This window comes from Gouania willdenowi, chromosome 9, assembly GCF_900634775.1.
Source record: "Gouania willdenowi chromosome 9, fGouWil2.1, whole genome shotgun sequence".
In the NCBI taxonomy this organism is placed as follows: Eukaryota; Metazoa; Chordata; class Actinopteri; order Blenniiformes; family Gobiesocidae; genus Gouania; species Gouania willdenowi.
In genome coordinates, this window is record NC_041052.1 from 32268277 (window position 1) to 32412455 (window position 144179).

At 39.6% G+C, this 144179-nt stretch overlaps 1 protein-coding gene across 1 annotated transcript; it reads left to right on the forward strand.

Annotated features, from left to right (window-relative positions):
- Positions 1-20701: 20701 nt before the first annotated feature.
- Positions 20702-58896, forward strand: LOC114469889 (protein crumbs homolog 2-like). Its single transcript, XM_028457778.1, has 13 exons — positions 20702-20771; positions 33140-33835; positions 36939-37134; positions 38054-38193; positions 39631-39810; positions 39897-40010; positions 43269-44216; positions 46731-47272; positions 49018-49183; positions 52757-53618; positions 54745-54861; positions 56046-56172; positions 58497-58896. The coding sequence occupies exons 1-13, from the start codon at positions 20702-20704 to the stop codon at positions 58716-58718; spliced, it is 4380 nt and encodes a 1459-aa protein (XP_028313579.1). The 3' UTR covers positions 58719-58896.
- The last annotated feature ends 85283 nt before the right edge of the window (positions 58897-144179 follow it).

Sequence of the window (144179 nt, forward strand, 5' to 3'; positions counted from 1 at the left end):
CTGTTCACTTGCATTATGCTGCTCCGCCATTTTTAATCGCGCAATGAAGGAGGAAGGGGGCGTTTTCAGCGGGAAGCCCTCCGATGGCGTTTTGTAAACTGAGTGCTGATTAGCTGGTCCACAAATGTAATTAAACCAGGGTCACAATTTGCCGGTGTATTTGGTTTTGTACTTGTAAAAGAAAAGTGACAAAGGTGAACCAACAGATACATAATTCCCAGGTGTCTGGCAAAAATAGAAGCTTAGCGTATGTGTTGTGGAGGGTGCCGGACTAACGGAATGGTTACGCAGCGGCATACGCTGCCGGTGGAAATTGACACATTGACTTTAATGGAAACGTATCAGCTCCGTTGCCGTGGATATGCAGCTGTTACGCATCCAGTGTGAATTAGGGGTGACACGACAGGCTTGGTGATGGAGCCTCTGCAGAGCAGCTGAGGAGCCACACGTGGCTCAGGAGCTGTGCGCCCAGTGCACTCTGTTCATTGGGGAGGGGGGGATCTGCCTGTGCTGCACCCGGGAGGCAGAGCTAGGTCTGTCTGGCCTGTTTTCTCTCCTGCTGTGAATTCCTGCGTGGAACGTCTGAGCTAAGCTGGCAGACAGACCAGTCTGAGAAAGAAAATGAAACATTTTACCATCAAATCACCACCGCAGGACGTTGGCTTTGCTTAAATCCATTTCATTTCAGGAGCTTCGGACCTTGGGCCAGGCTCGGGTGTGGAAGGGTTAATGTGGGATGTTAGGGAAGGTCATGGGGATGGGGGGTTGGGGCTTTGATGGGAGCTGTGGTCTTTCAGGCTTATTAGCCTCTCGTCAAGATTAGAGCGGACAGGAGGCCGGAGCAGCAAGCTGGACAATCTGTTTGTAGAAACAATATGATTAGAGGAAGCTCCTCACACAACACGCAGAGAACCACATACAACTATCTCAGATGTCTGCAACCTTTACTGTCAAAGGAGCCATTTTGCCTCATCTCACCTGGATTAAAGTCCTTACGAAGCCGAAAAAATACTCAATAAAGATAATATAGTGTATAAAATTCTACAGTTCAAATTATATGGAATCATTTTATGTAAACAATATTTTTTTGAGTTAACGTACTTGAAGGGCTACAACACATGATCATGTCGGTCAACACATGCTAAGTGATAATTTCTTGCAACATCAAGCATGCATATTAAACTAAATAAACTAAATTAAAAAGTCTTTCCCCACACAAATAAAATCTATATTTTCTTCCAGAATATGCTTTTTGTTAGTTATCTTATTAGGGATTTAAAACCTAAGGTAAGCCACAGGTGCAAGTAAAGGTGATGGTCTGTAGAGGTTTCAATTATTGCAAGATGTGATGTGTACAAATTGTTTTATCATAATTCTATTTGAAGTTGATCCTGAATACTCTCTGTAAGAAATAACATTGAATTATTTTCATATTTTTTATAAAGCTATAGGAGCCATTGTAAATGAGTCAAAGAGCCACATGAGGCTCCAGAGCCGCAGGTTGCAGACCCCTGAACTATCTCAGCGTTCTACTTCAGTCCCAGTGCTGAGAACTGAACCCATCATCTCCTCAGAGCTGCTTTCACAGAGATCTATAACTAATTCATCAAGGCTTCTCCTCGTGCACGTTAGAGGACGCACAGTGAACCCTCCTCCATGATCTCCTCGCAGCGTTCTCCCCTTTCCATTCATTTAGGCACACTGTCATTACTGGGAGCAGCCCAGTAGGCCACATAGTGCATCCTCTACAAAACAGATTCACAAAGATCCCAAATAGAAACCGTGCACAGACAGATCTCCTGTACGCTTTATGTGCCTTTTATCACAGCATGGCCACAAACGTGTGATTGTATCTGATCTGAGGGTCACATGATCAACATTCATGTCAGCATTAGAATAACGACCAATCAGAGCATGAACACAGGAAACATCAAAGGCTTTGTGTGATGTTGATGTTTTGTATATACAGTACATAATTTTGTTGTTTTTGATTTGTGTATTTTTGTAGTTGTTTCATGTGTTTTTAAGTCATTTTATTTGGACTCATTTTAATGTGGCACCACGTGGATCAGGTGGTAGAGGGGTCGTCTTCTGATCGAGAGGTTGGGGTTCAATTCCAGTCTATACCTGTTTTTGTGTCGAAGTGTCTTTGGGCAAGATACTGAGCCCTAAGTTGCTCCCAGTGGTTGACTAGGGCCCTCTATGGCAGCTCAGTCTCATTGGTGTGTGAATGAGCTGATATGTAAAGCACTTTGAAACTACTTAAGTGTAGTTTGCATAAATCAATTCAATTTACAATAATTTTATGTGATTTTATTGTCCTTTTCTTGAATTGTCATTTTGAACGTTATTTGGAGTCACTCTTGTTTAGTGCTTGTCTAATAATTTTTTTTCTTACTTTATTAATACAGAAATAGTCATTGTTTTTAAGTGAATGCACAACACATTTTTTTTTTTTTTTTAAAGAAAATAAATTTAAAACTATTGCTTTATCATTACAAGGTTTCAAACAGTTTTAAACTACACGTTAGCCTTGAGATGCGGAAATATGTTCAAATGTGAATGAATGTAAATAATAATATTACTAAATAATTCACATAATTGAGGGTTTTAAAAAAGTAAACACATAATTCAACATCACTTCCGATATGTTTTACGCATGCTAGCAATAGCATAGCAACAGGATAAAGCATGATGAATGTACGTCGAAACGAACAAACTACGGATCCTACACATAAACCGAATAAATACTGAATGTTAAGGGTACATTTCTCACTAGAAATGCCATCAATTCTAAAGCCACAATATATCTTGAAATAAGGCAATTTGCCACTAAAATATATGAGATGTCCGCCATGTTTTTCATTGCAGACAGGGAGAGGAGTCAGCAGTCACGTGACCTGATGTCAGCCCATTGAAAAGACTGGGAAGAAGAAACTGTAATCCCATATACACTTTCTAAATTTTCAAATCATAAACCTAAATTCATAGTATTCCAATCACTTTTATCGTCATACATAATCACTTTAAAACGCTGCACCAACTCTAAAGCTGTAAAGACCAAAGAACTTTGTACTGAATTTGAACTGTAAATGTAAATTGTATACAGAATTTTTTTTCTCTCTCTATAATTTGCTTTGTTAATGTCACCTATTCTAAATCGTAAATTGTATCAATAGGCCTGATTTGTTAAATGCTTACAATATTGCTTTTGGACAAATGTTGCGATTACACATTTTGCTGTGAGAATGGGTTGGAATACCCGGTAATAACAGGTAATAACAGGTGATAACAGGTGATAACAGGGTGCAGACCGCTCTATTTAAAGGTTGTGGTGCTTTTTTTTTTTTATATAAAAGCATCTGTTAAATGAAATTGTAATTAATGACAGCAGATGAAGTCAAGAATAAACAGATAAAAGCAGAATATCAAGGGAACTTGTTTACATTAGTATTCATTCATTCCTGAAATGCTGAGTCAGCAGAATAGCTACGGTTCTGCCTGCATTTCCTCCTCCAGCCGCACGTGCAGCCATCTGTGTTAGGTTCAGTTTGGTTTTAGTTCTGTAAGTCTAGTATCTTGTGTTCACGCTTGTCTTTGTGTTGCCAGGTATTCCTGCTTGTGTCTCCACCTCCCAGTGATGTCAGTATGTTTTCCACCCAGGTGTGGCCCGTTCCCAATCAGGCCTCGTTTTTATTGTATTTAGTATTAAATCCTCTCTGTGCTCCCATCTGTGCAGAGCAGTCGGCTGTTTTCTGCTATAATAAAAGTGTTTGCAGACGTAGAACAGATGAACAAAAGCCATGGAGGGAAAACAAAGCCCCAGTTGGTGTTGAAGTCGCTTTTTGGCGTTAATCGGGTATTAGAGGCAGCCGGAGCAATTAGGAGGTAAACAGCAGTGATTTCATTTGGCATCTTTGTCCCAGTTCACAGAGTTTCACACTGAAGGAAAGACCTCACGGATGGGCTCAAAAATGCAGTCGTGCTGCTCTGAAAGGTGCAGAATCCTCTTAGAGCAGGATCCGCTTCCACCGCCCCCACAGAGGGGGGCGATTATCAGACGGAGGCAGAACCACTGAGCTGTCCATTGGTCCTGGACCTGGTGGAAAAAAAAAAAAAACACAACAGAGTCTAAGGCTGGAGGATATTTCTTATTGTGAACAAAGTGAAATGATTTCCTCTTAAATATTTGGAAATATAAGCCTTTATCACTAAACCAGGCTTCACTGCTGTTTGATGTGATAAATAAAAGAAAACCAAACTATGATGAACTAAAAGGCTGGACTGAGATCACCCGTGAAGGCATAAAGCAGACTCAGGGAACAGTCGGCCCAAGGGCCACACGTGGCAGTAAAATACACAAAATGGCTCCGAAGACGACACATTCAAACATAGCAGAGGAATACACAAAAATACACAGAATCCAAGAAACATACACAATGACTCCAAAATCTACAAATATGCACAAACATACCACTAAAATAAACTAAATAAGAAAGACACACACAAAATCCAATTAAAATACACAAAATGAGAACAAAAATACACAAAATCGAAGATAGATATACAAAATCGATGATAAATACACAAAATGAAAACAAAATTACACAAAATTTGAGAAAAATACACAAAATTCAAGAAAAATACACAAAATTCAAGAAAAATACACAAAATTAAAGAAAAATACACAAAATGAAAACGAAAATACACAAAATTAAAACGAAAATACACAAAATGAGAACAAAAACAAACTAAAAAAAAATCAACAAAATTAATGCAACACCGAACAAAATAAGAATGAAAATAAACAAAATCTAAGGTAAATACACAAAATGACAACAAAAATACACAAAATCCCAAAAAAAAATACACAAAATGAGAACAAAAATACACAAAATGACTCATAACCCACAAAGTAACAACAAATAAACATAGGACCTGTACTATGAAGCTGGATAAGTATATCCTGATTTCTCTCCGTTAGCAGGCTTCACCTCACCAAACATTGTCTGTCAGAGAGCCCCTGTCCTACGAAGCTGGATATAACCACGTTCACTTAGTGAGTTGATTTCAGCCTGGCTACGTGCAGAGATAGCAGCGTCAGACCAATCACAATCATGGAGAAACTGTGTACAGCAAAATTATGTCACAATTTAGGAATGCTTCTTTTAAAATATGAAGGATTAAAATCCATAATTCAGACCAAAAGCAACACTGCTGCCACAGAAAAATGAGGAAGGAAGGAACACAGGCAGAAAGCTGCTGTCACTGTTAATGCGTAAAAGCATGATATTATACAATATGATTCCATGGGATGATAATCTGATCAATTTCACTTTATTTAACCACAGATGTGTTTTTATTTGTAGACCTCTAATTATCACACACACTAAGATGAGAGCACATTATTTCACTGTAGTATGTTCCTGCTGATGCTGTCAGCGTCACTATAGCGTATGAATGAATGAATGAAAGAATGAATGAGTGAATGAATGAATGAGTTGATCTGTTTGCAATACAGAGAGATAAGGAGAGTGTCCGACACAGGCTTCATCAGCTGACTGTAGATCAGTTCATCAAATGTAAATCTATATCTTTCCTAAAGGATGTCATCGGTAAATATAAAGGATTGCATTTATCCATTAATGATCTTTCTTTCCTAAACGCAGCCGTCAGATCTGCACCAACCAGGATCCTCCTAACAATGGGCAGGTCCAGAGCCAATTAGAGGGACAGTTGCGACAACGTAAGTTTGAAATAGACTCAAATAGTTCCCAGAAGTTATTGGCGGGCAATTCGAATTCATTGATTCTGAGTGACATAGCTGGGATTTTAGGTAATTTGTCATCAATAACTGCATTGATTTACAAGATTTATACAGTATATTGTCATATACATGTTAATAATGTATTATTATTTAATTAATAATGTATTATCAATTCATTAATAAGTAGTTTTTAATGCACACATTAATGGGTTTCGATACACTAATAATAATTATATGAACAATACCTAATATGATTATTTAAACGTCTTACCATTCATAAGCTCATCACAAACTGTCTACTCCGCTCTGGCTCCATTGGGCTACAACAGTCAACTGCTCTTCCGGGAACGATTGTGAGGCTCCAGGAAAACTAATCGATCTTAAAGGATCAAGCAGAGGTCCAACCCACTAGCTTGGATTGACAGACCAAGTCATTGCGCTGAAAAACGACATTATAAAATAAAAAGGCCATTGCGGAAAAGGACAATAGAAATTTTATAAAATCTTGAACAATAAATAAAAAGTCATTATTTTGTATGTATGTAGTATGTATGACATTGTTAAAATAATCATTATGAAATATTTAATTATACTAAAATAATAATACTTAGACAATCAAGAATAATAAAGCATATTTTATACATTACCTTTTTTACAATTTAATGTCCATATTATATATTTGTCTGTTATTTATCAAAATGGTGTTTATTTCAAAATGTTTTTATTTATTTAACACTCAACAAAGATCTACAAAAGGACAAAGAAGTCAAAAGGACTTATTTCATACTTTTTTTCCCCGCTTTAATACGATATTTTAAAACAAAATTAAACAAAATATCATGGTAAATGTTTAAATATGATTTTAAATAGACACAAATGACGATAGAATCATCGACTTATTACGTGTATAATGTGTACCATATTTTTTTAATGAGATGATCACAGACAGTTTTTAAACAATCAGTCATAATATGTCTAAATAAGAATACGTGCATATCTATTGCCTCCGTCTACTGCACGGTATAAATGTGTCCATTCATTGATCAGAGATTAATAATGCCAAAGCTGTGGATATACAGAGAGGGAGGGGCTTCAGGGACAGTCACAGGGCACTGCACTAAGGCTCCTCAATGACAAAATTACACTATTGAGCAGCTCACCTGCGTCTGGAGCGTCTATAGTGTAAGACGTGACATCCAGCAGCACACACAGCACTGCTGAGCTGCTCTCTATGTTCATTTGACTTTTTTGTTTAGTGCTGAATTAAACAAACACTTACAAGTCTCATAAATTACATAATATTTAATTGTGAGTTACTGCATCGTCTTTCATTAAACGCTGACAGGTGTTAAAAAAACTTTTCAGACTCACATGATCAGTGTGTGATCACATGCTTCAGTTGTTTTCTGTGATAAATTGACTAAATAACACCATGTTTAACCCTTAACTATTTTGTTTAACCCTTAACTATTTTCAAAATGTTCAAAAACTTCTTAAACATATCCGTCCTTTATTCTCACTGCTCAATAACCGATGATGTCACGTCCCGTTGGTCTCAAAAAAAACTGCAGCACATGTGCCCACTAATCATTAAATCTGTGATTGATCTTGTGGGTCTTATGAAGACGTGCACTTAAAGGACCATGTTAAGCTAAATCAACTTTTCTGTGCTTTAAACATGATAAAAGTGCTATATGGGTTTCATACACATGCCTAAAGTGTTTTTTCATTGATTCCATCAATCGTTAGTTAGAGGGTGATTTGCTCCTTTCTTACTGCAGGGTGAGCCCAAACACCTCGCTCCAATTTGATGACGCGTTCCCACTTTGATGATAAATTTGAAGCGGCACTGAGCTGGAGAAGCCGCGCCTCCAGGAAGCGCTCTGCTGTGATTGACATGTAAACAGACACGTCCATGAAGGTGAGCATGTCAGCGTCCTTCGCGCAGTGCTATGTATGTATTTTCTAGTCTATGTATGTACCCCACGCACAATCTCATGTTTATAAAGCAGCATGAGTTCCGCTACGGAGTGGGTGGGAGGAGGGCGGGCCGTGCGGGGAGGAGGAAATAAGTGTCTATAGACACGCCCACTAATGAATATGCATAAGTATGCCGCAAATCAGCCTGTTTGTTTAGAGTTGCTCAGAAAGTAACTTTTCAGAGGCTAAAACTCTGGAAAACAGGTGAGTTTGGGAAAATAAACCTCAAATACTATGTTTTTGGGGTTCTTAGAACAAATGGAGATGGGTGAAAAATTGCATGATATGGGACCTATAAGGTAAACACTGTCAGCTGGCTTGGCTCAGCTGGGGAGCTCCAAGCTGAGAAGAGTTTGATGGAATGGTTAAAGCCAGCGTGGTCACGGACGGCTAAGCTAAACCAGGTTTAAACCTTAGGTCTGGCTCTATTAAGAACACTTTGATGAAATACCCCCCTGGTCCCAACGAGGTTAGGTGTTTAGCCGAAGTTACTATGATGATTTAGCCCGGTAAGACGTTAGCCACACAAGATGATTACAAATGTAGACAAAATACCAGAAAAATGTACAAGATGACAAAACAAATACACAAAATGAATCCAAAAACACAGAAAATGAGAACCAAAAAACAACACAAACACACACATGCTGACATGTGTGTTTCTGTTGTCATCCTCTATATTTTTCTGTAATATTGTGTGTTTTTAGAGCAGTTTTGCATCTTCATTTGTATTGTTGGCTTGAACGTGAAAAGACACACTAAAGACTGATGTTTTTTTTTTTTTCTTTTTGCTGAGCTGCTGTGGACGACGTGAGTAACGGCGTTAGCTGGACTCTGAATAGCTGCTGTGCATTCTTTGTGGGAAGGAGGGGGAGTGAAGGTTGATGTCAGGGGTCACAAGGCAATTGGAGCTCTTTTCAGATGGGAATGGATGTTTGATGCAGACACACACACACACACACACACACACACACACACACACACACACACACACACACACACACACACACACTTAAAGGTCATGAAAACCAAAACTTTACCTCCACCAATGAGCTCATATGTTGTTTTGCATGCCAGAATTAGTCGATTTTGTTGTGCCTTTGTGTGTCTTTGGAATTTTTTTTGTATAGTTGTCCGACATTTTTTTGTAATTTTGTTGTTGTTGTAATGTATGTTTTATTTTATTCTTGTGTATTTCAGTAATCTTCTGTGTCTTTGCTCTTGTTTTGTGTGTTGTCCTTTTTATTTTGTGTATCATTCTTGTAGGTGTGGATATTTTTTGGAAGTTTCTGTTTGTGGTTTTGTGCTCTTTCATTTGATTTGTGTTTTCTTTGTTTTTTGTTTGTATTTATGTTGTCATTTAGTGTGTTTTACATTTTTTTGTGTTTTCTTTTTTGTATGTTTTTCTCACTCATATTTTCATCAAGAGTTGTTCATTTATTTATTTGTTTGTTTGTTTTTCTGTGAGCAGGATTACGTCAAATGTCTTTGACGTCAGACTTTAAGCAAAGATAGACCTTAGACCCTAGGTTCCCAAAGTGGGGTACGAGTACCCCCGGGGGCACGCAGATTGTCATGGGGGGTACGTGAATAAAACCTAAAAACACTGACAACATTGGAAACTAGAATATTAATAGTTAATGTTAATGCTAGGTTAATGCTAAACTTAGGCTAATGCTAAACTTAGGCTAATGCTATTGCTATGCTAATGCTATTGCTATGCTAATGCTTTTGCTAGGCTAATGTTTTTGCTAGGCTAATGCTAATGTTGGGTTAAAATTAATGCTAGGTGAATGCTAATGCTAGGTTATTGCTATTGCAAAGCTAATGCTAGGTTAATATTAATGCTATTGTTAGGCTAATGAAAATGCTGGTTAAAGCTAATACTAGGTCAATATTAATGATATATCATATTCTAGTTATTATTATTATTATTATTATTATTATTATTATTATTATTATTATCATTATTATTATTATTATTATTATTATTATTATTATTATTATTATGATATAGTATTCCTCAACAGGATATGTACATTTCACTCTCGGGCTACACTGTATTTGACATTACATTATTATGTTTTTTAAGTGTGCAGGAGTAGGAGGGTACATGACTTCAGGTTAACTGTTTGAAGAGGTACTGGTCTAGAAAAAGTTTGGGAACCACTGCCTTAGACTAAGGAAGATTTCATTTAATTTTGGAGAGAATCTAGATCAATATACTGAATCTAGATCAGTTTGAAAACAATAAAAAATCTAGATCTCTCATAATCTTTTTTGTGTGTGAAAGTAATGGATTACAAGTACTCACATTACTGTAATTGAGTTGCTTTAATGGGTACTTGTACTTTTTTGAGTATTAAACTAAATCAGTAATTTTACTTGTATTTAGGTATGTTTTCAAATAAGTAATTAGTTGCATTTCTACCCCCAACTGTTTCTGAGTAAATTATTACTTTATTTAAAAAGAAAAACCTTTAATTTTATACAGATGCCTTAGTGGTAAATAAATGAAGTTCCAATTGTGCAAGATTACAAGATTATTTTCTAATTCAGTACATTTTAAAAAAAGTTTGTTTGTTTTAAAATGATCAACGGTCATTGTGAAACTGCAAAAAATTAAATGACAACAATGAAATACATCACATCATCAACCAGATTAAACGTATTGCACCGCGCCAAAACAGCAATGAATGCCGGTTATTTATTCAGAGCATTTAGTAGTTCATTCAGGTTTACTTTAGTCAAATAGCTTTATTTAGCATGCATTTTAGATTTGGCGGTAAGGCTCTGCCATTCCAGCAGCTGCGTGGAAAGCCCGAAGTGAATGGGGCTTCCCTTTCTCTCTTCCATAAGCTACATGGAAAGGCATATACAGAGAGAGCGGTCAGCATTACCCCCTGGAACAGAAGCACAGCACTGTTGTCAATTCAACTTTATTTATATAGCGCAATTTATGACAAAAGTCATCTCGATAAGCTATCAAGATATTCAATTTTGTAAGAAAAAGAAAACCCAACAAATCCACATGGACAAGTATCAGCGACAGTGGGAAGAAACAACTCCCTTTTAACAGGAATAAATCTTCAGCAGAACCAGGTTCAGAGGTGGCAGCCATCTGCTGTGACTGGTTGGGGTTAGTGGACAAAAGGAGAAAAAGAACAGGATAGAGAGACAGAACATCAGAGTGTTCTCGATTAGTTGAGCCGTTGCCATCTGTATAATTAGACAGAAGAGGAGGAGATGGGGTGGGGGTGGGTTGTGAGGCGTTTGCGGACAAAGTGTGCAGAAGTAGGGGTGTATGCAGTGGTTTAAATACAGCGCGGTGGCTAAACTCTAACCAATAGGAAGCATAGACATGATCAGCTGGTGGGGCTGGCTAGCTTGACTTCTGTGCTTGCCTGAACTAACGTTATGCTCAATTTACTATTTATTATTATTATTTATTAATTAACTTTATTATTATAATTTACTATTGATTTAAATTATTCATATTAATCAGTTATTTCAGCCTGATCATTTATTTTATTTAAAATGTAATTCATTGGTGTAATTCATTTTTAAAAAAAGAATAGTACATTTTGAAAAACCTTTTATTTTATACAGATGCCTTTGTGGAAAAAAATAAAGTTCAATTTGTGGAAGATTTCATCGCTTCCTTTTTAAGTTTATACATGAGATGTTTACTGTACGCAAGGGACCAGTGGCAAGATTTATTACCAAAAATAGACGTGGGGGATGAAAGTAACTAGTATCTTTTACAATGAGTACTATTTAATTGAGCTACTTTTTACTTGTACTTGAATATTTTATGTAGACTTACTTGTACTTGTACTTGAGTACAATTTCAAAAAAGTAACAGTACTTTTACTTGATTAGGATACATCAGTTCTCTTTACAAGCACTGTCACACACCAAGAGAATGACACCAAACACAAGATTTTTTGGAGAGATAAGTTGAAAAATGGTCAAAAAACATAAAAATTCAAGTGGTCTGCAGCAGGTGAAAGAGAGTGAGATCCTCCCACACGCCATTCTGGAGGTCTTCTGGAGGTCTTCTGGAGGTCTTCTGGAGGTCTTCTGGGTACTGGTCGGCTTGTTTGTTGGAGCTCTTGTGAGGAGTCTGTTTTAATGGCTCCGTCTCAGTGGGCAGCGACGGGCCTCCATTAGCACTCAATAGCAGCATTAGCATTAGCTGCTCATTAGCAGACAGCTGCTGTTCTTCCCACCGCTCGTAAAAACATCACCGACAGCGTTTCCTCGTCACCCGCTTTGCACCATGGAAACCAGAGTTTGTTTACAATGAAGGCCCTAAAATGAGGAAAGTCAGGCTGGTATTAGGGTGAGCCTGCAGGAGCTGTACCAGTCAGTACAAAGAAAAGACTCTTGGCACCAATGAGATCATAAACTGAAATCTAAAAATGTTGGGTTAGATCATATATGCGCGACAGGAGAACATTGGCCCACAATAGTAAATGTACAAAATAACACCAAAACACATAAAATGTTGACCAAAAAAAAAAAAAATAACGCGGAACATTAAACAAAACCATAACCAAATTACATAAAAAAACAAACCCCTTTGTGTGTTAATGCTCTGATTGGTCATTATTACTCTAATGCTGACATGAATGTTGATCATGTGACCCTCCGATCAGATACATTGTTTGTGGCCTTGCTGTGACAAAAGTTGCTTGTCTTCAGCTTTAATCTGTGTGGAGTCTGAAAACTCAAGACAATTCTCTCTGTGTTGACTTTGTTGGCAAAAATACAATTTAGTCTTTGCTTTAGTCTTCTGATGACAGTCTGTCTCATCTTAGTCGTCAGAATTCTTTTAATTTGTTGGGATTTTGTTAAATTGGGATTTTGTTAGTTTATGTTTTGTCTGTTGGGATTTTGTCTGTTTGGGTTTTGTCAGTTGGGACTTTGTTAGTTTTGGTTTTGTCTGTTTGGACTTAGTTTCGTTTTTGTCCGTTGGGATTTTGTCTGTTTTGTTTTTGTCTGTTGGGATTTTGTCAGTTTAGATTTTGAGTGTTGGGATTTTGTTATTTGAGGTTTTGTCTGTTGGGATTTTGTCAGTTTAGGTTTTGACAGTTGGGATTTTGTTCGTGTATGTTTTGTCTGTTGGGATTTTATCATTTTTGGTTTTGTCAGTTTAGATTTTGTCTGTTGGGATTTTGTCAATTTGGGTTTTGACAGCTGGGATTTTGTCTCTTGGGATTTTGTTAGTTTAGATTTTGTCGGTTGGGATTTTGTCAGTTGGTATTTTGTTAGTTTATATCATATTATATTATATTACAGTTGTTATGACTAATATGATGGTAAGTATTCCACGCATGCGCGTGTGTGTGTGTGTGTGTGTGTGGTGTGTGAAGTTGTGCGTTTCCATACAGTGCAGGTGTAAAACAGGAGGCTTTGACTTCCTGCTGCGAGATGCATCTCTGCAGCTGTGAACTTTAAAATGGCGTCTGAATGAGGTGGATCAAAGTGGACGTTTGTGTAAAGCTGCTGACATCATCATTGCTCCACCTGCGTTCACCTTCTTCGCTCCAAAACAAATAAACATATTTATACTTCAATTATTTAATTATGGCATCAACTTACAGGAAGTCAGACATGGGCCGTTCTAATTTTGTATGGCCCCCAAAGTAAAAGCACAAAATGACTCCAAACAAACACAAAATGACAGAAAAAAACCAAACAAAATAACCAAATCGACACATTAAACACCAGCCAAAATACACATCAACAGCAAAATACACAAAACAACAACTAAAAAACAAAAAAAGACTTCAAACATACACAAAAATTAGAGAAAAAAAAATTACACAAAACAACAACAAAAATGACTCACACACCAACAGCAAAATTACACCAAGACAAGGCAAGGCTAATTTATTTCATACACACACAAAACTACCAACAATGGGTGTTTTTTTTCCATGTATATTTGTGTGCTGCATGCTTTCCCTGATGGGCACCAGGCGACGGGGACTCCCAGTGTTTATGCTGAAGTGAATCTGTTGTTTCTCAGAGTTCCCCACAATAAATCACCTCCATAAACTCTGCAGTAAGGCGTCACAGAGGACAAACCTGCAGAAAAGGAAAGCGTCTGTCCGATGGGAACCAGAGAACAGATTCAACGTCCAACTTTTACTCAGTCTGTGGTCGAAATGTATTTGAAAAAAGTGCATTTCTACCTGCAACAGTTTGTAAACAAAAGCCTCAAAATATGAAAAAATAGTTTTCAATCAGAAATGTAATATGTATATTTCAGCTGGAAGTGATGGAAGGAATACTGAATGTAGCCTCACATGGATGTTTTGGGAAATTCTCACACATATACACACAGTTTATCTTCGTAGACGAGTGGACAATGAGACGGAAATGTCAATTCTAATGCCAAATCTGACGTAATATGATGGACTCCACCTCCTGAAATGTAAATAATAGTAATAATAAATAAATATATATAGTATGATATGATAAAATATAATATCGAATTAAATATCTAAAATATCAAACATCATAAATACATTTCCACACACACATTTCCACCATATTCTTAACTGTGAAAAATGTGTTAGCTTTAGCATGTGTAGCTAACGGCTAAACGTTAAATCTGCGGTTATCTCAGTGCGTGCTCGTGCTGTTTATAAACATGAAACTAAATATGAAATGACAATAGTGACTTTTAACCATGTTTAGCATGTTTGGCGTGATGTCAGGAATGTTTAACAGCCTGTGATGAGACTGATGAGAGAAAGACGATAAACAGAAATGAAACGAAATGCTTCAGATGATTTATAGATTACGTTGAAATCACGCCAGATGACGTTGACGTCCGATATGTCCGTTTACTACACTTTCTAAACACTCGACCACACGTTTAACAGGAAAAATACCGTAGAAATGTGTGTTAGGATCCCAAAACATGGAAATGAGGGTTTAGTCTGTGACATAGAGATAATTACATTTCATTTTCAGTGTAATCCTATGCAGCCATGTGATTTGTGATTGATGATTTGTGCGTTTGCTACACTTGGTTGACATTAATTCATCTCTTTTTAAGGGAAAAACAGAGTGAAAATGCCTGATATTGTCCCAAAACATGCATGTGAAGTATTACTGTGTCATATGGGGCCAGATTTGAGAAAATATAATTAAAAATAACATTTTTCCGATTGTTTATTTCATTTCAGAACAGAAAGATGAATGCATGTTGATGGTAGCCCCTCCTAAGCTCCACCTGTCAGATGCAGGACTGGTTTCTTCTGAATGATTCTGGAACCGTTTCACTGTCCTTTTCCGGCTCTTTTCTCTCCTCTTTGTGTGGCCGCTTTAATAAAAGCTCTTGCCCGTCACTGAGGAATGCCGAGCGCTTCACTCTGTGGCTCATTGAAGGTGCCCGTACCCCCCTCTCCCCCTCGCGTCAAGTGTTTAATTAAAAGTTTAGAGGATGTTGTGTGTGCAGCAGGTTGGACTTAAGCTGGGCTGGTGGGGGTTGGGGGCGAGTGTGTGGGAGGGAAGGCCCACAAGTCTGCAGAAAGGTGGAGGCTAAGCTCCCTCAAAGGCGGGGGTGGGTGACGGGGTCACTATCCATTGATCCAGACGCTGCTAATAATCCTGGACTGGAATCAAAGGATGGACCGGAGATAGGAAACAGGTCACATGACTAATTCATAGTGACGTATCAGTGAGACCTCAGCTCGTTTTTAAATGGTCTTAATAGTCCCAGAAGAACCACGGTTAGCATTCATGATGGGCACCAGACATGGGCAACCAGCGACACGGGGGCCACATGTGGCCCTCGGTCTATTCTGGTGCGGTCCCCTAGATTCAAAGCAAATTATTGCTCCAAAAACACACCTTTATTACTGAAAAAAAAAAAAAACACACACAAAATGACCAAAAAAATACACAAAATGACAACAAAAATATGGAAAAACCTAGAAAAATTGACAAAATTATACCAAAAAACACACAAGAAGACTTGGTAAAAATACCCCCCCAAAAAAACATAAAAATGCAAAAAAAAAAAAAAAAAAATTACTCAAAAAACACAAAAAAAAAACCCAATTAAAACGCAGAAAATGTTAGACAAAAACACAAAATGACACCACAAACAGAAATACTCATTCATACACAAAGATCAGATACAGTGTTTGTGGCCCCACCCACTGTGATAAAAGTTGCCCATCATTGATGTGCACTTTGACTTTTTTAATTCTCCCTTTCAAAATAAGAGGATTTAGTGCTGTATTTGCGTTAAAATCTGAATCATTCTGAAGAAAAATTCAGCCAGAAAATGAAACAAACACACACACACATACACACACACACACACACACACACACACACACACACACACACTGCTTTTCGTAAATAATTGAAGACATTCTCAACGTTTTAATGTGAATAATTGTTTTCAAAAATGGTTCTTTATATATGCTTTTGGTGTTCACAGTAAAACAAACAAAACATTTTCTTGTCTGATTTGATGTTTTCTGTGTGATTTAAGGTATTTTGTGTTAATACAGTGCACATGAATAAGAATCGCACACAGGAAGCCAAGCATGAGAAGATTAAACAGTTTTTAGGATGAAATATGAGAATAAAATGGTGGCAACACGTACCCTTTCAGTGCCCATTGGGAGTGATTTTGTCATTCCTGCAGGACCTGAGTGACAAGCACAAAGCCTCTTCCACTGTGAAAGTGTATTTGGCGGCGATTGCTGCCTGTCATTTGGGGAAAAACCGACTAGTCAGCACCCACTGATCTGCCGGTTTATGAAGGGAGCGCGCAGGCTCCTCCTGTGTCCAGACCACTGGTACCACTGTGGGATCTGGCTGTGGTTCTGGAGGGACTTAAATGTCCTTCTTTCAAACCGCTGGGAGAGACGGGCTAGAAGTTTGCCTCTCTGAAGGCTGTTTTGTTACTGGCTCTGGCATCAGCTGAGCCAGTCAGTGACATCCATGCGCTCTTGGTGCACCCGTCATGCGCTCAGCTCTTCTCAGGCGATGTGAGGAGGATTTTGAAGCCCATTGATTTTGAAGGCCCTTGTGCTGAAGTTGGTATCCTTTTCTGCCTCACAAGGTGAGCAGCGGCCTCATGTGTTGTGTCCAGTTTGTGCGGTACGCACTTTCATGGACATGACAAGGAGCCTTAGGAGAAGCGATCAGCTGTTCGTCTCCTGGGCTAATGCCCATAAGGGGAAGCCTGTTACTAAGCAACGCCTGTCACTAAGGGTTGTGGAGGCTACTGCTTTGGTTTATACGAGTCAGGGTCTGCGGCCCCCTGAGGGTCTGCATGCACAATCGACTCGGGGTCTCCCCACATCCTGGGCTTTGTTCAGGGGAGTGTCTGTTCAGGACATTTGTACAGCGGCGAGCTGGACCTCGCCTCTCAAGTTTGTCCACATGCTGGATGTCTCCACTCCGTGCATGGCAAGCTGGGCAATTTTACTGTCATAATGTGTACAGATCTCTGCCGCATGTCTGCAATACAGGAGCTACCAGATCGCATAGTGAGATATCTCACAAAATATTATGAAATAGAACTATAGGTTATTTACCTAACCGCGGTTCTATGAGTAATATGAGTAGGATGTTTCACCAGACAACCCTTCTTGTGAGACAAGGTGCTTGTTTTGAATGAGGTGTGCCCGTCCGCCTCCTCCTCTTATAGGAGGTGGGAGTGTCCCTGGCGGATGAACACGTTTCATCAGCCAATCAGGATTGGCAGATTGAGAAAAATGCTACTGAGGGCTGCAGATGGGAGTGCATCCCATAGTGAGACATCTCACTCATAGGGTCTTTTAAATAACCTAAAGTTTCCTCTTAATGCTCTGATTGACAGTTATTCTAATGCTGGCATGAATGTTGATCATGTCACCCTCAGATCAGATACAGTCATGTGTTTGTGGCCCCACCCACTGGGATGAAAGTTACTCGTCTCTGATTTAGAGTAAACCGTGAATTAAATAAACATTATTTTTGAACAAGCCTCCTAAAGTAAAGGCTTGTGGTGCCAATTTGGCCTGTGAGAGCATCTTATTTGACCCGGGATTTAAACATTAACCTCAAGAAAATTGAGCGTTTCCTGAAGAAAATATAAGTGAGCATGCTGTATGCTGAGATGCTGAATGAAGGACAAAAAAAGTTGTAAAAGGTGAAGAAAGTGAAGGAAAAACAAAGATGATATAAATATTAAGGTGGAGGGAAAAAAAGAGCTTCAAATAAAGCTTTACAGAATATTTATTTTGGAAAAATGTGAATATTTTCTGAACCCTCTACAAACAAGTTCATGTTCGTGGGTCAATTACTGCAACCAGAGGGAGGTGAGATATCGTACTGTAGGATGAGTTTAAGGCACACGTGTCAAACTCAAGGCCCGAGGGAAAAATCCGGCCCTTTTGGAACATCCATATCGGCCGGCAGCAGAAAGCACAAAAAAGTCAGAGAAACCATGAATTATTGTGTAAATTACCAACTAATTCAGCTGTAGATATCTCCAAAATAATACACAAATATTATATATATATATATATATATAATATAAAAGCTACACAATATTAGCAGGGTTCACATTTTCCCCATGCTTAAATCACATGATAGCAGTCATTTTTAATCTCGAATTGTTAAAAGAACTCTGAATATTTCTCAAATCCTGCAATTTTGTTCAAATTATTCCACAAAATCAAATAAATTGAAGATCCTGCAGGGAGTGAAATCTGTCACCTATTGTTTTGATGTTTTATCATTTATTTATACGTGGAAGTGCAAACTAGAGCATAATAATGATTAAATTACTCATTTTCCCCCCTAATATCAGCAGCTGGCTTAAGACAAACTGCTTCATATTTGGCCCCTGAACTAAAATGAGTTTGACATCCCTGATAGGGAAAACAAAGGAGACGAAATATTAAGAAGCCCAAGTTTGTTTGAGGAGGTCTAACTGAAAAATGGCAGCAGAGAAAAAGGACATCAGTGCAAAGAGCAAAGCAAGCACAACATTTGGACATTCTAATGGATTCTCTACAGGGAAGTATGACAGCATCTAGACACAAGCAATCGCACACAGTTCTTTCTGATCTCTGACTGCTCCAGCACAGTAGATGCATACTCACATTAGCTCCATGGGAGTGACCACGTTACTCCACTTGTTTTCCTGTGACCGTCACCAGGAAACTGAGGGAGAATGATGGCGAGTGAGAAGCAGAAGACGAGGAAACCAATTTCATGCTGCTAGTAGACTTTACCAGTGAGGTAAAATGTGTCACTAGTTAGCATCATATGCTAATAAGGGGGCAGGGAAAACTTCGAATCTCACCCGGGCCATCGCTATGGGATGTTGAGCAAGTCGCTTAACCCCAACTGCTCCCCAGGCACTGTTTTATGGGTGCCCACTGCTCCTCAGGGAGGGATTAAATGCAGAGGACAAATTTCATATTTGTAATAACATGCAGTAGATGACCAATAAAGGCAAAAGCCCTGGTTTAATCTTAATCTTTCATCTTTAATAATGGCTACTAAAAGTGGAACTAATTGTGAACACTCGCGCTGCGCCACAGGGAAGTAAACTCTCAACTACCAGCTGTGAGTCAGCTGCTTTAAACACTCACATGAGCTGCTACGTTGCTTTTCTTGTCCTCACCTCTTCTATCCACCAGAATAATCAATTTAAGACGATAAAGTCCATTGTTTTGTTCGACCACTGTGTCGCATTGGGTCACAAACATGTCAGATCATCCCATAAAGGCGATACAAGGTGGTAAAACGGCTACAAAAAGTGAAACTGATTGTGAGCACACTTCGGGTTATCTATATACTAGATTATCTATACTCTGAACGTACATATATTAACTGTAATATTAACTAATTCAGTGCCAGCCATTTTCAGATTTTCTACCCCCCTCAGTGCCAGCCGTTTTTGAGCATTTTGACTGATTTTAAAGACCCACAGAATATTTTCTACTATGACTATCTGAAATCTGACACCAGATTCTGAAAGATTGAAGCCTCTACTTTTATCAAATAAAAACATTTGTTTCAGCTCGTTTCGTTCTTTTGTAATCAGCTGTTGAATAGAGCAATAGAGTGGAGCTGTGAGCTGCTGGATACTTCACAATATCACTCTGTTGCGCCATAGTGTCACCCGTTCCTGCTTCTTCCTGCTTTGCTGGGTAGCATCAGTGGCTAATCTCTCATCTAAAGGTGCACTGCTGCCATCTTTGGGGCACAGTTGGTCACTACATCACCCCACAGCTTAGATATTGATGAGGGACCTCCACCAGGGTGTTTTCTAGTAATCCCCGTGAAAAAAACGCTGAAACGAGTTATCTCGTCAGTGGCACTGAGCGTTTGGATTTGAAATGACGGTTATCTCGTCAATGGCACTGAGTGAGTTAACCGACCTTCACTATGTTTGTTTTACCTGTGTCGTTTGTGAGAGAGGAGCTCACATTCCAATGAAGGGTAGGAGGAGCCAGTAGTTTCCACCTTATGACGTATTAGTGGGGAAAAATCCTACTCGCCCGTTTGGCTCTGACTTTTCACAAAATGTGAAATAACAAGGGAGGGAGGAAACAGAAATTTTTCAACTTTGGCCCTCTGGATGAGGCTAAAGGAATGTGTATCACTGTAGCAAAACCATTATAAAGTGTTTTTTTTTCATAATACTGCACCTTTAACATAGCTTTCTTATCTAGACCCGTTGGGTCACTGACAGGTCAGTCCGGTTCTTGGTTCCACCACAGCTTTTCCTTTGCTCCGTCTCTGCTGGGGTGATTACTCCGCTCCATCCCTGCTGAGACTCACACACACACACACACACACACACTGTCCCAGCGCTCCTGCACCATGTGCACCATCACAGTCCGTGGATGGAGCGGACGCAGCGTCGTCCTGATGGAGGCTTAGCCGATGAAGCTTCTGAGCTCAGCTTCAAACATGGAGTTTGGAAGAGTTTGGTCCAGATCTCAGAGGACGCTGCTGGTCACCATGATGATGTTCAAACTGGGTGAGTTGGGGAAAAGCTACACGCTTTACAAGCTGGAAAACATCCCCAAAACACTCAAGCCAAGAAAATGGTTTGAACGTTTCTGTAGAAAACAGTCAACATTTTGCATCCGAAGGGAAAACATGTTTTTGAGGTTAAACCATCAAAATTACTTTAGTAACTTTTGACATTAGGCCCGAAACAGGATATTATTTTGGAAAAAGATACAAATCTACGAGTTCTGGAAGGTAAACAGTCTATTAATCAAGTGCAGATGGTTCTCAAGTCGTGGGTCGGAACCCAAAAGTGGCTTGTAGTGTTTTTGTTTTTTTTTTTTGGCAGAAGAAAGAGAAATTGACCATGTGCTTTTATTTTGAAAGGGATTTTACTTTTGCATATCATCAGTTTGATAGTAGTAAGTGTTTTGGTGCTTCACGCAGGTAAATACTAAAGTATTTTAAAAAATAATAAAGTACCTTTAAGATACTATTACTACTTTGTAAAAACAACATTTACAGACTTTATTACTTGATTTTTGTAAAGTAAATACTAACGTATTTTAAAAATAATAAAGTACCTTTAAGATACTATTACTACTTTTTAAAAATTAATTACTATTAATTATTACAGGCTTCATTACTTTATTTTAGTAAAGTAAGGTAAAGTAAAATAAAGTAAGTATTTTTAGTTCTTTATTATTTTATTTTGTTTTAGTAGAGTAAATGCTAAAGTAATTAAAAATACTTAATTACCTCAAATACTGAATTATCTTTTTTTTTTTTCTTAAACTAAATTACCAGACTTTATTATTAATTTTATCATAGTATCGTAAAGTAAAATAAATGTATCTCAAATAATAATGTTTTTTTTAGTACTTTATTATTATTTTAGTAAAGTAAATAGGTATTGACTTTACTGAAATAATAGTAAAGTATTGTGGACATTTTCCTACGCTAACACACCTACGTCCTACGTGCAGCGTTCTACACTTCATAAACATTCTCCCAGACAAAAAGTCCCTAAAGTTCCCATTTGTTACAATTTCACGATCAGAGGAGCGTGTTAGACACATTGGCTCATCTCGGTGGCTGAATGTGGAGCCTCACACTTTTAAGGACATTTTGGTTTGGACGACAGGCCTACAACATGAGGACAGTTTAAAAGAGTTGGACACAAGATGTCCATTTTCTATTTGATAAAGTTCCTAGAGGAAAGTTTCTGTCAAGTTGTGTATTACTGGTGTGTGTCCATCTTGGTCTTTATAAGTGACATAAATCAGAACATGTGTGTGTGTGTGTGTGTGTGTGCGTCAGTGACCCATATTTCCCGCGACCTTTGTATGTGCGGGGCGTCTGAGGCTAGTTTTGAATGGCAGGGATTGGCTGTGGGTGGCATTGTTGGGGGTTGCCGTGGTAACGAGCTGAGCGTCCGGCTGGATTGCTGCACAGCTTTTTTGTCTCGGCTCTAAAAGGACGGGGTGATGGTCTGTTAAGGAGCGTGGCAAGAGGCTTGGCACTTCTTCCAGTGTCCCCCCCCCCCCCCCCCCCACACACACACATACACGCACACGCACACACACACACACACACACACACACACACACACACACACACACACAGTTGGAGGCTGAGCGGAGGTGCTGCTGTGATGGAGATGAGACATTGAGCACTGAGTTGGACACTAATGGAGGGAAAACCAACTCTAAACTCTGTGGCAAAAGTTATACAATTTTAAAAAGTTTTTTTCTGATCAACAAACTCCAGAACTCAGGGATGAAAAACACACAAAACGCTCCACTGAGTACGTGTCAGTGACTCACAACAGAAGAACGTGACCTGATGTGAGTCAGAAACGTCCCGATCACAATGAAACACACAAAGATGACGAGAATGGGCTGTCGTTGTTTTCAATGTTTACTTCTGTGTCGACGCTGAAATAGATTCTCCGACTCATGGGTTCTCAACCTTGGGGTCTCGAGACACTCGGAGGGGTCACCAGATGCTTTCAAGAAACTAAATATATGAACAATTATAACATTTTTGCTTGTTTTTTCCCTTTTTCTGCAACTACAACAAACTTGCCATATTTTAACCTACCGTATTTTTCGGACTATAAGGCGCACTTAAAATCCTTTAATTTTCTCAGAAATCAACAGTGCGCCTTATAATCAGGTATGTATGAAATTAATGTCAACATGTTTTAGTACAACTTTGGTAAACTATGAAGCTGCACCTCTTAATGGATTTTTGGCGCTTTAGGGCTACCGTAGTCAGGTGCCTCGTGGAGTGATATGTTCCTGTACTGTGCTTCAACATACTGAACTGAAAATGTGAGTGTAATGTTCTATATTTAATGTGTTAAACCTGAACAATGTTGAGAGTTATTGTTAATGAGTTGAATAAAGTTTGACTTATCTGACTATTTTGTTTCGCTTAACGTGTCTTAATAATAATAATAATAATAATAATAATAATAATAATAATAATAATAATAATAATAATAATAATAATAACAAACCGGTGCGCCTTATAGTCCAGTGCGCCTTATAGTCCGAAAAATACGGTATTTTCATCACTTTTTCTTGCCATTTTTTTGCTCCTTTTAATGCATTTTTGCTACATTACTCCTATTTCTGCCACTTCTCCATCAACTGCCACTTTTAAGCCAATATTGACACTTTGAACCCTTTTTACCACTTTTTTTGTCTGGTTTTGCTTTTTCTGCACATTTTTTTTTTTACACTTTCAATACATTGTCAGCACTTGATGTCACATACTGTATGTTGATCCATTATTTGTCACTTTTAACCTCTTTTCACCACATTTCATTATTTTTTTAGCCAATTTAACCAGATTCACGATTTGTCATGCCCATTTAAACTAATTGTTCCTACTTTTTAAATGATATTAATCCCAGCCCCCCTCCCCCATGTCTGCCACTTTGAAGCCAATATTGACACTTTGAACCCTTTTTAACACTTTTTCTGTCCGGTTTTGACCACTCTAATTTGCAACTTTTAACCAATTTCTGTGGTTTTTAAAATCCCATTTCACCACCTTTTCTACAATATCTGGTCACTTTTAACCCATTTTATTTCTGTTTTAAACAAGGATTTACATCTTTAAGATGACTATATACTATGGCCCAAATAATGATAAAAATGTAATGGATAACAGTAGATATTATTAAGATCAATAAATAAATGTGGTTATCACACATTCATAGAACAATGGACCATCCTTTTGCTGACTTTATGGATGGGTCCCAAAAAGCTCTGCACTTTATTCCCCCACATAGATGTCGTCTGGAGCCAGAAACTCATAGGAGATACAAAATACACAGGTATTGCACAAAAGTGGGATTCATCCATCCAGGATAAAGGAGAATGCGTGGTTAGACTAAGTCTGGTCGGCGCTATCTTGGATAGATTGGTTTCACGTTTGCTGAGGCAGGTTAAAGAGACGAGGCTTGGTGAAGTCGGCTGCGGATGTTTGAGATAAGTGGGCGGTCCCGGGTTTCTTAAGGAGACCATGAATACGATCACAGAATCATCGATGAAATTATGGATCACTTCATTTACACCTGCAAACAACTGATGCTTTTGCAGCAGGATAAAGAAATAAAAGACACGATACGGAAAAATGGAACAGCAGTGCTGTTAAGAAGTAGAAAGAGAACGGCTGGTAGACAATAGCTGACCGTATTAATGCATAAATATCCCAAACATGTAGAATTAATAAAGTAAACTGCTATATGATCACTTTTATAAATCACTGATTATTAGATTTAAGTTTCTTATAGAATAGAAAAGAATATACAGTAACCGTATTGATCTCCCAGAGGGGAAATCCCCTCCCACGCAAAAAATAAAACACAAAAAAAAACCTCAAGTGTATAAGCCAGGATTCAAACTCGGGCCCCCACCCCTCCCCCAGATCCATTACCCCCCGCCAGAGCTTTTTTTCCTCGTTTTTCACTTTACTCTCCTTTAGGGAATTCAGTTCAAAACCTGCTTTTTCCCCTCACCTCTCCTTATATTTTTCCCATTTTTTACCACAGTTCTTGTCTCCCATGTTATTTGTGAGTTATTTCCATTTTTCCTTTGGACAGGATGATACTGAAATGTTTGTACAGCACTTTGTGGTTTTTACCGGGCAGAAAAATAAATGAAATGAATAGTTATTGTCAAGTTAAGTGAAGTCATAATAATGTGAAACGTTTCAGATCCAACAGTACAGTATCCATTTTCTTTTTTTGTAGGACACTTTTGAAACAAATATCTTCTGTTCGCTACATTGCAGTTATAATAATCAAGGTCAGATTATTCTGCACCTTTTCTAACTTTTCAGTGTTGGTGTTTTGATGATGATAAAAAAAATATTAAAACCAAAAGTCAACGGGAAAATGAAATGACTATAATATTTGGGTGAATAAACATATATACAAATTCTGTAAAACACTCATTTCTCACAGCACTGACAGCAGAGCCACAACAGGGATAACTTTATCTTGGTTACAGGTTAGCTGTAGAGACTAAATCACCATGGTTACTTGTCCTGGATAAACTTAGCCAGCTTTCGTTCAACCGACTTAGAGATAAGTTTATCCAGGATAGGCAATTTTTTCCAGCTTTATCCCCTATCCTGGTTTTGTGCAACATCCCGAGGAAATGACTCCTTCTGGATACTACAGGGTTAGATGTACTCCATGCAGAATCTACATTCATATGTTTATGCTGAAATAGGAAAAGAATATTTTCAACAAATGGCAAAAATATCTCAATCTATGACAAAAAGCCAACACTGCAAGGCGCACACGTACAAAAACATGTTAAAAAAATACACAGTGTGGACAAAAGTATTGGGACAAAGTTTGATAATGTGAGGGTCACATGATCAACATTCATTCATTAGAATGAGCATTAACACAGGAAACAACAAAAAGTGTGCTTGTGTGTTTGGAGTTAATTAGTTCATTTGTGTTATCTATTTTGTTGTTTTTATCATTGGTTTGTATGTTTTTTTAGTCATTCTATGTTTTTGCAGCTTTTGTGTGTGTTATGAGTGTCTATTTGAGTAATTTTGTGTATTATTGTTCTCATTTTATATACTTTTCCATTATTTTGTGTGTTTTAAGTCATTCTGTGTATTTTTTATGTCATTATGAATATGTTCTATTATTTATATGCACTTTTGTAGTCATTTTGTGTATTTCTGTTGTTCTTTTGTAAATGTTTTTGTTTTTTAGTGTATTTTACTGTCATTTTGTATGTTTTTGGAGTCATTTTGTAGATTTTTGTCATCATCACATGTATAACATTGTACTTTTGTTGTCGCTTTGTGTATTTTGCTGTATTTTATAGATGTTTTTTTGAGTCATTTTGTGTATATTTTGCTGGATTTTTAGTGTTTACTTTTAGGGCTGCCAGTTGCCCATGTCTGTTGAAGAGCATTGATAAGGTCAGGCACTGATGGTGGAAGAGATGGTCTGCTTCCAGTTCTTCCCGAATTTGCTGCACTGTAAAAAAGGATTTTTCAAAGTCTGAGGAATAGATAAAAGTTGAATCTCTTATCTTAGTTTTGAAGTAAAATAACAAAATTAGGGTTAAATTTGCTTCTAGTAAGAAAAAAAGAAATGAAAAAAATGTGTTTAAAAATCTAGAAATATTATTTCAAGATTTTGTTTTGTCAATACGAGTAACAATAGTTGTACGAGCAGTGACATCATCTGACATCTGTTACAACATCGAATAGCATTATAAAATAATACAATTGTGCACAAATTAGGTTTCAAATTCACATGCTTGATACAGTCGATCCATTTTTTGAGTAATTTCTAGATGAGAATGTAGTTTCTATCTGTTTTTTACAGTGTTTGAAAAACTAAGGGACCTTCCCAAACCTTTCCCACAAAGCTGGAAACATCACATTGTCCAAAATGCATTAGGATAGATTTTCACTGGAAATGAGAGGTTTTGTCCAAATACTTTTGTCCTATTTTTCTCTTACTATTAATATTCATAATAACTTGTGGTGCTTCCCAGGCCTTCAGAGCAGCATCACTGGGTGCTTAAACTGTTCAAATGTCACAGTTTGATGAAGAATAAACTGGTTACAGCGAGCGGCTCATTTCTGTTGTTTTCCACCTGCTGCCAGTCTCTGCTGGTGATTCCATCAAATTCCTGGGAGCTTAACTGGTGCGTTGGCCGGGGGGCGTCGCTGTCTGCGACTCACAGATGCGCCGCTTCCTCTGCCCTGCAGCGTGACTCGCTGTTGACTTTGTGCTGCTGCGATCAGGACTCGGGCTCAGTAACTTTCCCATGTTCAGATCACAGCGAGGTAAAGTCAGGAACGGCGAAATCCTTCTTCTTCGTTTTGTAGCACCAGCTGTAAACTTATTACTTATTACTTCACCCCGTCAGTCTAATCAGACGGGGGCGATTTATGTGACAAAAAAAAAATACACAAAATTACTATAACAACTAACAGACCACTACAAAATAAAAACATAAAAAAACAGAAATAATAGAATAGAACCTGGCAACTTACGTATGTGGCTCCCAGACTAATTTTTGTGGCCCCCAAAGTAAACAGAATTAATGAAAAATACACCATAAAATTCACAAATTCACAAAGCAACTCCAAAAACCATACAAAATGACTCGAAAAATACTTATAATTCTATGAAGAAGACTATAAAATCACATGCAACCACACGCATGTCGGGAAGTGGCGCACGTTGAGGAAAATGACAACAAAAACACACAATGACAACAAAAATACACATACCCTGTGTTGTTTCCTGTGTTAATGCTCTGATTGGTCATTATTCTAAATGCTGACATTGATTCAGTCACATGTTTGTGTTGCTGCTGTGATAACAGTTGCCTATATCTGCTCTAATTACTGATTTCTTCTGTAAGATCGACTAAATTCTTGTCACCTTTTTGTAAATCTGAGGTTTCTGCATCTGACATGAGCACACGGGACTTCTGCTCTCCACAATTAGGTGCAAACAGCTAAAGAATGTGGCTCTAGTTCAGTTGAAGAGTTGAAAGTAGTTTCTGAGATGAACATTGTGTAATCGTACCGGTGGCACAAAGTGCCGTCAACGAGTCGCTGTTCCACTTCACTTGGTTATCCTTCTATCTGGTGACTCGTCATGGTGCAGCCTGTGGTTTCATGTAATTCATTTGGGATTTAAAAAGGATATAAAACCTCATTTCCTAAGAATTTTATCAATTGGCACCAGTCACTAGAGAACACGGGCGCCAGTTAATCTGCAACCTCAGGTTGAAAACTATTTAAAATGAAGACTTTAGACCTGTTTTTCTCATCTGCTGTGGATTCAGGAGCCATTGTCAGAGCAATAAGCAACCATGGACATTTATTCAGTGAAAATCTTGCACCTAGAACACAATAAAGAGAAAAAGGAGAGTTTCCCTCCTTCCCCGCCCCCGCTGAGCCTCTGCAGAGCGCCCAGCTGCCAACAGCAGATCTGCTCAGTGTTTTCTTGGTGGGAGATGATGATGGTACCACTCCGTGCCGGGTTCCCGACCCCATCCGTCTGTCGGCCTGATGTATGGAGCGCTGCGTGTGGGAGGAGCTGCTATCAGCTCCCTGGAATGTGTGAAGGCCTGATTGGTTGAGAGACCCTGACCCTCCCTATTTGAACACTCATTGTGAGCTTTTACAGAGCTGACAGACTCAGGGCTGACACAGGCCTGTGAGTGTGAAGGATCAACTTCCTCCATGTGATGTGTTCAAAGCAGCTGCAGCTCAAACTATCCTGAAGGGACTGAATCTCATGTCTGTAATTTCTGAGAAACAAGACGTTAAAAGCATACACACAAACCGCTGTGTCATGATAAAGCTCTTTGATGTCATGTGTTGGTCTGCTTTAAATGATTTGTCCATTCATCCATTCATAACTGCATAGATGCATGCAGGAATGGATGGATGGATTATTGCAGATATGGGCCACACCCTCAAAATAACTTTGTGCGGCCACAAAAATGAACACACAAAATTGTCCCAAAAACCCAAAGTATTAGAGAAAAATACACTAAATTACAACAAATTTACTCCAAAGACACACAAGACGACTACAAAAACACGAAAAACAGAAAAGTATACAAAATGACAACAAAAATAAACAATATGACTCCAAGGTCTTGTCTTGCTATGTTCTTGCCTTCCTCTGATAGATGTACGGTTGGATGAGGGATGGATGCTTGAGGGCGTGTCCTGCTCTGCTCTGGCCTCCCTCTGATGTTTGTATGGTTGGATGAGGGATGGATGCTTGTGGGCGTGCCCTCCAGGGTTGGGTTCAATTACATTTTACAGTTACAATTGTGTTTTCAATTACCGATGTTCAATTACAATTCAGTTACGATTACAGTGGCCAGCAATTTTTTTCATCCTCAGAAAGTCAATTACAGTTATGTTCTTAATTACTAAATTTGAATAACAATAAATCACAATTACTGATCCTAAAATAAATAACCTAACAAAAGTTAAAGCTGCAGTATGTAAGTTTTTCATTTGATAAAAAATCCATAATCATCTTTGATCATATTGTAATCCAAATATTATGGTGTGGGCGTCTGAGCCTTTTTTTTGTCAGTATACCCCTTGATTTTAATTTTTTTTTAAATGGTAAAGTGTGTGAAAGCTTGATTTAAAACATATTTTAATAATGTGTAGAACGGTACATAGAACTGTAAAATGGTTCCCTAGTTTTGCGTAAAATTATAATTGACAATTTTATAGAATTTTCATTGCAATTACAATTATAAAGTCAATTATCTAAAGTCAATTACAATTTAATTACAATTACGACAGCAATGGATTTTTAAAATACAATTACAATTACAATTATGATTACGCCATAATTGTAATTAATTATGAATTATGCGATTACAATTATAATTGACCCCAACCCTGGTGTCCTCTGACTCTTGGTGAACTGTGATTGAAGCTGCAGTGTGTGATGCTGATGGGAACCTTCAGGAGTGTCTGTTATTTAGATGATGCCACAGGAAGCCTGAGGAAACACTGACAGTGAGACACTGATGTGAGGCGTGAGGTTCACATTAACGACGTGAGAGCAGCTGCACGTGAGAGGAGGCGGGTGTCAGAGTGGAACGCAGCGGATACAAACACATTGTTAGTAGGACGCTGTCGCTGGCAGACGCAGCACTGTGAGCACCTTTATTAGCAGGAGGCTTCATTCTAACAGCTCACTGTGTGTGTGTGTGTGTGACAATCACACACCTCTGTGTTTGGAGGTGTCAGAGCTGAAAGGCTCCAAGCAGCAGCACGGAGAGAAAAATTAAAGACGGATAAATTGTTCTGCAGTGAATCCTGTGAGCTGTCAGATTCTGTGACATTTCACGGTGTCTACGTCCAAGATGAGCTGGTGCTCTGTTAGTCCCAGAGAGCCTCTCAAAGTTCCCAAATTCGGTTTCAGAGTTTATTCATTTCTGTGTCACTTTACACATTTACGTTCTGTTTCAGACGTCATTACAGGCTGTTAAAACTCCTGAAATCATACTAAAGATGTTTATACGGTTTTTAATACTATTTTTCCTAGTTTTATACTGTCCTCCACCATAGGGAACTCAGTTTAAAACCTGCCTTTTCCCCTCACATCTCCTCCTGTTGTTCTCCCACTTTTCATCTAAACACGGGGTGCCGCCGTTGTGGCGACCCACAGTTCACCCGTTCTTGTCCTCCCTTGTTATATGTGATTGTCTTTTCATGTTTTCTTTGGACAAGATGAAACTGAAATGAAATGTTGTTGCTCTGTAATTCTGATTCTAATGGGGTGAACTATTGTCATTAATTGTATATTTACATACAGCAGAATTGCAACAGGCAAAGGTGAGATCACGTCCAGACGTCTGCTATACTTGCTAAATCTAACATTAACATTAAAACCAGCCATTTTACAATAAAAAATATATGGAAATGTGTGAACATAAGAGACTATTTTAGAAGGAAAAATCCCCAACTCAAAAAAAGAAAGATTTTAGCACTTTATGCTTGCTTCTGGTTGGTTACGTTCCACGTCACAAATCACATGATCATGAGTCGGGAGTCGTTGGCTTTCCTCACACATACACGAGGAGTTTTGGTCGGCCCCGACCCGTTTCAGAGCAGATTATCAGGACAAATTCATTCTGAACAAACCTCAGAGCACAGGATGATCTGAGAGAAACATCTTAGCGGACAGAAGATGATCTGATGTTTGTCGTCCTTAAAATCAGAACAAAGGAAACGTTGGACATTGGTGTGTGGATTAATCTTTCAGTGACAGCTGCTTCGTGGGCTTGTCATAAGTTTACTTTTCAAACCATCTGCTGTAACCTTAAGTCTGATGAAAGGAGGCTTGTTTATAAGCACTTTCAAAGGTTGGGGTCAGAGGTCACCTCTGTAACCGCACCTCTACGGCGTTACATCTGTGCCACAAATCCCAGACTCTCTCTGCTCCCCGAGCTCGACACTGTGCTCTTGCTGATCGTCCCAAATTTGCCACAATTCTTAACCAATCAGAACACAGGAATCAAATAGATTAGCCTCCAGTCAGAGGTGGTAACTGTTAATACAGGAAGAATTAACATGTTTAGTGTGGTTTTTGGTGTATTTTTGGGCCTATACTGGATTATCTCTTATCGCACTAACTTCTGGGATTGACCCCGTGTGGGCTGTCCTATGATGCTGGATAACGTCTTACAGGGCTAAATTACATAAAAGGAGAGTCATTGTGACCCAGAGTCATTTAAAGAGAGTTGCGACAACGGAAGTTCGAAATGCTTGACCGTCACGTGGTTCATGTAGACTCAAGTAGTTCCCTGAAGTTATTGGCGGGCAATTTGAATCCATTGATTCTGAGTGACATAACTTGAATTTTCGATAATTTGTCATCAATAACTGCATTGATTTACAATATTTATATTGTACCTCGTCATGTGACTGAGACTAAACCTTACCCTAACCCTAGCCCTAACCCTAAAAATTGTTGTGTTATTGGATTATAACCTAACTCTAACCCTAAACCTAAGATGCTACATACTTGTACTTCGTTAACCGTACCAATAGCACTGGGGGTTGTCCGTACAAATAGACACTTTCTAATAATAACAATATCCAATATGATTATTTAAATGTCTTACTGTTCAAAAGTGCATCACAAACTGTCTACTCGCTCTATTGCGTTGCAATAATCAACTGCTCACTTCCGGGAACTATTGCGAGGCTCCATGAACCGCCATTGAAAAGTCCCATTGTCGTGAACGGCGATGTCACTAATCTCTCTCTAAACGGCTCTGGACTGACCTTCATACTTTCATTATTAATTAATTCATGTATTCTGTGGCGATGCTGAGAGCCTCAGTCCTGTAAGATAATACAAACTGTATAGAATATAAATGATGTCCACCTTATGATGTAGGCTGAGCTGTATGAAAGCAGCATCAGAAACACAGACAAGGTAAAAGTAAAAGTGAAATTGATCAGTATCCGTTTATCTTCCCATGAATTCACGTTATTACAGCATCAGTGATTGTGATTGGTCTGACGCTGCAATAACCACCTTTGTCACAAGAGCGCGCACGTGGCCAGGCTGAAATCAACTCACTCAACTTAGCGGCAACAGCTTTTCTCTGACAGAGAAAGTTTTGTTCGGTGAAGCCCGCTAATGGAGATAAATCCAGGACATAATTATCAGGCTTCGTACTACAGGCCTTTTGTGTATTCTTCTGTAGTTTTGTGTATTTTTGGAGTAATTTAGGGTTTATGAAGTCATTTGAATTCTTTACTTGTTACTTTGAGTCATTTTCTAAGTTTTTTGTCACTGTGTATTTTTGTAAATTCAGTTGTTCTTTTCACAATCACAGTCTCATCATCAGGTGTTTATACTCACATTTCAATGCATTCCTATGAACAAGTGTTTGAGCAGAAACACGAATAGTAAGTAAGTAAGTAATGTTTATTTGTATAGCACCTTTCACAGACAGAGAAGTCACAAAGTGCTTCACAAAATGACAATAGAAATACAAAGTACATTCACAGTCACAAAACATGATGGTCATAAAACATGCCTTGTTTTATGAGTTGATTGAATATCATTGTCCTTGGTTTTTACATTTGTTTTTATTCTTCTAATTTAAGCTGTTTTGTAATAATAGGAATAAAATGAACCCAGAGTTTTACCGCGTTAAGACGGAATCACGATTAATTTTTTCGTGCCATAGACACATTTTACGATTTTTTGGTACCAAAATGTTTTTTGGTGAAACCTCAAAGTGAAGTGGGCCTGTATTTCAAGTTTATTGACCAATATTTAAATTAAAAGGTGAAGTTCCCTTGTTCCTCTTTCTGTTCCAGGCCTTTTGTGCACAGCAGCGGCCGACAAGTGTCTGTCCTCGCCCTGCAGTAATGGCGCTACCTGCGTGGATCACATGGGCGACTACGCGTGTGTGTGCCCTCAAGGACCCGTGCGGTTCACGGGTAAAACTTGCTCCGAGCTCTACGACGCCTGCTCGACGGCCCCTTGTGACAACTGCACCAGCACACCCGGCAGCGGGGAGTTCACCTGCCACTGCCCGGACGGCTTCTCCGGGACCAACTGCACCCAGGACGTGGATGAGTGTGTGAGCAATCCTTGCCAGGGCATCAGGTCGCTCTGCGTGGATGCAGTGAACGGATACTCCTGCCACTGCCCCCTTGGGTCGGGAGGCCAGAACTGCAGTGATAACCTCACCGCCTGCGAGGACCAAATGTGCCAAAACGGCGGCACCTGTCAGGACATCCCGGACGCGGGGCATCGTTGCTGGTGTGCTGCCGGTTACCTGGGTGTTTACTGCGAGGATGACGTGGACGAGTGCCAGTCAGAGCCTTGCCAGAACGGAGCCATCTGTAAAGACGGAGTAAACGGCTACCAGTGCTTCTGTGTGCCTGGATTTCAAGGGTACCATTGTGACCTGGACATCAACGAGTGTGCGTCCAGACCCTGCCTGAACAACGGCACGTGTCTGGATGAGGCGGACCACTACGAATGTGTCTGCCAGACAGGTTTTAAAGGTAAGGTCTACCTGTGCTGGAAGAACCAATGAGCTGTTCTCAGCCTTGGTTCTGCTCCACCTTCTCCTGTGTCTTCAATTCTGGCATATTTGAAAGCCATAAATCCTCCAACAGCTGAGGCACATCCTGTCGACTATCTATAATTTCTGCATCTATTCACACACATCTACATGAGTCAGCTGACACCAGAGGCCCTTTATTTTATTTAGGTCAACTCCCAGTATCAATCCCAGATTATCTGCAGTTTATAAGTGAAGAAGCCTTTTTGACGAGGTGTGCGACGCCTCCAAAATAATCTTTCAGAATCAACCAGAGATAATGACGCTAATTTTCACATTTGTATATGAATCAAGCAATTCATTCAGTCTGGCACATTTGAAATCACACTTGCTCACGCTAACATTAGCCCACCTGTTTCACAGTGAAAAATATGGTGGAAATGTGTGATATTGTCGCAGAACATGTGGGTGAGGGTTTAGGTGAAGTCCGTCATATCGCCTCGTGTCACGTCAGATTTTGTGCGAGAATGTCTCGCTGTCCACCCGTTCACGAAGACAAAATGTGTGTAAATGTGTGATATTTTCCTAACACATGTACGTGAGGTTATATTCAGTGTCAGATTGTAAGTTGTTCTGCATGAGTTCGTTAAAAAAGCCCAACAGTATTTCCGTTCTGTATTTTTTTCGGATGATCAATATTTTCAGACCATCATCTCTACTAATAATTTCTTTGTTTGTGGAGATCTGGAGTTGAAAATGGTAAAAGATGCTAAAGATACATCAGCCTCTGCCATCCACACAAAGGGCAATAGAAGCCATTCATTTCCTTTGAATCCTGTGCTTTAAAATCCTACGTAGTCCTGCCAGTCCCTCAAGAATTGGCATAATTATATAAGAGGCTAGTTTAGTTTGGACTGTAATCATTTACATGATGTAGTATGTCAGTAATAACCTTAAATCAGGGAAGACAGATAATACAGAAGTAAATACAGTAAATAACAGGTTTACCCGACAACTGGATTTGGGAAAGTTTAAGATGGAAATTTGGAGGCTTGACATTTTGACCTCAGGGTTAAACTATTCAAATACTAAGACGTCAACACAAATACTAGGACTGCAGGGGTCACTTTAATTAACCTCACTCTACTTTCAAATCTAAACACAGTTTAGCGAGAAACGAGTCAAAAACATCAGATTATACATTTGATATTTCTGAGGGAGAATTGTTGCTTTTAATTAACTGTTTCTAAACATGTACTCACAACATGCATGAAATATGAATATTATGTTCTGTTGTTCACTCTAAAGATGCATTCAGCCTCTGATTTTTCATCTCAGTTACACATTTACATTTGTTTTCCTTTTTTCCTCAATCAGACGTCAGCACAGGCTGTTAAACTTCCTGAACTCGTACCAAACATGCTTAATACGCTTAATGGAGTTAAATATTGTCATTCATTTCATATTTACACACAGCAGAAATTCACTGAAACAAAGACGCCAGATTTGACGTCCATGGGTTAACGGCACTTGCTAAAGCTAATATTAAGACACCGGTTTTACAGTGAAAAATATGGTTTTGTTTTTTGACATTTCACATTTCTGTTTCTCTGTCCAACAGTCTTAAGAAGACAAACCGTATGGGGAGAGATTTGTGTCAAAAATATTCACTATATATATATATATATATATATATATATATATATATTTATTAGGGGTGTAACGATTCACTCAACTCCCGATACGATTCGATTCACGATACTGGGTTTACGATACGATTTTCTCACGGTTTATTTTACAAAATGGGAATGTTGACAAATGACTGAAAAATATTCCTTTATTTTTTTGGGGAAAATGCTATACTATTTTCCTTTTATTTTTCATTGTCAAAAGAATCCCTTGATAAACTATTCAAAATGATGCAATTTAACTAAAAATAAATCTTGAATGAAATAAATAAAGGAATGATACAAATGAAGAAGAAACCTATTAATTTAAATTCTGGTTCTATAGTAAACAATTCAAAACTGTATAATAGTTCTTTTTCTTTTTAAAAGTGCAACTGAAAATGTATTTTGTGCCTTAACAATTGGACATTTAAAAAAAAAAAAAAAAACAGTAATTTTACTGTATTTACGTCAGATATTTGTTTAGACCAGCAGATGGCGCTGGTAACCCAGTGGTCGGTTGGCATGCAGTTATTCCACCAGTGAAGAAGAGAAGCTATGCTAGCAGAGAGACCTAATAGAAAAACGTGACTTTTACAGAGATTCACGTAATATTACAGATATTCTTTTGGTGCTAAAGGAGTAAAGAATCATTTATGAGCATGTTTAACAGTAAATGGCGGCCAGAAAGAAAATAGTAGCAGATTCCGCCCGTCACATCCGCTTCTGGAAGGATTAATATATAGCGCCCTCTGCTGTTTAAAAAAAGTACTGCGATTCAATTTTCAGAGCATAGATGTGAAACGTGGTACCTATGAATCGATTTTTAACATTGACATTTGTAACATGTTACATCCCTAATATATATATATATATATTATATTTTTACATGTTTTTGAGATCCACAAATATATCCACATCTTACACGTGTTTTATAATTTGTGTGTGTGTATTTATCATTAATTATCATGTGTTAATCTTCAATTGTGCTTGTGAATTGCGTTAAGTGCGTTTGTGGATCGGCTTGTGCATTTATTTTTGAGACAAATCAAACCAAGTGTGAAAGTTACAGTGATTTTGGTGACACTGCAGTGAATACCGGTGACGTTATTAGACATTCTTGTGGCTTGTATCGGTAATGGGATTAATCTTCAGCGGACTTTAATACTGCCCCCTAGTGGAGGGCAGCCGAAGCTGCGTTATGTTAGTCTCAAAAATGAATGCACAAGCCGACCTTCTGTTGTTGGTGTCCGACTCTGACTTTTCTGGGCTAGATGTTGCAGGACTTTGCCGATGCTTTCATGCTAACGTGTTTGTAATGACGGTATATTGAGCAGCGCTAACTGGACCGTTATCGCGTGGTGCTGCTGCTTTCCTGCCATCAGATAACGGGGTGTATTTCTTTGGCACCTGGCCAACCCTTTACTCACTCCACAGGTGTTAACTGCGAGGTGGAGATCGACGAGTGCGAGGCGCGTCCGTGCCAGAACGGCGCCACCTGCAGAGACCACGTGGCCATGTACTCGTGCGAGTGCGTGGCCGGGTTCCAAGGGAAGGACTGCGAGGTGAACATCGATGAATGTGCCAGCGCGCCGTGTCAGAACGAGGGCGAGTGCATCGACGGGGTCAACAGGTAGGAGCGTGTTCACACAGCACGAGCTCACAAACACTCACACCTTACAGCGCAGGAAGAAAAAAAGGAATTTACCTCATGTTCTCACTCAGTGCTGTAGTTCTTATCTTAGAAAGCAGACACCCTCAGTGGAATGCCATCAAAGTGGCTGCAGAAACTCACTGAAAAATACACAAAACAGCAAAAATAAACACATTTACTACAAATATAACACACACAACACAGAAAATCATGCAAAACGACATGAAAAAATGAGGTATTATTCTTTCATTTGGTGTATTTAGTTTTTTTTTAATGACTTTCTTTTGTGTTCATTGACAGTAAACAGGAATATTTCATAACATTTTTGTTTAATCATAAACTTTACAGAGGATTTGAACATTTATCCTGGCTGGAGTCACGGATCATTATTACTGGTTATGTAAAAGTATGACAGATCAGATTTATTCAGACATAAAAGACACATTAACCCTTAAAGGACCCACTTTAGTTACTTTTACTCACTTTAAACACAGAGACTTGAACCTTTAATGGAAGCTCTCATTCACCAAACTAAAGCTCTACAGCTCTTTATTGATCCTCTTATTTCTATTTACACCTCCTGTGTCCAATCTGGTTGATTTGTAGTCTCACTAAAGCCAATAGCATCCATAGAAAGCTTTCACAGTTTTTAGCCTCAGATGTTTCAGTCCAGACTTTTTTTCCATTTCACTGTTTGAAAAGTCTGATGTTGAAAATTTAAATAAAAACCTTTGCAGGGACACGAGGGGTTTGCACTGTGGAAGTAGATGAATAATGGAATTAAATGATGGAAAGTGCTGCATGGGAATAACTGGGAATACTGACCTGACTCTGCATCAGTGAGACTGTCTTGTTCGTCTGTGTCCTCTGACCCGTACGTGTCTCTGCTCCGTCACAGCTACGAGTGTAACTGCGTGGGGACAGGCTTTGTGGGCGACCACTGCCAGGAGGACATTCCAGAGTGTGCGTCGGATCCCTGCCAGCACGGAGCCACGTGCGTAGAGGGAGTCAATCAGTACACCTGCCGATGCTGGCCAGGTACGCTCTGCTCTGTCATCACACCCAGGGACGTCCACACACAGCCTCCTCCTCATTAAGAGATTTTTTTTATTCATTTATTTGATAAGGACAAGTGTGAACAATCAAAATGTACCACACGAGAGCATTTATAGCCGAGGCTAAGTAGCATTGTCCGTCCCGAGAAGGGCTTTTCAAATGCACATAGAAAATACAGAATACGGATAATACATTTACCGTGACATTAATTCTGACATCATACAAAGGAAGTGCATTATACAAAAGAATCTAAAAATGATTACACACTTGGACTCTTTTTAAAACACGCTTTAGTTCATTTTTAAAAGCCCCCAGATCCTAAGTCCTGTTTCAGCTCAGGAAACAACGAGTTCCAGAGTTTAGCGCATTGGACAGTAAAGGCTGACTGTCCAAAGGTCTGTTTTCTAAGGGGCACGTTCACATTTCCATTAGCAGCTCCTGGTATGATGGAGCCCACAGATTGAAGTGGGACTATGAACCATCTGAGAACATCAGGGGTTTGGTTGTGCAAACATTTATACATTCATTTTAAATTACAAAATTTTATAAAATGTTCAAAGTTAAGAAAGTTTAACCGCTGCAATACTCCACAATGGTGCGTTCTGACATGTTTTATCTAATATTTTTAATGCTCTGTTGTAAATCAGTCTTAAAGGCCTGATTATTGTGGTATTTGCCTGTGACCAGGAGGTTAAACAGTAACTGAGATGAGAGAAAATCATTGCATAACAGTCCCATAAGATTAATACTAATATTAATGTTACTATAACTACTGATATTACTGTTACTATTACTGCTAATATTAATGTTATTATTATTATTATTATTATTATTATTATTATTATTATTATTATTATTATTATTAATATTACTGTTACTATAACTACTGATATTACTGTTACTATTACTGCTAATATTAATGTTATTATTATTATTATTATTATTATTATTATTATTAATATTACTGTTACTATAACTACTGATATTACTGTTACTATTACTGCTAATAATACTGTTATTATTACTACTAATATTACTGTTATTATTACTACTAATATTACAGTTATTATAACTACTTATATTACTGTTATTATTACTACTAATATTACTGTTATTATTACTACTAATATTACAGTTACTATAACTACTAATATTACTGTTATTATTACTACGAATATTACAGTTACTATAACTACTAATATTACTGTTATTATTACTACTAATATTAAAGTTACTATAACTACTTATATTACTGTTATTATTACTACGAATATTACAGTTACTATAACTACTAATATTACTGTTATTATTACTACTAATATTACAGTTACTATAACTACTAATATTACTGTTATTATTACTACTAATATTACTGTTACTAGTGTAATGACAGTTGCTGGTTGGTTGGTGTGTGTTCAGGTTACGAGGGTGAAAACTGTGAGGTGGACATCGATGAGTGCGAGCAGCAACCGTGCTCTAACGATGGACGCTGCTTCCAGCGCTCAGACCAGCTGAACTATGGAACACTTCCTGGACTGAGCGTCTTCAGCTACGAGGTCGCCGCCGGCTTCCTCTGCCAGTGTGTGCCGGGCTTCTCCGGTGAGTGTCCCACACGTCCCCTGACCTCTCCGGGTGCGAAGGAGTGTTTGAGTGATCGGAGGCTGATCAGCGTGCTCCTCCTGCAGGAGATAACTGCTCCGTCAACGTGGACGAGTGCGAGTCTGCTCCGTGTCAGCACGGCGGCAGCTGTCAGGACCGGGTCAACTCTTATCAGTGCGTGTGCCCCGATGGCTTCACAGGTAGGAGGAAGCTCTCTCTGCATCTGCTCACCTAATCTAATCTGCTAACCAAACATCTGCTCCCAGCTGCTCTTCCTCCAGAGACACCGCTCCACTCCAAACCATCACCCACACCTCCAAGATACAGGCAGGTCTAAAAGGAAACCTGGGGGGATGCTTTAGACCACCACGGTCAGCGTTCTCACAATAGAGTGATTTAAATCAGTTTAAACAGAACTGAAAGTGGGCGGGCATTGGAAGGTTTATGAAGGAGCGACCAGAATAGCAACCAGAACACAGACCAGGACAGGGACCAGAACAGGGACCAGAACAGGTACTAGGACAGGGACCAGAACAGGGACCAGAAGAGGGACCAAGACAGGGACCAGAACAAAGACCAGAACAAGGCTCAGTACAGGGACCAGAACAAAGACCAGGTCAGGGGCCATGACAGGAAACAGTATTCGTCGCAGTATTTTTCTGGCACAAAGCAGGGACGTTTCAGGAATAACCGGTTTAAGTTAGCCACTGAATTCCCAGATTTGAACTAAAACCAGGAAAAACCGCCGCAAAAAAGGCACCTGTGGTGGTTTCAGGCCTGCTTTGGATGGAGAGCAGACAGAAAGCCTCCATCAGTGAGCTCAGATGGTTAATCTGGTGTCAGTGATGAGCGATCATGGTGGGACGCTGCAGACGTGGGTGAGGGGCTTGTAGTGTGAGGACAATAACAGGTGCCATATGTCAGCCCTTCATTATGGGCATTAAACCAGGGTCTCCTTAGAAAATTGTCAGTGGATAGAAGATTACAGCAAAGCAGCTTAGGAGCCTGATTAAGACCTGATTTCACAAAAAGGTACTGGAAACACGGAAAACAAAACAGGAGCCTCGAGTCTGCTGGTGTGACGATATGAAAGAGCAAAGAAAGCTTAAAACCTCAGAAAATGTTATCTCATTAACTTCATTAGACGAGTGTGGAAAAGACAGATGTTAATCCATCAGATAAGGATTACCAACATGGCTACGTCTCTTCTTCAGAGTAGAAACTCACGTTTAGAGATGGGCAACTGGTGACTGATAGAAAATGCCAAATAAGCAAAATGACTTCATCAACACACGGAACGACTACAAAAATAAACATAATGATTCCAATAACACACAAAAGGACTACAGACATGCAAAATGTCAACAAAAATACATGACTCAAAGAAATAATATAAATGACTCAAAAACATATAAACATAACGACAGACTAAAAAGACTACAAAAATAAGATAAACAACTCAAAAAACACTCAAAATAACAACACAAAGACTCACAATAACTTCAATAACACACATAAATGACTGCAGACATGCAAATCGAGAAAAAAAAAACACAATGCCCCAATGGACAAAACTACACAGTTTTTGGTTTGGTCGGGCTGTTAGTGAGTGAGTTGGTCAGTGGGTTGAACTGTTGGTTGGTTAGTGGGTCTGTCAATCTGTCAGTTAGTGAGTCGGTCTGTAAGTTGGACTGTTGGTTGGTTAGTTGTCCAATAAGTTTATTTGGTTCGTTGCTTAGTCGGTCATTGAGGTGGAAAGTTTGCTGGTTAGTTGTTAAGTCAGACTGTTGGTTGGTCAGGACGATTCCTAGCCGATAGATGAGCTAGTTAGTTGGTCAGTCAGTGTTACTGTTGGTCGGTTAGTGGGTCAGTCAGTCAGTCACTTAGTTGACTATAAGGTTGGCCTGGGTCTTGGTTGGTTAGTAACTCTTACACTCAGATTGGAAATGGTTCCAAACTGTTCCAAAGAAGACGATGTTTAGCCTACCTCTGATTTTAAAACCCTTGCTGTCTTCAGACCACCTGCTCTGTGCTCATTCACTTGGAGTCTGGAACTGCTTCCTTTGTTAATCTCTGTTTTTAGAATCAAACTAGTGAACAGTTGTTTAAAGTCCTTGTGACTGATTGTTCTGACCCACTGATGTGTGACACTGGGGTCTGTGGTTGAAACCTTTGACGCTTGTTCCGGTTCACCTAGTGTGAGTTTACCAAAGCAGCAGAAGTTTGACTGCGATCAAAGCTGCAGACTTATTTACAGGTATGTGTTGACTCTGCGTCTGAAGACCAGATCTGCTCGCCCCAGTAACCCTCAGCCTTGAACCTGTGGCGCCTCCTGCTGGTCAGACTGGTTAGTTGGCCACCACGGCCCGGCCCAGGGAGCAGGGCGGGGGCTGCAGCACTGCATTCCTCCGGTCAGATGCTGACAGGAGGCAGCTGGAGGTTGGAGGCTTACTGCGCCGAGTGGTGGACAGCAGAGGAGCACAGAGGGAGGAGGGAGGGAGGGCGGGGGCGGGGCTGCAGGGTAATCACTCCTGCCTGGTACAGGGTGGAGGAGTGGAGGCACTTGTCCTGGTGGAGTCAGGAGTGGGCTGAGGTCTGTGGATCATGGGGGGAAGCAGGCTGATGCTGCTGCTGCTGTGCTGGTGTGGGCGTCGCTGGCTGACAGGTACAGGGTACAGGGTGGGTACAAGTACAGGGTGGGTGTGGGTACAGGGTGGGTACAGCAGACTTTCTGAATGCTGCCCTGATAGAAAGGGACACTTGTGTTTCAAACCTTTATTTAACCTGGAAAGTCTCATTGAGATTAAGAATCTCTCATTCAAGAGTCCTGAAAGCAGTTTATTTTGAGGGACTTGCTCAAGGTGCTACACTATAGACCCACAGTGGATTTTAAACAGCAACTCCTCGGTTACGAGCCCACTTCCTTAAGCGTTAAGCCACCACTACCCCAAGGCGGAGTCCTGGCACGCAGCAGGCTAACAGCTTTTGGCTCCTCGAGTGTGAAGGAAGTTACAGGACTTTGTTAATGTAAGCTGACCACAGGGATTATTGTTCCATGTGTGTAAATCTACTGCAGGGAGTAGAAGCTGTGGGCTCCCAACACTAAGAACACACTTCTCATGTTTTCAAATGTTTAAATGGATTTGTGACATTCTTACATGTTGTTCTCTTTTCAGTGCCAAAACCTGATACTTAATTAGTTCCCAGCGCTTTCTGTCATACCGTTTTCTATTCTCTGGATCTCTCTGTTTCAGCAGACACACGCTCGAACAACTTTTTCTTCTTTCAGGAGCAACTTCCCTACGCAAAGCACATTGAGTTTATAATTTCTCTTAAAAACGTTACAGTTCCAGCTGAAGATGATTGGATCGTCTGTAAAACCTGATCCTCTGTACTTGCATGGATGATGGATCTGAGCTCCTGTGAGCTAGACTAAATGTGGTGTCTCTTCTCCGCAGGTGTTCACTGTGAGGTGGACATCAACGAGTGTGACAGCAACCCCTGCAGGAACGGAGCGACGTGCGAAGATGCTACAAACTCCTACAGGTGTCACTGCCCCTCGCCGGAGCCCGGCCGCGAGCCCTGGGGAGGCCCCGACTGTGACACGGTCCTGGTGGGCTGCCGGCAGCACCAGTGTCAGCATGGAGCGGCCTGCAGCCCGCTCCTGACCTGGGACGGCGCCCACAGCTACAGCTGCCTGTGTCCGGCTGGCTGGACCGGACAGCGCTGCAACACCTCCACCACCTTCTCCTTCAGCTCCGAGGGCTATGTCCACATGCAGCTGCCGGACTTTACGAACAGGACTAAGAGACAGAGCGAAACCCGGGGGCTCCGCATGCAGCTGCGCTTCAGGAGCACACTGCCTGACATGCTGCTCTTCTACCGCGGCACCGCCGAGCACTTTCTGTCTCTGGAGCTCGTTGAAGGCTCCCTCCTGGCCAGGGTGAAGTCAGGGAAGATCCTGCAGGCTGTGTATCCTGGTCCAGTCCATGACGGAGAGTGGCATCAGGTTTCTGTGACCATGGACGACCGACTGGTTCTGACAGTACAAGGACCAGAATGTGAGAACGGATGCCAGGTGCAGAACCAGGGCCACAACCATCTGCTCTTCCTGCAGCCCAGCTCCTTCCAGCAGCTGTATGTGGGTGGGGCACCACCACAATACTGGGCCTCACTGTCTGGTGGGAAAGGATTCTTGGGCTGCATGGAGGACCTGCTGGTGGACCACAACCTGCTGCTGCCTCAGGACCTCCTCAGGGAGGAGAGCCACGGCCTAGAGCTGGGCTGCAGCAAACACGAGTGGTGTGAGGAGGAGCCTTGCATGCAGCGAGGACTGTGTGTTGACATGTGGGTGCGTGCGCACTGCCAGTGTCACCGGCCTTACTACGGAGAACGCTGTGAGAAAGGTAACCACACAACATGAGTTGAAGGTGGACCAACTAACAACCAGTCAAAAAAGCTGAGCATACAACTTTCATCTTTTGGTCAGCCTGCTGATTGGTTGACACCTTTTACAATCTCTTTTTCCATGCTTTTATTGATGGGGTGAATACTAATCTGATATGTTACCGCCCCCCAGGTCAGAGATAGAAATACACCACAACTTGTTCCCAGTTAGAGCGGTTTCTAACTCAGACATGGACAACCTTTATCACAGCAGGGTCACAAACATGTGATTGTATCTGGTCTGAGGGTCACATGATCAACATTCATGTCAGCATTAGAATAAAGACCAATCTGAATATTAACACAGGAAACAACACAGGGTTTGTGTGGTTTTTGTCGTCATTTTGTGTGTTTATACTCATTTTGTACATTTTTTTGTCAGTCACTACTTTTGTTGATGTTTTTTGGGCTTTGAGTCTTTTTGTGTATTTTTATTTTCATTTTGTAGTTTTTGGAGTCATTTCTGTTGTTATTTTTCTTGTTTTGTGTATTAGTTTTTTTGTGTGTTTTAGTAGATTTTTTCTGATGTATTTTTGCCGCCACGGTCATTCTGTTTATTGTTCTCTCATTGTGTGTGTATTTGTTGTTGTTTTGTGTTTGTTATGAGTCTTTTTGTTTGTTGTTCTGCATATTTTTGTCGCTTTTGTGTATATGTAGTTGTCCAGTGTGTTTTTGTCATTTTTTATGTGTATGTAATTTCTGTTTGTGTATATTTGTGGTCATCTTGTGTGTTTTTTATGGAGTCATTTTAAGTACTTTTGTTGTTGTTTTGGATATTATTCTGTTATTTTGTTTCATAGGGGGTATACTACGAAGCTCGTTTACGTCTTACGGAGCTAAATCACCATGGTAACTTAGGCTGAACGACTTGGCTGAACTAAACTTAAGCCTAACACTTAACCTCGTCGGGACCAGGTTATGAAGTGGATCAGATCTGAGCGAGTATAAAAGCTCCGCCTCCTAACCAATCCCTCCTGGTGCGTGCTGCACTAACACTGTTTGTGCAGCTGTCATCATGGTTTTGAATCCATTATATTTGTTTAAGATCAGAAGCTGTTCCTCCATCGTAAAAAATGTCACTCTACCAGGTTTTTCCATTGTAGTGATTGGTCAGACGCTGCAATCTCCACCCCTTTTATGGGAGCGCGCATGTAGCAGGCTGAAATCACTTTCACCTTCGTAGGACAGTTTCTCTCTGACAGTGAATGTTTGGTTAGGTGAAGCCCGCTAACAGAGATAACTCCAGGATATAATTATGTAGCTTTGTAGTATACCCCCTTAATGTATTGGGTGTGATGAGTCTTTTTGTGTATTTTTGTTTTCATTTTATGTTTTTTGAGTAATTTTTGTTGTCATTTTTCTCGTTTTGTGTATTTTAGTGGATTTATTTCAGTGCGATGAGTCTTGTGTATTTTTGGCATCATTCTGTATTCATTTTGTGTTTAACATTAGTTGTTTTGTGTTTGTGATGAGTCGTTTGGCCTGTCGTTCTGCATATTTTTGTGTGTGTATATCTTGGTGTTATTGCATAAATATTGGGTATTATTTCTAATTTTATATGTGTACATGTGTTATATTCTGTTACTTTGTGGTCATTTTGTGTGTTCATGGAGTAAGTCTTGTACTTTTGTTTTGATTTTGGACATTTTTTTTGTTAGTTTTTGTATTTCTGTTACTGTATTGTGTGTTATGAGTCTTTTTGTGTGTTTTTTTGTTTTAGTTTTGTGTATTTTGGAGTGATTTTTGTATACGTCAGTGATTTGTGGGTAATTAAAGTACAATAACTGTTGAAGAGGTTGCTAATATAAATATATAATCAAACAACTGAAGAGGAAGAAATGTATTTTCCACAAAGGCATTTGTATAAAAGAAAAGGTTTGTCAAAATGTAATAATAAAATAATCATAATTACAGCAATGAATTCAATTCAAAAATAAAAAAATTCTCTGGCTCTAATTAAATTATAGCTAAATTTATGAACTCAGTGTCATGCCAAATGTACCATGTGGTACATAATAGATAGAAACCCCAACCTGAACCCAAGAAAGTGGCTGGGCGTTGATCAGAAATGACACGACTAAGAACTTATAATAATAATAATAATAATAATAATAATAATAATAATAATAATAATAATAATAATAATAATACTTTCAATTTAAAAGCACCTTTCAGGTCACCCAAGGACACTGTAGATAAAAGCAGATTGGATTATGGATTATGTTCAATCTGACTTCATAAACTGAACCATGAAATGGAAATAAAAAATAATCACCAAAAATTATATATTACTCAGTAAAGGTAGGGTGTATAAATGTAACAAATTACTTAACAAGTTATTTTAAAAAGTACAAGTAAAATTACTGATTTAGAAATATACAAGTACACATAAAAGCTCAATTACAGTAACGTGAGTATTTGTATTTGATGTTTTTTTAATCTTTATTATGTCTCATTGTCCCTGTCTCTGACAGAGTACCCGTCGGCGACCTATGGTTATGAGAACACCAGCAGTTTTTCCACCTTCGACATCTCAGAGACTCACGGAGAAAACTTCAGCGTCTCCTTCGTGCTGCGCTCCCTCAAACACAGCAGCCTGCTGCTGCAGTTCCAAAGGTACGGCAACGCCTACCTGACCATCTACCTTAAGGACGGGACCGTGGCCGTCTACAGCCCGTACACCACGCTGCTGTCCGAGGCCCGGCTGGTCACCGATGGCCACGACAACCTGGTGACCATCAGGGTGCGCTACGGCCATGTAGTCTTCCCCCGAGCGGGGAACCACCGAGCGTTGGGGAACGTGAGCGTGGAGGCGGGTGACGTGGTGCACGTCGGAGGTCTTCCAGCAGGCGGGAGCACCAACGCCTGGGGCGGGAACTTTAAAGGCTGCCTGCAGGACATCCGGCTGGACCACAGACACCTGACCTCAGAGCAGCATCTGGACGGGATGGAGGTTTACACGGCGAGTGTGGAAGAGAACGTGCTGCCAGGATGTCACAGCGATGACACGTGCAAGGTAACGAGGAACACAGTAGCACCTCTGGGGCAGTTACATGAGCTTGTCCCTTGGGGGCACTGTTTCTGGAGTAGAGAACATTTCATGTGCTTTTGATGGCACCATAACCGCTTCACCTGTCCGCCCACAATGCTGTGCGCTCTACATCATCTGCAACACTTCATGTGTATGGTGCGAGCTAATGCTGCGTTCACATCGGATGCGTCACGAAATGTCCGGACGTCCAGATAACATGCGTCCTAGATGCAAAATCTTTCCTGTGCGGCGGTGTGGTCCGATCCGCATGTCAAGTGTGTTGGCCGTGCAAGCGCGCTCCCTATTTTACGCATATCTGCACACCCGCACATTCGCAAGAGTTGAAAATATTGAACGAATGCGACTGTTTTGCATGATGAAAGCCAATCAGAGTCTTTGTTGGTGATGACGTCATGCCGTCAACACGGACACCGGTCTGTTCAACCATTCAATGACACGGCCTTTATAACCGGGGCCGGACTAGGAAGGATTTGGTGTGGAGGAGAATCAGCGAGGAGGTGGTAGTAGCAGATAAAAGTTCTCTCTGTGGTTTTCATCTCTGAAAGTTGGCACTGAGCTAGGATAGCATTAGCCGCTAATCACACCGGCTTTTTTCACTGGTGGTTTATGTTTATAAGAGGAGAAAAAGGAGCACAGCTCCCCGCTTTAGCAGGCAGTGAAACTCACCGAGTTGGATGTGTCGCTGGTGGGCGGTGCTTCGCTTCAGACGTGCGTATGATGCGAATGCGGTACGTTTCGTACGCCAGATGCATCCGGTGCCACAGAAGAGCGTTTGCGTTCACAGCTCACCTCAATTGCTATAAAGTTTGAGTCCGGCAAAAACAGACTTTGTTTGCATTCCAAACGAGGTGGAATACAAAATATAAAGCGTAGCGAGTCAGTGACTTGTTTTGTCCTGGACGAACCTGGTGTGTTTACACATCCTTCCTCATCCTCACAGTGATGATTTCCTCTCCCATCAACAGAAAAACTGGCCTGATTTCATAGCATCCTTCCATTTTATGTTTTTGACTTTTTCAAACCAAATCTTGTGAAATCTAGAGCTGCACGAGCCAATATTTGATTATTTCATTTATTTACTTATTAGTTTAAAAATATATATATATTTTGTGCATTTGTGTTGCCCTTTAGTGCTTTTTCCAGTGATCTTGTATGTTGTTTGGAGTAATTACTGTATGTGTGTTTTTGTTATAATTATGGGCATTTTTCTGTGATTTTATATGTTGTTTGAAATCATTTTGTGTTTTATGTTTCTTTTTTTGTGTATATTTGTAATCCTCCTGTGTGATTTGTGGTTTAATTTGGTAATTTTATGTATTTTGGTTGTCTCTTTGTGCATTTTTCAGTGATTTTGTACACTATTTGAAGTCATTTTGTGTATTTTTGGTGTTGTTTTCTTTATTTTATATTTTTTGTGTGATTTGTGATTCAGTTAAGTAATTTTGTGTATTTTGGTTGCCCTTTGGTGCATTTTTAAGTGATTTTATATGTTGTTTGGGGGTATTTTGTGTATTTTGTTGTTATTTTGTATTTTTCCGTCAATTTTGTGTGTTTCTAAGTCATTTTGTGCATTTACTTTTGGGGCCGCACAAATACTAGACTGAGGGCCGCATGTGGCCCTCATGTCTGCCTTGGCATTTGGTCTAAGTCACCTGTGGGGTCGGCCCAGGTGAGAGAGCTAATCCTCCCGTGTGGGTGTCTGTGTACAGGTTGACCCATGCCTGAACGCCGGGCGCTGCCGGGTCACCTGGAACGACTTCAGCTGCGACTGCTCCATTAACTTCTCAGGCCGGCTGTGCCAGACGCGGCTGTGGTGCGTGGACAAGCCGTGCGAGGACGGCGTGCGCTGCGTGGACCTCCAGGACGGCTACGAGTGTGAGTGGCGTGTTTATCTCGTAATGTGTAATTAGATTTACAGGCTTTACAGTGAACTGAGACAAGGTTTCACACTCAGACTGTTGGACTACTTTTTTTTTTTTTTTTTTTTTTTTTTTTCACGATACTGGGTTCACGATATGATTCTCTCACGATTTTTTTCATTTACAAAATGGGACTGTAGACAAATTTTTTTTTTTGGGAAAAAAACACTATTATTTTCCTTTTATTTTTCATTGTCAAAAGAATTCCTTGATAAACTATTCAAAACAATGCAATTTAACTAAAAATAAATCTTGAATGAAATAAATAAAGGAATAATACAAATGAAAATGAAGCCTATTAATTTAAATTCTGGTTCTATAATAAACAATGCAAAACTGCATAATAGTTCTTTTTCTTTTTAAAAGTGCAACTGAAAATGTATTTTGTGCCTCAACAATTGTCATTGCACTCATTTACGTCATATTTGTTTGAACCAGCAGAGGGCGCTGGTAACACAGTGGTCGGTTGGCATGCAGATATCTTGCAGTGAAGAAGAGAAGCTATGCTAGCTGACAGAGCTAATAGAAAAACGTGACTTTTACAGATATTCAAGTAATATTACAGATATTCTTTCGGTGCTAAAGGGGTAATGAATCATTTATTAACATATTTAAGAGTAGAAGGCAGCCAGAAAGAAAGTATTAGAAGACTCTGCCTGCCGCCAACACTTCCGGATAGAGCCCTCTGCTGGTTAAAAAAACTACTGCGATTCAATTGTCAGAAAATCGATATCAACCGTGATACCTATGAATCGATTTTTAACTGCCTTACGATTAATCGTTACATCCCTACCCGTGACTGTTACAATTTAACCATCAAAAGATTTAAACTCATAATTTATAAAAAAAATAAGACTTTTCTGCCCAATAATGTTGGATAAGCAACATAATGCTAGAATTAACACTTCTGCCATTCTATATAATATTCATAGGTTTCAACTTGTGGTTCGTGACTCAAAAATGGGCCGTGAGAATGTTTTCTGACAGGCAGACTGGCTAAAACTTGGACTACTGTTTAAATCTCATAAAAATACATTTCAATAACTAATAATTTTAGTAATAAAGTAATAATAATAAACAAAAATAAAGTAATAAAGTTTTTTGTTAATCAAGTGCAATCCCCCCCTTGCAATAAAAACAATATTTTTATGTTCGATTAAAAAAGGTTAAAAAGGTTTGACTTTTTTGAAAAAATCAAAATTTAGACTATTCTTCAAATCTCATGAAAATAACTATTGATAACTATGAAGTAAAAAAGCTCTTTATTAATAAAGTGCAAAGGAAATACATGAATATATTTCATGCTCAAGGTTCAATAACCTTGAGCACCTTTTCCACCATTTTTGGTCACTTTTGACCCATTTTATTTTTGATTAAAACAAGGATTTACATATTTAAAAATGACTATATACTATGGCGCAAACAATATTAAACTTTCTGGATAACAGTAGATATTATTCAGACAAATAAATAAATGTGGTTCTCACAGATTCATAGAACAATAGACCATCATTTTGCTGACTTTATGGATGGACCCCAAAAATCTCTCCCCTTTATTCCCCCTTATAAATGGCCCTGTCACTGTTCAATGCTCATGTCTGTGTTTAACCACCTTCAGGTGCAGTGGGGGTCCCCGGTCTCTGACAACTTTATTTTTGGGGTTGGGTGCTGAAAAGGTTAAGAACCATTGCTTTAAACTATTGTGACTTATTCTATAAGAATAACAAACAAAGTGTAAAGTAACAGAGAATGAGGCTGCGTCCAAATAGTCCCTTCTATCTCCTTTCCTATCCAGTGTTCCTTCACCCCGAGAAGTGTTTAAGTGGTGGCCATGATAAAGAGCGTTCAAGTTCTCTTTAAGCTCAGGAAAAGGGGCTCAATGTTTAATTTTTTACCTCCTTTAGCCTAGAAAACACTGATGCATCCTTTACCAAAGGAGACGAGATAATTCTGACCCACAATTGCTTGCGGCGACAACATTTAAAGGGACACCCACACTGGAGTGCTTACGAAAACTCACAATGACCAACAGAGATCATGTAAGCTACCAATGCAATAATAAATATCTTTTTATATGTAAGACATATCAGATTATAACTGACCAATGATAATTTCATATGTTTCTGCTGTTAAGTGTTAATTCAATTCAAATCAATCTTATTTGTATAGCACAATATACAACAAAGTCATCTCAATGCGCTTATCAAAATATAAAATTCATAATAAGAAAGAAAAAACCCAACAAGATCCAAATGAACAAGCATTTAGCCATCTAACAAAATCAACATCATAAACTCCATTAAAGAAACATAAACAATTATTTAATATAGCCTCCATACTCTCCCAACAAGATATATCTCATGACACGACAGCACATCCGTTGTTTGTGTTGGAAACACAGAAACACGGAGAAAATGACAAAAACAACTCAGAACAGCCTCAGTGAGGAGCATCCACAAAGCCAATCCTTCCTTTTGTACAATTCACTGTATAAAATATGAAACATTTTCTGACCTTACCTTAGCTGAAGGTCTGGTAACTCAGGTGTTGGTCTCCCATCTTTTAAAAGCTGTCGTTTTTCCTCAAAAAAAAGTTTCTCTATCGTCTCCAGCGCTGTCATCCTGTCTGTAGTGTTATCCCGCCCACTAGCTAGAGAACGTAGCAGCAGCAGTCACGTGGCATCTATTCACTAATGTACTGTGAACTTAGTATAGCATTTAGCATAACGCGGTTACGTGCAAAGGCAGATCTCTACGCTGCCTTTGCACGTAAATGGTTGTCATCTTGGGGACCTGACTGCGCATGCGCAAACACGTAAAAACATGTAATGGGAATGGAGGCAGAAGAGCAACGTGCCTTTGGGAGGGGGCGTGGCCTCCCTCTGCCTTACAGTGAAGTGAAAAAAAAAGACTGTGCAGCTGTTCCAGGAAATAGCACTGTTTAGTAATTTGGGCTATGAAACGCACAAAATGAGGACACTTTCAAACTTATATGTACTGTAGGCTATTGGAAATGGAAAAAATAAATAATTTATAATTCTATTATAATTAAAAAGAATAAAAAAATTATAATTGAAACAAATAATTAAAATATCAATTCACCCTTGGGTAGGCACTGCCTACCTCGCCTACCCTGACGGCACGTCACTGGTGATTTTTGAGATTATATCAGCAGAAAGTGGTATGAATGAGCTTTTAGTCCATGGCAGACGTCACTAACCTGTGCTGCCGTCAGAATATTACGTCACCTAGTTAAAGTGCATCTGATTGTCATGACAAAACGTGATCGCCTTTCCCTAATTCCTCTTCTAACACCTTTCCATAACCCCAAGATGTCATCCATGGGGTTAAGGAAAAGTGGATGGGAAAGGAAACTAATCAGACCCAGCCTGAGAATGTGCAGATTGTGAACAGTTGAACACTTTGTTGTAGCTTGTCTGACTCAGCCTGGAGAAACATATTTAAATATTAGTTGTGTTGTTTTGTGTCGTAGCTTTTTGAGTTCTTCAGGTTTTCTCTTCCACCTGCAGGTTTAACAGACGCCATCTTCCAGGACAACTCCCTCCAGTACTCAGCTAATGGCTCCCTGCAGAACCCGGTGACCAGCATCACTGTGAACGTGAGGACGCGTGACGAGGACGGGATCATGTTTCGTGCTGCCGGCGGCGCCGAGGTGCTCTGCCTCGGCCTTCTGAACTCCAGCCTGCTGGTGAAGCTGGACAGCGGTGAGGGAGGAGAGCTGCTGGCTTTCACCAGCGACCGCACCATTGCTGACGGGACGTGGCACCAAATCCAGCTCTCCATGGTGGACCCCGCCATGCCCGCCTCCCGCTGGCACCTCACTGTGGATGGGCAGAGGGCTGGAGGCAGCTTTGGAGTCAACGGCAACCTCAACTTCCTCAACGACACCAAAATATGGCTGGCGGAAAAATACACCGGATGTCTGGGCAACGTCAGAGTTGGCGGAGTCTACCTGCCTCTCATTAAGGTGCCCGATGCGCCTCAGGCCAGCCGCTTCACCAGGCTGGGCGGACACGAGCCGATCATTGGATGCCAGGGGGCGCCGATCTGCGACTCCCAGCCGTGCCTCAACCAGGGCGTGTGCCAGGACCAGTTCAACCAGTTTAACTGTAGCTGCAGCCCCGGATGGGAGGGCGAGCTGTGCGAGACGGAGACCAACGAGTGCGCCGCCGATCCCTGCCTGTACGGGACGTGCAAGGACCTGCTGGCAGACTACGAGTGCTCGTGCGAGCCGGGATACAAAGGGAAGGCGTGTGGTGAGGAAGTGGATGACTGCCTGCTCTTCAGCTGTGTGAACGGAGGCTCGTGTGTGAAGACGGCGGCGACGCACACGTGCTCCTGTCCTCCGGGATACGTCGGAAAACGCTGCCAGTGAGTGCACAACAGCCTTGCGGTCAATTATAATTTGAATCGCACAATTTATAATAATTACAATTATGGCACAATTTTAATTGTAATTCAAAACATCTGTTGCTGCTGTAATTTAATTGCAATTGAGTTAAGATAATTTACTTTGTAATTGTAATTACTTTGAAATTTCTATAAAAGTGGTCAATTATGATTGAACGCTAAACTGGGGAACCATGTTAAAGTTCTATGTACAGTTCTACACATATGTAGTTAACAATTAATACAATGTTTCATATCAAGCTTTCCCACATTTTACCATTTAAAAAAATATAAATCAAGGGGTATACTTACACAAAAAAGGCTCAGACGCCCACACCAAAAATATTAAAACCTATATTTTCATTGATTAGGAAGCATAACAAGGTAACCAATAGATATTAGATGATAGATATTTGTTTTTAGTGTATTTTACAGCTGATTTCGGACCTGTTTTCATAAGAGATGCTAACAGAAAGTTAACACAAAAGAATGGTTAACTTTTATAAGGTTATTTATTTCAGACTCAGTAATTGTGATTATTTGTAATTTAACTTAAAATAATTGTAATTGACTTTCTGAGGATAAAAAAAAAATGTAATTTAATTTTAATTGGAAAAAATGCTGGTTACTGTGATCGTAATTGAATTGTAATTGAACATGGGTAATTGAAAAATTTAATTGACCCCAACCCTGGTGCTCGTCTACCAAAGCGGCTTTAGACAGAAAATGCAAATGCAAAAACTAATTTACCAACATTAGACGAACAGGGAGAAAGAAGGACTCCCTGAAATACACATTTATATTTATAAATACAGTAAATGTATCTTTATGAATACATTTACCATCCTTGTGAACTTTATAAACTTGTATCTTTTTCAATAAACCCAGTATATTTATGATTAAATGGTCAACAAATACTGATGGCAGATAATAAACTAGACAAATTTGATTTGATTGTAGGTTTTGTACAAATAATATGTAAGTGGTCTTAAAGTCTTGTTGTAACAACACTCTTATCGTTCTTAACTTTTCGAACAAAAAGTTAAAAACCTAAATACATAACTTAAATAAGCTAATTACTATTCATTTGTCTGTGTGCGTCCTGCAGGTGGCGTTACCCTCCGGCGGCGTGTGACGCTAACGCCGACTGCCTTAACGGAGGCGTCTGCATCGGAGGCGACCTGGGAGGAAACTGCACGTGCAAACCAGGATACAGTGGCCTCAGGTGGGACTCACTTCACTGCATCGAGCCTCTGATTTTCAGTGATCGCTGAAAACAAACAGAAACTACAGAATATTCTGAAGCAGAAATAGCTACAGTGTTATTAATATTGCCTATAATCTTCTAAATGTACTTATTAGAAGATCTATGTCTAACAAAACACATTATTATGCACCATAATATTTGTTTTGTTCACTTTTAAAATGGGACTATTTTACAGTTTTAGAGAATGGATTCCTCTATCTTGAAATCATGTGATTGATGATGTCACATGGCCCCATTGCCTGTAAACATCCCATTGTTTTCTATTGTAGTGAAGCATTCAGCCTGTTTTTAAATATCATTTAGCAGCTTTTTCAGTCAAAATGACAACTTGTGCTGCTTTTGCTTTTGGCTGCTTGTGGGTGTGAATTTTCAACAGTCCATTTAACTTGGGCTAACAATGGGCTGTTTATAGGCAGTGGACCTTGTGACATCATTAATTAAGTGATTTCAAGATTGTAAAATTGTCAGGTGGTCCCATTTTTAAAAGTGAATGAAATGAATGTGGTGCAAAAAACATTTTTTAGGAAGTTTAACAGCTTGCACTAACATCTTATTTGGGAAAGACGAAACAGAAATGAATAAACTGTGGAATGGAATCGGGGAACTCAAACCACCTGCTTTTTTGAGGAAGAAACTTTTTTTTATCAACGTTTTTTTTGGCACTTAGCTTTTCACTCTTTACTTTTGCACATTTTGGAACATTTCTGAACTTGAACTTTTTGACATGGACGAAAGCAGAGATTCTCAACTGATGGGTCGGGACCCAAAAGTGGGTCGCAGACGTGTACTGGATGGGTCGTGGACAGCTGGTCAAAAATGAACAAATACCTCATCTCATGTTGGACTTGTCTTTTGTTTAAAATAACATTTAAAATGCATGTTGCAAGGAAAAATATATAGATTTATATTTAAAAAAAAAAACAATATAATATATATATGTGTATGTTTTCAACAGCTGTTTTTGAAAAACTAAATTTAATTGGTTGAATTCTAAAAAAAAAAAAAAATGGGTCGTGATTTAATGACCGTGGAAAAATGTGGGTCCCAGGGTGAGACCAGGTGAGAACCCCTGGACTAAAGGATGTGTGTACCCTCAACATATTAGCGAGCATGTTTAAACTCAGACTGTTGATGTGTTTCAGGTGTGAGGCTGAAATCAACGAGTGCCAGTCCAACCCGTGTCTCAACGGCGCCACCTGTCTGGACCGGCTAAACCACTTTCAGTGTTTGTGTGCGAAGGACTTCAGCGGGAGACTCTGCGAGAACCACGTGAGAGTTTGTGGCTTTCTTTTACACAAAATGTAGAAAACTGTATGTAGAGTAGAATGGAATCGATTGATAACATCAGTATCATTGACAGTTATTTCAACATCTTTAGATTTAATTGAACTATCATAATATCACATAAAATCACATGAATTTATGGAAAACAACACTCTGTGTCATGAATATTTATTTTCTGTAAAAAATGTGATTTAAAGAGACATAAAATTAAGTTTCTGTTACTGAAAACATAGTACAATACTGCCCCCTACTGTTAGAAGAAAGTTCAGATGGCTCTATACTTGATATATAATCCTCCTTCAAAATAAAAGCACACGATTTTTATTTTCTGTCCTATGAAAATTCCAACTATTTTATAATTATACCTGAAGCTGGGATTCAATCCATTTTTATCTTTTGGGATTTTGTCCGTTGGGATGTTGCCTGTCGGAATGTTGTCTGTTGGGATTTTGTCCATTGTGATCTTATCCATTGGGATCTTGTCAGTTGGGATGTTTTCTTTTGGGATGTTGTCCATTGGGATTTTGTCCATTGTGATGTTGTCCATTTGGATGTGGTCCATTGTGATCTTATCCATTGGGATGTTGTCTTCTGTCATGTTGTCCGTTGGGATCTTGTCTGCTGGCATGTTGTCCATTGGGATGTGGTCTTCTGTCATGTTGTCCATTGGGATCTTGTCTGCTGGCATGTTGTCCATTGGGATGTGGTCCATTGTGATCTTATCCATTGGGATGTTGTCTGCTGTCATGTTGTTCGTTGGGATCTTGTCTGCTGGCATGTTGTCCATTGGGATGTTGTCTGTTGAGATGTTGTCTGTTGAGATGTTTTCTGTTGGGATGTTGTCCGTTGGGATGTTGTCTGTTGAGATGTTGTCTGTTGGGATGTTGTCTGTTGGGATGTTGTCCGTTGGGATGTTGTCTGTTGAGATGTTGTTTGTTGAGATTTTGTGCGTTGGGATGTTGTCTGTTGAGATGTTGTCTGTTGGGATGTTGTCCATTGGGATGTTGTCTGTTGGGATGTTGTTTGTTGGGATGTTGTTTGTTGGGATGTTGTCTGTTGAGATGTTGTCTGTTGAGATGTTGTCCATTGGGATGTTGTCTGTTGGGATGTTGTTTGTTGGGATGTTGTTTGTTGGGATGTTGTCTGTTGAGATGTTGTCTGTTGGGATGTTGTCCGTTGGGATGTTGTCTGTTGGGATGTTGTCCGTTGGGATGTTGTCTGTTGAGATGTTGTCCGTTGGGATGTTGTTTGTTGGGATGTTGTCCGTTGGGATGTTGTCTGTTGAGATGTTGTCTGTTGAGATGTTGTCTGTTGGGATGTTGTCCGTTGGGATGTTGTCTGTTGGGATGTTGTCCGTTGGGATGTTGTCTGTTGGGATGTTGTCCGTTGGGATGTTGTCTGTTGAGATGTTGTCTGTTGGGATGTTGTTTGTTGGGATGTTGTCTGTTGGGATGTTGTCTGTTGAGATGTTGTCTGTTGGGATGTTGTTTGTTGGGATGTTGTCCGTTGGGATGTTGTCTGTTGAGATGTTGTCTGTTGAGATGTTGTCCGTTGGGATGTTGTCTGTTGAGATGTTGTCTGTTGAGATGTTGTCTGTTGAGATGTTGTCTGTTGGGATGTTGTTTGTTGGGATGTTGTCCGTTGGGATGGTGTCCGTTGGGATGTTGTCTGTTGAGATGTTGTCTGTTGGGATGTTGTCTGTTGGGATGTTGTCCGTTGGGATGTTGTCTGTTGGGATGTTGTCCGTTGGCATGTTGTCCGTTGGGATGTTGTCTGTTGGGATGTTGTCTGTTGAGATGTTGTCTGTTGGGATGTTGTCCGTTGGGATGTTGTCTGTTGGGATGTTGTCCGTTGGCATGTTGTCCGTTGGGATGTTGTCTGTTGAGATGTTGTCCATTGGGATGTTGTCTGTTGAGATGTTGTCCGTTGGGATGTTGTCTGTTGAGATGTTGTCTGTTGAGATGTTGTCTGTTGAGATGTTGTCCATTGGGATGTTGTCTGTTGAGATGTTGTCCATTGGGATGTTGTCTGTTGGGATGTTGTCCGTTGGCATGTTGTCCGTTGGGATGTTGTCTGTTGAGATGTTGTCCATTGGGATGTTGTCTGTTGAGATGTTGTCCGTTGGGATGTTGTCTGTTGAGATGTTGTCTGTTGAGATGTTGTCTGTTGAGATGTTGTCTGTTGAGATGTTGTCTGTTGAGATGTTGTCTGTTGGGATGTTGTCTGTTGGGATGTTGTCTGTTGGGATGTTGTCCATTGCGATGTTGTTTGTTGAGATTTTGTCCAATTACCGTGTGTTTCTCTTGCAGAAGAAGACTCTGACTGAAGGCATTCCCTGGCTGGCGGTGACCATTCCTCTGACCACGCTGTGCGTGCTGTTGGCCATTCTCACCGTCTTCTGCCTCGTCATGACCGCTCGGAAGAAGCGTCAGTCTGAGGGCACGTACAGCCCCAGCTCACAGGAAGTAGCCGGCGCCCGGCTGGAGATGGGCAGTGTTCTTAAAGTGCCACCAGAGGAGAGGCTGATCTGAGCTCTGCAGCCTAAAGGGTTAAAGACGATTGGCATCACAAGCACAGGGAGCGGGGACACTTTCCCTTTAAGGACAAAAGTATCGCTTCACCAGCAGGCCTTTGTGAGCGGCTGAGCCTCTACCAATGCTCTGACAGGCCTCAAGATGCTGGATAATCTATTTATTTTCATTGAATCAATGCAGCACACTGTATTTTTGCCTCCTAAAACACTGAGGAAAGACTGTTTCTAGTTTCAAAGATGCTGTGGACGTGCGTCAGTAAACCACATCCCATGATGTGAATCGAGGCGCCGTGCACTTAACTGTACACTTTATATCCGTAGCCCGGCTGTTTGTCTTTCCACCTTTAGGCCCAGAAAGAAAAAGAAAGAGCAGAACAAGCTGAAAAAGACCAGACTTGGTCTCACAACTACTGCCAAACGATACACACGGGATTATATTCCCTCCAAATTCACTTTAGGTCACATTATGGATCACCAATCGAGGCATTTTTTTATTGGCAGGGAACCTGATATCGATATGTATTGATATTATATCATCATGCTGATATAATATCTGTAGGCTGACAATAGCGGACAATCCATGACGACAGATGCTGAATTTATGATTCTGATATTATGTCATTTGTCCAGGCTTGTTTTTCACCAAAGTTAATTACATTTTCAGGCTTTATTTGATTATTTTCGGCAGATTACCCAATATCTACATGTCCAGATAATACTTTGTAATGTTGGCCAACTCATAATATCGGCATGATATTAGCACAATCTACAACATCGGTTCCCAAACTGGGGGCCGCGCCCCCTGGGCGTGGGGGAGAGTGACGTCATGGCAGTCGGGGTCATTGAGCATTAAAAATGGTAAAAACAAATTAATTCTTTGCACTCGAAGAAGTTTATTATGACTGCTTTAAAATATGTGATTGCACAGTTTATGTTATTTTTTATCAGTTTTGAAGAAGAAGAATCACAATTTTGACTTTTTTCAGTAACGGTAACATTTTTTACTCAATTCGTTGAAATTTTGTTGCGATGGGGGGCAACAGAAAAAGTTTGGAAACCACTGATATACACAATCACAACATAATGTATTTACATACTGTTCAAGCCCCCAGATTAAAACTATATAAGGAATTTCCAGTATTTAATTGTTTGCCGAAACAATACTATCGAACACTCAGCTTTTAATTCTTATATCAACCCATATCAATACATTTTTATTATTGGCAGAAAACTTGAAATTGATTTGTACCAATATTACAACATCATGCTAGTTTAATATCGGCCTGTTATTAGCATGACAAACTCTCCCCAATATATTCACTCACAAAGATACAACAGCACATTATTATTAAATCATGTTCATAACTTACATAAACCTGCTTTTCTCATTCCACTGAAATTGTTGTGGGATTTCCATCAACTTTCAGCCTGTTTCCATTTCTGAACGACTTGGTGCGTTTCCACCTGGAGCAACAAGGATTTACCTGAGACTGTTCCCAGTGTTCCTAGAGGGGAGGAAGAGACTTCCTTTTCTGTTGTGACTGTAAGACGACGTTTCAAACTGAATGTGATCAGGGACACATGACTGCGACAAACTGCTGTACCGCCATGGTGACAGTGTGCACTGTGTGCGTAGTTGTGTGTGGATATTTGTTTTCTGGACATTTTTGGAACAGCACACCTACAAAAAGAGGATATTTTTTTATGTCCACATTCTTCCATTCATCTTACAGCAGACGTGGGCGACTGGCGGCCCCCGGGCCACATGCTAATTTTGTGTGACCCCCACCCAAAGTAGCTGTACAAAATGACAGCAAAAAATAACAAAAAAAAAATTCAATACCGAATTACACAAAACAAAAATACAGAAAATGACTCCAAAATAAACAAAATTGAAGAAAATTACACAAAATAACTTTAAGAATGCACGAAAGAAGAGCAAAAATACACAATAAAAAAAACAAAAACACAAAATTACCAAAGATTACACTAAATGAAAACAAAAACACACAAAATTACTGGGGCGTATGCTACAAAGCGAGATTACTGTACCTCTTATAGCGATAACCTCCGGGATGTAATCAGTGTGTGCTGTCCTACGAAGCTCGCTAACGACTTTCGGAGCTAAATCATTATGGTAACTTAGGCTGAAAGACTAACCTGGTTGGGATCAGGTTTTGTTCTGGATAGAACCTGACCAATCAGTTATCTTAGAAAGTGAGCTGTCTGATAAAAGGTGATGTGTGAACACGTCACTGTGTGGATCTGATCCGATGGCTAACAGGAGAGAGATTTACTGATGACGTCCTATAGGAGACAGAGATTTACATCTGATGGACTGATAAAGTATAATAAGTTAACTGATAAACCCTTTGTGCATCAGCCACTTTCACACTGATATATTAATTAATAAGTTAAATAATTATTTTATGTATTATGGGGTAATGCAAAGAGCCTCAGTGCTGGAAGACAATATAAAAAATAGATATATATTCCACCTTATAATGCAGGTTGATCTGTATGAACACAGCATCAGAGCCACAGACAAGGTAAAAGTGAAAATGAAACTGATCAGAGTGTCAGTTTATAATCTGTAATTTAAGCATTAACACTCATCAATTCTTGCATACATTACTTTATGCTTTTACTGCAGCAACAGGGTTGTTTTTGGTCTGAATTATGGATTTAAATTCTTCATATTTTTAAAGAATTATTCCTCAATTGTGACGTAAGTTGCAATACAGTTCCTCTGTGATTGTGATTGATCTGACGCTGTAATATTCACCTCCGCACTGGTTAACCAGAATGAACTCAACATGCTTAACTCAGCCTGTTGTGATCCAGATTCATAGAACAGCTTCTGTCTGACGGACGATGTTTGGTTGGGTGAAGCCCTCTGACGCAGATAAATCCAGGATATAATTATCTAGCTTTGTAGCATATGCCCCTGAAGATTAAACCAAATGAAAACAAAAACACACAATATTACCGAAGATTGCACTAAATTAAAACAAAAACACAAAATTAATGAAGATTACACTAAATGAAAACGCACACAAAATTACTGAAAAGTACACTAAATGAAAACAAAAATACAAAAAGGGTCAACAAAACACAAGACGACTACAAAATTAACACCAAAACAAACAAAATGCTACGTGCTAAGCTAACACAAAACAATACAAAATTATACAAAATGACAAGAAAATATGCAAAATGACAACAAAAGCTGTAATAATGCTCTAATTGGGCTCTATTCTAAAGCATGAATGTTGATAATGTGACCATCAGATCAGATACAATCACGTGCTTGCGGCTGTGATGAAAGTCGCCCATCTCTGTCCTACAGCGTTCTACATCTTGTAAATTTTCCCAATCATCATAAATTCCTTACAAAGTGTGTGAGTTGTTCATATTTGCTTATCATTGATTTTTGTCCCCAGTGGCCAAAAGTGGAACCTCACACACTTTCTGTGAAGTCGCTTTAGATATTCCTTTTCTCGCAAAATTCACGAGTATCAGAAATTCTCTGTGCATTACACCTAAAGCTGAAATATCAGTGTTACAACGTGGTCCTCAGAAATTGTCTGTGTGGTGCATGCGTGCGTGTGTGTTCATGTAATGACTTGTTTTGTACTTTTTTTTGAAGGGAAACTGTATTTGAATGTAGAGTTATTACTGTTCACATCTTTATTCGTAGACTTTCACCCATCAGCCATAACATTATGACCACTAATGGTTTTTGGAGCAAACAAACAGAGACAGAGCACGGCTAAATGTAAACAAAGGTAGGATGACTGAAAAAGTCTGTGTCACACTTTTAAATTAGGGCTGAGACAATTTGCTTTTATCCTGATTCGACTTTATTACGATACTTGGGTGCCCATTCAATATCTATTGCAAATCTACAAGTATTTACGATTCAATAGTAATGTTTTTTGCGATTTAAATATTTTTATTTTCATTATCTAAAAACAAAAGTTTAATTATTTTGGAAAAATGGCCGTATCTAACATCATCACAAAAAAATTCAAGCGTAATTAACTATAAATATTGAGAGACGTACTCTCAATATGTTGGACCATTAAAGGTTCTTATAGATCTGTTTCAAGCGTTTTCAACTCCATTAAATACTCGTCGAGCTGCTACTATCTGTGACTGTTCATTTTGAAAATGACTCCAGTCATGACCAAATCTTTAGAATTAAAGATCCTCACTTGTACTAGATCTCTATCTACGGCTGTGCTAGCACTCAGCATTTAGGCAGAAACGGCTCTGGACTCTAAAGGCCGGAAATGAAACAGAAATGTCAGAATAAATGCGAACACAAAGCCAGTGGTCCTAATGCTGTGATGGATTTGTGTGAATCAGAGAGACTGTGTGTTTGTTTTAAAAATTAAAGTTAAGGATTATTGCTTGAAGTCTGAAGACACTGTAGATCAGAAGCTCCGCGGCTCACCTGCCTTTGAACCAGTAGCTTTTCTTAGCTCTTGAAGGTCCACAAGACTGGTTTCAGGTCCAACCAACATGTCCACAGAATGTTGTGGAGAGTTGATTCTTCTCTGTAAACCATCACATCATCAGTGTGGATAAACAGAAGGGTCCGCACTACTCAGAGCTTACATACTCGGGCGCACTGCTGCATAGTAGTTACCATTAAAATCCTACATCTCCCACCATCCTTAGCGCTTCTCTGTAGTCCTTGTACTCTTAGGACGTGTTTTAAAGGTGTCGGTACGTTCGTAGCTTGCCTGCCAGTCTCTCCTCTAAGCTTGACTTCATCTCTCCAGCTCTGTTTCACCAGGTGGTGTGACACCAGGTACATGGACAAGTCAGCGCGGTCATAAAATCTGAGGTTTGCACTTAATTGGCCTGGCGGACTCCGCTCGAGTATGTTTGAGTCTTTAGGCACAGGGATCCTTCAACCAATCCTGGGAAGGTCTGAAACCTCAAGGCACTTCACTGGTGTCTTGGCGTTAGCTTGTGGTGTCCATTCGGGTTTCCTCAAATAGGTGTTGGAGATGCTTTTTGCTCTGGTTTTTACTTGGACATCCGAGACTTGTTGGATCTCTCCTTAAAAAGTTTTCATCTCTCATCGAAGATGATTCTCCACGTCTGACCAACGGTTGAGCTAATGTTGGTAGTAACAAGCTTCCAACAATCCTGAGCGGCTGGTTTAATGTACATAAGCCTAAGAAGCCTAACCTTTGGTTGTGGGTGCCTTCATATTCTCGCCAACAATCCCACAGGACATGTAAATATTCCCGCAGATGTACAGAAGGGTAGTGATTTTCCACTGGAAGTGTTTGTATAAATAAAGTTGTACTGTGTACATGACACTGTAGATCACATGAGGAGTTGAATTCAAGAGAAGGTGTTTATGTCTTGTTTTTTGTGTCTTGGAGATGTCTCATCACTGTTGTGTGAATCACGTTTGGATTAAATCTCTTGTTAAAAACAATGTGTTTAAGTCTATGTGGAAGTTGGTGCTAAAAGGCATCAAATACACTGAGGAGAGCCTCAGTTTGGTTATGTTTTAGACATGCTGCAACTTGAAAGAATGAGTGACATGTCCGTGTGCAACAACGGCTCACCATTCATTTTCCCACTGAATTATGAGTCAACAATAATAATAAAGATGTGCACTTTTTAACAAATTCATGCCGCAATTTTTGAAAAAAAATCTTTCTTCTGCTGTATTCAATTATGTAAAGTCTTAATGACTTATTGAGCATGGCAGTTCATTTATTTATTTTTAATAATTTATTAATTTATTTTCAAAATAAATGAAAACGAAATCAGACATTTAAAGGCTTCAGTCATTTTCAACATTGAAGGAGACTATTTGGAATAAACGATGCTGATAACGGTAAATTCCTTTGATTTTGTATTAGTCCGATAAGAAAAGCCTCGCTCCTTTACCCTTTGACCCTGCTCACCTAGCATCGCTACGTGCTAAGTTAATCAAACATTTGGAACTGGTCGCTATGTACTAAGCTAATCAAACACATGGGAGTGTTTGCTACATGCAAAGCTAATCAAACATGTGTAAGTGATTGCTATGTGCTAAGCTAACCCAAACATGTTGGACTGGTTGCTATGTGCTACGCTAACTGGTCACTATAGGCCATGCTAAGCTATCACAGACAAATGGGACTGGTGGATATGTGCAAAGCTAACTAAAACATGATGGACTTGTGGCTCTGTGCTATGCTAATCAAACGTGGGACTTGTCACTACATGCTAAACTAATCAAACATGTGGGACTAGTCACTGCTTACTGAGCTAACCAAACATACGGGACTGGTCACTACATGCTAAGCTAACTGTTTGCTGTAGGCTTTGCTCAGCTAACACATACATGTTGGGCTAATCAAACATGTGGGGCTGGTCTCTACATGCTAAGCTAACCAACCATGTGGGACTGGTCGCTACATGCTAAGCTAACCCAAACATGTGGAACTGGTCTACATGCTAAGCTAACCAAACATGTGCGACTGGTCACTACATGCTAAGCTAACCTAAACATTGAAACTGGTCTCTACATGCTAGGCTAACCAACCATGTGGGACGGGTCTCTGCATGGTATGCTAACCAACCATGTGGGACTGGTTGCTTCATGCTAAGCTCACCCAAATATGTGGAACTGGTCGTTACATGCTAAGCTAACCAAACATGTGGAACTGATCTCAATATGGAGTTCCTTCCCAGTCTCAGTGGACGAAGCACATTCACTATCTGCAATACGACTTGGAACACAAAGATTAATCTTCAACATTTATCCTTCTCAACTAAAAAGATACAGAACATGACGGAATATAAAACGGCCACTGCACAGTCTGTCAGAAAATTTGGGGATTACATTTTTGGAAATATTATGAAACACGATGCACAAAATAATAACAAAAATAAACAAAATGACAGAAGCACACAATGTGACAACAAGAACACAAATAATCACAAAATGAAAACAAAAATACATAAAGGACAACAAAAACAAAATCACAGCAAAACACACATATTTACCACAGAATTGCACCTAATAATGCACAAAATGACATAAAAACACTCAAAAAAAGTTCCCACAAAACAGAAGCAACACACAAAATAAAAACAACAATCCACTATATGACAAAGACACACAACTATTCAGAATGACAAAAACTGACAGAAACACACAAATAACACCAAAAAAGAATTCCAGAAGAGAGAAAAGCTCATCCAGTTTCCTTATTCATCAGCTGAAATAAACATGACTGTGTTTGGGGAGAATATGAAACGACAGTCAGCGTGAGGGTACCGCCCACCTGACTTTGTGCTTTTATGATTGATTAGAGACTAAATATGTTACACACACATTCTGCATTGTATCGATAATGTAAAGTCAGTTTATGAACATTATGTTGGTGACATACTGAGAAGCTGAAACTTGCTCTAATTTCCCAGCATGCCGTGCAGGCTGTCAGAGAATGTTCAAACCCAGGTGAGGCAGTTGACTCTCGGCCTTTGTCTTTGAACAGGAAAAGTAAAAGTTCTTCATGTGTTGGAGTAATGTGAGGGTGAAGCGATGCCTCCCTGAGCGTTTGGGCTGCAGAAAGCAGACGGTGGGAGGACTGCTGAGCAGATATTGGCCTCACATGATGAACTGCTGAGCCTCCTCCTCCTGCCTCCCTTTGAAGCTGTAATGGTGCATTCCTTTGTGTCTCCCGGAGTCTCCCACCCTGTGTCCCTGCTTCTCCAACTAATGATGGCGAGCGAAGCGGAACGAGCGCCGTCCTCCTCTCTGATCCCACAGTGCGAGGGCGGAGGAGTCGGGAATGCTGAGGATGGTTCCTCCATTCCAAAGCAAAACACAGACTTACACACAGGCTTTCATCATCTACAACAAAACTGATTTTCTCACTCTTCTCTGTCTCTGACTCTGAATTTGGACTCTTTTCCATGTCAAACAACTATTATTCTCAGGAGTAATCAGATTTTTAAAAACACAAAGGAAACAAATGCATCTTCATTCAGATAATGGGCAAAACAATTCTCCAGGTGACTATAACTGGAGATCTGGACCTTGAAGCCGACACACAGGGACCCACATCTACGTTGTTATCATCATAAAACATCAGGATAACACCAAGAATCTTGACAAAGTCTTTTTAATCTGTATTTTTCCTTTACAATACGGCTTCATCGGCTAGGAAACACATCTAACAAACCAATTCTGCACGAGCTTAGCTATTGCAATATAGTAAACATCGTGTTTAGTTGTTTTTGTTTTCATTTAGTATATTTTTATTCTAAATACCGATTGTGTAGTGGGGGCGTGTGTAGAGAAAAAACAAAACAACGGACCCGCGGGAACTATTTGAAACTTCCGGGTACTCTCTCCCTAAACGGCTGTGTGTGCGTTCAGCATATACATTCAAGGCGCGCATTTGGTTCAATATCAGCATTTATAATGCCATATCCGTGGTGAAATGTGCATTTTTCACTGTTCGCTTTCAAGACAGCCGCAACCATTGCCCGCTAATAACTTCCGGGTCCTGTCTGTCCGGTCTAAACAGAGAACGGTCAAACAAACATGAAAATAAACGTTTTGAAATGACCAAATTACTCCAAAATAATGGATGCACACACTTTAGGTATTTAAAAGCCATTGACAAAGTTTCAGGTCAAACAGATACAGCTTCGGGGAGACATTCGCTCCACACACAAGCACACGCGCACGCGCACACACACACACACACACACACACACACACACACACACACACACACACACACACTTGCTTTTATTATTAGATTACAAATGATGGTTGAATCACAATAATCTCCACAATAGATGAAGATCTACAGGGCAGAACTGAGTGGATTTCCTTCGGCTCCTCCAAGGACACAATGAACTGTTTGTATGGTTTTGTGATTCTGTTTGTATTGACTACAACTCGTTTTATCACGTGATTAAGCCTGAATTAGCGTGACCTTCTGACTCCTTGCTGCAAATAATATGCATCACAGACGGAGGAGGTGGGGATTGACTGACAGCGGATTACGCAGCAGTTACGCAGCGGAGCCGTTACAGAGTAGGAAGCGTCCCCAATTTGTCGACTAGCTCCTTTCATGGCAACTCATATTATAAAGCACTTTAGAACTACTTGGTCATTAAATCACTTTTTAAACTAAGTCCAATATTCACCATTTACTCAGAGTTGTCTAAAGTTGCCTGCCCCCGACGATTGCTGTGCAGCTGCTGTAAAACAGTTTATCATTTTTTTTTTTAATGTTTCTATTGAGTTGAAAGGTCAGACCCAGAGAAGTCGGTTAGTACTAAAGTAAAATAAAAACATGGTTATTTTTCCATTTCTTGTGAGCCCAGTATCGTACATGTCTCATTGGTTAGATCTCTCCTATTGGTTAGATATAAGTTAGTTGGTTATTTAAAGTGTAAGTACACCACCAGGTTTTTGCTGAGCTGCCACTAGGGGGAAATAAAAAAAAATAAAAAAAAACATTGATTATAGGCGTTGCTCCTAAATGAGTTAAGACACGCTCAGTCACAGTAGCCCCGCCCCCATAGCGCTGCACCGTTCCACATGGAGCTGTCACTCAATGCTCACTGAGGGCTGTGAGAGGTGGAAACCAGTCCCTCCTCCCATTTTTTTATAGGAGGGGCGGGGCCAACAGTGATAGTTAGTGACATCACTGATCCAAAAAGACATCACTGATCTACTTTCTGCAAAAAGCAAAATTAAATTGTAATAGCAGCATTCAGAACCAGAACCAGAATCAGAATCAGAAATGTTTTAATGGCCAAGTACAGTTTTTAGGACACTAAGGAATTTGTCTTGGTAGTCGGTGCACGAAACAAAACACAAAGAAAACAAAGAACAAAGAAACAACCCAGCAACAATAATAATAATAATGATAAATATAAAGGATGAGTGATAAATAAAGGATAGATAGAGAATAAATAGGATAAATATATATATATACATTGCAGCAGATAATGTCTTCATGGAGGTGGTGATCGGGTGGGGTTCAGTGGGTGACTGGGGGTGTATTCAAGTAGATGGTGGCAGAGGGAAAGAAGCTTTTTTTGTGTCTGGAGGTTCTGGTCCTGATGGACCTAAACCTCCTTCCAGAAGGGAGAGATTGAAACAGTTTATGACCGGGGTTGGAGGGGAGTCACTCTAATTTAAATACTTTGGGTGCGAATAGTGCCTCCTCTTTCCTTTCTTATCCATTGTTCCTTCACCCCTGGAAGTGTTTAAATGGGGGCCATGATAAAGAGCGTTCGAGTTCTCTTAAAGCTGAGGAAAAGAGGCTCAGTGCCTCCTTTATAACTTCCTTTAGTCTAGGAAAAACTGATGCATTCTTTACCAAAGGAGACCAGATTAAGCTATAATGCTGACCCACAATTCCTAGCGGCAATAACATTTAAAGGGACATGCACACCGAGCGCGTACGGAAACTCACGATGACCAACAAGGGATGGAGATCAAGTAAGTTACTAATGCATAAATATGCCTTGAACAACTTTAAATCATCTAAAACCCATATCTTATTATATGTAAGACATATTATCAGATTATAACTGACATAAAACAGACACTCTGTCATTCAAGAAAAATAGATCTGAGACATTTTTAGCCATATTATTTTTTATTCAACATAATTCATATTTCTGAGTGGAAGGTGAGTGAGAGACGTTATTTTAGTTTCACTTTTGTCCCTCTTACCCTCGCCTCATAGCCTCTTTTCCTTTGATTTACATTCAAACCTTTTTGAGATTATATCAGCGTAAAGTGTTATTAATGCGGTTTTAGTAGTAACCTTCGCGGCGTCGGATTATGACGTCATCTAGTGGAAGTGTATCTGATTGTCAAAATAACAAGATGGCCTTTGTCAAAACAACGTGTAGGCCTTTCCGTAACTCTTTTAGGAAGTCTCCTAACACCTTTCATTAGCCCTGTGATGTCATTCACTGGGTTAAGGAAAAGTGGATAGGAAAGGAGATAGAAGGGACTATTCGGATGGATCTGTTACTAAAATGTTAAGAGTGGGACTAGGATCAATAAAAAAAAAAAAGTGGTTTTAGGGTGTACTTATAAGTTATTCAAGTTTTTAATTTGTTATATTTATTCCTCTGTATCTGTTTCTATTATGATTCATTGGTTAACGTTTATCTTTTTTATTAGTTAGGAAGTCAATAAAATAGTGAGTTACCTCTGTCTCTCTCTCTCTCTCTCTCTCTCTCTGCGTCCTTTGTTTGGGTGTTGATCAGACTGTTTTTCGTGTCAATGATGATGGCGTTGGTTGACGTTAAAGGGATGAACTTTATGATTCTGTGTTCCTGTCGGCCCTGAGCGCGCTGAGCTTGCACCGAGTGTTTTCCTTCTCCTCCTCCTTCCCTCGCCCGTTTTGACTGGATGGCTGGCTGGGGAGTGACAGGCCTGACAGACGAGGCCTGTTCCCGGGTTAGCATCATGTCGGCGGTGTCAGCCATCATGGTGCCAGCTCGGGTCTAATGAGCCAGACTCCCTCCCCGGTGTCAGCGACGGGCCGACAAATCAGCGGTGCGTCACGGGCCCGGCACAAATGATATGTTGACAAATGCAGATATTTCACTTTTAATTGACACTAAGAGACGGAGATGATCCGGCTGCCATGGCTTCTGAGGAGACAAGGACAAGACATGATGGGAGCGAGATGCAGGGGGGGAGGGGAAGGGAGGCCGTGCGGCGCTGCAGAGAAGAAGACTTCGCAACAGGCCTGGAAGATGTTTAATATTTGCGTGTCATTTCTCCAGTGTGTGGCTGAGATTAGAGCTGTGTGTTTCTCAGACGTGTCAGTGCTGACAGCACGGCTGAGTGATTCCTCTAAAGCGCAACACACAGCGCCTGTTCATTTAGCCAGGTGAGCTGTGTGTGCTAATGCTGCCAGAGGCCGCGGTTTGTTCTTATTGTCTGTGCAATCATCGTCTGCGTGTTGTCACAACCACGAGCCGTAGACGATGAGAACTACGGCACTGCTGCTGCTGCTGCAGAGTAACTACTGTACACACCACAAACAGTCCCTGGATCTGTCACTAGTCGCTGCTCTGGATAAGACGCAGGATTGGAAACGACACCAGCGGGCAACTCTCCATCTCCGTGCTGCGTTCACTGTCCATTGCAAGGTGGGAATTCAAAAGCCCACCCACAACGTTTGATTGGTAATGGTAAATTTTAAAGTCAGTTTCCTACAAAAAGAGAAAATAAACAGGAGAAGACACCAGCTGGTACTGTCAATGTTCTACAAGAATCAAGTTATTTTTTCTAGTTTTTGACGTCCTTGCCCATGAAATATTAATTAACTAATTAATCTAACCAGCGTACTACCTGTTGTCTTTGATGGAAAATCTTTGTACTTTTATTTTATTTATTTACCCTTTGTTAATTCTTGGTAGATATCTTTTGCCTCTTGGCCGGGCTGTCATTGCAAATGAGAATCGTTTCTCAATTTTGTAACTTTGTCAATACATTTGCTCTTAATAGTCAACTTATTATTTATTTATTTCACATTTTATTGATAGTTTTACATACAGTAAAATATTGATATTTTATTGATTTTATTAAAAACAAACAACCATCAAACTATTTTACTTTAAATGTACGAAAACATTTCAATCAGTCTTAATTTTGACAGCACATGCTGTCGAAGGTCAACACTAGATGTAGTGGAATCTTGAAATGAATACCATCAGCAGGCCTCCCTAAGGAAGGGTATGAAAAACCTTTTTTAGAGAGAAAGATATAAATAGAGAGGGGAGTTTTACACCTTTGTGAGGGGGAAAGAAACAGGGGAGAGGGAGTTTGGGCAGGACTGTGGAATCAATGGTTAACAGTCAACTATTTTGGTTGTGCTGAAAGTTTAATGTGATGCTACTATTGTTTATTTTGTGTTGTGGTGTGTAATCTATTAAACCAGTATGGTGACAAAAAAGAGGGTGACACCACATCCAGTTTAAGAATAATGATGGTGGCCGTGAACAGAGGGAGACTGTGAGTGTAGAACTGATAGTCCGGATCAACGTGTCTAAGTTTTAGACCCAATGCGAGTTTACACAAACACGCACGCACGCACACACGGGAGCCATGTGTGTTTTATAATTTTTTGTCTCTCCCACGAGGTTACTCTTCTTCTGCAGCATCAATTACAACTACATGCAAATGACCAATTAGGCAAATTAAGCAATGATGTCATTTAACAACTTCTAGCGCTTTTTGGGACAACTCCCCGTAGGGGGGCCCAAGGAGGCACAATGTCCCACCACACAGCATGAGCGCATGGCCGACCAAGAGGCACCCCCATGAAAAGGAGACACAAAAAAGGCACCAAATGCAGAGCTGTAGCCCCCAGCCGCGGTAGCGGACCCACCCACCTATAGGCCCGCAGACAGCCCCACCAGGCAGCCTATGGACCCCACACTCCCCCGAAGACAGCATCATCCTGAGGGGCCACGCAACCCTGCAGTGGGTGTACCCATAGTCACCCAGGGCCGTGCCAAGCATCACGGAAGGTAGCCCACACCAGGACCAACACCCCCCCAACAAGACAGAGCATCACCAAACGCCCAAGCAGGGCCCCCCTGTCAGCCATAGACCGATAATTAAGTGCACCCAAGCTGAAGCAACCCCAATCGGGCACCACCCAACACAAACACCCACGCAGCAAGTAGTAAAAGTGAGCAGCAAGCAGTCTCATGACAATGCTTGATCACTAAGTTTAGTTTTAGTTTTAGCCATGGTCTTTTGTCTGAAATAAAATGTAGTTTTAGTCATAATTTCGTCATCAGGACTATTTCAGTTATAATCTAGTTTTAGTCAACTAAATGACATTTGGATTTTAGTCGACTAAATCTGTTACAGATTAATTTTTTTTCAATTCAACTTTATTTATAAAGCACAGAATACAACAAAGTCATTTCAAAGTGCTTAACAGTATAAAATTCATAGTAAGAAATAAAGAACCCAACAAGATCCACATGAACAAGCATTTACCGACAGTGGGAAGAAAAAACTCCCTTATTTTGTTTTTATAACAGGAAGAAATCTCCAGCAGAACCAGTTTCAGAGGTGGCAGTCATCTGCCTCTACTGGTTGGGGTTAGTGAACAGAAGGACAATCAGAATAGGATAAAGGGCTAGACCATCAGAGTGTCCCAGACTAGTTGAGCCATGAACCATTGACCAGGAACTGCCATCTCCAGCATCAAGACACCTGAAACAGAAAAGAGAGCGGAGGGCGAGGAGGAGGCACAGACTGCAGGAAATTCTGAAATTCTGACCAAAACAACGAGACCAAGTCCGTTATAGGTTATTGCTATTATACGATATACGCTTTAGCATATAAGTGGGTTTTGAGTTTAGCCTTAAAGGTGGAGAGGGTAGCAGCCTCCCGTCCTAAGACTGGGAACTGGTTCCAAAGTTGAGGAGTCTGGTCGCCGATGCTCTGCCTCCTGTTCTACTTCTGGACACTTTAGTAACTTCCAGTAGACCAGCAGACTGAGAGCGGAGAGTTCTGCCCGTACAATAGGGCACTAACAGGGTTTTAACATACATCATGTTGAGTTTTGTAGGTTAACAGGAGGATTTTAAACTCTATTCTAGATTTTATAGGAAGCCATTGAAGGGAAGCCAACACTGGAGAAATATGTTCTCTCCTGTTGGTACCTGTGAGTATTCTGGATGCAGCATTCTGAATTAACTGGAGACTTTTCAGCGAGTTACTAGGACATACTGACAGTAGGGAGTTACAATAATATAATCGAAATGTAACAAATGCATGGATTAGTTTTTCAGCATCACTCTGGGCTAAGATATTCCTGATTTTAGAGATATTACGAAGGTGGAAGAAGGCTGTCCTTGTGATTTGTTTAATATGAGAGTTAAAAGATAATTCAGCATCAAAGATAACGCCTAATTTTTTTTACTGTGGTGCTGGGTGACAGAGTAAATCCATCCAGAGACACTATTTGCTTTGGTCATTTCTTTCTAAGGTGTTTTGGACCAAACAAAATCACTTTGGTTTTATCCTGGTTAAAAAAGAGAAAGTTACGGCTCATCCAGGATGTGATGTCTTTAAGACAAGCCTGGAGTTTTAATGAGTTTCATCTGATTACATTGAGAGATAAAGCTGTGTATCATTCGATGCAATGGAAATTTATATTATGTTCTCTGATAATGTTACCTAGTGAAAGCATATATAATGTGAATAGTATTGGTCCCAAAACTGAACCTTGTGGAACTCCATGATTGACTCTGGCGTGTGCTGAGGATTGATTATTAACAAGAACAAAGTAGGTTCTGTCTGATGGAATTTAAACCAACCCAGCGTCGTTTCTTTAATCCCAAAAAACACTTTCCAGTCTCTGCAGCAATAAACGATGATCCACTATATCAAAGGCTGCACTGAGATCTAACAGCACCAGAACTGAGACCAACCCTCTGTCTGAGGCTAAGAGGAGATCATTGGTTACTTTTACTAAGGCAGTCTCTGTACGGTGATGGGCTTTAATGCCAGATTGAAAGTTCTTGTATAAATTGTTCCTATGTAGGTGATCATATAATTGACCTGTAATGATTTTTTCATGAATTTTGGAAACAAAAGGGAGATTGGATATTGGCCTATAATTGGACAAGTCACTTGGATCGAGAGATGTTAACGCTATTTTCCCCTCTCCCTCATCCCCCTGCTTGCTGCTCTTTTGTCTTGTTTTATCTTGTTCAAATCTAACAGAAGCCTCTATCATCATCCTGACCCTGAATCTAATCATTGAATTGATTATCTGGTCTTTCTTCGCTTTTGGTCAAATTTCTCTACTAGAAGGACGGGCAATTGGAGAGTTCACAAGTCCTGAGGATGTGGAAGACGTCCACCACCAGATAGGAATGTATGATATTGGGTCTTCTGCTGATTGGATCTGGCATTTTCCTGATCTATCGCAAAATTGGATTACGTTGGCAGCATTATTGGAAGTCGCAGTTAACGACGAAAGGAGCCAGACTCTCCGAACTTTCTCAGATGGATTCCACCGTGGAACTTTAAGTGAAGAATAGTTTGTCTCACAGAATATGGCCACACTATTGGATTACTTATCGAACTGACCCGGAACAGTAGGGCTGGCAGCCATGTTATGGCTAGCACGTCTCAAAACACCTTCTCTATTCTCATTTGGCACCCCCTGGAATGAACAGCCTGTGGTCTGTTTTCTTCTCTCCAAACTCTCCAAGGACGAAATGCTGATAAGACGCTTTGACCTCACCCTCACTTTTCATGTACACCTGGACCCGGTTCTGCCAACGAACTCTCGAGGTCATCGCTATGTGAGAGTCAGCAGCAGAGTCTGAGTAAACAGGCTTATCTCAACGAACACTTTCACTCCTCCTACATCACTACATATCCTGTTTGTCACTGTCTCCTCTGGCTCCAACCCTCCTCCTTCCCAGCGGTTGGCAGTAGGAGGCGCGCCATAAGGGCAGCGCCACACTGTGGCTGACCTGCAAACTACCCATCCTAAAGATCCATCCCCTGTGCAAACGTGCTGTGGTATTGAACTGTATGTTGTGTTTTCTGTGTTTTTGTTACAATGTTTGCTGAAGAGTTTTTTCATGATCCCAAACTCTGCCCCTCTCTACAAGGGCCTAGTTTGGTTTTTGCCTTTTTTTTTACCTCTTCTTCTTACCCATTGTTTCATATTTCTCACCTAAGAAACGGAGCGCTGCTCTTGCTGGCTGCATCCCAGTACTCCCGCACCTGTCCCCCATGTGATATGTTATTGTCCTTCATGTTTCTTGGTCGGGATGTAACTGAAACTGAATTTCCCCTCGGGGACCTATAAAGTATATCATCATCATCATGTGATCTATCTGTTAGACAACACGATCAGATGAGATCTGAATGGATTTGGTCCCATGTGATGAAATTATAGTTTCGTGTTTAATATATGATAATGAAAATATAAATAACATGGTTTTAAAATAAAATAAAGAAAATAGCCATATTCCAGTTATTACAGGGTGTACATACTCTGTACTCTGTAGTGTTATAAAGGGGTATATTTGTGGGTGCAAAATAAAATAGCATGTGCAATTTCTGTGGTTTAATTTTATGGGACATGCGCTAGATAAATGTGTTTGTTTTTTACTAATTTTTATATTTTTTTTTTGTTTGGTGTATTTTTCTGTAATGTGTGATTCTGTCATTTTGTGTATTTTTGTTTCTTTTTTAGTGTAGTTTTGTGCATTTCTGTTGCCATTTTGTGTATTTTTTGTATAAATATTTTGTTTTGTGTATTTTGAGTCATTTTCATATTTTTGTTGTTGTTTGGTGTATTTTTTTGTATTGTGTGTTTTTTGGAGTCATTTTGTGTGTTTTTGGAGCCTTTTTTTTAATATTTTTGTGCATTTCTGTTGTCGTTTTATGTACTTCCTGTATAAATATTGTTCAGTTTTTTTTGTTTTATTTTACTCATTTAGTATATATATTTTTTTTATTATAAATACCTTATGTGTGGAGACACACACGCACACGTTGTCCTCCCTTCCTTGTCCAGCAGAGGGCGGAGCCTGGCTGCAGAGTGAAGCTCTTTTCTTAAATGAAGTCACCTCCTCCCCACAGCTTCCTCTGCTCCCTCATGAATAAAACTGCTGCCCTCAGAGGGGCCTGCACCCATTCTCAGCAACGCAATGCAAAGCTCCTCTCTGAAGCTTAACACACTCACATGCATTCACACATACACACACAGGTCACAGCACAAACATCATTAGATATCCAGCTGTCAGCCATTTTCTTGGTCTCCAAATTGGACGAGGAGATGGGACCAATGCAGTAGAGCATCTGTTGTGAGTGTGAGAAGAAGAAGAAGAAGAAGAAGAAGAAGAAGAAGAAGAAGAAGAATTTTTGATTTTTACAAACACACTTTATTTACAATTACATCATTTGCATATATTCACATTTACAGACCTAAATAAATTTAAAAAAATAAAATAAAAGATAAATAAAACTAAAAATACATTAGTGAGACATTTAGTGCAAGAGAATATTAGAGAACTTCAGTTTGTCTCTGATTACAGTGCAGAGTATATCGACATAGCACCAAATGTTCTTAAAATCATCAAAACTGTTTGTAAACTTATAAAAACTGAATTCTCGTCTCAGTCGGCACCTGATGTTGCAGCAGAGTACCATGGCTGCCTCCTGAGCTGGTTTACCTTCCACTTTGTCTCTCCATGTTACATAAATAACTAGTTTGGCTTCACCAGAAACAAAGTTCAACAGCTTCCCCTTTTCATGATGATTTTTCCTGTAGATGACACCATAAATGAAATTCTTTACACAAAATGTTTCTCCAAACAAACCAAAAATCTCAGTTAAAAGAGCGAAGAGCACTGCAAGTCTCTTACACTCAGTAAATACATGGAAAACTGTTTCACGAGCGAGACAGAAGGGACACAGGTTCGACACAGCAGGGTTAAGTATTGAAACAAAAGCACCAGTAGCAATTGCACCGTGTAAAATTCTCCAATGGAGGTCGGCTGTTCTCTTCCTGAGGGGGAGTTTGTAGAGCACCCTCCACTGTGGACCCGGCCCATCTCCTCCAAGTTTGTCAGACCATACGGTGGATGCTCTGTCACACAGCCCTTTTTTATACATCACCTTTACACAGTTCTGGTAAAGAAAAGTCCCCCCTCCTCTTAAGGTAAAAACAACACACCCTGCGGCACCCAATGTAAACCATCCCAGAAAAAATTTACAAGTTTCGTCTGTAGTTGGGCTAAAAGACCTGATGGGGGGTCCATACAGGCCAAACGATGCCAGAGAAGTGAGGCTGCTAAATTATTTACAACTAAGGTTCTGCCTCTGTACGACATATAAGGCAGAAAACGTTTCCATTTCAAAAGCTTCCCTACCACTTTTTCAGTGACGCCCTCCCAGTTCCTCCTCGTCATCACCTCGTTGCCAAGGAAGACACCAAGATACCTGAGGCCATCAGTCCTCCACGATTGGCTCCCAGGAAGAACTGGGAGACCGCCACGCCATCTACCGACAGCAAGGGCTTCACTTTTGTCCCAATTCACACGTGCTGAAGACAGAGTGTTAAATAAATTAGTTAGGTTCAATAAAATGTCCACTTCTTTTTGATTTTTAATAAATACAATGACATCATCTGCATAAGCCGATAAAACAATGTTCCTCCCGGAGCCAGGTAAAACCAAACCGCTGATGTTCATACAAATTTGACAGAGGAGGGGTTCTATGAAGAGTGCATAGAGCATCCCAGACAGAGCACAGCCCTGCCTAATACCCCTATGCACCCTGAAAGGTGCACACAGACTGCCATTAAACTTCAGTATACTCTCAATGCCACAGTACAACGCCCTGATCTTGGCAATGAAACCCGTGCTGAACCCAAACCTCTCCATAATTTTCCAGAGAAAGCTGTGTTCAACATGGTCAAATGCCTTTTCCTGATCTAATGAAACAAGACCAGTATCTATATCTGACGAGCTCGACGCCTCCAAAACATCTTGAATTAGGTAGACATTGTCCACCATGGACCTGCCGGGAACACAGTAGGACTGGTCCCTGTGGATGACCTGCTCCATAGCTTTCCTCAACCGGTTCGCTAATGCCTTGGACAAGATTTTATAATCCGTGCATAGGAGGGACACAGGGCGGCAGTTTTTTATTTCTTGCAGATTGCCTTTTTTTGGCAGGAGGGTTACTACAGCTCTGCGACTGGAAAGTGGTAGCAAGCCTGAGGCCAGACTCTCATTGAACACAGCCAACATGTCGGGAGCTAATAAGCCAGAAGGCCTTAAAAAACTCAACTGTCAGGCCGTCGAATACCAGGGGCCCGCCGTCCCTGCATACTCTGCAGTGCTACAGCAAGCTCCTCCATTTGCAGAGGTCGGCTCAGCAGCGAGTTAGTCTCCGCAGAGACTTGAGGTAGCACGCCACTGAACTCCTCAACGAGTGGGTCACTCTCATTACACTCACTGGTGTACAGTGATGAGTAAAACTCCACAGCTCGCTTTCGTATCTGGGCAGGCTCTACCAGCTCCTCCCCTGTGTCCGAGAGCAAAGAGTGAATTACTTTTCTCTGCCCATGCTTTTTTTCCAAACCGAAAAAGAAGCTAGAGGGAGCATCCATCTCAGTGATGTTCTGAACCCTGGACCGAATCAGTGCCCCCCTGATTTCCAGTGGAAGAACTAGTTTCCAACTCCACAATCTCAGTCTCCAGGTCCTTTATAGACCCACAGGCGTCACGTGTGGCATTGAGTGTATGCTGCTGGCACAATAGTTTAATCTGGGTTTTGCCATAGTCCCACCACTTCCTAAGACATGTAAACTCAGCTTTGCTACGTCTAAAGGTGTTCTAGAAAAACCTAAAAATCTCACTAAAACCCTTATCAAAAGTCAAACTTGAGTTAAAATGCCAGTATACACGCCTCGGTAAAATGTTTTTTATGGCAACGTGACACAAAACCAAACAATGATCAGTAAAACCAGTTGGCACGATGTCGCATCGCTTAAAAACATTAAAATGGTGTTTAAAACAGTAAAAACGATCAAGCCTGGCTGATGATATCCGGTTTTCTGTCAGGTGGGACCAAGTATATTGTCTGCAGTCTGCGTGCACCCTCCACCACACATCCTCCACAAACAACACCACAGCCTTGTTCATCCGGGCAGCGGACTTCACCGCGCCTTGCCCGATGATTTCCCCTACCGCTAAGGCCACGTCCTCCACACTGCACGGAGAGCCAGCACCCACTCTGATGCCGTGCTTCCGTGACAGGTGTGTGAGGACGCCAGAAGCCATGACGGCGTCTGAGCGGAAAATAGACACACCAACAAAAAAGAAAAACGAGAAAAGTGACACAAATATAAACTATCAATATCCAAACCACAAAGAAAGTAAAGACAGACACACAAAGTTGCTTTCACACCCTTTCACTCTCCTTCCCCACACTTCTCACCCGAAGAAGAAGAAGAAGAAGAAGAAGAAGAAGAAGAAGAAGAAGAAGAAGAAGAAGAAGAAGAAGAAGAAGAAGAAAGAAAGCATCTGAATAGTCCTTCCGGAAATGTTTAAGTGTGATAAGGAGTGTTCCAATTCTCTAAAAGCTAAAGAAAGGAAGCTCAATGCTTCCTTTATAACCTCCTTCAGCCTAAGAAACACTGATGCATACAATGCTGCCCCACAATTCCTTGTGGTGACAACATTTAAATGATTCACGCTTATCAAACTCACGATGATGTAAAACAGAGCACTCTGTTGTTCGAGAAACATATTTCATTCACCTAGAAATGCTTTGTGCAGTTGTACATTTGTATGCCTCCAACGTTATGTAGAACTTGTTGGGAAACCATGGCCGCCACAGGGCCAAATTAAGTACTTGTACACTCTTGTCTGGCGAAGTATCATCGCTGACAGACAGTCTTGAGCTTTTACGGTTAACCTCTCTTGTGTATTTCTAGTCCAGTGAGTTCTAGACTGATTTTGTTTGAAATGACTTGTTTGATTGTTTGTTTGTTTGTCAGCCGCTGACAGACACTGACTCCCAATGGGATCAATGATACATCTAGTTACTTACAATATCTCACCTATGTAGTCTAGCGATGCATTAGCTTTCTCTCTAGTTTTCTGAGGCCTGGGGAAATAAATTTACCTTGGGAAGGTAGAGCAGTTCTTTATTTGGAAATGTCTGACAAATAATCCTTTTATTTTTTACAAGAGAAAACAATAGAGGTTGTATAGAATCCCACAATGGGTGATAAGCTAAAATTCCAAGTATAATTATCAAGTTGAGTTCTAAATCAGTCTGTTCTGCAACAGACCAGTACCTTAACTTTACCAACTAACTCACCTAAAACTCTTCTGATTCTCTCACTATTTATACCCTTGACACATGACAAAGGGACTTTCCACAATGGTTTCTATTTACATAGAGAGACAGCAAATAACAGAGGAAGTGTATCTTTGGGCGACCATGGGCGACCGTGGCTCAGGTGGTCGTGGGTCATCTTCTGATTGAGAGGTTGGGGGTTCGATCCCAGTACCTGACTATGTGTCGAAGTGTACTTGGGCAAGACACTGAACCCTAAGTTGCTCCCAGTGGTCGACTAGCGCCTTGCATGGCAGTCCTGTCCCACTGGTGTGTGAATGTGAGAGTGATTGGGTGAATGAGCTGATATGTAAAGCGCTTTGAGACTGGTTCAGTGTGGTGATAAAGCGCTATATAAAATCAAGTCCATTTACCATTTACTATCTTTGTGGTTTCCTGCACAAATACAGAGAAATGCACATCACGCACTTTCGGTGCAAATCACTTGTTAAAATGACACACGCACGCGCACTCATTTGAGTTGGCTCTTCATGTCCTATATTCTGAAGGCCTTAAACAATGTATAAGCAATGTTATGAGATAAAATAAGTAAAATAAAGAGTTTGTGGTTGATGTTTCTTCTGGCAATCCTTCAACACCCTCCTTTGCAAAAGGCATCCACCTCGAACTGGATGTCCACGTCTCCTGGCTCCGCTTCATCCACTCTGCACCAGAATATACGACCTCCCGTGCCAGATAATTGCAGACGGTTTCTCCACTCTGAATTCACACCAGATGAAGGGTTGGCCTTCCCTCATTGATTTCCATACGGTGACACTGCATGGGGCTTTGGTCCTACCAGAAGTCCCATCGGAGTCATCGATTGGCCCATCGTATGACAGAATAACACTCCTGTTCTTCCAATCATCGAGGGCATGAGACGAGAGATGCTCACAAAACCGATCAGGATAACCGATCCGGACCAACATGATTTTCATGATGTGCCACCGCAGAGGAAGGTCTTATCAATTCTGCGTGGTTTTCTTCTCCCGTTACATCCTATTTTAACGGAGAAGAACTGAACTGTGCTTCTTTCACTTATTTCTTCCCTTTTTGCAGGTGTTTGCCATTTCACAGGAGACAAAGGTTTCTCTGGTGTCTGTTGGTTCAGGCATTGGACCAAATGTCTCCTTCATCTCTGTTGTTTCAACAGCATCTATTGCTGTCAATAATTCTGTTATCAATTCCTCAACATCTTCCTCATCTGCCTCCTCTCGGACTGGGCTCATACCAGCGCAATCAATGTTCAGATCATCTCCAAGGTTAGGAGCCTCATCTGTTGTATACTCAAATGTAATCTGTTTCACCAGATTTGTTGTTTCTATGGTAGCTCTCCACGGAACTATTTCTCATTTTGCATTCATCTAGGTAATAATCATAACCTCTCAGTAAGTATGCATTTTTCCATGGTTTGGATACTCTTGGCATCCCATACACTTCTGCTGAAGTTTTGACCTTATCCAGAATTCCAGTACTTTTTATATCACAATCATACCATTCTGGTAGATCAGGTCTATCTAATGGATCATACTCTTGGTCACCCCAAAGTGGGTTAAATGGCCTACCATCCTCAGTATAAACTATAGGCTCTCCCACTGGTGGGCGTGTGGTCATGTATTCAATTGGGTCAAAGGTTTCGCCCGTGGATGAAATCCCATTTTTGGCTTAATTGGCCATGGGGTGGTAAATCTAAGTCTTTTAGTAACTAGGTCTTCCCCATTATCCACCTCTGAGGATTGGGCTCTCCCATTAAATGGGGTAGGTGGTCTTCTATCCCGATGTGGGTTTTGTCTAGGTATCCCAGAAGGGTAGGTCCTATGTATCCCAGAAGGGTTTTCACTAGATATCCCAGAAGGGTAGGTCCTATGTATCCCAGAAGGGTTTTCACTAGGTATCCCAGAAGGGTAGGTCCTATGTATCCCAGAAGGGTTTTCACTAGGTATCCCAGAAGGGGTTTCACTCACCTCCCTCTTTCCGGACTTTGGCCTTGCTGTTGACAAAGCCAGTTTGACCTGGTCTGACATTTCCCATGTACTGGGTGAGGGTTCTATCCTACTAGATCCTGTGTGGGATCTATTAGGGTGTTCTCTTCCCATTGACGAGCTTAATGGATTATCCCTTGTTTCGGGAGTGAAATATGAAGGAGGAATATCCTCATATGGAGCCGCAGGCTCTGGGTCTGGGCCATACTCACTATCAGATCCCTCAGTTGGGTACTGATCATATTGATCATATGAGTATTCCTCTTACCAACTCAATCATCTCCTCCTTAGTGTTCACCAGAAGCACTATCTTTGAGTGCTTTTTAACATTTTCCCATGGGAAGTTATGAGAGCCGGAGATTGACACCGGCAGACCCCCATGACCCTGTGAAACAGGAGCAAGCACTTTTGAAAATGGATGAATGGATGGATGGAAGTTATGAGCTATCAATCCCTGTAGGTCCTTAGCATTGGGTTTAGCTATTTTTACTCCCTCCTGCATGGGCTCTAATTACCAACAAATCATGGCCAAAATCTTTAAGATCCCTAGTTGACTCAATGAGACGGTTTCTTATTTGTTCATCTGCGAAACCTGCTGCTAAAATATGCACCGTGATCATGTCATAGTTTTTACCCAACCTCCCTTTTTCTTTCATGTATTTGGTAGAGAACCCTTCTTCTCTGTCCATCATTTGGACAAAGAGTGGCCACGATGGCCTTCTCTGTGGGTATAGCTTAACTCATTGCCATATAGGCAAGGGTCAATTTAGCCGCCTGACTTTCTCTTATGTTTGGTTTTGGTGGACTCCATGCTAGATGAGCAATATACTCTATATTTGAGCCTTCTGCTTCTTCCTCTATTTGGTTCATGTGAGAGACTGTAAAATCTCTAAATGGGAGTTCATTTCTTATATTTCCCTGGTGCCATTTATTTGACGAGGGGAATCTTTCGGCTATTGCTTTTGCAACACCCGTTCCATGTGACATATGTACGTTTGCCGAGTTCAGTAGTACCACTTCCTCCGGTGGGACTATATTTCTAGCATTCCCCTGAACTAAGAACAAGTTAGTTAAAACTTCATTCATAGCCAGCGGGGCCATATGTCTATTATCGGCTGGCAGGGAACTAGAGTCCGTTGCAGGGGGCAACAAGGTCATGAAAGACCTATCGTCACCCATACATTCGAACTATGGTCCTTTCGTATTTCTAGCCCAGTGAGTTCTAGACTGATTTTGTTTGAAGTGACTATTTTGATTGCATACAGTTTACTCTGTCAGCCGCTGACAGACACTGACATCCCAATGGGATCAACAATACATCTAGTTACTTACAATATCTCACCTATGTAGTCTAGCGATGCATTATGTTTCTCTCTAATTTTCTGAGGCCTGGGGAGATAAACTTACCTTGGGAAGGTAGAGCAGTCGTTGAGTCCTTTTCTGGTCTTTGGAGGAAATAAGACAAATACAAGAGACCAACCAACTCAACTAAAACTCTTCTGATTCTCTCACTATTTATACCCTTGACACATGACAAAGGGACTTTCCACAATGGTTTCAGTTTACATAGAGAGACAGCAAATAACAGAGATAGTATATCTTTGTAGTTTCCTGCAAAAATACAGAGAAATGCACATCACGCACTTTCGGTGCAAATCACTTGTTAAAATGACGCACGCGCACCCATTTGAGTTGGCTCTTCATGTCCTATATACTGAAGGCCTTAAGCAATGTATAAGCAATGTTATAAGATAAAATAAGTAAAATAAAGAGTTTGTGGTTGATGTTTCTTCTGGTAATCCTTAAACAAACTATATCTTGCATAAATACAACAATTTCAAAAAATCATACTCATTTTGGAATAATGTTTTCTGAGTAGAAGCTATGTGTGAGCAACCATTTTCAATGTGATGTTTTAGTTTCACTCTTGTTCCTCGTAGCCTGGTAGCCTCTTTTCCTTTGATTTACATCCAGACCTCGTGATATTTGACATTGTGATTAGAGGCACAGGGGAAAGTGTTTTAAATGTGCTTTTAGTAGTTCATTTTTGGAAAATTGTAGTTTTTTCACTATGCAGCTGTCACTAACCTTTGCCGCCATCTGTATATTACGTCATCTAGTGGAAGTGCGTCTGATTGTCAAAACGACATGATGGCCTTTCCTTAACTCCTTTAGGAAGTCTCCTTACACCTTTCCTGGACGGAGGAGGAGCAGCACAAACTGTGGACTATATTTGCTCTGCTGATGAATCTGTGCTTAATTGTGAGTGTTGGTGTGCACGAGCATGCAGGGGAATGTTAATGTGCACCCTTGGGTGAGCCAATAGAGAGGGAGACATCCCTCATTAAAGTAATTAGACCTGCAGGAGAGGATCCCCGGCCCAGGAATAGCCACACACACACACACGCACACGCACGCGCACGCGCACGCACACGCACACGCACACGCACACACACACACACACACACACACACTTCCTCAAACAAAAGTCGACAAATCCACTTCCAAACGCAGAGGGAGGACCAACACACACTGGATTAGCCCTGTGAGCTTCCCTTAGAGGAGCGTTTAATTCACTCACAACATTCCCTTTCTGCTGCTCAGGCTCATTTCTAACAGCATCACCAGCTCTCTGCAGATTTCATTCATTATCACATGTAATTATTATTTTATCATAATTAATGGATTTCATTTTTATTATTAAAAAAATATTTCATTGATGTATTTCTATTTGAAATGTAATTTGTTGAATATTTGTTTATAATTTGAATCATTTATAACAGCAACTGGTGGCCCGTGGACTCCATATGGCCCTCCATCAAATTTTGTGAAGCCCCCAAAGTAAACACACAAAATGATTTACGATTTGAATTTTCCTTATTTTCTTTCTACAAAAAGCAAAAGTTGAATTGTAAACCTCGAGAAACAATATACGTGTCATAGTTCCTGCACATCACAAGTTGGACAGTCAGTAGTGTTAACCTGCTGTGACCACCTCTGTACACATGGGAAATAAATTAATGAATAAATAAATAAATAAAAAGATAAAAGAAAAGAAACCATTGTGATACATTGCAAATCGATATTTTTTTTCCTCACTCTTAGTTTTTCCTCTCAGAGTCTTACTACAGCGTTTCTGAAATGGGTGTACGCAATGGCACTACAGAGAGGGAGAGATAGAGAGAGAGAGAGAGAGAGTGGAAAATTAACAAATGAATGCATTACAAATATGGGGTTTTATAATGTTTACTTTTAGTTAAAAAATGATAATCACACTAAATATTCCCAGCAACTAAAATGGCAACAAAAACACACAACAATAAGAGAAATATACTGAATAATAAAAAGAACAGACGAACAACAACAAAAAACACAATATTAGACCAAAAACACACTAAAAAAGAAAAATCACATTACCAGCAACTGAAAAATACACAAGATTGCTACAAAATCACAGAGAAACATATACAAAACAATATAAACAACCAAATGATGCCAAAAACACACAATGAGAATTTTTTTTTCAAATAATACCAAAAACACGCAAAAATAACAAAAACAACCAAAAAAACCAGACACAAAATAAGAGAACAATATACTGAGTAATAAAAAGAACAAACAACAACAAAAAAAAACACAAAACAGCACCAAAAACACACAAACTAATTATAGAAATGATTTTGATTAGAACATGAACTGATATTACAAGAGTCAGTCTTGCTCCCACATCCGGAGGGAGATGACCAAAAAAGGTAAAAACTATAGAAATAACTAGGAAAGACTAAATACTGTTTCATTTCACTCATTTCTTCTTCTTCTTCGCTTTATGTCGTGTGTGGGGTGAACTGTAATTAAACATAAAATAAAATACATTTTTAACACTTTGTTTTGGGGACCGCTGCGCTAGATAATGGAAAGTTAGGGCGTTTAATACGAGTATGATACATATAGTAGAGCTGGGCAACTTTTATCACAGCAGGGCCACAGAAATGTGATTGTATCTGGTCTGAGGGTCACCTGATCAACATTCATGTCAGCATTAAAATAATGAACATCATCGCATTAACACAGGAAACAACAAAGGCGTAGAGTGTTTGTTGTGTTTTTGGACTTATTTTGTATAATTTTCTTGTCGTTTCTTTTGTATTTTTGTGGTTATTTTGTGTAATTTTTGGTATTCTTGTTGATACTTTTCTCTTTTGTTTTCATTTTGTGTACTTTTGTTGTGTTTTTGTGTATTTTGGGAGTCATTCGGTGTGTTTTCTCTGTCCTTGTAATGTATTTTTGGATTGATTTTGTGTTTTCCTGTTGTTTTGTTGTTTTGTGTGTTGATGGATTTACTTAAATTGCTTATAGTGTTGTGTTTTATACTCCTTCTAAATGTCTTTTCTCAATGAAAATCCATTTCTACTAAACAGACAGTGACTAAAGTGAAAATATGTTCTTGATCATTCTCACTCCCTTTGTTAAAGGGCATTTGTCGTGAAAATGAATATAACATTTTTTTTTTAATATATTACCAATAAACAAAATATTGGCACCTTTTTGAAAAAAAAATAATTATTAAACGGACTCTTTAGAACAATATATATGACAAATATGATGCATTTTTGTTGATCAGCCTGGTCAGTCTCTGTACGGCTCTGAGCCTGGCCATTTGTTTTAAATTAATGGTGCATTGTGGGAGGTAGAGGCGTAACAGGTGTGTTTACACTGTGAGAAGTGTATTTTTGTTAGATCTCGGCGTGAAGCAGCCATGTGTAATCTTTCCCTCAGTGATAAAGTGCAGCATCCAGGTTGTATGTTAGGAGAGGATTAAATATCACCTTTCTCAGCAACTACCTGCTTCTTGTACCGTGCCGACTCAGCATGCAGAATTAGCCTAACGGACAGAGCTGTGTTTACCAGCAGAAAAGAGGCTGTGTATTTATGTGTTGGAAGTGCATAAATATGGCTAGCAACTGTGATGAAAGCTGCGTGAAAGGATATCTGTTCATAAACTGTTTACTGTGGTATTCTTTTAAGGTATAGTGGACAATTTTCCGGAAGTTTAGAAAAGAAACGCCCTCTGGTCATACAACACCCTACCTGCTTCCAAGAGGGAATGCCTACGTGCGCAAAAGAGTGCGCACGAGCCCAGTTTGCTCTGTTTACAAGTTGGAGTCGGCATCGCTGATGCAAGCTTACCTTCCAAAAGAAGATTTACACTTTTCCCACAATGTCATACTGGCCACCGGTAAATGAAAATCTATTTTTAAAGGAACCGGTGGGCACCAGCACCAACACCAGCATGAGCATGAGCACCAGCACGTACAACGTATCATCATAAACATATCATCATAATGACTGACAATTAGGACGACCAATAGTCTTGATGATCCACTCAGAATTAGAAACCAAAAAAACATTGTCCACTATACTGAAGGTTCTAAATAATCAATTTGGTGTTGATTTAACCATATAATTATTGCTAAAACCATTGCTTAAGGCAAAGACAGGTGCAGCAGGTAAACATGTCCTGTTTCAACATTTTGTTGTAATTTTCCACTCTGAGCTATTGCAGCCACTCACTTTTTTCCCCAGGAATGGTCAAGGTCAACGCCATATATGACATTATTGAAATCTTTGTGTAAACAGTTAAAAACTCACTTTATGAATTACTTGAAATGTCTTTAGTAACATTGTGATGTTGTTGAATAACATGTTGGAAAGATTACAACGGCTCAACCACACTTTATGTCTGTATTAGTTATTGGAGTCAGATTACACACTATCACAGTGACTGAGAAACGGATGACGTAGTGAAAAGCATAAATTAGTCCTGCACATGAAGTTCGGGGCTCTTCCTCTTTGATTTTCCTCAAGACTCGGTGTTGGGCATTTTTCTTAGAAGGGTGTGGTTGAGCCCGAGATCTCGTGTTGAACTGCTTCCTGCACAACAGGTAAAATAAAAGGTCAAGTAAGAATTTGAACTGTGATCCTTCCTATTCACGAATACACTGGAATAAGAATAAATTATATTCCAACAATACCTTTAAACAACTTCACCATGTGTCGACGTTTGAACTGCTCCTTCATGTCAAATTACATTTTTGAATTACATTTTTTCTGTATTTGTTTTGGGCCTGCACAAAATGAGACCAAAGGCTACATGTGGCCCACATCTGAAAATAGAGAACCTGCAACTCTCCCTGATTGCACAGCATGCAGATACAGTATGTATATGATGTGTAAATGTGAAAATTAGTCAAACTGCTGAAATGATGTGAAGAGGAAATACATCCATGGACATCCAGTTATGTATTTAATCATTACTGGTTTCTGTACTAGGTCAGAGAGCAGACGGCCGGGATCGCTCCGACTTTGTTCACAGCTGCGTGATAGACAGGAGGTGAGGATGAAACCACGGCCGGCGCCGTTTGTCTGCAGCTGAAACTGAGGGAGGAGAACAACAGAGCTAATTAGTCAGGAGAAGCTGACGGAGCCAAAATGGCTGCGAGCCAGTGAGGAACGCCCAGTAACTGGCAGGCTACGCCTAACTGGGAAATGTCATGCAGTGTGTGGCTGTTTATCAGCCAGGTCATACAGTAAATCCACCCATAAAAACATTTTATTTTCATGAAATAATATTTTCCATCCATCCTTTTTAACAAACCTCTTGCTCCTCTTCAGGGTGGTGGGGTTCTGCTGGTATCTGTCTCCAGCTGTTCAATAATATCTTACTTCATGAAAACATTTTGTGATGTTTGCTGGGCATGTGCTGCTCTGAGGAGGACCCAGTACACTGGAGAGACTACACCTCTGTACTAGCCTGGGAACGCAATGGAATCCAACAGAGCAGCTGGTGGAAGTGGGAAAGGAAGTTCTGGTCTTCTCTGCTGAGGATTCTCAATATATATATATATTAGTGACGTGCCATGACCACTAGGGTTGGGTAAGCAAGTTGCAAATCAAGACCACCAATGTCAATTTCCAACAAAGTCATCTCAATGCACTTATCAAAATATAAAATTCATAATAAGAAAGAAAGAAAGAACCCAACAAGATCGACATGAGCAAGCATTTAGCCATCTAACAAAATCAACATCATAAAACACCATTAAAGAAACATAAACAATTATTTAATATAGCCTCCATACTCTCCCAACAAGATATATCTCATGACGCGGCAGCGCATTTGTTGTTTGTGTTGGAAACACAGAAACACGGCGAAAAAGACAACAACAATAACTCAGAACAGCCTCAGTGAGGAGCATCCACAAAGCCAATCCTACCTTTCACTGTAGAAAGTACCAACAATTTTCTGACCTTACCTTTGCTGAAGCTCTGGTAACTCAGGTGTTGGTCTCCCATCTTTTAAAAGCTGTCGTTTTTCCTCAAAAAAAAGTTTCTCTATCATCTCTGGCGCTGTCATCCTGCCTGTAGTGTTATCCCGCCCACTAGCGAGAGAACGTAGCAGCAGTGGTCACATGGCATCTATTCACAAATGCACTGTGAACTTACGTATAGCATTTAGCATAGCGTGGTTACGTCCAAAGGCAGCTCTGTACGCTTCCTTTGGGCGTAAATGGTTGTCATCTTTGGGACCTGACTGAGCATGCGCAAACAAGTAAAAACACGCAAAGGAAACGGAGGCAGAGGCGCAACGTGTCTTTGGGAGGGGGCGTGGCCTCCCTCTGCCATACAGCGGAGTGAGACTGTGCAGCAGTTCCAGGAAATAGTGGTGTTTAGTCATTTGGACTATGAAACACACAAAATGCGGACACTTTCAAACTTATAGGTACTGTCGGCTATTGGAAATGGAAAAATAAATAATTTATAATTATATTATAATTAAAACAAATAATCAAAATATCACTTCACCCTTGGGTAGGCACTGCCTACCTTGCCTACCCTGACGGCATGCCACTGATTTATATATATATATATATATAAAAAAAAAAAAAAAACTCTTCCTCACCCTCCGGTGGTCTCTTTTTTCCTCCAAGCTTGGGTCCTCTACCAGAGGCCTGGGAGCTTGAGGGTTCTGCGCAGTATCTTTGCTGTTCCTAGAACTGCACTTTTCTGGACCGAGATGTCTGATGTATTTCCTGGGTTCTGCTGGAGCCACTCCTCCAGTCTGGGGGTCACTGCCCCGAGTGCCCCAATGACCACGGGCACCACTGATGCCTTCACCCTCCAGGTTTTATCCAACTCTTCTCTGAGCCCCTGGTATTTCTCTAGTTTCTCGTGTTCCTTTATCCTGATGTTGAAGTCGCTTGGTATTGCTATGTCGACCACAACGGCTTTCCTCTGCTCTTTGTCCACCACCACAATGTCTGGTTGGTTCGCCATTACCATTCTGTCCATCTGTATCTGGAAGTCCCACAGGATCTTGGCTCGGTATATATGTACAGTATATAATTTCTCATTTTGTATAGATCTTTGGAGTCAATTTGTGTTTTTTGTGATTTTGCTTAGGACACTTTTTTGTGTATTTCAGAAGTTATTGTATATTTTGGTGTGTTTTTGAAGTACTTTTTGTATATTTGTTTATCTTTGTGTATGTTTGTTGTAGTTATGTATATGTTTTTCTCTCATTTTTTAGGCTTTTGGAGTAAATTTGTGTTGTTTTTGCTGATTTTACGTTTATCACATTTACGTCTGTATATATATATAGTTTTGCAGTCAATTTATGTGTTATTGGAATCATTTCATGTATTTTTGTTGTTATTTGTGTTTTCCTTTCATTTTCTAGTAAATGTAGTTTATTTCTCTGTCATTTGGTGTGTTGTGGGGATTTGTGTGTATTTTTGATGTGTGTGTTTTTGGAGTAAATTTTGTTTGTCTTTTTGTACAGGTTTTTCGGAGTCAATTTGTGTTTGTGATTTTCTTAGGACTCATTTTGGTGTATTTCAGAAGTTGTTTTGTATGTTTTTGTGTATTTTTGTAGTGGTTTTGTGTTTTTGAAGTACATTTTCTTTATTTTGTGTTTTTAGTCGTTTTGTTGGCTAAAACAATAATTGTTAAACAGTTGATATAAGATATTGATATATAAACAAAATGTAATTTCATTTGATAAGAACATCAGAGCCCTCGTGGTGTGTCCCTAGCTTTAAAAGTAATTTAGACTACAGTTAATAACGAATAGAAAAAGAAAAACTGAAAAACATTAAATATTGAAATATGTAAGTGCTGTGATATATATTAATATTAATAGTGGTTACTGAACGTTCGAATTTCCAGCACAGAGCTAGTGTGAAGAAAGTGTTTTAGACTATCATTAATATCTAATAAATAATAATAAATAAAACACAGTAAGGTGAGCTGGTGCTGTGAGCTGCATTATTTCCTGCTTGGAGCCAAAAACCCTGACCCACGTGGCTGCTTTGTGATCTCCACCTGCTGAGGCAGATAAAGGAGCGAGCTCGCTGCATATGAAAAGATTCATGCATATTGAAACCGCAGCAGGTCGGATCCCGCCCTCATTCATAATCCATCCTCCTTAAGAGCCGCCAGAACAAAACAGCTCTTAGCCTCGGCATTCATTACAGCACATTCTCCCACTGCTGCCGAACCACAGAAAGTCATTACACGTGGACGAGGCTGCTTTTAACTGCTGAGAGAGATGAGGTCAGCGGACACAGGAAGGGAATGACTCACTGTGGATGGGACGGAAGTGCTGTGACTTTAAAAAGTGTGCTTTAAAAAGTCTGATCTTTTACCGTCATTTCCGGGCTATAAAGCGCACTGCTATATTGGCTACATTCTAATAATTTAGCAATTTTCATTTTCAGAACCACAGACAGCGCAAAATCACTGCTAATTTAGCCATTTTTAACTTTTGCACCCAGACCATAACTCCTCTAATGAATCAGCAGCACAGCAGAAAATGAAAATACAACATGTGCTTACCTTTTATTTGTCCAAAAGAGAAGTAGAACTTCCTCGCAACGTTGTTACATATTTCACAGCTCATCTTGGCTTTGACCTGAGCCTCTGTCCAGACTTCTCTTCTCTCTGTCCGTGGTCCTCCTCATGTCCCCTGGATAGTTTTCCTCCCGTGTCCTGTCTGTTGGAGGCAGGTTCTCCTGCATTAGCATCGTTGCTACACGTTCCACAGAAAAAAAATTGCAGTTCGTTACCTAAGGCTTAGCTTCACTTATTAGCTTAAAAAACTAATTCAATCCAACTACCTTTTTTAGCCATTTTCTACTGTCTTCCAAGCTGACAAGACACAATTTTTGCGAAAAATCACTATTTAAGCGTAGCCTGACTTTGCCCTGTCCTCCTCGCTCTAGTGATTTCAACTCAATAAATGACACAGTTGTTCGAATATAAAAAAATAATCAAAACACCTAAAAGCAAATGAGATGCTGGGGAAAAAAACCAAATAATTAAGGTGCTGAATCCAATCAAATAAGTGCCAGTCAAAATCTGGGAGGTGCTGGATCTTGCTTACATTTGATTGATTGAGATGAATGGAGATATAACCCTAGAGCGGACATGGGCTCGTATATACACGGTCGCATTTACAGACCTTGTAGTCGCTGTTAGCTTACCAATAAACGGGAAGAGGTTTGTCACCTTTATAAGAAGTATTGACTAGGCCACTGGGAGTGAGGCCCAGGGCCAAGGCAGGCTGACTTGATAATACTGTATCATGTTTTTCTGCAGTCAGTGCCTTCTCCTCGTCCTTCTCTATTTCAGGTGTCGTGAAGCTGATGATGGCAGTTCCTGATCTGTGGTTCACGGCTCAACTAGTCTGGGACACTCTGATGTTCTATCTCTCTGTCCTGTTCTGTTGGTCCTTCTGTTCACTAACCCCAACCAGTCACAGCAGATGGCTGCCACCTCTGAACCTGGTTCTGCTGGAGATGTCTTCCTGTTAAAAAAGAGTTGTTTCGACCCACTGTCGCTAAATGCTCGTTCATGTGGATCATGTTGGGTTTTTTCTTTCTTATTATGAATTTCATATTTTGATAAGCGCATTGAGATATATGTTATTTTCAGCTATTGTTTTTTACACTGTTGTGTTCGGCCGCTAAGGGGTCCTGACCGCGGAATGTACGGGCGATAATATTCTTTGTCACCCTCGATTTCCACTGGATGCATAACTGCACTGTAACTGCTGCGAAACAGCAACACAGCTAATAGGTTTCCATTAAAGTCAATGTGTCAATTTCCACCACATGTGAATCTGCTCCAGCACAACACTATCACTGCTGAGTCATGCCGCTGCCCTCTGCAGCAAATACACATTTTCAAAATAAAACACTACGTGTTCAAGGGGGAAAACACTGACCTTCCGGGACCTCCAACGGACACATTTTGGACTCTATCCAAAAACTGAGCACATATTCGGACTCGGGAATAAAACCTGTTCGCTGATACCACGTTTTTGAAAAAATTAACACTTTTTTTTGGCAATAAATGTGTGCGTTTCGGCTCTAGCGAACTCAATTTGGACTCTACCCGAAAACCACACATATTAGGACTCGAGGGTATTTCACATATAAATACTGCATTTATTAATGGTTGAATCACATGTATGTATCACGCGAGTACATGTGAATTAGCGAGATCTTCTGAGTCCTTGCTGCAACAGATGCACAGCAAAACTGGAGGAGGTGGGGATTGCTGGACTGCAGATTGCGCTTAAGTCACGCAGCGGAGCAATTTTGGTGCAGATACACATCCAGTGGAAATCTACACCCCGCAGATGTTTGGCGCTCATGGGGAAAATACCATCTCATCACATCGTTTATCCTTTACATCAGTGAACTAATGAACAGTTCATCACTGTTGTCATGCTGTGGCTGTGTGCTCTCTGACTGTGCGGATGAGGTGTCCCAGCAATCACACACTTTCATACACGGGAGAAGCGATCGACTGGGAATGTTTGAAAGATCTACCAGTCGATCGACGGGTCGGCGACCACTGAACTAGAGTAACTTTGCTCTATTCTAACAATCAGGGCCGGCCCTGCTGCGAGGCAACACAGCCTAGGGCGCCATTTGCTGGTGCCAAATTAAACCCCCCCAAAGAAAAAAAAAAAAAAACTAAATACAATAAAATACTTTAAAAAGGTATAATAAAAAAAAAAAATGAAAAAAAAAAAAAAAAAAAAAAAAAAAAAAAAAAAAAATGAAAAAAAAAAAAAAAAAAAAAAAAAAAAAAAAAGGTATAATAAACGTGAAACACCACCTTTACAATCTCTGTATATATTTTCCCAAATATTTCTTAAATATTAATATTAAGTTCAGATGTGAGAAGTTTTACACAACATTGGAGATTTTGGTTTAGGGTCGTCTGCTCTTTATTTGCTGCTTAGAAGAAATCTTCAGCCCATACTTATTTTTCTTCTTCCTTCCTCATTGCATTGCCTTTTTGTATATGTAATTCTTGTTCTATTCTTGTTCAATTCTAATTCTTGTTCTATTTTGTCACATGTCGGGGTTGTGGATGAGGCGGACCCAAGCGCAAAGATAAAATCAGGCAGCAGGCAGGCATAGCGTTCATAAGAGTCCATTTTAATGACAAAAAAACAAAAGAGGCACGAGGAAACCCCGTGAGCAGCAGGGTCCAAAACGCAGCAGGACACGAGAAGGTTGACATTCACAATGAACTACAACATCATTCCGTGTCAAAGCACTCAGCTAAATAGTGAGGGAGGCTTGATTGGGAACGGGCCACACCTGGGTGCAAAACTTGAGCCAGCTAATCGGTCACAACCCACACACACTGACATCACTGGGAGGAGGAGACGTGAGCAGGAATACCTGGGAACACAAAGACAAGAGTTAACGCATGAAACTAAAACTGGAATGGAAACTAAACAGAACCAACAAAGACTTGCAGAACAAAAAGAGGACTACAAGGGCTACAGACAACCAAACTGAACAGAACCTGACATATTCTATATAGTCTGCTCTTATACTGTGTATACTGTGTTGCTCCAAATGTGAATATTTTATTCTATTCTATAATTATTGTGTTGTTAACACAGGAAAGTAGAAATTTCCTTGCACTAAAACTTCTATATTTCATTTTAACTTTTGATTAGACTGTTTTGCAATGCTTTTAGATTTTGCACCATTGTTGTTGTTGTTTCCTCAGGACATTTACACTATTATTATTTACTATATTATTACAAATGTTAAAATAGGTTGTGTTTTTTTTCCAGTGGTTTGTTGTGTCGCAGAATTGCATTGTTTTGTCTTGATATTCCACTTTAAAAAAAAAAACAAAAACAAAAAAATCTCTGCACGCACAGATGAATGAATGAATGAATGAATGAATGATGGATGTTAAAGCTCATGCCTGGACTAATTATCTACCAACACTGTGAGGATGCAGCTATAATGATCAGTGTCAGATATCATCTCAGTTCAACACTTTCTAACAGGAAGGAGCGCTCTGTGTGCGTGTGTGTGTGTGTGTGTGTGTGTGTGTGTGAGAGAGAGCTGATTAACAGAGCAGGAAGGAGAAAAACAGGCTGCATGCAAATGTGTGTCACTCTGACAGTGCGTCTCAATTAAAGGCCTGAAAAGCCGCGTGGAGATGGACTGAGCTGCACTGACCCCCCCTCACCCCACTCTAGCTCTATATATTTATATAGCAAGAAAGTGAGAGGAACAAAGGAGGAAAAGGGAAACATAAAGGAAGGGGAAATGGGAAGCCTTCAGCGATGTGACAGAGTGGGAAACTCCGAAGCGGAGCACTGCGGCGAGGTAGAGCTGTAATAATAAGACTAGTGACAATGACAACAATAACAGCACACAATAAACAGTTAGATCACACACACACACACACACACACACACACACACACACACACACACACACACACACACACACACACACACACACACACACACACACACACACACACACACACACACACACACACACACACACACAGAGAAAGAGAGGAGTTAGAGGTGCAAAGATAATTGGACTTACACACAGTCAAAAACAGCTGCACACACATACACATGCAGTAAAATGCACAACAAGCAGCACACTTGCTGTACATACACACACACAATGGTGACACACACGCGCACAAACACACACACACACAGGAATCCATTTCAGTATTTTCTGTTAAATCTTTGTGACAGCTGGTATAAACGCCTGATTTCCTGTTTTCAAAAATAGTTTGTAGAATATATTCGCTGACGTCTGTATGGAAGTGATCTGAATGAAAGACTTTTACTGGAATAGTGTGTGGATTTGTGAAGTCACAGAATGTCAGAAAAGACCACTCAGTTGTGTTTAGACGGGAACTTCAGTTTCATTCTTAAACAGAGAGAGATAAACATGGTGGCCTTCAGTATTAATACACAAAATGACTCCAAAAATACAGAACGTGACAATATGATAAACAAAATGACAACAAAAATACATAATATTACAACACAATACACATAATATCTGTGTTTCCATTACCCTTGGAAATGCGTTAAATCTAAAGAGCGCAATAGAAACTAGTAATGGAAACACCTGAATTTCAAAAAACTATCAAAATATCGTTAAAAAGTCTTTACGCTTTCATGAGGAGGAATTTCAGATGTTTCAATATTGAAATTTGTCGCAAAAGTGCATATGGAAACACTTTATCCGCAAATATACGTCACACAGAACGTGACATACATGGTCACATGACCACTTCTCGCTGAGAAAACATGGCAGAAGAGTTTCCTGCCACATTAGACAACAAAGGAATACAAAGTGATATAAGGAGGTTTAGAGCGTCCACCGTTCTGCCGCAAAGTCTCGCGGGATGAGATTTCACAGGAGATACTTTCTCAAAACAACATTCAATGGAAACACGATCAAAGTGCAATTATACTTTGTCAACATTCAGAAATACCGCTTTTATTTTGCAAAAATCTGTAATGGAAACCCAGCTATTGACGACTAAAATACACAAAATGACAAAGACAATACACAAAATGACAGAAAAATACATCAAAGGACAATAGAATTGCACAAAATTACTCCAAACACACACAAAATAACAACAAAAATCCTCCCCAAAATACCCACTAAACAATGACAAAAAATGCTGAGATTAGTCATTATTCTAATGCTAACATGAATGTTGATCATATGACCCTCAGATCAGATCACGTTTGGCCCAGCTGTGATAGCAGTTGTCCATCTGCTCTTGACCAATGAAATAATTTCATTTACGGTCCTTGCTTGATACCAGAAACACACAAAAGGCACCTCAGGGCACACTCACACATGGAAACCTGCCAAAGAACCTAAAGTCTGGTCTGATTGGCTGGTGGTGAGAGGCTGACCTGAGCACGGAACGCTCTGAACGTGGTGATTATGTATGTACAGGGTGAGTGTCCACCAGGAAAAAGGAACAGGACTCACTGCTCACACACTCCTTAAGTCAGTAAACGGAAGCATTCAGGGGATTTGACACACCTGGGTGGAGACCAGAGAAGGGCCTCCGATACCAGAAAACAAATGAAAGTCACTAAATTCACTTCCTGAAACAACAATGACAATATTTTATTTATTTATTTATTCATACATTTTTAAATTAATTTGTATCAAAACAAACAAAATTACAAATTTTTCACAATATTTTTCACCATAAAATGGGCGGAGTAATGTTAGTGTAGCAAACAGACAGACATATTCCTGTTTTTTTTACACACTGAGTAAATACATCAGTTTTTTCTACTTCATTTTTACTGTGTTTGCCCCAAAAACTCAGTAAAGTTATTTCCAACACTTTTCTGCTGTTTTCACAGAAAAAGTTGCATCAAAACAGAAAAATCTGAATCCGACTGAAACTGACTGTGTGGTGGAGTGGTGAGATATCACTGGAAATACTGGGAACAAACTAGAACAAAAATGGTAAGAATGAAGTAAAAACACTGCTACGCATCCGTCGACAGGACTCTACATCCCACAATGCAATGCAACAAACTTGAGTGTTTACACTGGAGATCAAAACAGACTTTGGAGCAGCAATTTCAACCTTTTATATCTTTTTCTGGGCGACCGGGGCTCAGGTGGTAGAGGGTCGTCTTCTGATCGAGAGGTTGGGGGTTCGATCCCAGTACCTGACTATGTGTCGAAGTGTCCTTGGGCAAGACACTGAACCCTAAGTTGCTCCCAGTGGTCGACTAGCGCCTTGCATGGCAGTCCTGTCCCACTGGTGTGTGAATGTGAGAGTGATTGGGTGAATGAGCTGATATGTAAAGCGCTTTGAGACTGTTTCAGTGTGGTGATAAAGTGCTATATAAATCAAGTCCATTTACCATTTTTTTTAAAAATGATCTTTGATTTATTGATCTAAATAAATAGACAGACACTTTGTCCTTGTCTGTTTGGCAGGATTTTTGGAACATTGTATAATAACAAAACAGAAAACCTGAGGATCTACGTAACACAAATACTCAGTGTATCAGGAAGCTGATGGGACGGCCAGCCTGATGACAGCTGATGTGGTGGTGGTGGTGGTGGGTTCTGCATTTGTTTGATGAATCTCCAGACAGACAGAGGCCTCAGAGCCAGGCAGAGGAAGATGAAAAGAGTGCAGCGACTCCACGTCAGCCCTCAGGACACGCAGCAGGGGCTCCACAAACTGCGCCGCACCCCTGGGTTTATTACTGAGGTCTGAGAAAGGCTCCACTGATGGGCGGGAACTTTTTCTCTGAGGTCTCAGAGAATCAACAAATTTACAATGAAATCAGTTTGAAGACACGTCACATCAGACACAGCATTCAAACCAAGGGGATTACAGAATAGATCTGCTCCTGTCGTTTGTTACAGACATATAAAGAATAGATCTGTTAGTGTCTTTTGTTTACAGATGTATAAAAATAAATTTGGTCTTGTCCTTTCTTGTAGACATATGAAGAATAGATCTGTTCCTGTACTTGTCACAGACGTATAAAGAATAGATTTGTTCCTGCCATTTGTCACAGACATTCACTACCGGTCAAAAGTTTTAGAACACCATACCTTTTCCAGTTTTTTACTGAAAATGATTCATTTTATTATATCATTGCACTCTGAAATGAAAGCATAGAACAAATAAGCAATTTGAGTTGAAACACAAATCATGGAATCCATTAACAACACTGTTCACCTGATGCTCATGAGGGTCTGGTACCACAGTGTGTTCTAACACTGCTGTTATGCAGACAGAGGGGGTTGGAAGTAACCAAGAAAAGTTGGAATTAGTAGCACCAGCTTTCAAGGCTGATTCAACTTTCATTGCTGCAAAACAGATTCCTTGAAAAAGGCCTATTTGTATAATTCTGAAATGTACATTATTTTTCAGTTTTGGGAAACCAAACCTTTTTTTTTTAACCTCTGGCTGTTCAGTGCTTACCTTTGTACCATTTCAAGCTATTCATTGGACTTGCACGACTTGAATTGCAATAAATAACTGGAAAAATTAGGGTGTTCTAAAACTTTTGACCGGTAGTGTATAAAGCATAGATCTGCTCCTGTCATTTGCCACAGACGTGTAAAGATTAGATTGGCTCATATTCTTTGTTACAGACGTATAAAGAAAAGATCTGCTCCTAATTCTTGTCACAGACACAAAAAAAAAAAACATCTGCTGCTGTCCTTTTAACGGATGTATAAAGAATAGATCTGTTCCTGTCCTTTGCCACAGACATATAAGAATAGATTAGTTCCTATTCTTTGTTACAGACGTATAAAGATTAGATTTGTTCCTGTCATTTTGTTACAGATGTATAACGGATGGATCTGTTCCTGAGAAGAGATCTGCTCCTGTCCTGTGTTACAGATCTATAAAGAATAGATCTGTTCCTCTCAAAGTGAAATGACTAGATGTATTAAATGTCTCCTCAACATCATTGAGAACTTTTTTCCCCTGCAGTGACCATTTCATATTTCTACAAACACATGTTTATTGTGTCTTCAGTTTTTTTACGGGTCACTTTGTGTAATTTTGTTGTGTTTTTGTTTTGTGTAGTTTTGAAGACATGCTTTGTGTTTTTTTTTTGTTTGGTTCTTTGCGTTACTTTGTGTCTTCTTGGTGTTGTTTGGAGTTATGGTGACATACACATGTAAACACAGCTGTATAGAGAGATGTAGATATAGAGTGAAAGAGATAACATTTGAAATGAAAACTGAAATGAAGCCATGCTTACGGCAGGATGATTAGACACACATACATAAAGATAAACTAATGTGTGTGTGTGTGTGTGTGTGCGCTCAGAGCTGTGTCGGGTGGGATGGGAGCGCTGAGGCGGGAGCTCGATATGTTCTTAAAATTGTGAATTAATTCATCCCAAGAATGTCTACTCAACATCTCGGTCATCTTTCCTCTTGCCTAGGTCATCACCTCACATGTATCACTGCTGATATCACTGTGCGAAAAGCTTTGCGTTGTGTCCACTGCATTCATTTATTTGCATTTCTCCCTCCCATTAGTTTGGTTCCTTTCTGTGATCCGTCTACAGTACATCTTCATCAGAGAGAAATCATCAGAGCAAATAGTGTCTCTGGATGTCATTACTCTGTCACCCAGCACCACAGTAAAAAACATAGGAGTTATCTTTGATACTGTCTTATCCTTTAATTCTTATATTAAGCAGATCTCAAGGACTGCTTTCTTCCACCTCCGTAATATCTCTAAAATCAGGAATATCTTGACCCAGATTGATGCTGAAAAATTAATCCATGCATTTGTTACATCTAGACTAGATTATTGTAACTCTACTGTCAGGATGTCACAATAACTCACTAAAAAGCATCCAGTTAATTCAGAATGCTGCAGCTAGAATACTGACTGGAACAAAAAGGAGAGAGCATATTTCTCCAGTATTGGCCTCCCTTCATTGGCTTCCTGTAAAATCTAGAACATAATTTAAAATCCTCTTGTTAACATACAAAGTTCTACATGATCAAGCTCCTGTATATCTTAGGGACCTGTTAGTGCACCTATCGTCCAGGCAGATCACTCCGCTCTCAGTTTGTTGGCCTTCTGGAAGTTCATAACGTGTCTAGAAGTAGAACAGGAGGAAGAGCTTTCAGCTACCAGGCTCCTCGCCTTCAGAACCAGCTTCCAGTCTCAGTACGGCAGGCTGCTACTCTCTCCACCTTTAAGGCTAAACTCAAAACCTACTTATTTGCTGAAGTGTATACCGTATAATAGCATTAACTTAACCGCTATTTAACTGTAGTACATGAGAAATGTTAAAGTAAGATTAAAATCTGATATTGTGAAATTCTACATTTTTTTTTACTACATTTTTGTGTAGATGTTTTTTTATTTACGCCGGCCACTTCTAACACCATGCACGTGTGTTCACTCCAGTACCCTTTTACTTCCTGCTTTACTTCCAGTGTTACGGCAGGGTCGTAACACTGCTGCAACACCCACACACACGAGGGTCTGCTCACTACATATACCATATGACAGTCAATAAATCTTCTAAAAAGAAGAGTGGGATGCGCCGCTCAATCATCTGCAGCTGTTGAATGTTGATAACGTGGCCCTCGGATCTGACATTTAGATTTTTGTGGCCCCACTGTGAATAAACTTGCCCATCTCTGCTTTAGTGTATGTGGGAAATTGATTCTAAGAGATTGGACAAGTGTCATCAAGCAGCAGCATCAGCATCATCTCTGCTAATATCATTATCACTCCAAGTTCACAACCAGTTGATCCTACTCTTTGACTAGCGCACTTATCAGATGCTGAATTTGTGACCAGGATTTTTTTTCCATTTAAAGTTACTTTTATTCAATATTTATTCATTCATTACCAGTTATTTCTTTATTTTTTTTATCATGCAGCCAAAATACTATAGCTATACACATATATATATATATATATATATATATATATATATATATAGTAGTATATATATACTACTATATATATATATATACTTATTTGTTAATACTAATAAAGCTTAAATGCATGCTGTTATATGATCATTTTGTACCAAATATACATTAGGGATGGGCCCAAAGATCAAAAATTATTTAGGGCCCCAATTTGGGCATGGGTGGCCTTACCTTATACACAGACACATTGCCTAAGAATGACACTGAGCCCCTGACCTACTGCCTGCCTGCTAATATAATACACTCAAGTATTTTCATTAAAACGTCTCAAAGGTCATTATATTAATAATTAGGTTGTGTGTGTGTGTGTGTGTCACATTGTGCTACATGTATGGGCCTGTATACTCGAGGCTGTGCTCACCTGTAAAGGTGTGTCTATTGTCCCCTAACATGGAGTGCTGTGTAATGGGGCTAATTGGGTATAAACGTGTGTGCGTGTGCGTGTGTGTATAAGAGAGACTCCAGCATCAGCTGCACCTGACCAAACTGCCTGATTAAGCTGTGTAATCTTCTGCATGAAACAACAGCTGACCAGCTCCCCAGGGTGCTAGTCAGACACACACACAGACACACACAGATTGTGTGTGTCTGTGTGTGTGTGCTGGTGGCCATGGCAGCAGGCACCTCATGCTCCCAGTGGAAGTTACACACCTGCTATCTGCAGCTCTCCTGTCACAAAGGTGAACGCTCACAACAGCAAAACAGGCCAACGCTACAGCTGTGTGTGTGTGTGTGTGTGTGTGTGAGTGCAGGGTTGAACAAACTCGTATCCCTTTACAGATCCTCTACAAAATGCACATCTTTCACAGCGGAAGGACACAATGTCAGCCTTCAAAGACTGTTGTATTATTATTATTATTATTGTATTATGATTGATCTGTGATTGAATGCATTGTCAATGTTTTTTTTTTAATTATGAAAAGGTATGAACTACTCATTATTTAGATCAGCATTTTTAGATTTTGTTTATTTTGTGTGTAAATAAAAGACAATACGCATGAATAAACATAAGAATGTTGTGTTTTTTGTATTATTTTATTTATAAATACATTTTGATTATTACACTTTTATTTTAATTAAAAATGTGTTATTTCTCTTCTATTTATAGCCATTTTTTTAAGCAATACATGCTCATTTTGATTTTATAAAAGCAATAATTGCTCTAAAAAATTAGAATTTAAAAACAAATCCAAAAAAGCATTTAAAGGGTACCTGTAGTGAAAATGTATTAAACAAAAAAATTCTTTAATTCATTATTAAAAAAGAAAATGTGTGCCTTTTTTTAATTTTTTATTAAAAAAACAAAAAAAAACAAACAAAAAAAAAAACATGAAAATGACTTATACTTTCAGGCATAAAGTATGGAGAGTTGCCATTTTGGTCAGGATATGACGCACTTTCGTTGATTCCTATTAGCTGTTGTTCTACAGATTCTGAACAATGATGGGCTGTATAGCCAGATGTTGCTATGACAACAAGAGAAAACCCTGCAGAAACATTTATTTTGCGTCTTTAAGTCAAATAATGACACTAAGTCAGAGTTATCCAGAAGTTGGCTCCATAATATTGGTACAGGATACAAACTTAAAACATTTCCATTCGGACAAAATTGGGTGGTATTTGTGGAACGCTTCACGCCGAGCTGCTATGAGAGGGATCTGCACATTAGCTTAGCCACTAAGCTAATATGCACCAAGCCAAAGTTATGTATCGTCGTTAGGATGCCGTCAGTTGCCAATTCAGGTAGTGGTGCATCCTCCTGACCATGAACAGATATCCTTTCACGCAGCTTTCGTCACAGTTGCTAGCCATATTTATGCACTTCCAACACATAACTACACAGCCTTGTTTCTGCTGGTAACAAGAGCTCTGTCCGTTGGGCTAATTCTGCATGCTGAGTCGGCACAGGAACGCATACAAGAAGCAGGTAGTTGCTGAGAAAGGTGACATTTAATCCTCTCCTAACATACAACCTGGATGCTGCACTTTATCATTGAAGGAGAGATTACACACAGCTGCTTCACGCCAAGAAGTAACAGAAAAACTACACTTCCCACAGTGTTTTGCCTCTACCTCCCACAATGCACCTCAGGCCATGCTGATGAACGAAAGTGTGTCATATCCAGTAACGTGCCGTGAGCACTAGGGTTGAGTAGGCAGGGCGTTGCAAATCGAGACCAATTCAAAATAAAAAAGAAAAAACCCAACAAGATCCAGATGAACAAGCATTTAGCCATCTAACAAAATCAATTGTAAAACACCATTAAAGAAACATAAACAATTATTCAATATAGCCTCCATACTCTCCTAAGAAAATATATCTCATGATACGGCAGCGCATCTGTTGTTTGTGTTGGAAACATAGAAACACGGAGAAAATGACAACAACAACAACTCAGAACAGCCTCAGTGAGGAGCATCCACAAAGCCAATCCTACCATTCACTGTAGACAATACAAACAATTTTGCTGAAGGTCTGGTAGCTCAGGTGTTGGTCTCCCATCTTTTAAAAGCTGTCGTTTTTCCTCAAAAGAAAGTTTCTTTTTCACCTCTAGCGTTGTCATCCTATCTGTAGTGTTATCCCGCCCACTTGCTAGAGAACGTAGTAGCAGCGGTCACATGATATCAATTCACTAATGCACTGTGAACTTACATTTAGCATAGCACGATTACGTCCAAAGGCAGCTCTCTATGCTGCCTTTGGACGTAATAAATGTTTGTCATCTTGGGGAACTGGCTGCGCATAAGCAAACACAAAAAAACACACTATGGGAACAGAGGCAGAGCAGCAATGTGCCTTTGAGAAGGGGTGTGGCCTCCTCCTACCTTACAGCGGAGTGAGACTGTGCAGCGTCTCTTCCGTACCAGGAAATAGCGATGTACAAAATGCTGACACTTTCAAACTTATAAGCACTGTAGGCCAGTGATTGCCAACCTTTCTTGTCTTGTGTACCCCTTGAGCCTTTTTGTCATACCATGAGTACCCCCTCACTCATACGTGTTCATGATTCTCCAAAAGTAGAACATAACACAACTGAATATTCAACACAAATCATTTTATTTCACCTTCATAAATTGAACAATTAATATTCAGGTACTATCTTATTATTTAACTCAAATTAAACAAAGTTTTTATTGCCTTGAAGCCAATACAAATGATAAATATAAGAAATAATTTAATAGTAAACATTTGTATTATTAATACTGTATGATTAATACTAATATATAATGATTACACTGTTAAAGAAAAATAATAAAGTTGAAATTAGAAAAAAATAAGAATAAATAGAAATAAGTAATACAAATAAACAAATACAAATCAAATAATTAACCTGCCTGTGTTATATATAACTTTCATGACATTCACCACAAAAGGAGATTCTTTGAATATGTCCCCTTTAAACAGACATTTAAACTTTAAAAACAAGTCATAGCGCACACGTACCATTTTATTGAAGGACTTGTGAAATGACTTAGAATGTTTATTATCGTGGAAATAAATTCCTAATTTTTCCACATACCCCCTGCAATGTGCTCACGTACCCCTAGGGGTATGCGCACCCCTGGTTGGGAACCAGAAATTGAAAAAAAAAAATCATTTAGAATTATTATATAATTAAAACAAATAATCAAAATATCTAATCACCCTTGGGGAGGCACTGCCTACCTTACCTACCCTGACTGCACGTCACTGGTCATGTCCTGTCCAAAATGGCTGTTCTCCATAGTTTATGCCTCAAAGTATAAAATTGTCCTAAAACTGTCATATTGCTGCAGAATAAGCAGAAAGGAAAGAATGCTTGAATCAATAATACATGTATGAGATTATACAATATTAATTGAAGGGAGATGAAATGGACACTTGTCAGTTTCACTTTATTAAGTGACATAAAATGACAAAAAATACACAAAATGACAACAGAAATACACAAGATAACTACAGAAATACACAAAAATCACAGACAAATATACAAAACAACCACAAAAACGGACAAAAATAGAGAAAAAAATATACAAAATGACACCAAGAACACACAAACCAAAACAGAAACTCACAAAATGACAGAAAATACACAAGATGACCACAGAAATACACAAAAATCACAGAAAAATGTATAAAACAACAAAAACATGAATGTGAGAAAAACATACCAAATTACACAATGACAACAGAAACACAAAATAATAAGATGTTTATAAAATGATATCAAAAGCACACAAATGACAGTAAAAACACACAAAATGACAAACACACACAAGAAAACCCTCCACAAATACACAAAAAATGCTGAGTATTTTTTTTAAATGCTGTTGTGTCCTCACTGTGATAACCGTTGATCATCACTGGTGTAAAATAAGAGCAGTCTTTAATCTTCATGGATGCATCACATTGAACCCAGAAAGGTTAAAGGTTAGTTTTCCTGTACATACACACACATGACTCCAATAATTCCCTCCCACAGCGGCGTGCTGTGGGAGCTGGTCAGTAGCATCAGCTAATTGATCGAGTGCAGAGGAAAGGAGATGAAGACCTATTGGAAATCAGTGCTGGGGGAGCGTTTGGCCCCACACGGGGACACAGCAGCCGCCTGCGCACACGCCCAGAACCGCCCGGATCTGTTCCCCCTTCACTGATTGGATCAGCTGCAGGAGCAGGTCGTCTACTCACCAGTATTATTACTTTATTTGTTTTTTAGCAAGACTAAATATGCATAGATGTCATAGAAACATTACACTTCTTATACAATTAACTTAGAACTAAAAAAAAAAAACTCAAAGGGTAACCACAGTTTAGGTTTTTATTCTAAACTAAGACAGATCTATTCTCAGGTGCCAGTCATATAATTAGAATATCATGAAAAAGCTGATTTATTTCACTTCCATTCAAAAAGTAAAACTTGCATTTCTTTTCATTTTGATGATTATAACTGACAACTAATGAAAATCCCAAATTCAGAATCTCAGAAAATCTGAATATTACTGAAGATCGATACAAAAAAAGATTTCTAGAAATGTTGGCCAACTGAAAAGTATGAACATGTACAGCACTCAATACTTAGTTGGGGCTCCTTTTGCTTGAATTACTGCAGCAATGCGGCGTGGCATGGAGTCGATCAGTCTGTGGTACTGCTCAGGTGTTATGAGAGCCCATAGTGGCCTTCAGCTCTTCTGCATTGTTAGTCTGGCATCTGACATCTCCATAAAGTTGGTCAGCAGCAGGAAGCATGAAGTGCTCTAAAACTTCCTGGTAGACGGCTGCGTTGACCTTGGACCTAAGGAAACACAGTGGACCAACACCAGCACATGACATGACACCCCAAACCATCACTGACTGTGGACACTTTACACTCCACCTCAAGCAACATGGATTCTGTGCCTCTCCTCTCTTCCTCCAGACTCTGGGACATTGATTTCTAAAGGACATGGAAAATGTACTTTCATCAGAGAACATAACTTTGGACCACTCAGCAGCAGTCCAGTCCTTTTTGTCTTTAGCCCAGGAGAGACGCTTCTGACGCTGTCTCTTGTTCAAGAGTGGCTTGACACAAGGAATGCGACAGCTGAAACCCATGTCTTGCATACGTCTGTGTGTGGTGGTTCTTGAAGCACTGATTCCAGCTGCAGTCCACTCTCTGTGAATCTCCCCCACATTTTTCAATGGGCTTTGTTTCACAATCCTCTCCAGGGCGTGGTTATGCCTACTGCTTGTACACTTTTTTCTACCACATCTTATCCTTCCCATCACCTATTAATGTGCTTGGACACAGAGCTCTGTGAACAGCCAGCCTCTTTAGCCATGACCTTTTGTGTCTTGCCCTCCTTGTGCAAGGTGTCAATGGTCGTCTTTTGGACAACTGTCAGATCAGCAGTTTTCACCATGTTTATATAACCTACAGAACTAGACTAGACACCATTTAAAGGCCTTTACAGGTGTTTTAAAGTGGGACATCAGGTGTCTTCAATATTGAACCTCTCCACAATATTCTAATTTTCTGAGATACTCAGATTGGAGTTTTCATTAGTTGTCAGTTATAATTATCAACATTAAAAGAAATAAACACTTGAAATGTGTCAGTCTGTGTGAAATGAATGTATACATTATACAAGTTTCACTTTTTGAATGGAATTACTGAAATAAATTAACTTTTTCATGATATTTTAATTATATGACCAGCACCTGTATTTATACACTAAATACACAAAATGACAACAGAAATGCACAAAACTACGCCAAAAAGATGCAAAAATACAAAAAATGACTCCTGAATCACACTATAATGGCAACAAAAAACAATAATTATACAACAAATGCACAAAAACTCAACAGAAAGATACAAAAATAGACTTAATGACTCCAAAAAACATACATTACAGACAACTACACTAAACAAAGAAATATATAAAAATTAGTAAATAAAAAAAAAAAAAAAAAAACTAGCACATTTATCATGCACATGTCCCATAGAATTAAACTAGAAAAACCGCACACACTTACACTTATTTACTTTGCACCCGCACATATAGCCCTTTAAAACACTCCAAAGTACAGAGTATGTACACCTCTTTGTACATTCAACTTTCAAATTCATACTCATTTGGCCATAACTCATTTTTAATTTTTTGATTAAATGAAATAGTGTTATTTTATTTTAAAAATAATTGTACATTTTGATAAACCTTTTATTTTATACAGATGCCTTTGTGGAAAAGAAATGAAGTTCCAATTGTGCAAGATTTGGTATCTGACTTCCATGTACTTTTACTTGAGTACAATTTCAATGAAGTAACAGTACTTCTACAGTAGGATATTAGTGTTTACCAGAGATGTAAAGAGTAATGATATATCCTATTCACGTAGAAGTACTCTTGATTGGCACTTAATTTATTCCACAAAGGCATCTGTATTAAATAAATGGTTTGTCAAAATGTACAATTCTTTTTTAATTCAATTCAAAATTCTCAGGCTCTAAGTATAGCTACATTTTTTAACTAAAACTGTTACATTTGACTCCACTTTGTTTGCTGTGTGGTTATTTCATTTTTAGCAGTTTCATGACGTCCGTTTCTAATTTTCAAACAAAACAAAACAAAAAAAATACTCACTAATGGTTGGGTGTAGAAATGTAACCAATTATACTACTATTGTGCCACCCCCAAAGTAAATATTTAAAATGACAGAAATACACGCAAAACTGCCTCAACAATACACATAAATGACTCATAAAGCACACAAGGACAACAAAAATACAGAAACGGACTCCAAGAACACACAAAACAGCAACAAAAACCAACCAGACATTTTGTTGTTTCCTGTGTTGAAGCTATGATAGGCCATTTACATGAATATTGATCATGTGATCCTTGGGTTAGACAATTCACATCATTGTGGACAAAGTGCGTCCCTTATCGGATCAATAAAGATCTGAAGATGTTGAACTTTTATCACTGATGTTAGCTCAGGTAGCATATATGCTAACAATACCATCCAAACACTGAGCATCTGTTTCTTGCTTATTTACTTCTTCCACGCTCCAACATGTCAGAGTTTGGAGCTTCGCCCGCAGAAAGTCATTTGTTCTGTGTTGCCAGATACAGCGCTGATGATTTCCACTCATAAACTATTAATAGTTCACCAAAATATCCTCTAACACACGTGTCAAACTTAGAGGATCTAATTTTAAAAGAATTGGTCACAAATTGTAAACTGCATTGTATATGAAATGCACTATACAAAAAAGAAATTGTGTTGCGTTACGTAAAATCTGTGGCCCACTTATCAAACTGCTCCGTGTTTGGCTCCTGAACTAAAATGACTTTGACACCCCTGCCCTAATATAGCCTCCGTCAGACACAATAAACCCAACCTGGCAACGCAGCCTCTACAGTGGTTGGTCTTTCCTCCCTGTGTTGATATCACTCCCACATACAGTCACATTTGACAGATGTGGAAAGAGTACAGATACATCCTACTCAAGTAGAAGTACTATGATTGAAATTGTCCTGAAGTACAAGTACAAATAAGTCATACATAAAATTCTCAAGTATAAGAAAAAAGTAGCCTAATGAAATAGTACTCAAAGTAAAATTTACCAGTTACTTTTACCACGGGCCCTGCGATGGACTGGCGCCCTGTCCAGGGTGTACCCCCGCCCAACGCCCAATGAGAGCCGGAAATTGGCACCGGCAGACCCCCGCGACCCTGAAAAAACTTGAATTAGCGGGTTTGAAGATGGATGTATCTTGCCACGGGTCCCTTGCATACAGTAAACATCTCATGTATAAACTTAAAATGGAAGAGACCAAATCTTGCACAATTGGAACTTCATGTATTTTCCACAAAGGCATTTATATAACATAAAAGGTTTGTCAAAATGTAAAATTATTAAAAAAAATAAAATAAAATAACACCATTGAATTCAATTAAAGAATAATAAAAATTGAGGCTCTAAGTATAGCTACACTTAAGAACTCTAAAGCAGATGTTTTAGATGTTTTAGAGTTTTGTGTCTGTTTTGGCGCGGTGCATCATGTTTAATCTGGTTGGTCGGCTATGATGTGATGCATTTGATTGTTGTCTAATCATTACATTTTTTGTAGTTTTACAATGTCCGTTGATCATTTTAAAACAAAAAAATATATAATTTACTCAGTAGTTGTTGGGTAGAAATGTAACGATGACTCTACTTCTTTTAAAAAGTACTTAATTACAACAAGTAAAATTACAAAAACTAAAATATTCTCATAAAAGTACAAGTACCCTCAAAAAGCAACTTAGAGTTAGGAAAGCAATTCTTCCAATGAAAGGAGTAAAAAAAGATACAGAAGACATTTGTGTAAAAATGTACAATGTGTGTGTGTGTTCAATAACAAACAGACCTTCAGCTGCTCGTCAGTCCCAGAGAGGAGCAGCTTCTGTGGATACAACAAACAACATCTCCAAAGGTGCAGCGCTGCACTTCATTACAGTTTATTTTTAAAGAGCGGCTGCAGTTCTCTCTGAGGCCTCTGGGTGGCAGTGTGGTGTCATTAACAGTGCACAGGGAAGTGTGTGTCTGTGTGTGTGGTTGTGTGTCTGTGTGTGTGGTTGTGTGAGTGTGTGAGGGTGATGAAAGCCATGGACGAGCTGGTTGAAGCAAGAAAAGCTCCTGAAAGCTCTTCTTCTCTGTTTTAGTTGTTGTTGTATAGATTTACTTCCTGCTGATCACTCAGGCTGAGTTAGTGTCAGAGTCCTGTCCAACAAACACTTAGGTAGTTACTTCAAGTACTTTTGACTTTTATTGCATATATTTACACAATCATCTGAACTGTGCACCCTTCATGTGAAACTGTTTTTTTTTTAATCATGGAAGGAAAAATTACAAAAAAAAATATAAAATTGTTTGTTGTGAATGTGTGTAAATAAACACCGCCAGGATCTCGAACCGCGTTCCAGCACTGATAGAGGTGTTGTGAACCCTGCGTTCCCAACCACAGACAGAGTTGTAACTGTGTTGAATTAGCGGATGCTAAGCTAGTTAGCTGGCCTGTCTATGACTGTCTGTGGTTGCCGCTTCAACCAGAACTTTTTGTAAACAGTGTTTTCTTTCCAAACCTCATAAAATAAGAAAACATGCGTATTCTGAGGCTCATGCCAACAGAAAATACCACAAACTAACCTAAAGGATGTGAGGACTACAAACCATGTGCAGACACTGCAAATATACATTTAATTAGCATCAATATTTGCAATTGAAATGTTTTTTTAATTGTCTTTCCTTAATTTGATGTAATTACTGAAAAATAAATATCCACAAACTATATCTATCTATCTATCTATCTATCTATCTATCTATCTATCTATCTATCTATCTATCTATTTTTACTGTTTTCCCATTATTGCTTTATTTTTTTATTTGCACGCACACACACACACACGCACACACACACACACACACACACTGTGTACTGTACTCCTATTGGTGTGTGTATTGTACTGTGTTATTGTCTCTGTCTTGTGTGTTAAAAAATTGAAAATAAATAAATAAAACTGTAAAATAAAAAAAATTAAGTGGCTTATAGTCCAAAGCTTGAGTCCAAACAGTTGATGCTTCTTCCATTTATTCCTGTAATGTTCAGAATGCTGGTTAATGCTCTGTGAATCCTTGAGTTGGACTTTCACATGTTGGATCAAAGCTCAATTCTTCTTCTGCGTCCTGTTTTCCAGTTTTCCAGTGTGCCATGGAGGTAGACTGTGGTGTGGTCGGTTTACAGGCTGCCTAATTAATGCTCCAGAGCCTGGGAGGTGTGTGTGTGTGTGTGTGTGTGTGTGTGTGTGTGTGTGTGTGTGTGTGTGTGTGTGTGTGTGTGTGTGTGTGTGTGTGTGTGTGTGTGTGTGTGTGTGTGTGTGTGTGTGTGTGTGTGTGTGTGTGTGTGTGTGTGTGTGTGTGTGCCACCCCCGGGGGGTGTGAAGCAGACTGCAGGGCCGGTGCAGGAGCAGAGCTGGGATCATGGAGGCAGCACTGCAGGCGTCTGCCTCCAGGAAGCAGCACCAGCACCGCACAGCTGGCACCGAGGAAATGGCACACCTCCCACCACACACACACACACACACACACACACACACACACACACACACACACACTTGGTTCTCTCAGGTTTCATTTGTTTGTCTGTCACTAAACGAGAGTATTTCATATCCTTAGTTACTCAGTTTTAAAGTATCTTTAAATCATTTATTTTCACTTTTTACTTATTTCCACAAACGTTGCTGATCTACATGAATGCTGTAGAAGCTGCGTTGCCAGGTTGGACATTGGTTTTTGTCCAGATTCATCAACAACGCTATCTGGCTACTTCTTGTGTGAGATACTCCAGAATCACCAACACATCTGTGGTTCACGGAAGAATTAAATGAGCATTATACAACAGTAAGCTCCGACCAAGCAAAGTGATTGGACAACAAACATAATATATCAGCACGATATACAGCAACAGCACTGGGACTTCTTACAGATTATATCACTCCACTCCAGCTGATCTAAATATTGTTAATTACCATTACATCTTGGGCTACACACCACAGTACATTGTGTGTTCTCCACTTGTGGAACTATTTTTGTTGGCAGAGCCAAATAGAGGGTTTTCACGGCACGTCATCTACCGCATCATCAACCCCTAAGTCGCCATTTTGGAGATAAGCAGCAGGTTTACAAACAGCACACACTCAACTAAATCCCACATTTTGAGAGTAAATGGTGAATTATTGCCGTGTTTTTGGCTGTACTAATCTGTCAGACCGTGAAAAACGTGGAGTTTTATAGACTACCAAAAGTTATAACAGATCAGGGAGAACAATTTCTGTATTTTATAGTCAGTAGTTCTACATCAGGAGAGCAGTGACATGAGACTAGCTCACCGTTGTTGCACCAGTTCTTATTGATGTATATGCAAACACCACCACCCTCATCTCCCGACTTGCATTTAAATCCAGCTTCAGGTAGTCCAGTTTGTTCTCCAGGGAGCAGACATTAGAACACAGGATGGAAGAAAGTGGCGTTCTCTGAGGATTAGTTTTTAGCTTGGTTGCTAGCCCTACTCCTGCTTCACACCGCTGGTACGAGGCTCCGCAGGTCGTTGGATGTAGCCGGCGTAGCAATCCGAGGCTCGAGGTCCAGAGTAGTCGCATCTAACGGACTATAACTGTTTGATTTGCCTAAATCTAAGATTGCCTGGCGGTCCTATACTTTTTTAGAGTAACTACGCTGCAGGTTCACCAGAAATTATTAGAACTGACTGAGTTATCTGCTGATATACATCCGTTGCTAACGCGAACCTCTGCAGCCGCAGCCGAACCCCAAACTTCTATAAGATTTAAAGTCTTCCGCTGTGTATGGGCTTGGTAATATCCAGGTAGTTGATGATATCAGGATACCATACATAATAAACGGAAGACTCTCCGTGTCATCATTGATCCAAGACCAGGGAGCCGACACGTATGGATCTGTACCACCAGTAAATCGTATTTTTTCAAAATATTGTGCCCTTTCCTGCAGACCAAGTCCTTCCCTGTATGCCTTTGCATCTATAATGTATTTTGAGGACCTTTTCTGTGATTTATCCATCTCAGAGTACACCTCTGTGAGCCTCCAACATGTAGTGTAAACATCCACTTCACTCCAACATGGCCATGTATCCGGGTTACTGCCCAGACGTCGGTGAAAACCCTCCATTATTAAAAATTCTGTAAAGTGACTTCGAGTTCCCAAAAAAGCGCTATATAAAATTGATATATTATAATTATTAGGCCTGAGCACCACGAGCAGGCGAAGGGCCTCTTGCACTCGTAGTGACCACACTACGAACAAAGGGGCAGAGCCTATGCAAATGCCACGTGCCCATCAGTGACCAGGGATCCTTGTCATGTCGTAGGCATGCCCCTGCGCTTTCAGAAAATGTATAGTTCATGCTACTCACAAAGAGGCAAACAATGTTATTGGGCTGGAATATTTTTTTTTCTTCTTTCTTTCTTTCTTCTTTGTTTCCCGGTGTCGGAACCAACTCACCTACTTTTCACCCACTGAACCATTATGTAACCATTATGTCTCAATAGTACATTTCTGTCTAACCAAAGCAAAAGTAAGCGACAAAGGCGGCGCGGCGAAGGCAACGGCCCGTTATCGCCGCTTGCGCTATATTTATTATTATTATTAAATAAAAAAACAAATCATAATCTCCTGTCACTTATTGTTAACTAATAGAATTTGCTTGTAGAACTGTTGTATAAAAGCAATATCACACTTGAGGTTGTGTTGTTGCGCTGAATTATCAGCACTGGTGTGATTATCTACGGACAAGACTGAAAATCAACAGCACTCTCTCGTGTGTGATATTGCTTAAATAAAACAGACAAACATATATATATATATATATATATTTTATATACTATATATTTGAACAGCTGTGACATGTGTAAGTGCAGTTGTGTTAAAACCCCGCACAAAAACACACAACACTGTTATTCTGCGTTAAACACACAACAAGCCTGTAAAGCAGCTCTAGTTTAAACATTTCTACGTGTGAATAATGCAGTGATCCGGAGCCTCTCCTGTGTTTTGAGCTTCTGTGTATCCGACAGCAGAAGGCAGCATGTCTGTATGGTGTTACATTAGTGCCACAATCCTGAGCAAGCAGACGTGATCAGATCGAGCGGTTTCACATTTTGTCAAAGCAAGTTTAATCTGTTTGGGCTGAAATTGTTTCAGTAGGCAGCAGGTTTGTATGGCATTACATTTGTGCCACGCTCCTGCTTCTCACAAAGGAGCTTTTGTCTCACAATTTGATTCCCGAGCAACTTCTATGACAGCATTAACATCCATAAGTAGAGTTTGAGATTCTTGCCGGGAGAGGGGGAGCAAAATAATAAATACAATCTCGAGATTCGGGCCACCCACAATGTGTGTAACATAAACAATAATGGAATAATGATTAGTGACAATTGATAATATTGAGTCCAAAAATATGCAATGACGTGTCATTTAATCAGTACTATACATGAACTGCTGGGCCCAGTGTCACTTCACCACCTATGTTTTGAAGAAGTATTGTGCAACAGAAGAAGAACCAACCTAAAGTCTCATAGGTTTGGGACTATTTCATTGAAAACTCACACTACAACAAATACACTACACAATCTACAACAAATGAATTCATAAATATTTTGTACAGTCACTGTGTTTTATGGCACTTAAAATATTTGTATATCATGTTCATTATATTAAAATTTGTATTTTTTTAAAGAATTTGGGAAAATTGTAATGAAGACTTTCGACCTCGGAGGGGGGGTGGGGGTTGTTACATCTGTAAACGTGCATGCACAGGCATCAGGTTTGTATGGCGCAATAGTTGCGCTAAACATTTTTTATGTGGCGATAGTTTGAATTCTGTGTTGGTTTGTCATAAATTCAAATGGTAAATTTCTTTCTGCAAAATTCATTTCCAGATAAACTTATGTAGCTGAGACTGAATAGAATACACAAATTTGATCTAATTAATAATGTGTATATGGTTTGTACGACAATGCATATGTGCCACAATTCTGAGCGAGGAGTTTGTGCGAGAAAGTTGCATTTTTAAAACTATATTATGCTATCAAATTAATACATTTGTATTGTACAGCGTAATATTTGTGCAACAACTCAGAGCGACCTGACACATTCAGAGACAGGAGCTTCACAGTTTGTGGGAGCAAGTAAAAAAATATAGAGTGCAAAAATCTATCAGAAGATTTAATTCGGCCTCAAATATTGAGTCAGTTTTGCTCTTCAACTCTTGAAAATGAATGTATCTATTTATACTATAATGACAGAAATGTCTGTGTGGATGTGTATGTGTGTGTGTGTGTGTGTGTGTGTGGAGCAAATATCTCCCCGACGCGGTGTGAGTTTGACCTGAAACTCGGTCAACGTCTTCCAAATACCCCGAGTGTGTGTATCTGTTATTTTGGAGTAATTTGGTCATTTCAAAATGTTTATTTTAATTTTATTTCACTTCTGGACACCAGCTTTTGACCGCAGAGTGTGAGGGGGCGCTAGCGCACCATATGTTTAGAGATGACTTCCAGCATCCATTTTGATGGCGAAACAGATGAATCAACGGTTGATCAACTGCGACACACCTAAAAAAAAAATAAACATCTATCGGCATCCACGTTAATCAATCTTCTTTTAGAGTAATTTGGTGTAGCAAAACGGTCAATTTAACGTTTATTTTATAATTACGGCTCCCTCAGTAAGAGCGCAGTGTTGAGCGCGCTACTTCCGGTTCCAGGTTCATGACGTCACCGTGTCGCAGGTTGGGTTAAAAAAAAAAAGAAAGGTCAATATTAAAAATGTTTTTGTACCGCTAAAAGTCATTTACATTAATATTTCGTGGTTATTTAATATTATTCCCGTGATTCCAAACTTACTTTAAATCAGACTTCACTTCCTCCTTCATCTCCATGAGTGTGGGCGGTGGCTGTGCTAACGGTCGTTAGCCGATTATATCACAAACATTCTGATTCTTCAGACAGAGGAATGTAACGTTTTTGTGAGCGGATGGGTCCACTATGATTGTTTGTTCTGTGCAACGGTTAGTGCAAAGAAAGATGCTAGCAGCTACAATGTAAACAACCACACACACACACGGCTGATGTGCTGGCGTGCACTACATCGGCGCGCGCACACACACACAAGTATTATATTATCTCTATCTAATCGTACTACTACCGTATTATTGTTATTGCTATTCTTATATTATTCTTTTTTTTGTATTATTCTTTTATCTTATAGTTACTGGTATTCTCATTGTATTATTTTTATTGCTATTACCTTATTATTTTATGGTGTTATTGTTTTCATTGTATTATATTTACTGGATTTTCATTACATTATTTTGTTATTGTTATTGTATAATTTTACTATTGTATTAAAGTTATTGATATTCTTATAATTACCATTATATTCTTTTTCATTATTAATATATATTTTTATCATAGTTACTGGTGTTCTCATTGTATTATTAGCATTGCTATATTATCATTAAATTACCTTATAATTATTTAATATTGTTTATTATTAATATTGTTTTTAGTGCCTTATATTATTTTGTTATTGCAATTATTAACATTTATATTACAACATTACTTTTATTACTATTACTACTTTCACTATTAATATTATATCCCTATCAACATATTTATTATTATCAGGGCTCTACACAAACTTATCCAGTGGTGGCACTGGTGTGACAAACTTTCTCTGTTAGTCGAGGGGTTGTACAGCATAGACATACATGCTGATGAATAGTTGACTTAACTGGCGTACCGTAGTTACCGTGTCTCTCTTAACAACCTGCGACGGATTATGTGCAAGAAGCGCGCGCATGTGTGATAGATAACGCACAGAGGAGATGGCTGACACACGCACACGCACACAGTATTTATAATAAAAATATACTAAATGAGTAAAATAAAACTAAAAACTAAACAATATTTATACAAAAAGTACACAAAATGACAACAGAAATGAATACAAATATACAAAAAGGCTCCTAAAACACACAAAATTATAAAAAGAAACAACAACAAACACATTTATCATGTTCATGTCCCATAGAATTAGACCGGGGAAATCACACACGCTGTTTTATTTTGCACCCGCAAATACACCCCTTAATAATACTACAGAGCACAGAGTATGTACACCTCTTTGTACATCCAACCTTCAAACACATACACATTTGACCATAATTAACTCTACTTAAGCTCCCACATGAATGCATACTTCTGACGGACACTGTATCAATTTCACTGCACAGCTTTCTTCCGGTGCGTGCCAGCTGAGTTTGGCCCTGATCTCGCTCCTATGGACTTCTCTTTTGAGGAAAAATATTTTTTTACTGTTCCTTATTTGGTGATGATGTCGTTTCAAAACGTTAATTTGACCGTATGCTATTTAGACCGGAAGGACATCACCCGGAAGTGATTGACGGCAATGGCTGCTGTGTTGAAAGCTACAAATTTCTCTGAAAATGGCTGAAAACACACAAAACTAAATATTTATACTAAAAATACATAAAACTGAATATTTATACTAAAAATACATAAAGCTAAATATTTACACAAAAAATACACAAAATGACTCCTGAATCACACTACAACAAAACAATAATTATACAAAAAATGCACAAAAACACAACAGAAAGATACAATAATACACATGACCCCAAAAAACATATGTTGCAGGAAAATACACCAAACAAAAACAAAAAAAAGTGATGATGAAGTCATGCACATGTCCCATAGAATTAAATCAGGAACATTGGACCCGCAAATATACCCCCTATGCTCCCACATGAATGCATACTTCCGACGGGCACTGTACTAGTCTAACTAAAAAGCCAGTGACGTCTGTGTGTGTGGAGCAAATATCTCCCCGACGCAGTGCGAGTTGGACCTGAAACTCGGTCGACGGGTTCCAAATACCCCGAGTGTGTGTATCTGTTATTTTGGAGTAATTTGGTCATTTCAAAATGTTTATTTTAATTTTATTTCACTTCTGGACGGCCCCGAAATGAAACCTATTCAACTTTTGACCTCAGGGTGTGAGGGGGCGCTAGCGCACCATCTTCACTGCACAGCTCAAGAGTAAGAGCAAGAGTCACGTGTGCGGCCAGAGCCAATCGCTGCGCACACAGCTAAGCAGCTGTAATCACATGAGCGATAGAGAAGAAGATAGTTTAGACCGAGACACAGAGCTCTCTGAATAGATCGTTTGAAACCGTCAGCCACTGGTGAGTCTTTTAGAGACACTTTTCCCAACCCGTTCAATACTCCATCTGGAAAACTGCGGATTCTCTGTGGTGCCGTGCATGGAAGCTAAGCTCTGACCACTCGGTTCAAAGGCAGTTTTGTTACTCTTCTGATTGACGCTACAATGTCAATGGAGTTTTGTTATCAGCGTCTCAAACATTCACGGGAACACACAAGGTATTTATTTATTTGATGCGCGTTCACGGAGTCGGATGTAGACACACACACGGCTGATGCGCATGCACGGAGGAGATGGATGTAGATACACACACACGGCTAATGCGCGTGCATGGAGTAGATGGATGTAGACACACACGGAGGAGACGGATGTAGACACACACACACACACACACACACACACACACACACACACACACACACACACACACACACACACACACACACACACACACACACACACACACACAGTATTTCTAATAAAAATATACTAAATGAGTAAAATAAAACAAAAACAATATTTATACAAAAAATACACAAAATGATTCCAGAATCACTACAATGGCAACAAAAACAATAATTATACAAATAATGTACAAAAACACAACAGAAAGATACAAAAATACACATAATGACTACAAAAAACATACAATAAAGAAAAACACACCAAACAAAAAAATATAAAAGTGAGTAAAAAAAAACAAAAAAAACAAACACATTTATCATGCTCATATCCCATAGAATTAAACCAGGAAAATTGCACCCACAATTTGCACCCGCAAATATACCCCTTATGCTCCCACATAAATGCATACTTCCGACGGGCACTGTACTAGTTTGATCTAATTACACCACGGTGTATGCCATCACTGGTGCAAACACACATGCACCGGCAGCCAGTGTGTACGGCAGTATATTTGTGCCACTATTCTAAGTGAACAAGACAAATTGGAAATTTAGAGTTTCAGAGATATATATATATATATATATATATATATTTGTGGGCAGAAGGATTCTATGGTGGTAAATTGGAGCCACAATTCTCGTTGGGAAATTTTTTTACTGAGTCAAAGTAAGCAAATCTAAGTCACTTGCTTGGCTCAGCAGCTCGTCGTGGTGCATGGGAAGCTCGACTTGTGTGAGTGATATTCGTCCGTCAAACGCGTCCAGCCTGTGTTTTAATATCCGAGGCAATGATGAGCAGTGGAAGAAGAAGAAGAAGAAGAAGAAGAAGAAGAAGAAGAAGAAGAAGAAGAAGAAGAAGAAGAAGAAGAAGAAGAAAGAAGAAGACTTTAATTCCTGCCCATTTATCATGTTCCCTCGGATGGGATGCAAAAAACAAAACAAAACAAGGAATGCACTTTAGATTCTGTTCATCATATTTACATACAAAGTTCTTTGGGGAATTCAAAGATGGACAATTTGACAATTACAACCTTCCCCCTCCATGGGCTCCCCCCAGCCGATGAAAGCCATGGATTCCCTGAAGAATACAGCATGCATGACATAAACGCACTTCTGTATTCGCGCTCCTCTCCCTGGATTTCATGTAAATGCGGTTTGATTTATTGTTTGCATGTGTGTCAGTGGCTGTTTGTGTTTGCACACACTGCAGAGAAGGGAAGTAATGGAATACAGATACTTTGTTACTGTATTTGTGTCCATGCGTCACCATTTATGACCTCATACTTCATTATTGTCTTATTCTAAGAGTAAAATTCTGTAAGAGAAGCTCCAAACAAGGCTCAGTTTTTCAGTAACAGTTAATCAAACATCTTGATTTGAGCTTCTTTAGTTCCTGAATCTGTGCAGTGTTGATGATGTCATCTTTTACGACAATTTTTTTTTACGCACATTTTCCTTATTCATCAGAAATAAATTGTGGCACAACTCTTTAAAACGCATCCAATGGTGAAGCTCCAAATCTAAAATGGCCAAAACATCAGAAATAGAATAGAATGAATGAACAGAAGGTTCAATCCAAGGTTATTGTTGAACTGCCTATCAAGGTTCAAGGGTGAAATCCTTAGCAGAGAAGCCCAGAAGGATTCATTCATTCCCCCTGCTAGTGCATTCAAGTCATACTTAAAGCCCATGTTAAGCTAAATCTAGTTTTCTGTGCTTTAAACATGATAAAAGTGCTATTAGTGCTTCATACACATGCCCTAAGTGTTTTTTCATTGATTCCATCTATCATTAATTAGAGGGTGATTTGCTCCTTTCTTACTGCAGGGCGAGCCCAAACACCTCGCTCTAATTTGATGATGCGTTCCCACTTTTATGACAAATTTGATGCGGCACTGAGCTGGAGAAGTCGCGCCTCCAGGAAGCTCTGGTAAACAGACACGCCCTCGATGGTGAGTATTTCAGCGTCTTTCGCGCAGTGCTATGTATGTATTTTTTACAGTCTATGTATGCACCGGCGAATGCCCCACCCCCACAGTCTGTCTCATGTTTATAAAAGAGCATGAGCTCGGCTACGGAGTGGGTGGGAGGAGGGCGTTCAGTCCTCTGGCCCTACGTCACAGTGCGGGGAGGAGGAAGTCAGTGTCCCGTCTATAGACACGCCCGCTCATGAATATGCATAAGTAGGCCGCAAATCAGCCTGTTTGTGACTTTTCAGAGGGGGAAATTTAAAAAATGCCTTGATTATGGGCGGGGCTTCTGGAGCAGTATATACGATAAAATCTCCAATGAACAATCTGTGCTAGGTTAACTAGCTACTCATTACTCAATATACATCTCTATTCACTTTTCTCTCAATCCAGCCCACTCTCCACAGATTGTAGAGCACACAGATGCTAGTTTTAAAAAGGGGCAGGGCTAATACTGCTTGTTTGTGACGCAAGATGGTCCCAAAACATCACATGATCTTGTTCTCAGTCAATAGCAAAAATCAATTATATATTAGCCTGGTTTTAACTCATTGAGGGCAGCCACCCTGACATTTTACAACAAAATGTGCCAAATTTAAATACTTTGACTACAATGTTGAGAGTGGGACCAGGATCAATAAACAGCACTACTTCATACCAAATACATTTGTATTCAGCAGAGAAAAGTGGTTTTGGGGTTTAGTTACTCTTTGAGGTGTTACTCTCGCTCTCTCTTAGCCTCAATGAGCTAACATATTTCCCCACCAGGCATCTTTGCTCCTCAAAAAATATAAAAACAGACGTCAGCTTGTTGTGGCTACTCATGTTTTTGAGCCTACTGAATGAAAGGCATTTAGGGCGACCGTGGCTCAGGTGGTAGTGGGTTGTCTTCTGATCAAGAGGTTGGGGGTTCGAACCCAGTACCTGACTATGTGTCGAAGTGTCCTTGGGCAAGACACTGAACCCTAAGTTGCTCTCAGTGGTCGACTAGCGCCTTGCATGGCAGTCCTGTCCCACTGGTGTGTGAATGTGAGAGTGATTGGGTGAATGAGCTGATATGTAAAGCGCTTTGAGACTGCTTCAGTGTGGTGATAAAGCGCTATATAAAATCAAGTCCATTTTACCATTTACCTCGGAGGTCGAAATCGACGACCTGGAACTTTCCGGGTTCCGAGTGCAATCGAACGCAGCTTAAGTCATGGCGCCCTTGTATACGTCACACCCTGAAGTTTTATATGGAAAATGTTGCGTCTCATATACATAAAATTTGATTAATAGCTTGCAGAATACAAATGTATGTACATGTAATATTTCTTTCTGTCTTTGTTCTCACAGATTTGTGTTATGAACGTAGTGCCATAGGTTTTAATAACTGCGAGTGGCGTTAGACCGACAACCATTCCCTCACCTTGGATTGCTATCACTGCACAGGCTGCTCTGGGCCTTGCCAGCAGGACTAGCAGGGCTAGCAGGCGCTAACAGGCGCTAACAGGCCGAGGCCTCCGCCTTCCTCTGAGCACCCACACACAGGCAGCACTGCGGGGCACAATTAGGCCCCCAAAGCGCCGCTCACCTGTCAGCCACACCGCTGACGCGCGTGGGGTGCAAATTGACACGAGTGCCACAACCGGGCCGACAGCGGATCCACAGCAGGGACAAATCTCTCTAACAAACCGCAGTGTCCTGTCAGTCAGAGCGCTGGCGTTGACCCCCCGGACCACCGCGCACAACCGGGACGACCGTGAAGGACGGCGGCCGCGGCACAGCCTGTCACTGAGCCGATATGACATGCTCACACGCAGGCACAGCCGCTCAGTCATTACCTTCCATCAGCCGACCAGAAAACAGACTGGTAGAATCTGTGGGGGGGAAATGACCCAAAGGCCTGACCTGAAAATGGCACAAAAAGCGAAAAGATGGTGCTCCGCGCTCCCAGAATAATAGTGTGTGTCAGCGCACCTGAGCGCAGCCGCCGGCCGCAACCATGCTCTCCAAACGAGACAGAAAGTCATGTGTGAAAGCCTCCAACAGACAAAGAGGATCATTAGGAAGCAGAAAAAAACTTACTCAGTCCAAATCTAAGACAACTAGTGCAGCTCTTTGAAGCTGTTTCCAGCATGTGAAAGGGAGGAGCTATGTAATTCTACTTCTTTTAATTATTTTCTATCATAAAAAACATGCATTTACACATTGTATACAATATGTTTATATATGCATATTAAATATTTGTTGTCTCTTTGTACATGAATCAAACTGTACGTTGACCAAGTCACTGAGTTGTTAATGTTTCTAATTGGATGAAACGTTACTCTTCCCTTTGGCCTGAGAACAGGAGGACTCGGCTCATCCCCAATCGGGTGTTTTCGAGGGTGTAATGCAGCGTCTCATTTACTGACGTCTGCGCTAATCCATTTAATTCTCTTTCGGAGAGTTCACATGAGTGACTTTTAATGAGTTTTTTTTAGCTTTATTGAACATCCCAACACGATAACAACAAATGATCAGGTTAAACAGGCAGCTCGACTCCATTACACTCATTACTGGGAAATCAAATTCATCTGATGGATTTGCGTTAATATCAGTCGCTCACTAAATTCATTCGGTTCGTTTGAGTCATTTAGCGAAGTCTTTTACCTGGATCGTTTGAGTTCTGACTTTTTCTGTGCCTTCGTGTCCTGGGTCTTTAACAGGACTCTGCGTAACATGTCATGTAACAAATCAACTCACTGAATCATGCAAGTGACCCGAGTCTACTTGTAAAGTAAACATTTTATGATAGAGTGCAGTTACAGGAAAAGTTTTCTGCATTGCATTGTGGGATGTGTAGTCCTGTAGATGCGTAGAAGTGTTTTTACTTCATTCTTACTGTGATTTCTTGTGTTTCTTCTTCAGAAAAGGAGGAAAGTACTTGGCTTGCCTCCATTTTGTTCTGCTTTGTTTCCAGTAATTTTACCTCACTCTAACACACATTCAGTTTAGGACAGATTCGGATATTTCCGTGTAAACGCCAACATGAACCAATAAACCACTCATTGTTATGCTTTCTGTCTATTAAAACAGCAGAAATGTGTTGGGAAGTCACTTTTTAAGAGTTTTGGGGGCAAACACAAGAAATCACAAGAATAATGAATTAAAAACTTCTGTGCATCCATCTACAGGACTTCACATCCCACAATGCAATGCACCAAACATTAACAACAGTGTTTACAGTAGAGATCAAAAACAAACCTTTTATATATATATATATATATATATATATATATATATATATATATATATATATATATCTTTGATTTATTGATCTATGATGCCTACATGTTGTCTTTATCTTTTAATGTAATAGTTTGAGACCCACTGTACATGTATTTATGAAGAGATAAGATGAGAAGAAATATCCTTTATTCGTCCCACAAGGGAAAATTTACATTTCAGTTTCATCCTTGTCCAAGAAACATGAAAAGACAATCACATAACATGGGAGGACAGGAGCAGAGAGAACTGTTGGTCACCTTTAAGGCAGCGCCCCGTATCATATTCAGATGAAAAGTAGGAAAAGAGGAGGAATTCAGTCAAATGACTCGGTTCCACCGACTAAAAAAAGGTCTCCCAGAGGCTCTTGACATCCGCTCATAGAATACCCATGTAAAATTACAGCCCTATTCAATTTTAGATTTTATTTATTTTTTCTATTGGGGCCCCAAATTGAAAATTGAGCTCCGAGCGTCGATGCGTACACATCCATAGATTATACCTACCAAATTTCAGCCCAATCCGTTCACAAATAATAGAGGAGTAGCAATTTACACAACAACAACAACAACAACAACAACAACAACAACAACAACAACAACATAGTGAGTGGTGTTTTGAGCCCGGCCTAAAAATCAGTCATGTTTGGAAGAGGTGGAGAAATCAGTCCGTCTGTGGCTATTGAGGAGCTACAGATTAGAGCCAGTTTGGATTGGACGCTACTGTTGTCGTATGTGGTGAATTGGTCCCAGTCTGCTTCTGTAAATTCAACTTTATTAGCAAACCTTCGACTTTTGTCATAAAATTGTATTTTGAGATTATTTTAAAATTTTTCATTTCAACTTTACTCATGACATAACATTTCAACTTTATTTTCAAAATTTCAATGTTAAGACATTTCAAGAACATTTTTGATGGAAACTTTGGTCGTTTATGGTGAATTGGCCATAGTCCACTTCTGTAGATTTGAATTTATGAGCAAATCTTCGACTTTAATCATAATATTGTATTTTCAAAATTTTGACATATTTCAAATGTATTCTTGGATTTTCAACTTTATTTATTTATTTACACTTTATTTAGACTTCATTCGAGACATTTCAACTTCATTATTGATTTGCCCCACATCAGTTTCTCCATCAATATTGGCCCTAATCTGCTTTCGTACGATTGTTTTCAAGTAAATTCTACAAACTTTTTCTCTGTGTACAGTGCTTGACAGGAAACCTTTAATTTGCTGTTATAGGCATGTTTTTCTTCTTCTTATTCCTGCAGCTGAGTTTTAATGTTGGGGATTTAAGGACAGGCAGGAGATGTAGGAGCGGAGGAGGACGCTGGAAAAGCAGCTTTCCATTTCCATCCCTCTGCTTCTGTCTGAAAATAGAGAGCAAGGTACAGCACTAAATGAGGCTTCCTGTCCCCTTTAACACCAGAAGCGGCTCTCCAGCCAAACGCAGGGCCGCTCCCCACAGCAAGGCGGGCTGAGGGGGCTCATCCCAGCCCATTGTTCTCTATCAGTGGACGAGGCTGATTCCTGTAATTAGCTGTCAGCGCAGAGCCCTCAGCAGCTTAGCGCTGTCCGCTCAAATCAAACTAATGAAATACAATCCGCTCAAATGTCCTGGATGCATATCTGTAACAGGCCCGCGCACACGAGAGGGGGAGGCAGGGAAACATCTTCCCCCCACACCCCCCTCGCCAAACTTAGGACTCCAACCCACGCTCATTAATCCGTTAATTCAGCACATTTTTGACAGCCAATTAATGCGGATGAGGAGTGGGTGATCCGGGCAGGACAGGAGGTGCCTGAGCCCGGTAAGAGGACCAGGCGTGAGGGGGTGAAGGGCCAGTGGACCCCCAGCATCCGTGAAACTCTCCGCCAACAAGCCTGAGTCCAGATTTATTTTCCTCTTCATCCAAGACGCAGAGCTCTGCTCTCAGGAGGAAGAAAAGATGCCAACACGCTTCATGTGCAATTTCACCATTTAATGTTGCACTTGTTTGATAGATGAAAAATCAGGAAAGCTCCAATAACATGTTCTATGATTTAGCTGCATGATTTACACCTCCTGTCTACAGAATTAGGCACATTGATATTTTTAGACACATTTATAACCCGTAATGCAAGTTGAAAACACATAGTAAATAATCCACATAAGTTTTATTATATACACAGAGGTAAACAGCCTGCATTTATTCAATGCAATTCATCATTTTACATTTGTTGCATAAAATGACGATTAATATTAAAAAAAAAAGATCTCCATATTCACATTTTGTAACCTCAACATCAATAATTTTCTCGTATTCATCCGACAAAACATGGATTAATACTCAAAAGTTAAAGAATCTTACACGCAGCATATTGTCCTTTCTACTTTCAACACGATTCATAATCTCACACTGATCATATATGAGGATAAATATGCAGAGGTAAAGTATTTCAATACCACATATCAGATCTGCATTTGTAGCATCAATACAAACATATATTGTTGTATTTACTAGACAAAATGAAAAAAAAAAATATTAAAAACAACCTGCAGAAATAGACATGTAAACTGTGAAATGGATAATTAATTAAAAGTAAAGTGTCTTACAAACACAATAATCAAACAAAACAAGGATAAATATGCAGAATTTAACACACAAAGGTAAAGTATTTCATCAGATCTACATTTGTAGAATCAATACAAACACATTATGTTGCATTTACTGGACTAAACATGTAATATTTAATGCAAATAAGCAGAGCTAAACACAAGTATACAGCACATTCTCAGATTTATAACCTCAAAACAAATAAAAATGTTATAAATCTGAAAAATTAACAATAAGTGAACTGTATAATGTACTGCACATAATCACATCTGGAAAGAAAATCAAATTATATTTAAAATGTACAAAAGATTTTCCTAATATGTACAGGGATGAACACTGTCAGTCCTACATTTTCCACCTCAATACAATCTATAATTTCACATTTACGAGACAAAACATGGTGAATTATTAAAAAAAATAGTCTTATGTACTGTACATCCTCATCTTTGTATTCTAAACTCATACACTTTATAATCTCCCATTTAATGGACACAAATTTCTTAAAATGTTCATAAATTGGACAAAATGCATGTAAACTGTGTGAAAGAGCACAGTGTCACCTCCGTGATTCAGATCTCACATTTACCAGACGATAAAATCACTGCAGCAAAAAAAAAAAAAAAAAAAGCCAACAAAGCAGATATAAAATAGCAGCGGGAGAAGACGAGGAACGTCAGAAGAAAGAAACTATTTTGGGAATAAATGAGATCATAATCACTCAACACTGACATCGAAAGAGAAAGAGAATTCCCACCAAAGCTGCTCTGAGTGGTTTCCCCTGTTGTCTGTAACTCTGCTGATCTTTAATATTTAAATTGGAAGGTGGGGGGGGGGGGTATTTTATTAATATTATTATCAATATTTTTAAACGATATCACAATAAACGATACATATCTCCATATTTTGCCCTTGCCTTGTGATGATGCTTTAATGCATAAAATTGAACCAGAATGGCAATACGCAATATATATTGATATTTATGTGATGTAATTGGGGTTTCCCCCCCATATTATAACATAGCGTACCTGTTAGTTTCTTTTTTTCACAGGCAAACACTTAAAATATGATAAGCCAGTTAAAGCCACATGCCACATGTCACAGAGGGACCTTTATTAACACAGGTGTAGAGAACAAAATCAAAATTTAGAAAACAAATTACATGCATTTGTACAAATTTTAAAAATAACTTCAACTGACCAAAGTGCTGTTTTTATTATTAGAATTAACTATTAATTGTGTATTTATTATTACTGACAATTGTGAATTTATCAGATGCTATTATCCAAAGTGGCATACAGAATATATAAACAGTTACCACTACTAACACGTGCACACATGCACGCACTCACATGCACTCACACATACACGCGTGCTGTAATGATCGCCTTCTGAGGACTGTCAGTGCTTGAGCTTCCCCTGCATACAAAAAACGTGCAATGAAACGAGTTGTTTTGAGTCCTGCTTACGATGTTATCGACCAGCGAAGACCTCTGGATCTCTACAGCGCACACAGTGTTTTACTGAGCATTATGCATGTCATAGACTTTCTTATTATGGGGACCATGTCTTTAGCGATATGGTCCCCATAATAAGCTTTCACTCGTTTTTTTGTGGGACACACCATGGGCCAGTGAAGCTTGTTGCAGGGTTGGTTTCGGCGTAGTCTAACACACTCCTCGTACTGCACTTTATGGTGAGTTTGTCGCGCTCGAACCTTTAGTTGAAACTGGTTTTCGACATTCCTTGCAAAGCACACTTTGCTGCTGGTCACCTGACACTCTGAAGCCAAACCATTACCAAATTATTGAACCATAATTCATGAGACATGAACACGGGAGAGGGAGAGGAGAAATAGGTGCGGACTTGCGGCCAATAGAAATAAATGTATTGCTGTTTTAATGCAAAATTAACTATATCGATATAAGTAATAATGTCCCGTGTGATAAATATATCAATATAAATTTCAATATCGATTTATCGCCCAGCATTAGTGTGTGTCTGTGGTGCAGTTGGACCCCATGAGCCACTGGGGGCCCCAAAGCTGAGTCGTCGTCGTCCTCTGTGCAGAATTAAATCTATTTGTCTTTATCTCTAACGTGACTAAAAATGAACGACGGATGAAAGAATAAAATAAAAAAGCTGTGGCTTGTGTTCTTGAGGTGTAATGAAGTCAAAATCATTGAAGCCCAAAGCTGTGGGAATGATTGACAGGAAGCCGTCAGTCAGCAGTTTGCGGAGCATTTATGGATCAGGAATCTCTCCAGTTTGTCAAACTGGGGACCATTAAATAACATCCTGCACAGGGTCCCCACAAAGCTAGAAACGGCTGTGTGTGTGTGTGTGTGTGTGTGTGTGTGTGTGCCAGGGTTTGGTCGTGGTGTTGGTGGGCTCGCTCTCTCCACTGAGCCGTGATCAGATGGGTCTGCGCCACTCGGGGATTCGGCCTCGGGCGCTTGACAACACCGCGAGCCTCGCCATGTGTGAACACTTGTTCTCTTCAAATTAAACAGTCATCTGAATATTCAAATCACATTGCTTAATGACAGCTCTGCCGCCACGCATGCATGAAATCCGAGAGGGGGTCAGTCGGAGCCCGGACAGGCCGACCCAGACGGAGCGCCCGGCGTTCAGGGCGGCTCTCACATCTCTAATTAGTTGTCAAACGGGCTTTAAAAGCAGGAGAGTCTTACTCGGAGGATGGGACTGATAATTTGTCTGGCGTGACACAGCAGGCTAAGCTGCAGAGAGGAAACGGCCTTAATTCAATGCAGCACGCGGGAATTTACAGTTCTGGATTTTAATTTGGCAGAAATGTCTTAAAACTGGACATAAACTGGTTTCACTGCATCTGCTGGTTTCAATCACTCCAATCACTATATGCATAAAAAAAGTAGAGACATACTGTAAATATGTATATAGGTCTGTAACTTAAACGCGTTAATTGTGATGAATTAATTACAGAACAAAATAATGCAAAAAAATAAATAAATAAATTATGCACTCCAAACAGCACAGAACCTTCTCATTGCACAAGTTCCTGGTATACCTATAATACTGATACACAGACTACGGAAGAAGGCCAGGAGAAAACTTTCTTGTGCTTTGTGGGCGTTAATTTTAATTTAAACAAAAAATAAATAAAAGCCCAGTTGTGTGCAAATTGTGTAAGAAAGAGTTTGCCTATCACCGGAGCTCTTCATGCCTCCGCTACCACCTTAATGCTAAATATGTTGGGCTAGCACAGGCACTCGGACAGTGCAACATGCTTTGAGCAGGCAGTGTTTTCAATCCAAACTGGTCAGCAGGGGTGAGTATTGGCAAGGATGTTGCAATACGATATTATGGCGATATATCGCAATATTCTACCCAGTTAATATCAAAATTAAACGTAGAGATGAAAAATCAAGTTCCTGTATGTGTTCATCAGAAGATATTGATCATTCAGAGGACAAATTGAATCAAAACTATTTGCTTCAAAACATCCTTTATTATTTACTAGTACAGTGCCCGTCGGAAGTATGTATTCATGTGGGAGCAAAAGGTGTATATTTGCGGGTGCAAAATGTGGGTGCAATTTTCCTGGTTTAATTCTATGGGACAACATGTGCATGACTTCATCACTTTTATATTTTTTTGTATGGTGTATTTTTCTGTAACGTATTTTTTTCGGAGTCGTGTGTATTTGTGTATCTTTCTGTTGTCTTTTTGTGCGTAAATGTTTGCTGTTTTTTTATTTTAATTTTTTTTGTAATGTATGTTTTTTTGGAGTCGTGTATTTTTGCATAATTATTGTTTTTGTTCCTATTGTACTGTGATGTAGGAGTAATTTTGTGTATTTTTTGTAAAAATATATAGTTTTGTGTATTTTGACCCATTTTCATATTTTTGTTATATTTTTCTGTAAATGTATGTTTTTTTAAGTACAGTGCCCATCAGATGTATGTATTCATATAGTGGGAGCTTAAGAAGAGTTGTCAATTATGGGCATAATAATAACAACATACTCTGTAGCATTATAAAGGGGTATATTTGCAGGTGCAAAGTAAAATAGCGTGTGTAATTTCCCTGGTTTAATTCTATGAGACGTGCGCATGATAAATGTGTTTTTTTTTTTAAGTCATTTTTATATTTTTTTCGTTTGGTGTGTTTTTCTGTAATGTACAGTGCTTGTCGGAAGTATGCATTCATGTGGGATTATAAGTATTTAGTTTAGTGTATTTTGAGTCATTTTCATGTTTTTGTTGTCGTTTGGTGTATTTTTCTGTAATATCTGTTTTTTGGAGTCATTTTGTGTGCTTTTGGAGCCTTTTTCTGCATTTCTGTTGTCGTTTGATGTACTTCCTGTATAAATATTTAGTTTTTTGTTTTACGTCATTTGTGCATTTTTTGTATAATTATTTTTGTTGCCTTAAGTAGTGTGATTCTGGAGTCATTTTGTATCTTTTTTTAGTGTAGTTTTTTGCATTTCTGTTGTCTTTTGTGTAATTTTTGTATAAATATATAGTTTTGTGTATTTTGAGTTATTTTCATATTTTTTGTCATTTAGTGTGTGTGTGCCTGTCTAACTTTCTAAACTTATCTATTTTCAGTGTCGTGACACAGACTGTATCTGGACTAAATGGTGGTCCGTTACACACGTAGATCGATAGTGAAGCGCACCTGATCTCTGTGTGTGTGTGTGTGTGTGTGTGTGTGTGTGTGTGTGTGTGTGTGTTTGACTCTCTACCTTGGACACAAATCTCCTCCGTTGGTTCTCTCACACACACGCGCACGCTGCTGATAAATGTGCAGCTTTCAACACAGCAGCCATTGCCGTCAATAACTTCCGGGTGAGGTCCGTCTGGTCTAAATGGTGAATGGTCAAACTAACATGAAAATAAACGTTTCGAAATGTCATCACCAAATGAATAACACTGAAAAAGTATTTTTCCTCAAAAGAGAAAAGAGAAGTCCGCGGGTGCTCGTGCACGCACTGGAAGTGAGCCGTGCTTATAGATATAGATGGTGCGCTAGCGCCCCATCACACCCTGAGGTCAAAAGATGAATAGGTTTCATTTCGGGGCCGTCCAGAAGTGAAATAAAATTAAAATAAACATTTTGAAATTACCAAATTACTCCAAAATAACAGATACACACACTCGGGGTACTCGCACCTTGACTGGGAAATATTTGCTACACACACACACACACGCACGCACGCACGCACACACACACACACACAGACCTCCCTTGCTTTTATAGGTAGATTATTAGTGTTTTTGCACATTTTCACTGTAAAAAAGAAAATGCAGTGTTACACACTGCCATCATAAAATAAAGTGCAACAAGTTTCTTTTCACTGAAACTACTGTGTAGAAGTCTCAAAGTAACCATGACAACATAATGACGGCAATGTAACAGCTGCAAGTGAGAACATAAAGGTTACTGATAATGCACAAAAATAAGAACAATTTATAATTTATCCTATTGTGTCAGTTTAAGCACTGATCTGAACAGATTATATGAAAATATAATGCCTGTGCATACATAAATATTGCAGGAATTACACACTGCCATCATAAAATCAAGTGCATCAAATAACCATTGCAACACATTGAAAGCATTGTAATCAACTTCATCAGTTGCTCTGTTGATTTCATGTCACAGATATTCTAACTATTTTGCACTGTTCAGTTTCCACTTCTCTGGAATGTTCTGTACTAAGTGCTGTTTTTTTTATTTTAATACACAAAAACACATTTGTTTTAGAAAGTTTAAAAAAAATCCGAAAAACATCAATATAGCTTACTTATCATAATTACTTATCATCACTCACTAATCATAATATTCTTTATTCGTATTGCCCATCATGTTAGCACTCAGTGATGGAAATAATAAACAAATTTAAGCTCATTTATTGTTTTCATTAATTCAGTCATAATACTAAAATCCATTTAAATTGGAAAAACGTTACTTCTCATGTAAAATATAGGCAATTAATTTAGAATAATTGAGATTAAATAATTCCAAAGTATTAATTAGATTATTTTTTTTAATCTAGTCCCAACCCTAGTATAAACATACATGTACACAGAGTTGGGACGTGAGTTTTTTGTAGTAACTAATACTAAAACATTGCATTTGTGTTCTATATGGGCGTGTTCATTTGTTAATGTGTCTTTATACGGAGACTAGTGTTGTGTTCAAGACCGCACTATCCGAGACCAAGACTTGCCCGAGACCAGAATGCACCGAGACCAAGACAAGACCAAGACTTTCGGGAGCCGAGACCGAGTCAAGACCAAGACCGAGACAAACCGAGACCAAGACCAAGACCAAGACCATAAACATATTTTTTTTCAATTTAAAAAAATAAATAAATAAATAAAATTATGACAAGGTTCAACAGTTAAATAACATCTCTCTTTAATTTTAGTTTATTTTAAATACATTTGACGGACAAAAAGGGTGCCTGCAAAAAATTAACTAAAATATTAAAACTACTACTGCTACTGATACATTCACAATTATTCTACATATTTGAAAACAAGATTTTTATGTCAGCTGAATGTACAGCAAGTGTTTAAAAGCATTTCTGCCAAGAAATAATGATTCTTTATTCTGATTCTTTCAGTTGTTCAGGTTTAACAGGTCACAGATTTCACAAGATAATTTTTTAGTTTGAAAAAGCCTTTACACAGGTTATTTTTATTAATTCACTTAGTTGATATAGTTTAATTTGGTTGCTGTAATATAACTGGATATTCAATTCACAAAGATTTCCAACTGTAACTGTAAAAGTGAAACTTTCTGAAATAAAACTAAAAACAAGTTGTCAGCAGTGTAAAAAACATAGAGCTACAGGTAGATGTGAAACTAAATAAAACAAACTCAAACCCTGGAAAAGTCATGTAACAAATTAATCAATAGTTATTATATATATATATATATATATATATATATATATATATATATATATATATATAATTATTATTATTCTGGATACAGTGGAAACAGAAACTATAAAAAATAATTATATTTTGAACCTGTTTATATTGTGGGGAACATATTATATACATACATGTAATTGGAGTCTAAAGTCACAAAAAAACCACCACTTTAAAAATATTTAATATTATTTGCGTGCAACTCTGCGGCGATGACGCGCTGGTGACGACATAAACCAAGATGGCGGCGGCCCGGACTACAGCCGACATTATGTAATAAAGCCTTAAAAGACATGGATATAATGAAAAGAGTGGATGGACAGATGCATAAACATGCAGACTTTCACACGGACACACACGGACTTATTAAACACACACAAACTTATTAAACACACACGGACTTATTAAACACACACAAACTTATTAAACACACACGGACTTATTAAACACACACAGACCTCAGTAAACACGGTAAACGGAACAGGCTTCACCGCTCGGCTGGCACTAGGACCCAGAGGCAGAGTAAGTGCGTCCCCTATCCAGCATTCACAGGCTGTAATATCATCAGTTTATCATTTTACCAGTTGTTAGAGCTACTGTCTTTACCAGGGAGATAATATTTATTACTGGTGATTGTTTTCAGGAGTTTTACTGGGATTTTTACCGGTGATTAGTTCATTTCTCCCTTGCGCTCCGCGGTCCAAACTGACACCGGAGCCACACAGTATGAATGTGTCACACACGTCACTCAGTCACAATAAGGAAGGTTGTGGTCATTATACAGGGTGGATTAAATAATGAATAAAGGATTGTTTTATCCCGTTCTTCTCCGTGTTATTATCATATTATAAAAATGTTTAAAAATAGCAGGAATTAGTGCTGGTCTCGAACGGTCTTGACGGAAAATGCCGAGTCCGGGCAGCCCGAGTCCAAGACAAGACCGAGTCAAAATGCTTCAGAGTCCGAGACAAGACCAAGACCTTTAAAATTTGGTCTCGAGACCGGTCTCGAGACCAAGACCGGTCTTGACCACCACAACACTAACGGAGACATTGTCATTGTTTCACTTTCGAGAACAAAAACGAGAACATTGTTGTTCAAAGCTCCGATCTAATGCCTAGCAGGTGGACGTACGGCTAAGCTAGTAGCTAAATGAGACCCAATGGACCAGGGACAGTTAGCATATTAGCATAACAGTATGTCCAGAGGGTTATTCCATAAAGGAGGGTTAACAAACTCTGAGTCTGTCCATAAACTCTGGGTCAACATACCCCGCGATGGGAAACTCTGGGTATCAGATTCCATTACAGCTGGTATGAAGTGGGTCAATCAACCCTGAGTATGTATACCTTGGGTTACTTACATGCACGCGCGAGATAAAAAGCCCTCATCAATGGATCAGAGATTACTCGAGCTGCCATGACAACCACCTGAAAGAGAGTGATTTATTCACCCTAATGGGTGAAATAATCCTGCATTTGAGGAACATGAGCCTGTTCTATAGGTGTGTTCAGTCTTCAGTGACTATAGTGGCTTAAATCATCCGTAATTAGTCACACTTTTTGGTCCCTTCATCACTTTATTACTTCAGTGACGTGACGAGCGTGGAATAATATGAATAAAATGTGTCTGAGGAGACGTGGCTGCATAAAGAGTCCTCCTGTTACACTGGATATAAAGACAGTGACTGCCGCTTGATATTGAATCAATTATATTGATTGTTAATGTAATATTGTCACCAGAGTCATCTCGACGTCCAAAAAATATGTCTTGAAAAGCGGTGTCATAATTCACTGCGCCATCATACCTTTGAAGGTATGTGATCTATAGATCAAACTGTATAACAATATAAAACGACAATCAAGCCTTAAAAGTTGATTTATTTAAATTATCATCTCCTTATTTATATTATCCACAGGTTTGTATTCAGAGAACTTTACTACAGACGTCAGTAGATGTTTTAATACAGATCAACCTCTCAGTGACTTTCACTTAATGATCTACATCCACAATGTTATAAAGAAAAATAGTTTACAAAAAAAAAAAAAAAAAAAATGTGAAGCAACACAACATTAGTAATGATGTGAGCACGTCTGTGGTGTGTAACGTTACTAATGTGTTTCAGAGAAAAGTGTCAAGGTTCATTCAAGTGTTCAGAAACGGTGTTCAGGTGGGCGGAGCCAGGTAGAAACCCAGGGTTTCTTTGATAAAACCTGCCAGAGACCAGGTTTAGTTCATGCCATGGTAACATACTCAGAGAAGAACATACCTCGCGTTTAGGGATGAGATACTCAGAGTTTCCCTCATTTGAGCCTGAACATACTCAGAGTTTGAACATAACACGCTTTACGGAATGCAGCTCACAGCAGACGGGATGTAAAGCATGTAATGTAACAATAATAAGGATGTGAACAAAAGGAAACCGTACAGTTGTCCGTTTGTGTGAATTATCCTCGCACGCGTTAGTTGCCTTTCCATAACCCCATGGATGACGTCACAGGATTAAGGAAAGGTGTTAGGAGAGGAGTTAGGAACACTTCAACTAGGTGACGTAATCATCTGACGGCCGCAAAGGTTTGTGACGTGGTGAAAAACTTCAAATATCCAAAAATGAACTAAAATCACATTTATAACACTTTGCCCTGATATAATCTCAAAAATCAAAAGGTTTGAATTTAAATCAAAGGAAAAGAGGCTACCAGACTACGAGGAACAAAAGTGAAACTAAGAGAACGTCACATTGAGAATGGTTGCTCACACTCACCTTCTACTCACAAATATGTTCTTAATATGAATTATGTTGAATAAAACTGAAAATGTCTCTGATTTTATTTTATTCTTGAACCACAGTGTCTGTTTTATATCAGTTCTAATCTGATAATATGTCTTACATATAATGAAATTTAAAGTTGTTCAAGACATACTATTGCATTGAACTTGCATGATCACCGTTATTTGTGTGCGTGTCCCTTTAAATATTGTTGCCGCAAGGATTTGTGGGTCAGCATTATCTTGTCTCCTTTGGTAAAGGATGCATCAGTGTTTCCTCGGCTGAAGGAGATAAATAAGGAAGCATTGAGCCTTTTTCCCTGCGCTTAAAGAGAACTCGAACGCTCTTCATCATGGCCACCACTTAAACACTTCCGGGGGTGAAGGAACAGTGGGTAGGAAAGGAGATAGGAGGGACTATTCGGACGCAACCACTGTCTGTCTCTCACTCCTTCCTGTTGGTGTGTGTTACTTCCTGCTAATGGGAGCATCTGGGGAGTTGAATGAACCGTCGTTTTGCTGGATTTGAACTCGGTCTAACGGAGGCCGGGCCGAGCCGACTCAGGTAGGGCGGCGTTTAAACGCAGCTCATTACTCACCACTGCGGGGTCTGGCAGCTGGACCACCTGCTCCCACAGAAACCAGGAGGCTGCTCTCCCTAATGGCCACAGATGAGATCATTACCTGAGCTAATCAGAGCGCCATCCACTGTGGCCACACACACGCACACACACACACACACACACACACACACACACACACACACACACACACACACACACCGGCAGCTCCTGGCCGTGACTGTTGGCAGCCCAGAACAAACGAGCCCATATCAAATTTAGGAAACTGCTTAAAAATAAATAAATAAATTGCAGAAAAATGATCTGTGTGTATCGATCTGGTCTTGTCAAAGTCAATGTTCGATCAACATCTCCTCCACATCTCTTGGGGCTTTTTCTGACTGTGCAGCGGCCGTTTCATATTCCTTCCGAACACTGTTGTGTTATTTTTGTCTTTCCAGGTGAGGGATGAGGAATTTTGAACATGTTTTCATTCGTTTTTTGTGTATTTATCCATCAATTTGTCATTTTAGGCCTGTACTATAAAGCGGGGTCGGTAAGTCCTGATATCTCTCCATATCTCACCTAACCAAACATTCTCTGTCAGAGAGCCCCTGTCCTACGAAGCAGGATATAAATACGTTCACTTAAGCGAGGTGATTTCAGACAGGGTACGAGCGCTATTGTGACAGGGGGTGGAGATTGTAGCGTCGGACCAATCACAGACAGAGAGAAACTTTGTAGAGCAACTTAAGTCACAATTGAGGAATAATTCTTAAAAAATATGAAGATTTCAAATCCATAACTCAGGCCAAAATCAACACTGTAGAAGAAAAAGCAGGAGGTATGGAATACAGGCAGGAAGCCGCTGACATTGTTAATGCGTAAAAGCCTGAGATTATACAATATTAATCCTTTTGATGATTTAGCGAGGTAAGAAGTTAGCCAGCGTCGTAGTACAGAGGGGTATTCCATAAAGCGTGTTATGTTCAAACTCTGAGTTTGTTCAGGCTCAAATGAGGGAAACTCTGAGTATCCCATTCCAAAAAGCGAGGTATGTTCTTCTCTGAGTATGTTACCCGGGCAACATTGTCCGTGAAGTAAACCTGGTCGCTGGCAGGTTTTATCAAAGAAACCCTGGGTTTCTACCTGGCTCCGCCCCCCTGAACACCGTTTCTTAACACTTTAATAAACTTTACTACTTTTCTCTGAAACACATTAGTAACATCACACACCACAGACGTGTTCACATCATTACTAATGTTGTGTTGCTTTACGTTTTTTTTTTTTTTTTTTTTTTGTGATAACGGTAGTTTTCTTTCTAACATTGTAGATGTAGATCATTAAGTGAAAGACACTGAGAGGTTGATCTGCATTAAAACATCTACTGACGTCTGTAGTAAAGTTCTCTGAATACAAACCTGTGGATAATATAAAGGAGGAGATGATAATTTAAATAAATCAACTTTTAAGGCTCGATTGTTGTTTTATATTGTTATACAGTTAAATCTGTAGATCATGCGTCTTTGAAGTTATGATGGCGCAGTGAACTGTGACACTGCGCTTGAAAGTGACGAGTTGCGGGTTCGCGTCCCGCTTCAGTGTTTTTTTATGACATTTTTTAGGACGTTGAGATGACTCTGGCGACAATATTACATTAAGAATCAATACAAATGATGTGATATGAAGCAGCAGCCATTGTCTTTATATCCAGTGTAACAGGAGGACTCTTTATGCAGCCATCCTATGCTGCTGACACGTCTCCTCAGACACATTTTATCCATGTTATTCACCGCTCGTCATGTCACTGAAGTAATAAAGTGATGAAGGGACCAAAAAGTGTGACTAATTACGGGTGATTTAAGCCACTATAGTCACTGAAGACTGAACGCACCTTTAGAACAGGCTCATATTCATCAAACTCCGGCTTTTTTCACCCATTACGGTGAATAAATCACTATTTTCCGTTTGGTTGCCATGGCAGCTCGATTAAATCTCTGATCCATTGATGAGGGCTTTTTGTCGCGCGCGTGCACGTAAGTAACCCAAGGTTTACATACTCAGGGTTGATTGACCCACTTCATACCAGCTGTAATGGAATCTGATACCCAGAGTTTTCCATCTTGGGGAATGTTGACCCAGAGTTTATGGATAGACTCAGAGTTTGTTAACCCGCCTTTATGGAATACCCCTCTGGACACACTGAATAAATCCTGGAAGCTACAACGTTAAGAGGGAATCCAGCTTTGTATTACAGGCCCTTTGTGTATTTGTTTTTTTTATTATGTGTGGTTTGTTTTGTTTTGTGTATTTTTTATTTTTGTTTGTATTGCAAGGACGCATAAAGCAATTGTTTTTAAACTTGTTTTGTATAATTTTGTTGTTGTTTTGTGTTTTTTGTTGTTAAGTGTATGTTTTTTTGTTGTTTTGTAGATATGTGAAGTTACTTGTTTTGTGTACTTTTATTAATTTGAGTGTTTTTGTTGTCTTTTTGTCCGTGTTTCTGGTTTCTGTATATTTGTGTTGATATTTTACATGTTTTTAACATGTTTTTTGTGGTTTTTGGGAGGTTTTGGATTCATTTTTTGTTTTTGCTGTGGTTTCTTATTTTCTCTCTGGTTTTGTTGTCCCTCCTCCGACTTATGACTTCAGTTAAAAGTTCACAGTCAATGAGTCGATCGCTGCCATAAAGGAGTCGTGCTTGTGCTAAAAAGCTTCATAATGAATCTACTTCATTGTTTAGACTATGACTCATTTAAATATGCACCAAACTGGCATTTAAGCTCCGCCCCTGAGACAGAAACCTCATTAAATTAATCCTCATTTTAGTTCATGAGACACACAGAGCACTTTGATCTCGCATGGGCTGCAGTTTAAAGGCGGGAAAACGGCGTTATTGTGTGTTTTCACTTCCTGTAAATTATGTAAGATATCAACAATATCCAAGCAATGAGTGACCTTAAACTTACAATTTCTTGATTTTGTGACCAATCTTTATTCAATTTGGGTAAATTTGGGGGAAATAATTTGAGGAAAATTGCTGGATTTTGAAAATAATAAGATAAAATTTGAGATTAAAAATGGCTGCCATTGTGATATGAATAATGATGGCGTTGCAAAAGTAATGCAATTACAGTAATGTATTATTTTTTGCTGGAACACAGTAATGTAAGGCATTACTAATAAAATGTAGGTAATATTATACCCGTTACAAATCTCAGTAATGTGCGTTACAACGCATTTTAACCTGAGATGTGAAAAACAGCACCAGTAACTTGAAGAAACACCTGGACCGGTGCCACGCTAACACCAAGTTGACAGAGAGCGATGCAGGCGCGGGGAAGAAAAAAAGAACAGGGGACGAAAGTGCGGAAAAGAGTCAAACAACAGAAATTACGTTTTTTCTCAGCCTGCCGTAGTACTTGAACCAGGTATGGCTGAGACTGAAACTCATACAGATCAGATTTCTGCAGTTTTTGGTTTAGAAGTGGTATTTATAGAGACATTCACAGTAGAAATGCAGCTAGCTGGCAGCTAAAAACAATAACAGAGCTGACCGGAGCCACCGCCGCCGCCGTCATCAATTTGACTGGTGGTCATGTTATCTCATGATGCATTGTATTGGGTGCTCATGTAAAATGGTGTTATAATTTTACTGGTCACCATGTTAGCAGCAGTAAAAAACAGTGCATTAAAAAAGAGAATAAAAGAATAGAAACAAAAAGAAAGAGATTGTGCATCTTGTCATGTCATAAGGCTATAGGTTACATTATAGTTGTTTCTAGCTCTATTTGTTTCATATGAATAGGCCTAGACTTTAAATATTTACGATATCTTTATCATAACTTACCAGACTTTAACTTTGTCTGCTTTTGTGATTCTGACAGTCATTGTTATTTATTGTATGGCGCCATGAGCCTTCATTGTGCATGTTATATAAAGTTATTAATAGCCTACACAGTCATTATGCTATAGCACATCACCCTTTACTTGATAAATAATCAGCTGCAATAAACTATATTTCAGCATTTTAGAATGCTAATCATACTTTTGCAGTTATTTTGGTGAAAGTAACTCAAAAGTAGTGTAACACATTACAATTCAGAGACAGTAATATTGTAATGCACCTTATTAATTTTAAATGACAGTATCTACTAAATATGTAATGTAATACATTTTGAAAGTAACTTGCCCAACACTGGATATAAACTTTAATCTAAAATTTAGATCAGAGGGGCTGAGATTTCTACAACTGAATTATTTGGTAATTTACACAATGATTCATGTTTTCTCTGACATATGTACTTCCTCCTGAGGGCCACACTGGAGGGGCCCTAAGTTTGATACACGGAATGAACTGATTCACTGACAGAAAACCAGAATCACCATCGACCAAGGGACGAGTCAGAACTCAAAGGATCTGTTTGAGGGACTTTGGTAGCGGACAGAAGCTTAGAAGATGAACTATGATCTAAAACTAGGACACAGAAAAGTCACAGTGTGATGTAGGAGCAGGAACTCCTTGTTTCACCTGAGCAACGCAGATCGGATCAGACTTTGTGTCAGACGTGAGCAGAGGTCGTCATTCCGGATGAATCCTGTCATGATGTGAGAGAGAACCTGATCCTGAACTCTGCCTCAGTGATGGAAGCAGACAGAGGAAAGCACACTGCTGTGAGGAAGAGTGTGTGTGTGTGTGTGTGTGTGTGTGTGTGTGTGTGTGTGTGTGTGTGTGTGTGTGTGTGTGTGTGTGTGTGTGTGTGTGTGTGTGCGTGTGTGTGTGTGTGTGTGGTGGGGGGATCGGTCATGCGGAAGGAGCTGCAGTGCTTGTGGTCATTATTGGAGCAAAAAGTCTCAACATTGCTGGACCAATTAGTTTTGACCCAGAAGGAAGAGTCTGCAGACTGGGAACGGGCATAACACGCAGGCACGCACGTGCACACGCACACACACACGCATGCACACACACACATGCTCACACGTTTAGGCCACTGTCGGGGCAAGAGAGGATGCTTCAAAACAGCCGGGATGAAAGTAGAACTAAAAAAAACTCAAATACAGAAGGGGTTAAACATCCATCATCCATCATTAATTCATCCATCCACCCATCCATCCATCCATCATCCATCCATCCATGCATCCATGCATCCATCATGCATCACGCATCATTCATCCATCCATCCATCCGTCCATCCATTCATTCATTCATTCATTCATTCATTCATTCATTCATTCATTCATCCGTTCACCCATGCATCATCTATCTATTCATCTGTCCATCGAGAGAGAGAGAGAGAGAGAGAGAGAGAGAGAGAGAGAGAGAGAGAGAGAGAGAGAGAGAGAATCTTTGTATTGTGGGTGGGTGAGTTTTATTGTATAGATTGTATTCCACTGTAATATAGAAAAGGCCAAACCAGGCACAGAAGTTGTAAACTAGCACTAGTTTTAAACTTTTATGTTCATCACATCAACTTCACACTTATTTTGTATCTATGTTGAATTGCATTGTCCCTGTCAAATAAATAAATAAATAAATAAATAAATAAATGTTGACAAAGAGGTTACTTTTAGTCCTAACCTCAAATGTTGACTTGGAAGTTTGCACTACTTTGATTTATATGGCTGTTTTTAAAAAAAAAAAAATAATAAAAATGATTTTATTTATTGTCAATAGGTTTTTTCTCCTTTAAGAGTGTTCCTGACTCGAATTTAATTTTTGCACTTTATCTAAAGAATCTGTATCTGTTAGTAGGCAGAATTCAGTTTATAATGTCATGAATCTAAAAGTACCTTTTTAATGGTCATTATTTTTGTTATTGTTAGCATTGCTGTAAACTGTGAGCCTTCCTGTAAAACCGTGAGCTTTCCCACAATACCACAATAATTATCGTACCGTGAGGTTAATACCGTGATTATACCAAAGCGTGACATTTAGATA

Bases quoted from the DNA above. Each gene is read 5' to 3' on its own strand.
- LOC114469889 (XM_028457778.1), top strand. From the start codon at position 20,702: ATGGAGTTTGGAAGAGTTTGGTCCAGATCTCAGAGGACGCTGCTGGTC. The intron at 37,135-38,053 runs GTAGGAGCGTGT...GCTCCGTCACAG, and splicing joins TGCATCGACGGGGTCAACAG to CTACGAGTGTAACTGCGTGG. The intron at 44,217-46,730 runs GTAACCACACAA...TGTCTCTGACAG, and splicing joins CGGAGAACGCTGTGAGAAAG to AGTACCCGTCGGCGACCTAT.